Source organism: Panthera uncia, chromosome B1, assembly GCF_023721935.1.
Source record: "Panthera uncia isolate 11264 chromosome B1, Puncia_PCG_1.0, whole genome shotgun sequence".
Classification (NCBI taxonomy): Eukaryota; Metazoa; Chordata; class Mammalia; order Carnivora; family Felidae; genus Panthera; species Panthera uncia.
The window spans coordinates 167,790,427-167,934,605 of NC_064811.1; the positions used below are offsets into that span (position 1 = coordinate 167,790,427).

Sequence of the window (144,179 nt, forward strand, 5' to 3'; positions counted from 1 at the left end):
TTTTTTTTTTTTCTTCTTTCTAGGCTAAGAAAAAGAATAGTGTGTCTCTTGTAGGAGTGATGTCGCATGAATTAGGTCATGTCCTTGGTATGCCCGATGTTCCATATTACACCAAGTGTCCCTCAGGGAGTTGTGTGATGAATCAATATCTGAGGTGAGACTTTGTCACGCTTGAGAAAAAAATATATATATTTCTTAATTCTTCAATTTAAATATTTCTTAAATTTTAAAGAATTCAGATACAGTCTATATAGTGAATGGATTCTTGTGTTTTGGGGGCTTTTGTTTGTTTTGTTGTTTTTTTGTTTTTTGGGGTTTTTTTTTTTGTTTTTTTACTAAGGGTTGTGAATCCCGTTAATTCACACTCCAACCTATTGATGCACAGGTTTTACTAGCTTATCGGGGCTCATTACTTCAGATTTCCAAATATGCCAAGTTAGAGATTATGAGTATGGTAACCATGGTATTTTAACTTAAAAGACTTTTTAATGGCCAAGATATGGAAGCAACCTACATGTCAAGCAATAAGTGAATGCATGGGGCGCCTGGGTGGCTCAGTCGGTTAAGCGTCCGGCTTCGGCTCAGGTCAGGATCTCGCGGTTCGTGAGTTCGAGCCCCGCGTCAGGCTCTGTGCTGACAGCTCGGAGCCTGGAGCCTGTTTCGGATTCTGTGTCTCCCTCTCTCTCTCTGACCCTCCCCCGTTCATGCTCTGTCTCTGTCTAAAAAATAAACGTTAAAAAAAATTAAAAAAAAATAAGTGAACAGATATATATACATACATATATATATATATACACACATATATATATATATACAATATAATGAAATATTACTCAGACATTAAGAAGAATCAAATCCTGCCATTCATGTCAATATGGATGGATTTAGAGGGTATTGTGCTAAGTGAAATAAATCAAACAGAAAAAGACAAATATCATATTATTTTACTTATAAATGGAATTTAAAAATCAAAACTAATGAACAAACTAATAAATGAATAAACTAACAAACAGACAAAACCAGAAATATATTCATAAATACAGAGAACAAACTGGTAGTTGCCAGACAGGGGAGGGGAGGGGGATGGGAAACGTAGATGAAGGGGATTAAGATGTACCTACTTGTTATTATTAAATAGTAATATATTTTCTTAAAATATCTAAGTAAGATGATGACATCTAAGTAAGTCAGTAAGATGATGACAACATTCTTATATATCCCCATCACTAATCACTCCATCCATTTTTATGTTGTTATTAATTACCTTCTAATGCCAGGAAATTTGCAAGGACTTGGGATAGAAAAATGAAAAAAAAAAATACTTTGCTCTTAAAAGTGGTCATGAATAGGAAGAGAAATACGTTCATAGAATTGGCTCATTCATCACTCCTGCCATTTAGGACAGTACGGAATCCACACAGGAATTTAAATTCTTCCAGTTCTACAAGCTCAGTCTAGGAAAACAATTTTCCAACTAGCATAGTATTTATGCCCTTTTGCCCTTCACATATAACATAGTACTGTCCTGAACAAATACTGAATTTGGAATTTCCATTGAACCCGGGATATAGTTAGACAAATCAGTTTCTCACTATATATATCATGACTTTTCTTCTGGTTACAGCTCAAAATTCCCAAAAGATTTCAGTACATCCTGCCGTGCACATTTTGAGAAATACATTTTATCTCAAAAACCAAAGTGCCTGCTACAAGCACCAATTCCTAAAAATATAATAACAAAGCCGGTGTGTGGGAACCAACTTCTGGAAGTAGGAGAAGATTGTGATTGTGGCCCTCCTAAGGTAGGAAAATATCCACGGTTTGAAATTTATTATAGAGTTATTGCAACATGAGAATTATGCTGTTTTCTTTTCCTTCTTTAAAAATGTTCTTTTGGAAAGTCTTTCTAAAGATAAGCTTGGCATCACAGTAAAAAAGTGGGCTTGTGCTTGTGGGTTTTTTTTATTTAAAAAAAAAAATTTTAACGTTTATTGATTTTTGAGACAGAGAGAGACAGAGCATGAACAGGGGTGGGTCAGAGAGAGAGAGGGAGACACAGAATATGAAACAGGCTCCAGGTTCTGAGCTGTCAGCACAGAGCCCGATGCGGGGCTCGAACCCACAGACTGTGAGATCATGACCTGAGCCGAAGTCGGATGCTTAACCGACTGAGCCACCCAGGTGCCCCTGTGCTTGTGTTTTTAATACCGATTTTAGACATGTTTTGAAAGGCATTTCAAAAGCCAGGATGCACTTATGACATGATTATATAAAGCTCAATGTAAAGAAGTAAATCATTAACTATAACATGTCATTTATAATCTTTCCTAGATATATTAGTCAGAAATCCTTAAATCACCTCAAGTCACAGTTGATCATTTGTTAAGCAAAAGCAATTACAGATCTAGACGTAACTTCTTTCCATAGAGAGAGCTGGCCTTCACTCAACAAGCCAGTGTATAAACCAAGCAGTAAATGAAACAGAGAAGGAAAAAAAAGAGAGAGAGAAAATCGCATAAGCCTGTAGAAAATTAGCTGTTAATATAAAATGTCTGAGATAATTACTATAATTCTGCTAATCTTTACAAAAATCTGACCCCTGTCAGGCATCAGTGTCTCTGAAAGACTATTTGCCAGCTATCCCACATTAAATCCCACGTTCCATTCATAAACACGTTCATAATCGCCCTATGCCTCCGCTATTAATGTAGACATTTTAAGCTGTTGAATTACATTAGAAGATTTCATGGTGTAACAATCATTTGTAAAGGATATTATAAATATTCTTCTAATTATAATGAGAAATGAAATTTTACAAATAATTTGGTGCTTTATAATGAGTTAGCTTTAAGTTTATCTCATTCCCACCTTGCTTACACTCCAGTAAACCTGCCTGGGTAGAAGACAATTGAAATCAGGGGCACCTGGGTGGCTCAGTTGGTTGGGTGACTGACTTCGGCTCAGGTCATGATCTCACAGTTTGTGAGTTCGAGCCCCACATCAGGCTCTGTGCTGACAGCTCAGGGCCTGGAGCCTGCTTCAGATTCTGTGTCTCCTCCTCTCTCTACCCCTCCCCTGCTCACGCTCTGTGTCTCTCTGTCTCTCAATAATAAATAAACGTTAAAAAAAATTAAAAATAAATAAATAAATAAAAGAAGACAATTGAAATCATTTACGGTCTTAGGTGCTTCTAATGTCAGCAGGTGCATGGCATATAGTCAGTGCACACAGACAGATGAGAGAGAGAGAGAAAACACTGTCTATATTATGTGAAAGATCTAATATTCTTTAAGTGTATCAGCCAACTCCTATATCGTTTCCATTTTGTGATTTTCTTCCTTAGGAGTGGAATAAAACTAGGAAGTTCAAGCTTATGAACAACTGAATTTTTCAACAGCTGTTTTCCTATCCCAAAAGTAGTATATAACCTTTATATAGTATTTTTTAGTGGATAGTCTTATTTCCTATGATCTAATATGCTATTTCACTGTTTTTATCTACATATTTAAGCCTTTTTCTAGATCTTAAAAATAACCATAGTATCCATCGGTCTAAATATTATCACAGCATCATGTTATTTTAATGACTGTGACTATGCAATGCATTTTAATACCTTCAGTGGCGAGTGTGTTTACTTTTTCTTTTTAGTCTATTTATTTATTTTGAGACAGAGAGAGACTCAGAGAGCACAACTGGGGGAGGCAGAGAGAAAGGGAGAGAGAGAGAGAGAGAGAGAGAGAGAGAGAATCCCAAGCAGGTTCCATGCTGTCAGCACAGAGACCGATGTAGGCTCGAACTCACCAACTGTGAGATTATGACCTGAGCTGAAACCAAGAGTCGGACACTTAACTGACGGAGCCACCCAGGTGCCCCAAATGTGTTGATTTTGGGGGGTGGGATTTGTGTAGTCCTTCCTCAGTGTTCATTCTTCCATATAATTCTTGGTATTTTGTCAGTTTTCCCCCAAATAGAATTGGGATTCTGATTGAAATGCATGAAATTCGTATTTCACTCCGAAGGCCGCTGCCACTTCCACAGTATTATTGTTTAAACTGGTTGCGTTTTGAGTTTCTCAGGACAGTTAAATATAAAGTTCTTGTAGCTCTTTATTATGAAAGCTTATTCTGAAGTATTTTCTATTTTTCTTTTTTCTATTAGTATGTGTGATGTTCACTTTTTCATATTAGGTGATTTATTACTTTTTTAATGTTCTTTTATTATCTTAAAGAGTTATCTTAGTGACTCATCCAATGTTTTTAGAGTTCTCTATTTTTTACCAGGTCAAATATTTTATTACGTACAAGAGATGAAAATGTGATTTATACTTTCCAATTATTGTTACATTTTCATATCTTTTCTTTCTCTCGTGGCATGTCAGAATTTCCATAAAAATATAGACTATCAATAATCCATGTCTTACTGTTGATTTTATTGGATATATTTTTGCTATTTATCAGATAGATTTTCTTTCTTTCTAAATTATCTTTATTTTCTAATCTTTGCCATCTATCACAATAATATTAGTTTTTTTCTACCCTCGGCCTCTTAATATGATGGATTATATTACTTTATTCTGTATAGTTGAGGCACCCTTGTACTTTTGGTGAAAAAAAAACCGCCCTGCATCGTTGTAATGGAGAGTTATTATATTAATAAACTGGTGTTTTACTAATATTTTATTCAAGCTTTTGTACTTCTATTCGTAAATGAGAATTGGGTGTGCATACGTGTGTGTGTGTACGTGTGTGTGTGAGTATTCATTACCAACTCTCATTACCAGAATTATGGAGGCTTAGTAAAATAACTTGAGAATTAACATTTTTTCCCCTACCTTCAAATAGTTTGAGTAGTAGAGAAGTATTCTCCCTTGAAGTTTTAAATTAACTTACACGTAATACCAGCTAGACCAAATTTATTTGTGGTAATTCTTGGATAATTCTCTTTTTGTCCTTTTAAGAAGTGGTTTTCATTGGACTTAACATGTCTTTCTACTATGACATTTCCTTGGTCATCTCCTCCGTAATTTGTAGAGCAGAGTAATTTAGTTTAAAAAGTGAAATTTCTTTGCCATCTTGTACTAAAAATTGTATGAACCTAGTGTGTAGGAAGAAATGCTGAACCAACTTTCCCTGTCTGTGTGCTTTAAAGAAATGCTCCAATCCTTGCTGTGAGGCCATGACCTGCAAATTAAAATCTGAAGCTGACTGTAGAGGAGCCACTCTGAACCATATCATGTAAGACCCTTTTTTTCATTCTTTGTTCCCAAATATGTTCTCATTTTTATTTCAGAGTTGAGAAAGATGGGCCACTAAGTTCTATAATACAAGAAAACACAACTCACTTTATATCTTCGTTTAATTCATTTGTTAAAATTTTATTTATTTATTTATTTTTTTACTGCACATTTTTCAAATGACTCCATTTCAGAAAGAGAAAAAAAACCCCACCATACTGAACAAAAACAACTTAGGGTTTCGTGTCTACTAATATGCTAATGAGAAAAGTGGCTATGTGGTCATCTGGGAGTTTAAGACTGCTTCAGTCTATGCTAAAAACTATGAATTTCTCTTAGGTAGTGATGAGTTTAATACAAACTAAGATGAGAGTAAGAAAAGTTCATTTTTAAGAAGCCTCTTTTATTCTTGGTAAAGAGCTGATAGTTGTAATTTACAAGGTAGTCAGAAAATTAATAATATTTAAGAACATACTACACCATTTGGTGATATTTCTTTTAAGGTGTCTCAATAAGCTATAATCCATGTATTATTTTTGTGTTTTATAGAACCCTACATGAGTTGGGTTAGGGAACCCAACTGGTCCGACTGAATATGGTATTTGTTTCAGTGAAAAATAGTCCCTGAACAATGAAAAAATCATAAATGGGGAAAAACTCAGGATAAAATACATGGAAAATAGTAATCCTGCCCACCCCCTTCCCTGAGTCTTTTCTGGAGTTAAACCTGTGGAGAGATTATAAAGGGAATAATCAACTCAGACACCATCAACTATCACTTCCTTAAGAAAAAAACCAGCGAGGTTCTAAGATCAGGAACAATACTCATTTCTTCAGCAAGCCTTATTTAACAAGGCCTGCTCAACCTGACATGTGATCCCCTCGGCAGGGAGTTCTGGAAATCATGCCCAGCTTCTTAATCTGTCACAGAGACCAAAAGCTTAGCATCTCAGAAGATATCCATTCAACTCCTCAGGGACTTGGGATGCTAGGTGGGCATGTTCCATTACTGGGAAGATTGACAATCTATTATCATGGAAAGGAAATTGGGTTTGGAGTCAGGAAACCATTTTTCTTAGTTCGGCCCCAAACTAGCTGTGGGACTTCAAGCCTAGTTACTTAATTTGTTTTCTCACCTGTGAAATGGACCTAATGCTCTTCTCACTCAGGAAGGTCGTTAGTATTACGTACATTTTATAAATGTTAATTATCAATTACATAATATTTCATAATTTATAATAACCATGACTTCCAAATTTTTTTTTCTTTTAATCAGACAGTGAATCAAAAAATCTCCTTCATTGAGATGCTACTTGCTGGGACAAGAATCAAGAGATCTACACTCACCAGAAATCTTGTGTATTTTCACTGTTGCATTTAGATATATTTTGCTTTCCATTTGGAATTGTACTTCTTCTATTTTTATCAGCCTAGCCAACAGGTAAATAGAGGAATTCAGAGAAATTGCCTGTTTTCTAAAGCCTGATCTTTAATGTATTTTTAAGGATGGTGAGGCTAACTCTGCTCTTTGGGGAACAAAAGAAATTAGCCTTTGACCAAAACGCCTCAAGGTGCCGCTGAATTATACAGGCTCAATTGAGAACTGTGAACTCTACAAGTGACTGACATTTTTACCCCAATCTCATTTTGCTTGTATAACCCATGGCAAAGCAAGTCCACTTGATGAGAGAAGCTTTGGCAGAAGAAGGGAGAACAGAATTCACGTGTCATTTTATTACCCTTCAGTATTCTACTTATCTTGTTCTTAGAAGTGTGGTATTTGTCTATATCATGTCAAGAGCAATTACATAGAAATATATTTCATTTTATCATGTATGATCCTTTCTCACCATCACATGTAATGCTAATTTTGAGAAGGCTTCATGCTCACATTTTGATTTACCATCAAAGAATGTTTTATTCATCTATTGATGGAATAGACACCTTACTGTCAATGAATAAAACCGCAAATGTTTGAGACTTTTCTGTGTGGTCATTTTTTTTAAAGTTTATTTATTAATTTAAAAAAAATTTTTTTTAACGTTTATTTATTTTTGAGACAGAGAGAGACAGAGCATGAATGGGGGAGGGTCAGAGAGAGAGGGAGACACAGAATCCGAAACAGGCTCCAGGCTCTGAGCAGTCAGCCCAGAGCCCGACGCGGGGCTCGAACTCACGGACCGCGAGATTGTGACCTGAGCCGAAGTCGGACGCTTAACCGACTGAGCCACCCAGGCGTCCCGTAAAGTTTATTTATTAATTTTGAGAGAGAGAGAGAGAGAGAGAGAGAGAAAGCACACAAGCAAGGGAGGGGCAGAGAAAGAGGGAGAGAGAGAATCCCAAGCAGGTTCTGCACTGTCAGCACAGAACTGGACGCGGGCCTTGAACTCATGAACCAGGACATCATGACCTGAACCGAAACCAGGAGTAGATGCTTAACCGACTGAGCCACTGTGTGGCGCCGCTTTGTGGTGATTTTCAAGCATGAGTATTTTCAACCTTCCGTGTAGGTTTGCGTTAGGTGTTAAAGCCTCACGTATTTAGACTATTTTTTTCCTACAGTCCTCTAACAGTGTTGCCATAGGTAACCAGGCATCACAGTGCGGAGATGAGACGGGGAGATGTGGAGATGAGATGAAGGTCACAACATCTTTTAATGTTCACAGTGAAATGACTTGAGGTCAGTCACGTGAGATTCGACTTCTTCCTGAGGTTTCTGTATTCAAATGCTTTTTAACAGTTACTCCAAACATTCCTCAAAATTCCATTGATGCTTATACTAGGAGAACAAGAATTTAAACACATTTCTAAAGATTGAGCTTTGAAAAGAACAGCCTTCCAGAAAGCCCTGCCTACTGGTGTTGACTGTCTTGCCGTTATTGGTGGGCTTGGCATTAGCTGGGCTACAGATAAAGCTGCATGTGCGATGTCACTGAAAGCCATGAAACAGTCCCAAGGCATGAATCGTCCATATTTTCATTGTCCGCTGGTCTGATACAAATTTCCAGCCAATTCCTCTAAGGCCAAAAGGTTTTTTTTTTTGTTTTTTTTTTTTTTTTGTTTTTTTTTTGTTTTTGTTTTTTTTGGCATACTTCCCTCCCCTACCTCCTACTCAGGTAAAGGTTTCTTATAGTAAAACTGCCTGAGCTCCAAAAATTAAAGACAGCGCCATGCTGGAAACAGCGAGTAGGTGAGTGCCAATTGTTAGATTTTCGGGACTATTACGACCTGGTTATGAAACCCAGGCGTTACTCAAAAGCAACCTGTATAACCGTAACTGTATACATCTGCTCCATCCAGTGATGTCATATTGGTAGCTTGAGATGGACCGTGGTGGGAAAATTTTATTACAGAAAGAAGCAAATGCTATGAATCAATTGATTTGCTTGTTGTTTATACTTAAGAAAGTGACGCAAAAGTGTTTGTAACGCAGAGTGAAGTTTTAAAAATGAGTCTTTGTAGCAATTATGATGTGAATCATACAAAAACCTGAGATAATGCTCTTTCAGTATTTGAAAACGATTGTCGAATTTGTTGCTCGCATCTTTGACATATGAGTGAAATTCCAATATATATCTTTGTCGTTTTGATTTCACTCACTTACAGCGAAAGCATTCTGTGAGAATCTAATGACTGTATGGAATTTACAACAAAGAATTATCATATGTTTTATTATCTTAAAATTATATGCCACATATCCTTTATATTAATAACATTTATAGTAAACATATGTATTTATGTGCATACATGCATTTGTTATTCCAGAGAGTCAATTATTAAAAAGTTACCAGCATACGACTGATTAGAGGACTTCAAACAAAGTTTTTAAGACATACACATGCAGCCATTTCTCCAAAGCACAACGGTGTATTCAGAATGGCCAGGTCATGGAATAGGTTGGATTCTATTAGCCTAGAAATATGATCACCAACCCTACTCCACTCTTTTCTACCCTACTGAGTAAATTCAGGTACATAATCGGGTCCTTGTCTCTCTTTTTTTTTTTTTTTTTTTTTCCAAAAGATCCCTTGTGTTTTTCTGAGATTTGTTTTAATCAAGGCTACTCCAGCCTATCCAACATGGAATTATACCTATAAATCTCAAAGACAAGGCGTCAGGATTCTGATTCTTTTCCACCTTCAAAGAATGTTCTACCGCAGTTACTTGAGACAGTATAAGATATATGGGCTGGGGAGTGAGGTACAGAGGGCACTTTCAAATTCTAATTAGTGGCATCCAAGCGTCAAAAACTGGTGTATATCGGGGTGCCTGGATGGCTCAGTCATTTGAGGGTCTGACTTCAGCCCAGGTCATGATCTCATGGTTTGTGAGTTCAAAGCCCCCCATCGGGCTCCATGCTGACAGCTCGGAGACTGGAGCCTGCTTCCGATTCTGTGTCTCCCTCTCTCTCTGCCCCTCCCCCACTCATGCTCTGTCTCTCTCTCTCTCTGTCAAAAATAAACAAACATTAAAAAAAAAGAAAAAAAAAACTGGTGTAGATCGTGGGGGAGGGGCAACACCTACTCCAAGTGGCTTCAGTGTCTGAGTCCCAAGCCCCAGCCTAGTGCCAAAGACCTATTACATTATTTTCAACTTCTTAATGACTCTACCTTTGTCATGAAAAGATACGCGTCTTCAGAAAAATGGCCTAGAGGTTTGGGCAACTTTCAAAGCTGTGCATAACTGGCAGATCATCAAATAACCGGTTTAAATGAAACTTTTTCCATTGAATTTATCAGGTGTCATAGAACTCTTCAGAAAAAAAAAAAAAAGCATTGCTATAATAAAGACTTAAATAACTCTTTTTTGAAAACCTCCAGATGGTTGACATATTGGTAGACCAAACATCTGAATAGTTTCCTTTTGGTGTTTGGCAACATGCAAACAGTCTAACAGTTAAATGTGATGTGTTTTTATCAACTGGAAATTACTTTCAAAAGCAGAATTCTGTTTCCAACCAGAGCAAAATCAAAAGACTACCATATATCTGCTCCGCGTTCTAAGTTTTTCAAAGTATGTTTACATCTTTTACCAAGTTTGAGTCTTAATGAAAACATTAAGAGACAGGCGTAACGAGTGGTAGTGTTTTCATTTCATAATGGAAGAATCTGTGGCCAAATAGGTTGTTAAGTGACTTATCCAGGGTTCTATAGAAAACATACGGAAGGCGCACAACTCACTCCAGTGCCCTGAGTCCTGAAGCAAGTCATTTACAAATAATTTAGGCTTCTACCATTTTGTTCTCCATTCTGATGAGACCATCTCTTGAAATGGTCGAACCTCACGTCTTACAGCACTTTATTTATTGATATTTACAAGATGTCATAAATCCTAAGAGAACCCGGGATCGTGTTGGAAAGTGCACATGAGCACAAAGGACAAATGTCTATGAATAGCGCTCAGTAATTTGCTTTCTAAAGACACTGATTGCTTCCTTCCCTCCCCACCCTTGACTAAATTGCCTGGCACTAGGATTGTATTTTTATTTTTTTCAAAATTTTTAATGTTTATTTGTTTTTAAGAGAGGGAGGGGGGGAGGGCAGAGAGAGAAAGAGACACAGAATCTGAAGTAGGCTCCAGGCTCTGAGCTGCACAGAGACATGGGGCTTGAAGTCATGGACTGAGAGATCATGACCTGATGTTTAACCAACTGAGCCACCCAGGGGCCCCTGGGAGTTTATTTTTAAAGTGAAAAATATGGATTCTTGAAATTTACATATAAAATTGACAATATAGTAAGAGAAGAAAACTGAATTCATACAAGGATAAACAAATGTATACCTGTTTAGTCATTGAAAAACACATGTATTCAAATAGTTTCAACCCTAGTAATAAATAGATTTGTTATATAATGGAAGCTATTTGAGCTAGTATATATCTAGTACATTATACTGAGTATATTACTAAGTAATTAATGAATGTAAAAAACAGGTAAAACATAGTTATTTTTCTCCCTGGAAATTTTTTTTTTCATTTTTTAAAATGTTTATTTATTTTTGAGAAAGAGACAGTGTGCGAGCGGGGAAGGGCAGAGTGAGAGGGAACCATGGAATCCAAAGCAGGCTCCAGGCTCCAGGATCTAGGTAGGCTTCAAGCTGTCAGCACAGAGACTCACATGAGGCTCAAACTCATGAACCACCAAATCATGACCTGAACCGAAGTGGATGCTTAACCGACTGAGCCACCCAGGTGTCCCTTTTTTCTCCCTGGAAAATTTTAACTTTGTGAGAACAACGGGCAATCCACATAGCCTAGAAGAGTTGAGCTTCTGGAGGAGATACGGCTTGACCTAGCTGTTGAGGAATAACACGATTTGAAAAGTCAAAGTGACTTTTGGGGGTGTTGACACAGTTTCCAAAAAGGAGTGCAAACTTAGAGACAGAAATGAGAATACTTAGCATGGGACAAGGAGGACCAATGTGTTCTCTCCTGGCCCATTTTCATCGTGGTCTTGAGTAAGATGCCACAAGGCAGAATGTAGAGTTAGGTGAGCCACGGATTGTATTTAGGATCCATTAGGCAGGGAACAACATTTATTCTAGTGCCAACAAACACTACATTAGGTTCTGGCCACCCATTGCCTTACTTAATTTTCATCATACGCATTCCAATTTCATCATTTTTACATTTTTCAGGTGATCACATTAACATTCAGAAAGATTTAACCAACGTCACACAGCAAATAAATGGGTAACTGGGGTGCACCCCAGATATGACATTCTAGTTCCATGGTAGCTTGCTGAATTTTCAGAACTTGAAAGTTATTCCTTGAAATTTATTGAAATTTATTTATCGTGTATTTTAGACTTTAATAATAAAGTGAAAGATCAGTTAAAAACGTGGCATGAAGGAAATGATTCACGTATTTAGTTGTTGCACCAAATCACCTTTTCAGTGTTTTGTAGAAATTTAAAAAGACAAGAGAGCAGCATATAAAATATTTCTGTGCAGAGGATGATGACTAATTATAGTTTTTCATCCGTGAAGAGGCAAAGAAAGAAATAAGGAGTTAGATATACCAAGTAGCTTTAAAGGCTTTAAAATATTTTGTCCCCTAGAAATCAGGAGAGAAAAGTAGGTTATTATAATGTTTCTTCTAATCATCTTATTCCCTATAGTAGGAAAGGGATTTAAAATGAACAGTAGAAGCAATGGCACTTGGTCCCTGAGGGTCCCCTCAGTGTTGGAAGGCATCCAGGTACTTGGGCCTGGGTTTCATCCAATTCCTAGGATTCTCTGGAAACATTCATGTCATAACAGCTGACCAGGAGAAAAGTAGATCTAAATGGCTCTTCCTTCATATCATAGTTTTTTATATGTGGTTACTTTCTTGATCTAGAAACAAACCAGCAAAATGACCTTACTAACTAGACTGGATGAAAAGAGACTGACCTACGCAAGCTATAGACATCACTAGAGCCAAGGGACTTATCAGTTGTGTGTGTGCGTGCATGCACACAGGCGCATACATGCATAGGGGCGTGTGCATGTTCTCAGAGCATTCCATTCAAACATGGAAAGATCAGGACACAGCCAGACAATGGAGAACTGAGGGACAAGCTGTCCCAGGACATTAGAGTGAGTGAAGACCACAGAAATGATCAAAGCAGAGTACAGTCACCCATGAGAAGAACGCAAGGGCCACGTGGGACCAGGGAAGGGAAGTGGCATTGCTGTAAAGATTTTACTGATCAAAATGATTTCCTGTGGATGGTGACAGATGAAGAGAGTCCAAAGTACAAAGACAGGGAGAGGTTAAAGAGAGCTTCCTGACTCATAATGGCACTGCATGGCAGATAAGGAAACAAAGTCAGAGACAAGGCAAAGACCTTTTGGCAAAGGAAGTTGTATGATAGATAGATAGATAGATAGATAGATAGATATAGTTTTTTTTTGAAAAGGAAGTGACAAATAAGACTGTGACCATTTAAAGGGGGAGACTGAAATATTTTAATTATTCAAAAAAAATTTTTTTTAATCTTTATTTATTTTTGAGAGAGACACACACAGAGTGCCAGCAGGGGAGGAACAGAGAGAGGAGACACAGAATCCGAAGCAGGCTTACGGCTCCGAGCGGTCATCACAGAACCTGACGTGGGGCTCGAACTCACCAACCGTGAGCCGAAGTCGGACACTTAACTGACTGAGCCACCCAGGCACCGCGGTTTTGAATTACTTTTTAAATACTTTAAGTTTATTTTATTTTTTTTTGAGAGAGACAGAACAAGTGGGGGAGGGGCAGAGAAAGAGGGAGAGAGAGAATCCCAAGCAGACTCCACGTCATCAGTGCAGAGCCTTACGTGGGGTCCAAATCCACAAACCTTGAGATCATGACCTGAGCCCAAACTGGGACTTGGATGCTTAACCCACTGAGCCACCTAGGTGTTCCTGAAATATTTTGAATTCTTAAGGAGTCCATGTTTGAAAAGAAGAAATATGGTTTAGAAGATGATCTTGTAAGGTCGGTTTTAAGATGGTCAAAACCAAATGAGAGATCATTTGAATAAGCACGGTAGAGAGGACTTTGCCTGCTGTTGACATACTGGAATAGATCATGGAAAAAGGCTCTTCATTCATATCATAGTTTTTTATATGTGATTACTTTCTTGATCTAGAAACAAACCGAAAAAAGGACCTTAATCACCAGACTACATGAAAGAAGACTCACCTAACCAAGCCATAGACATCACTAGAGCCAAGGGACATATCAGTTGTGTGTGTGCGGGTGAAATGAGCACTGTGTTTTAAGGGACATATTCCTAGGTGAGCATTCTGGAATTTTATACTAGAAGACAGCCCTGGATTGGACTTTCATATGAAAGCTTTCTTTAGAATGAAGGTTTGAGGAAAGCGTAGCATGGTGTCTATAGGCCTAGCACCTTAACACTTAGCACTTACCTTAATACCGAGCATGTAGCTTGGTACCAACCAGGCACAAAGAAGAAGGAAGGAAGAAAGGAAGGAAGGGAGGGAGGAAGGGAGGGAGGGGAGGAGAAGGAAAGAAAGAAAGAAAGAAAGAAAGAAAGAAAGAAAGAAAGAAAGAGAGAAAGGGAAGGGGAGGGGAGTGGAGGGGAGGGAGGAAAGGAGAGGAGAGGAGAGGAGAAGAGAGGAGAGGAGAGGAGAGGAAAGGGAAAGGAAAGGAAAGGTAGAAAGGAAGGGAGAAGGAAGGAAAGAGGGGGAAGGAAGAAGAAAAAAATCATGAAAGAATGGGAAAAGAGAGTTGTACACAATGTCTGAGGAAAATACATTTCCAATGTATAGGAAAAAAAGAAAGAAAGAAAGAAAGAAAGAAAGAAAGAAACATGATTTTGACCTCTCCTGAGAGTGGGGTAGAATTCTCAAAGAAATAAAGTAAAAACCAGAGAACAAATTATGAAATGCAACTCCCTATGGCCCAAGTCTTGTGTTTCAGAGTGAAGGGGGATCAGTTATCTGTTGTTGGTAGAGGCCACCTTCAAGAGTAAGAACAAAGTAGAATAAAACCATGTTCACGTGAACAAATTTAACATTGATAATTTTGACAATTTGTACAGAAATGAAATGGTCCGTGAAAATGGACTTCTGAGGTGTGCATCCCAATCTGTACAAGGGCTGCGGTGGAAAGCAAGCGCTTAGCCAGGGACTTAGCCAAGACAAGTGCCAGACTCGATGACCTAACATGATATATTTGGTCATACTAGTGTAGAAGGTTCAATCGTTCCTTAGAAGTGAGAGAAAGCTAGAAGTAAAGGAGGCAGAGAGAGACAGACAGATAGTGAGCAGTAGGGGGACAGAACCCCGAGAAACCTTGAGGGAACCTAGATTGGCTTGTCACCACCAACTGTGGACACAAGTATATGGCAGGAGGTAAGGCCTTCTCTTCTCTGGAGGTTTTTCTGCAGAATATCATATTTGGGGTCCATTAAAGCCTCAGCATTGAAATCTTCTCCCTCACACATCACAGTAAGTATATATACATACATATAGATACGGAGATCTCACTTTTCCTGTCATGTTCTACCTAATGGAGGGAGGAGAGTGGCTTTCCCTCAGCCCTTCTTCATTATTTCTAGAATCTGTCCCCTCTTCTGTGTTGTTTACAGCATCACTTAGTATACCTCTCGGTGGTCTCCAACACCCTTCCATCTGGGTCATAGAGTCAGAGATTGCCTCATGTTCCCCTTCCTTAGCATTTTCCATGCCAATGCTTCGCAAAAGCAACACAAATAATTGCTCAGACATTTTTAACTGAATATACTTCAGACTTCCTTAAAGACCAGGGGCATGCAACTTCACTTCTTGGAGCAAACCCTCGGAGCAAGCCTTCAGCATGTCTTGAATGCCTTGAATACCATCAATTAGAAATGACTTCTTGGGGCACCTAGGTGGCTCAGTCGATTAAGCATGTCACTTCCGCTCAGGTCACCATCTCATGGTTCGTGAGTTTGAGCCTCACATCGGGCTCACTGCTGTCCATGGGGAGCCTGCCTTGAATCCACTGTCCCCCTCTCTCCACCCTTCCCCCACTTTTGCACTCTCAAAAATAAATAAAACATTTAGAAATGACTTCTTTCTAAGGATTTGGAACTGGAACTTGCCTTCTATGACTGTTTCTGCCTTATTTTCTCACGCACTCTCATGCCTGCCTGTTTTATGATGGGATTTGCCTCCATGTACTGATCTTCTTGTAATTATTTATACCTTTTCCCTCTCTTGACTTTCTGACCCAGCTGGAATCCCATAATTCGCCATTTCAGTGCTGTCTCCCTTATTTTAGCCTGTCCTTTCCAGTTAGGCTTATGTCATGTTACCCACACCTGACTTTGGTATTCTTACCATCCAGTTCTCAGATTGGCTGCAAGTTGCTGGTCAACCAGGCTACCACAAAATCACACCAAATGGAGCAGGGCTCTTGTTACTGTTCAACATTCCTTTTATCGATCTCACATTGAACTCCTGAAACTTTCCCTCATGTTGGCTGTGTTAACTCATCCTCCCTCCTTTTCGGTTTAAGGACCGCTCTTCCCATGATGCTGAACTGAAGCATTGGAAGTGAATTCCAGTCCCCAGATCTTCCTCCACCCATGTTTCGGGCCAGCTCTGGGTCCACGTTCTTTCTGCCAGGACCAAATCTCCCTGGCGTCTGTGACGCTCACTCTTCTATTTGCTGCCTTGGGGAGGATGACTTCTCTTCATTTTCTACTCTCCTGTCTGTGTTCTCCTGTTTTTCTGTCCACTTCCTTCTTGATTGTTTCCACGTTGACTTGGATGTTGATTCCATCTGCTCGAATGGCTTTAGCGATCAGCATCCTTCTTCACTATTCCTGACACCCTCTTCAGTTACTCCTCCCCCCCCACCTCATTCTGTTCCCGTCCCTCCACCCATTCCCAACACCTTCACCATAAGACTCCCCCACCTGCTTTTGTGTTTCCAGTGACCCCTTGCTTCTCCCTCCCTCCACTCTTCTCCCGCTACAAAAAGGCTTAACAGAGAACCAATGGGGGAACATTCTGAGCAGGCAACTAACTGCTTTTCATCAAGAAGAGGAAGAATTAGGTAGAGAGTAGAACCTTCCTTTCAGGTCTGACTGATATCAAAGAAAGAAATTAGACTGCTATGAACTCTAAGTTACCCAAGATGGTGGTCCTGAAAATTATCTGGAGTGGAGTGAAATGTGGCAGGAAGGACCTGGAGTCTTCCTCGGCCATCTACCTGGGAGGGGGCAACTTGGAGGGCTCCCTGAAGGTGAAGGAAGCAGAGAGCCAGTAGTGGCCAAAAGAACATTTTGTAATGCAAACGTCTGTGAGTGTGTTTGAACTATAGTAAATGTTTATTTGCACCGATTATATCCATAAGTTCTTAATGTTTTTAAAATAAAATATTTATATTAATATTGGCACATTTGTATTTAAGCCATTACTATTGTTATTTTGTCTCCCTCTTGCAACAACCATTTACGCACAGCATGTCAGGGTCTCCCTGAGCCCAGACAAATTTGCTCTCCACTCTGAATGCCCCTTCTCCGTTTCATTTAACTTCTGCAAAGGATAGTCTACAATCACTGCCTCATTTTCCTACCACCCTGTCCTTCCTTAGCTCTCTGAAATCATGTTTTTGACCCCACCGCACTACTGAATCTCTCTTCTTTCCAAAACCCCCGACAGCCTCCTCGGTGCCAGAAGCCTTTGGCTTTCTCTGCTCTCTTCCTTTTTTTGCAGCTGAAGACTCTGAATTTCCTTTTTGAAACTCTTCTCCCTTGTATCTCACGATGCTGTAATCACATCCCTTCCTTCTCAGCCCTTTATTCTTGTCTGCAGCTCTTCCAAGTTAAGAAGGCATCGGCCATCAACTTGACCCACTTGAACTCTGCTGAAATCAGCATGGGATTGTGTGGACCCGCTCTCTGAGCTGCAGGCCACCAGGATTCTTTAGCCCTACTAGGCATCTCCACCCAGCTGTCTGGTTTTCATCTCAAATGCAACACCTAAGACTGGATTTTACTGCTTTCCCCCGCCCCCCCACAGAACTTGCTTTTCAAATAAATGCTTCAGGACCCCTTAAAACATTGGAATCATTGCCTTTCCCTCTCCTTGTGATCGCACACTTAGTAAATTCTAAGAAATGGAGGCAGAAAAAAGCTCACCGAGAGAAAGGAGATAAGAGAAGGTGAAGAATGAAAAGAAATCCATTCTCCACAATTGCAAGACCAGAAAAGCTCCTTTCTGGGCAGATACCCCTCTGTTGCAGGAGACTATAAAGTCATTCTTCATTTAGACCATTAAATATCAAAATATAATATTAGGGAGTTACAGCTTTTCAGCTTCACCCATCTCCAAAACCACCACCACCACGCGACACCCTAAAACTGACAGACCTTTTCATTTCTGAAGTCACATTAACCTGAACTTTGGTATCTTCATAGACAAATGACAATAATCAAGAACAGATAAACCCATAAGAAGAAGAGATTCCCCCCATACACACCCATCTCCGGAGTAAAAGGAGTACTATTTCCTCAGATAGAACATGGTCCATGGGGTATAAGAAAGGGCTGAGAAATCAGGTAAAGTAAGGGAGTAAAGCAGATAGGAAGAAGCTGAGAGGGAGAATCCAGTCTGAAAGATCAGTCCTGTTGAACCAGATTAGAACTCCGAAGTTAGATCAGCTTTATAGTGATTACTTATAAGTAACTGAATCCGGGCACTGGAGTAGCTCAGTTGGTTAAGCAACTGACTTTAGCTCAGGTCATGATCTCCTGGTCCATGGGTTCGAGCCCCGTGTCGGGCTCTGTGCTGACAGCTCAGAGCCTGGAGCCTGCTTTGGATTCTGTGTCTCCCTCTCTCTTTGCCCCTCCCTTGCTCATGCTCTGTCTCTCTCTTTCTCTCTCTCTCTCTCTCTCTCTCTCTCTCTGTCTCTCAAAAATAAATAAAATCAACATTAAAAAAACAGTATGAAAAAATTTTTTAAAAAATAAATAACGGAATCCATCATTTAGAAAAAATCCATAACTCCTCAACTATTCCCATGAGGACCCCCGGGTATCCTCGTGAGTCCTCCTGTCCTCCCGGACTGGACTCGTTTATTTTATGTCTGCTGATCTACCAGGCCAGTCCCTGATATAGCTACTCCTCCTCTGTGACAAACACGTCTTAAATAATGAAAACTAAAGGCTTCTTCCTTGGGTTTCTCTAAGCAGAGCTAAAAAAAAGTGCTTCCCCCAAAATTAACTTTATTGTATACTTCATAATAGCAAGAAATAGATAGCAGTATAAATCCATCATATAGGATTTATGCGATGCAAACACAGAAACACAAATATAAACATAGTCATCTTCCTCAAGTGTAGATCTGTTCTTTCAACAAGCTCGAGCCCAAAGGACTGGTACGTCTGTGGCCACCTTGTCCCGTTCCCTCAGCCCTCTTCTTTATTTCCATGGAGAAGATTCCATTTTATGACTTACTAACCTTTCTTCCTCAATCTCTGATTCTTGCTCATCCCTAAAAAATCCCACTTGTGAACCATCTACTAGGCCCCTCCCCATAAATTGGCAGGAAAGCCACTTACTTCCCTACAGGAAATACTTTTGACTAGGAGCCCATTTAGCCGGTGACAGAAAGCCTGAAGCAGATTCCCTTAGCCCAGCGGGCCCAGGGATTTGGGGGGCCGATCTCAGGCCCTTCTTCTGGAGGAAGGATTTCTTGACTTCCTGTCTTGGCATCTCATTCTGCTCGACTTCTCTCACGCATCTGAGGGGCTGTGAGCAGTGAGCTGTTGCTGAGCAAAGCAGTTGATTCCAGGGTCAGAGCAAGCGGGCTTTAGTCTGAAGCTTTGAACCTCAGAGAGGAGCCCAGCCGGGCCTTTGGTTGTTTTGTGGACTGTCAGCTGACGCGAGCCCTTGTAGACAAAATCTTGGGCTTTGGGCGCCCTCCTGTGGGTGTGATGTGGACAGGTGCGGAGCCTCTGGCAAATTCTCTGTTCCCCTGGTATGTCCCCACGGCTACCACAGGGAGAATGCCCTTACTGGAGGCCTCAGGGTGGGTTGGTTGGGCGGTGTGCAATCATGGCAGGTGGAAGAAACCCAGCTCCACGGAGAGATTCCGTAGGACCTGTTTCTAAAGCAAGTCAGACCTGCAGCCTCTACCACAGCGAGGTCTGCATTTCCCTCAAGACCCTTTAGCAAAGTTGATCCTTTCAGGCTGAAAGCTGCAGAGCTGGCCAAGGCTTATCCATCCATTCAGTCCAACAGCATCAACGGCTCTCTTGTGAACTATCGAGATGAGTAAGTAGTTGACCTCTGTCTTCACCCAAATGCGCTTGGTTCTACACTTGATTTGAAACCACATGGGGGACTTAGAGTTTCCAATAAAGCTCTTCCTTATTCATTTCAGATTAGAATCGCTTTCTCCCTGAGCATAGTTCTTGAAGGAGGACCGAGGATGGAAGGGTCCTGAGTGGCACTGAATCATCTGTGGTCACCACCGTGTTTGCAGATTCCACACAACTGTGCCCCAGGGCCTGTGCGGAGCACGCAGATATTTTCTCCCGGGCTGAAACTTGCGTTGTTTGTTTTCTGAATGCTCTTTCCATGGTTAGAAGTTTTTAATTTTAATGAAGTCTAGTTTGTCATTTTGTTCCTTTATGATGGTTATGTGCTCTGTATTACGTCTTTATTCCCCTTGATTGTTAAATTTTTATCTTAGGTTTTCTTCCAGAGCATTTATTCTTGTAACTTTTACGGGTAGGTCTATGATGCATTTCGAGTTAATTTTCACCTGTGGCGTTAGGTGAGCTCCAATGTTCATTTTCACCATATATGTAGCCAGTTGTTCTGACGCAATTTGTTGAAGACAATGTCTTTTCCCCAGTGAGTTACCTGGACCCAATTCAAAGGCAACTGTCAATGAGTATGCACGTACAAGTCAATTTCTGCACTGGGTTCTGTTCCATTGATCTTCGCCTCTGATGTATGATCTTGCTAAATGAACTTGTTAGTTCCAGTCGCTTGTGTCTCCTAATTTTATACACTTTTCCTTGTTGTACATCGTCTGTAGGACTGCGAATGCCAATGCTCTTCATTGACTTGTCACATCATCTAGACACCAACGGCCATTCCTAAATTGGTTTGTGCAGCCGGTTCAGTGACTGCCAGTCCTTATTTAGTCTGGGTTTGGCGTGTGTGTCCTGTTCCTTGTCCTGACACCTCACTTCCCTAATCCTGCTATGGGAGGGCTTTGCTGTTCCAAACCCAGTATCCTCCCACCCAGAACCAGGCTGCTATGATCATCACTCTCTCTTCCCCATCCTCCAGACCACTGGTATCATCCATATTTCGCTTAGGCAACAGCTTTAGCCCAGTAATTCAGTTCAGAGGCTGGATCTTTCAGCTTTTACCCTGGAGAGGGCTATCTCTATGGGAGGAAATATCCCATATTCATTGGTAATTTGGTAATTTAAAGGAGTTATACTTTTTTGCCTTATATTATTATTGTTGACGTGTTTGATTACTTAGGGTAATACTTCTTGTCCTTGTGGAATCAATAGAAGTAGAGAAGAAATATATTTGAGGCAGATGTATCCGTGCCTGGAATACGCCAGGGTATTTTTCATAGCGTGGCTATTGGAGGACATCTTTTTTTGACACAGTACCCATAGATCTCTTGTTACAAAAGAACATCCACCAAGAAGGATGATAGTCTTAGCTAAACTGAGGGACCCAGGATTGAGTGCAGAGATGCATTATATGAAAAATTGAGGGCGAATTTACTTAAAAAAAAAATAAAACAATAGCAAAACCTTCTCTAAGAATGGGAGCAAAGGAAGATAGAGCCTCTGCTGAATGGAAAGATGAAGTTTCTCCTGGTCTCTTGCCATAGTCGGGATGGATGTTGTCCGAAGATTATAAGCTGGTTTATTTTCCCAGCATTCATTGAGCTCTTAGTATAGGCCAAGTAGCAGAACAGCAGGCACTTGCTACAGGTTCCTGTTATAGACAGCAGAGAGAGTTCCTTAAGTTCCTTATTCCTCTCCTACCCATGCCAAAACTGCAAATGGAAAGGAGAGTACTAGCTCCCGCGTCCCTCAGCAAATACCCGGTGACCCCTACCACCCTTCACGATCCCCAGCCCTGCCGGCCTCAAGGTTCTCTATTGTTTTCACGAAGCAGTGGCCAGCGGAGGTGTTAGCACTCAGTTGGCGCTCTCCGGAATTGGAGTCTCTGCATTGGGAATCTCGGCAAGGAAAATGGAACGGGACAGACGTCTGGGAGACTGGGAAGCAAATAGCACGTGGTTCGTTACTACATTTCCCTGGTGCTAAGGGTGATATTCTCTCACATGTTTAGGATTTATAAAATTGAGATACTGCTTGTCGTATATACGGATGCAATATACGGTTTTACACACACATGCATGCGCCCACAGACGCACACATCTGATGAGGTAGCATTCCCTTTTTTGCCCTCTATAACTATCGTGAAATCAGTGCTGTAGCTTACCAGCCTGTTGCTTGTCAATGGAGGAAAAGTGCTCATTACCACGTCAATTCTACCATGTCCGTGGTACTAACTGAATGTATTTTAAAGCCGTATTTTAAGGTGATTATTGCCTTTCTCTTTTGCATTAAGAAAACACACTGCTTCTCTTTTATTAGGCAATTGTGACACCTGCTGTCAGAAATAGAGAACTTCTCTCTGGCTGCCAACTGGCCTTCCTGATCGCTAAGAAATAAAGATGCTTAGGACCTGAAAACTTCTAGGAGACAATGAGCAAATCACAATTTTTATTTTTGTACTCTATTAAAACAACCCTAATTGTTCCGGACCACTGAAATTCCAGTTTTAAGCAGGTAGCATTTGTGTTGGAACACTGTAGGCAGCCCAAGGCCTGTCTCTGTCCTGCCCCAATTTTTTCCCCAGAGATTTGGTGCTGTGATTGATTTAGTGACCACCAGACGGACAAATATTTGCAGGCATCTACCCATGCTTTGAGCGTGTAGATATCACCTTTTTTTTTAAGTTCGGGGCCCCTTGTTTGTTTCTGTTTTTTTTTTAATAAAATTTTATTGGGTATGATTTACATAAAATGTACTTGCTTTAAGATGCAGTTCAATGAATTTTGACAAATGTCACCACTACCAAAATCAAGATATAGAAAGTTTCCATTGAGCATTCTTTTCTACCTCTGTCTGGTGAGCCCTGACCTCCCCTCACTGCACCGCCCCCCCCAAACCAGGTCCCAGGCAATCACTGATCTGCTTTCTATTACTATAAATCAAGTTTGTGCTTTCTAGTTTCAAGTAAAGGGACTCATACAGCATGCATTCTTTATGCTCAGTGTCTTTCACTCAGCATATTTGGAAGATTCATCGAATCCGGTTATTATTAATGTTATAACTACTCATCTCAAAACTTAGTGGCAGAAAACATTTTAGTGTGTTCCCTGACTCTGGGGGTCAGGATTTCAACAGGGCACAGTGGAAACAGCAAGGCTTGAGAGGGTCCTGTGGGCACCAGCTTCTGTTGTCATGGTATTGGGGTGCATTGGTCTCCTGGGATATGTTTACCAATGTTTACCAATTCTATTGTCATGGAATTGGGGTGCATTGGTCTCCTGGGATATGTTTATGGGTATGTTTACCAAGCTGGAAACCTATCAAGCCACCTACAATTTGGATTTTATGGAGGTTTCCTCATGTAGGCAAGATCAATTTTTAACTCCTTTTCCAGCCCCTGTCCCCTCTCTGGAGAAGGGGGGGGAGGGGGGAGGCTGAAAATCCTAAGCTTCTGATCATGATTTTGTCTTTCTGGTGACCAGCTCCCCAGGCAGGAGTCCTCCCAGAGTCACCTCAAGAGAATGATCCTCTTACATTTAGTGAGCCTTGTTTTGTGTCATGATGTGATCTATCTTAGAGAATGCCCCATATATGCTTGAGAAGAATGTGTATTCTGTGCTTCTGGCTGAAATGTTCTGTATATATCTATTAAGTCCCTCTGGTCTAATGTATCATTTAGGGTCACAGTTCTTTATTTTATTTTATTTTATTTTATTTTATTTTATTATTTTATTTTTTAAAGCAGGTTCCAACCTAGCATGGAGCCTGACACGGGGCTTGAATTCACCACCCTGAGACCAAAACCTGAGCTGAGATCAAGAGTCAGATGCTTAACCAACTGAGCTACCCAGGTTCCCCTAAGGTAACAGTTTCTTTATGGATTTTCTGTTTGGATGGGATATCCATTGATGTAAGTGAGTATTAAAGTTCCCTACTGGTATTGCATTGCTTCCATTTTCTTCTGTTAGATCTTCTAATATTTGTTTTATATATTTAGGTGTTCCTATGTTGAGTACATAAATATTTACAAACATATGCTCTTTTTGGATTGACCCTCTTATCATTATGTAATGTCCTTCTTTGTCTCTTATTACAAACTTTATTTTAAAGTCTATTTTGTCTGATATAAGGATAGCTATCCCAGGTTCTATTGGCTTTCATTTGCAAGGAGTATCTTTTCCCATCCCTTCCCTTTCAGTCTTTATGTGTCCTTATATTTGAAGTGAGACTCTTATGGGCAGCATATAGATGGGTCTTGTTTTTTAATCCATTAAGTCACTCTATCTTTTGATTGGAGAATTTTGTCCATTTACATTTAAAGTAATTATTGATAGGTGTGCACCAGTAAATATGAATATCAATCAATATTTGTTGTTTTTCTTTCTCGGTCATCTAATGTATCGTTCTATCTACACCAACTTACATATTCCTACCTACATAGTTAAAATAATTTAAAGGTAACTCATGATACATGATGTACAAAACAAAAATATAAATTTGAAGTAGATAAGAAGAAAAAGTAAACCTTTGAGTTTTTAAATATTCCTCTTTTTAATTTTATTCCAAATGTGAGTAAGAGGCATTCTGGATCAGTGAAAGATTATTTATTAGTATTTCTAGAATAATAACTGTGTTGCTTCCTTTGTTTCAACTCCTGTCCTGAGACTGGACAGGAGTCTCAGAAAGAAAGAACCAGGTGGGAAAATTTATTTGGGGAGCCAAAATACCTTTATGCAAGGGCCAGAGAAAAATGGACTTTTTCTGCTTATGTATAGGAGAAAACTACATCTGTCTTTCTCTCCACTCCATAAAGAAGGGAGAAAATACCTTGCTCCTTAGAGACATAATAGAAAGGATCCTGGGTTCTCACTCTAATCTTTTGAAATATAAATACACCACTCCAGTCGGTTAAGCTTCTGACTCTTGGTTTCAGCTCAGGTCATGAACTCACTGTTTGGTGAGTTCAAGCCCCATGTCAGGCTTTGCATTGACTGTGGGGAGCCTGCTTGGGATTCTCTCTGTCTCCCTCTCTCTGCCCCTACCCCGTCCCCATGGTCTCTCAAAAATAAATGCCTTTCTCAAAATGTCTCTCTCAAACTAAACAAATAAACTAAAACAAATCAACGTATGCAGAAAAAGCATCTGACAAAATACAGCATCCTTTCATAATAAAAAACCCTCAAGAAAGTAGGGATAGAAGGAATATACCTCAAGATCATAAAGGCCATATATGAAAGACCTACAGCTTATATCATCCTCAATGGGGACAAAACTGAGAGCTTTCCCCCTAAGGTCAGGAACAAGACAGGGAAGTCCACGCTCACCACTGTTACTCAACATAATGGAAGTCCTAGTCTCAACAATCAGACTACAAAAGGAAATAAAACGCATCCAAATCAGCAAGGGGGAAGTCAAAATTTCACTCTTCAGAGACGACATATTCTCTATGTGGAAAGACTTTACCAAAAAACTGCTAGAAATGATACATGGATTCAGCAACGTTGCAGGATATAGAATCAATGTACAGAAATTGGTTGCATTACCTATACACCAATAATGAAGCAACAGAAAGACAAATCAAGGAATCGATCTCATTACCAATTTACCAAAACCCATAAAATTCCTAAGAATAAACTTAACCAAACAGGTGGAAAATCCATACACTGAAAACTATAGAAAGCTTATTAAGGAAATTGAAAAAGACACACCAAAAAATGGAAAAACATTCCATACTCATGGATTGGAAGAACAAATATTGTTAAAATGTCGATATTGTCCAAAGCAATTTACATACTCAATCCAATCCCTACCCAAAAAGCACCCAACATTTTTCACAAAGCTAGAACAAATAATCCCCAAATTTGTGTGGAACAGAAAAGACCCCGAATAGCCAAAACCATCCAGAAAAGAAAACCAAAGCTCGAGGCATCACAATCCCAGACTTCAGGATGTATTACAAAGCTGTAATCATCAAGATGGTGTGTTACTGGCACAAAAAACAGACACTCAGATCAGTGGAACAGAATAGAGAACCCAGGAATGGACCAACAAATGTATGACCGACTAATCTTTGACAAAACAGGAAAGAATATCTGATGGAAAAAAAGACAGTCTCTTCAACAAATGGTGTTGGGGAAACTGGACAGCAACGTGCAGAAGAATGAACCTGGACCACTTTCTTACACCATGCACAAAAATAAACTCAAACAGGATGAAAAACCTAAAAGTAAGACAGGAAGCCATCAAAATGCCAGAGGAGAAAACAAGCAACAACTTCTTTGACTTCAACTGCAACAACTTCTTACTAGACGTGTGTCAGGAGGCAGGGGAAACAAAAGCAAAAATGAGCTATTGGGACCTCATCAAGATAAATAGCTCTGCACAGCGAAGGAAACAATCAGCAAAACTAAAATACAATCAACAGAATGGAAGAAGATATTTGCAAATGACGTATCAGGTGAAGCGTTAGTATCCAAAATCTACAGAGAACTTGTCAAACTTGACACCCAAAAAACAAATAACGCAGTGAAGAAACGGGCAAAAGATCTGAATAGACTCTTTTCCAAAGAAGACATCCAGGTGGCTAACAGACACATGAAAAGATGCCCAGCATCACTCATTATCAGGGAAATACAAATCAAAACCAATATGAAATACCACCTCACACCTGTCAGAATGGCTAATATTAACAACTCAGGTAACAACAGATCTTGGTGAAGGTGTGGACAAACTGCTGGTGGGAAAATTAAAAATAGAACTACCCTATGACCAAGCGTTTGCACTACGAGGCATTTATCCAAAGGATATAAAAATGCTAATTTTAAGGGCACTATGGACAATAGCCAAGGCATGTAAAAAGCCCAAATGTCCATCGACGGATGAATAGATAAAGATGTGGTGTGTCTGGTCTGTGTGTGTATGTGTGTGTGTGTGTGTGTGCGTACACACATATATATTGTATGTATACATATACATAAAATGGAACATTTTATTCATTCATAAGAATGAATCTTGCTATTTGCAACAACATGGATGGAACTTGCATGTATTAGGCTAAGCAAAATAAGCCAGTCAGGGAAAGACAAATATCATATGATTTCACTCATATGTAGAATTTAAGAAACAAAACAGATGAACATAGGGGCAAGGAAGCAAAAATCAGGTAAAAACAGAGAGGGAGACAAATCATAAGAGACTCTTATTTTTTTTTTTTTTAACGTTTTTATTTATTTTTGAGACAGAGAGAGACAGAGCATGAACAGGGGAGGGGCAGAGAGAGAGGGAGACACAGAATCGGAAGCAGGCTCCAGGCTCTGAGCCATCAGCCCAGAGCCCGACGCGGGGCTCGAACTCACGGACCGTGAGATCGTGACCTGAGCTGAAGTCGGACGCTTAACCGACTGAGCCACCCAGGTGCCCCTATAAGAGACTCTTAAATACAGAGAACAAACTGAGGGTTGCTGGAGGGGTGTTGGTGGATGGGTGGGCTAAATGGGTGATGGGTATTAAGGAGGGCACTTGTTGGGATGAGAACTGCGTGTTCTATGTAAGTGATGAATCACTAAATTCTATTCCTGAAATCATTATTACACTATATGTTTACTGACTTGGATTTAAATTTTAAAAAAAGAAAAAGAAGACACACACACACACACACCCACACACACACACACAAAATCTAAATAAATAAATAAATAACTCCAAAAGCCAGATATGCTCCAGACTTTCAGGCTTTAATGACCTACAGAAATATCTCCCAAGCCTCATCTTCCCTTCAAATATAAACTCATATCTATGGTATAAATGAACTTGTCAAGACTTGCTTTTAGGTCAGAGTATGAAGTTTCTGCAAAATTGATTCAGAAAGCCACACATCTGCAGAAACGCAAAAAATATTCACTCACATTCCTTAGAAACATAATGGTAAGGTCATAAAATGTATATTCCCATGAAACATAGGAGGAAGTAGTTTTAGGTAAAGTCCTTGAAGTTGCTCTCTTCAACTTATTGTTCCAGTCAACCCCAGACATTTCAACTAGTTTCCTAGTTAATTGACTCTTTTTAGAGTAAATACATATATAGATCATCCCACGCGTGTACACATACACAAAACAAATAAGCAGAATAAACCCGTTATTTTTACACCAAAAAAATGACCATGTTTTGTTTTTTTGTTTTTTGGTTTTTCTGGTTTTTTTTTTTTTTTACTTCCACTTGGGAAATTAAAATAAGCTTCAGAGAATTAGAGACCCCAACTACTTTATTGTAAAGTGGGGGAAAACTCATTAGGTTGCCTTAAAATGTTCTTTTGGTGATTGTATTCTTTCAGAATAAGTGCTTTTGCCCAGGGCATGTGGTTGAAGTCAGATTTCTTTATTAGGAACGGAGCATTTTAGAGCTAGGAGAGACTTTCAATATCTGACAACGCTAATGGATTTAGAGCTAATTTTAGAATAAGATACGTCTGGGACACATATTGATTTGCAGTACTGATGGAGTTTGCCTTTCTTCAGAAATATCTACTTCCAGGTATTTTTCCATTTTCCTATAACCCAGATGAGATTTCTAAAAGCTTTGAATCATAATTCTTGACAGAAGGTAGACGGTAGAGGTTTTGTTTTTAAGTTACCTTTGTTAGAGACAATGCGGTATCCTGAAAAGGATTGGCTCGGTAGAAGATACACTTGGCTTGGAATCCTTACTCTGCCAGTTACTACTTGTGTGGAAATTGGAAGGTGCAATTGGTTGAGTCATCTGTGAAATCGTACCCCTCACCCCTGCCCCACCTTTTACAGATGAGGACGCAGGATGCACACCCGCTAAGTGAAGTATGGTTCCATGCTGCAGTCTTTTGGAAGTTTAACAGAGATGTACAAATTGCCTAGTAGTGTGAGCAGTCAGCATTCAACAGGTGAAAGGTAATATATAACAATAATAAAAGCGTTTTCCTCTTTGTCCTATCTCAGATGGAATATCTAAGCACTGCTTATCTTCCATAACACCACCATCTCTGTCATCAACAGGAAGGGAACTCAAGATGCCACAATCATTTGTACACTTTCAACAGAGTGGTACCCCAGAGTCCATGGAAAGAATGCCTGGAAATCTTATTATAAGGTTAGATATTCCAAGACACAAGTTTTCCTTTTTTTCTTCCAAAGAGATACAGCATTAGCTGACCCAGTGGACGAAACAAATAGTTCCATCCTGGTTTCATCGTGTTTTTTTCTTCTTTTTTTCTTGTCTTTTCTGTTTGTTTGTTTGTTTTCTCTGTGTGTGTGTGTGTGCACATGCCTGTATGCATATGTGCGGTACTCTGTAACTTTGGCTATTTGAGAGGCCTTTTCTTCAGATTTCCATTTCAGCTCTTCTTAAGAGCTCTGGTTTGGGGCGCCTGGGTGGCCCAGTCACTTAAGTGTCCGACTTCAGCTCAGGTCACCATCTCGTGGTCCGTGGGTTCGAGCCCTGTGTGGGGCTCTGTGCTGACAGCTCAGAGCCTGGAGTCTGCCTCGGATTCTGCGTCTCCTTCTCTCTCTGCCCTTCCCCCACTCATAGTCTGTCTCTCTCTCTGTCTCTCAAAAGTGAATAAGCATTAAAAAAAATTTTTTTTAGAGCTCTGGTCAGTAAAAGGCAATGCAGGGACCATCTAAGTACAATAAATAGTTTGAAACAAAACACATCTTTAGAAAAAATGATTCCTTCTTCTCTCCCCTATGCCTTCCATGTAATAAAATAATGAGTTATGGCTGTACCTGCGTAATTAGCAGAAAATCTATTTTAGAAGAAATAACCTGAAGCAAAGAATTTCATAGCTATACATTTATGCTGGATATTTATTTCCTTGGAGTCTCATTTGCTTGGCGTTAGTTTTTCTCCTTTGACTGGACCATTGCTCTTAGAAACAACTAAGAGCAGATATTTTTATAAATCTTAGGTCCACACTTAGTTTAAAATCCTTCATAAGTCTGCCTTTACTGGAGTTAACCTGAAGGATTACACTCTTGCCTGACTGCCAAACACATTTATCTTTCACTTGTGTCTTGAGAGTAAGGTCCCGAGAGCATAGAGCATCTGCTTTTGGATTAAAATACATACCCCTAATCCCTACTTTTAATTGCAATGCTTCACCTGGTCATCTCTGATTTTAATTTAATCAACAAATATAGTCTCTACTATAAATTGTCAGACAATCTCCAAGCACTAGAGCTAGGACAGTAATCAAGCTGACAAAATTATCTTTAGGTGATAAAGTCAGGGAAGTAAGCAGGGGTCAGATAAGCAGGGCTTTGTGAATCAGGATAAGACATTTGGCTTTTGTTTTCAGTGTGTTGGAAAGCCTTTAGAAGGCTTTCAGCCATAAAATAAATTGACGAGGCTTATATTTTAAGGAAATCATTTAGTTGCTGAATGCAAATGACTTCTTGGGAAGGGTTGGAGGGAGAGAAAGACTAAATGCCTTTGTGGGCCTCCTATAAATGGAAGGACTGCTCATCTCCCAGGATGCAGGATCGCACCATGTTTCCAGGCAAGGGCTCTTGAAGCTGGTTATAGATACAAATACTGGTTTATTGCTCGCTATTGACCTCTCGACTTCATGACCCAAAATGGAGATAACAATTTTACCTTCTACCAAGGGTTCATATTAGGATTTAATGCTGATATATATCAAGCTGGAGCAGTTCCTGGCACACAGAAAACTTCAGTGAACGGCAGCTTTAAGAAACTTGATCCTTAAAATCTATTGGCTTACTTTCTGTTTTTGTTGTGTGGACTTTGGAATATTTTACCACAGAGATTGCAATTCCTCCCAGCTTGCTTAATCTCTTAATACTCACTCGTTCTTGCCTTGTCTGAAACATCTTTCTTGGCTTGACCGATTGCCCAACTATATGATTAGTATGCTGCAGTCATATTCTTCATCAAAGTCGGGGTTTTAAACTTCCTTTTTTTTTAAGTTTACTTATTTATTTTTGAGAGGGAGAGAGAGCATGCGTAGGGAAGCGGCAGGGAGAGGGAGAGAGAGAGAATCCCAAGCAGGCTTAGCTCTGCCAAAGCAGAGCCCCATGTGGGACGTGAAGTCACGAACTGTGAGATCATGACCTGAGTCGAAATCAAGAGTTGGCTGCCCAACCTACTGAGCCACCCAGGCACCCCCATGGTTTTACACTTCTTAATCCAACCAGGGCTTTGCTGCCCCCACTGGAAATCTACACTTACACTCTTTGCATGTTTAATATTAGAGATATGTTATACAACTTTTGCTGTTACAGTATCTTTAGTGTCTGAGAGTCATGTTCTCATTTTAACCATACATTTTCTCATGTCCGTTTTATAATGAATTGTTTATATCATCAGTTTAGTTGCTGATTTTCCCCATTTGTGTCATTACTTTTCCCCTGTAGACTTGAAGACAAAAGTTCTAACTGTTTCCTTGTGTTTAGGGTGCTTTAGAGGCTCAGTCTAGCAATATGTTAATATAAAATCATTGATTTAAATATAAAGGGGGTGTATGTAAGTGATCTCATCCAGAGAGCTCTGACAGAATAGGCTGAATTAAATCACAATGTAAGAATGGGCCTCCCAGATGAGATGCCTGAAGTTCAACTTGTCTCCTAATTTCACTGTCGTGACCCTCCAGTGTAGCCCAGCTCTCTATGGTGGTTCATGGTCTTGAAAAATTATAATATTTTGTTCTTTTCTCTTATCCTGAAAGTCTGGAGAAGAGAATGCCTTTTGTGACTACAGTTGTCATGCACATTGGAATTTGAGGTTAGCAAGAGATTTTCTGATTAAATAAGTTCACATTTGTTTTTACATCAACTAATTGGATATGATTTAAAATTCAATGCAAGTCGTAAAAACAATTTTTAACCTTTTCTTACATCACAAGCACTGTACTGTGCATTTTATATGCGTAGTGACATTTAATTCTATTTTTTTTCAACATCATATAAAAAGTTAGTAGAGATTGAGCAGCAAATGTAATTATCTCCATGAGAGCTCCAGTGTCAAATAACACAATTGCATTATGTCTATCTGTCCTTGGCCTGAAATGTATTCGCAAAAGCTGACCCAGGATCTCAACAACGTAACTGCTGTCGAATATTTATCTTTTCACTGATTCAAAACTCTTCCAAACTTTAGAAGAAGAGACAAAAAGAAAAATAACACGCACATATAAAAACAATATTGCTTAAGACAGGAATTGGTATACATTTTCTGTAAGGATCTAGACGGCATATTAGCACTTCATGGGCCATGTGGTCTCTGATCCAACAACTACTTGGCCATTGCAGCATGAAAACAGCCATAGAAAATACACAAACAAATGGGCGTGGCTGCGTTTCAATAAAACTTTATTTACAAAACTGGCTGTGGCCCATAGACCATAGTATTTTGACCCACTGGCTTAAAAAATACAGTGAATATGATTTTATTTCTTAATTTTATAGCAAATCATAGGGCAGTCTTCCAAATCGTGTGTTCCAAATCATTGCACTTAGTAGCTCATACTAAGTACAGCTGGGATATGTTTTCTCTAACAAGGAAAAGTCCCAGGAATGGAATTCCTCAATCTGAGGGATAAGACTAAAACTTCTCAAGGTGAATGAAACCAACATTATTCTTCCTGGATGGAAGGTCTGGCCCAATCAAAACCACTTTCTCCTTTCCGCCCTCCAATGCATTATCCTAAATACCCTTCTCATTCAAGAGAAAGAACCAACAACGTTATTTCTGTGTTTAAAACTTTTGCGAATATTGCCTTCCGGATAAATTAGCACCTTCATACTCTGGCAAACAGACCTCTTCCCAATCCATCTCCAACCTTCTGGAGAGCTTCATCTCATGGCACGGCCCACCTTCCCAATCCCATTTAACCTGGCCCTTTATTAAACACATCTCCACCGAGCACCCAGCTCCAGAATCGGTCAGAGTTTCAGATGTGAGTTGACTTCATGTACACTGTTTTTTAAACAATTTCACTTCAATTCATACTCGACCAGAGAATACATCTCAGCATCTTACTAATATCTAACTAATATTTGTTGGCCCTGTGTCAATGACTGTTACAATAGCTACAAGTATGTGTTGTTCCATGGAAACAACCGAGAAAGTTCAGCAGAGGAAATGGGAGGCACAAAGATGGGAGGATCTCGAACCATAACAACAAACAGAAGTGAGGGACGGTGCCACTGTTCCACACCACACCACACCACACAACACAGACAGGCTTCCTGACTTCATAGGGGGAGAGAGAAAGGAAGGGGTTTTCTTGTGAATCCTCCTTAACAATTAGGGATAAAAGAGTATAATTTTTTTTTTTTTTTTTTTTTTTTTTTTTTTGAGAGAGACAGAGTTTGAACAGGGGAAAGGGACAGAGGGAGTTAGAAGGAGGAAACCCAAGCAGGCTCCACATTCAGCATGGAGTCCTACACAGGGCCCAGTCCTACGATCCTGGGATCATGACCTGAGCAGAAATCAGGAGTCAGCAGCTCAACTGAGCGAACCACCCAGGCGCCGCCCCCCCCCACCCCTTTTTGGAGTATTATTTTTAAAAGAAGAAACTCTGATGAAAGAAAATTTTACTTTTTGAATGGTTGTTTATTTCTGAGAGAAAGAGAGAGCACACATGCACTAGTGCGGGAGGGCCAGAGGGAGAGGGAGACAGAGGATTTGAAGAGGGCTCTGCGCTGACAGAAGAGAGCCTGGGGTGGGGCTTGAACTTGTGAGGTGCAAGATCATGACCTGCGCCGAAGTCGTGCTTAGCCAACTGAGCCACCCAGGTGCCTCGAAAACAAATTGAAAACTCTTGAATTTTTATTTCTGTCTCTAACCATGGGCACGAATAGGCAGCACAAAAGAGTGGAAGACAAAGATTCCAAATACGTTACATGACTTGTGGCTGATATTTAAAGTTGAAGGGGAACGCGTCCCTTGATTTCAAACCTCCTGCAGATGCTGATTACTCTGAGACTTTAAAACATTTTTCTGTGTGCGACTGTCACTAGCACAGACAGGCTCTCTCTGTAATCCTCAGAAATGAGAACGGAAGCATGGGAACCTCATAAATTAATAGCCTAAGATAATTGGGTCTATGCAAAGTTCCACCCGTCGCTGGTTACCTTTGAGCAGGCAAATTTCCCTCTTGTCAGAACTGAATGTCCACGTGCCCCACAGAGTAAGTGCTCAAGGGGTTAAGTTTTATTGCATCATGAGGTCGTAGGGCTCATTTCAAGCCTGAATCAAGGCTTGAAAGTGTGTTCTGAGCGAAGGAATAGCTGGGTGCCAACATTTCCCGCCTCAACTTTCCCTTTGTAAGGAGACAACCTGGATGCGGGGCGTTTCTGGCGCGGGTTCGAGGGCCGTACCAAGCCACTTCCTCATGGTTAATGGAGCGCTGCTGGTACAGACTGTACTGGAAGGTTCAATTGTGGCTGAAAGCAGTCTGCCGAATTTGAACGGACAGACTGTGGAGATGCTATCGTATTCATTCCTACTTTCAGAAGAAAGGCATGATGGATAGTCAAGCTATTAGAAATCCGAATGTAACCTCAACTCCCAGTCCTTGAAGAGCTCTTGGTCACGGGTGTGTCTGGAGCGGTTATGCAGCCTTGGATTAGCTATAGAGAGACCCAAAGGAACTTGATTTTTGGGAGAACAAGAGTTGTGGAAATTTGTTTTCGGGCACAGGAAATCTATAATGTTTATCACCTATCTGCAAACTGAGCGCAGCAGCAAAGTTATGCTAAAGTAATCACCTCCTTAAACCACTGTTTATTGAATCCCGACAACGTGTGAGGTCTAGAGATGTTGGACCCCGCAGGGACACGTGCATCTTAGCCCAGACCTCTGATTTCAACAGGTGTGTACATATTTCAGAAGATACAGTAAAAATTTCACGAATAATTCCTGACTTTGCAAATGTTAAGAGGCAGAAGGCAAGCGAGTTCAGATATATCACTTAATTAAGGTCTAGATACTTCGAAGATACCTTTGGCTTGGCACATAAACACCTTAGCCTTCACTATATTTAGCCTACAGAAACAAGCAGACAAAAGCAACAAAACTCCCTCAAAGGTACTCACACCCCTTACATACAGACTGTAGGGCAGAAGTAAGCATTCTTAGGATTCAGCGAAAGGAGGGGGCAGCATGGGCTATGTGGGGTAACAGAAGTATCCTGAAGAATGTAGTACCACATGTGTGGATTCAGGAAGGGTGGGCAGGCCCTCACCCCAAAGTGACTTATCATATTTGTCAAATTGGAAGAGGAGAGTGGCCTGGAATAAAGAATATGATTAAGCCACAAGGACTGATAGGTATACTGAGTTGTGTTCAACCAACCCTGAGAAAGATGGTTCACTTGAACCTGTAGGAAGATGAAAGGAGAGCTCAGCAGGTGTGCTGATAAAAAAAAAAAAAAAAAAAAAAAAAGCAGGGGAAGGGGCACCTGGGTGGCGCAGTCGGTTAAACGTCCGACTTCCTCTCAGGTCATGAACTGGCAGTTTGTGAGTTCGAGCCCCGCGTCGGGCTCTGTGCTGACAACTCGGAGCCTGGAGCCTGCTTCAGATTCTCTGTCTCCTCCTTTTTCTGCCCCTCCCCTGATCATGCTCTGTCTCTCTCTGTCTCTCAAAAATAAATAAATGTTTAAAAAAATTAAAAAAAAAAAAACAAAAAAAAAAGCAGGGGGAGCAAGACCTGAGCAGGCCAACCAATCAGATGATCTGTTGGCTAAAAGCAGTCTCTAGTCTTTTCTAGTTTGTAGTCTTAAAATATTACACATACAGTGTCTGGTTATGACAACTTAGGTTTCCTTACATTTAGCCACCCAGGCTACTGGGAAACCCTCTTCAAAAAGGCAGAAGAGGACAGAGTCTCAGTCATTCATTGGTAATGTTCAGTTTCTTGGAAAACAAACAAACAAACAAACAAACAAACATAAACTATAAGGACAAGATCTTCAAATGAACTTACCCTAGAAATATTTATTGAGAGTCTCCCTTGTGTGAGATACAACTCTAGATGTCGGGGATATAGCACTGAACAGACACAAAAGATTGTATTACATCCTAGTGCAGGTAGATAAACAAACAAACAAACAAACAAACAAACAAAACAAGTGCATAGTTAAAAGTCTCTGTGCTGATCATGTGCTTACTCTTCAATGACCAAGTGGGAAAGCAGATAAAGAGATCTTAGATGTTTTTATGAAGAGTGTGCATCTAAAATTGAGTAGGCAAAGAAGGACTTTCTGAAAAAGCATATTTTTTAAGATTTTATTTTTTTAAATTTACAACCATATTAGTTAGCATATAGTGCAACAATGATTTCAGGAGTAGATTCCTTAGTGCCCCTTACCCCTTTAGTTCATCCCCCCTCCCACAACCCCTCCAGAAACCCTCAGTTTGTTCTTCATATTTATGTCTCTTCTGTTTTGTCCCCCTCCCTGTTTTTATATTCTTTTTGTTTCCCTTCCCTGTGTTCATCTGTTTTGTCTCTTAAAGTCCTCATATGAGTGAAGTCATATGATTTTTGTCTTTCTCTGACTAATTTCACTTAGCATGATACCCTCCAGCTCCATCCACGTAGTTGCAAATGGCAAGATTTCATTCTTTTTGATTGCCGAGTAATACTCCATTGTGTGTGTATATATACATGTATATATATATGTATATATATGTATACATGTATATATACATGTGTGTATATATACATATATACATATATATACTATATATATAGTGTGTGTATATATATATGTACATAATATACATGTATGTTTATGTGTGTGTATATGTATATAATATATATATATATATATTCTTTATCCATCCATCGATGGACATTTGGGCTCTTTGCATAATTCGGTTATTGTTGATAGTACTGCTATAAACATGGGGCTGCATGTGTCCCTTTGAAACAGCACCCTTATATCCCTTGGATAAATGCCTAGTAGTGCAATTGCTGGGTCATAGGGTAGTTCTATTTTTAGTTTTTTGAGGAACCTCCATACTGTTTTCCAGAGTGGCTGCCCCAGCTTGCATTCCCACCAACAACGCAAAAGAGATCCTCTTTCTCCGCATCCTCACCAACATCTGTTGTTGCCTGAGTTGTTCATGTTACCAATTCTGACAGGTGTAAGATGGTATCTCATGGTGGTTTTGATTTGCATTTCCCTTATGATGAGTGATGTGGAGCATTTTTTCATATGTTGGTTGCCATCTGGATGTCTTCCTTGGAGAAGTGTCTATTCATGTCTTTTGCCCATTTCTTCACTGGATTATTTGTTTTTTGGGTGTTGAGTTTGATAAGTTCTTTGTAGATGTTGGATACTAACCCTTTATGTGATATGTCGTTTGCAAATATCTTCTCCCATTCTGTCAGTTGCCTTTTAGTTTTGCTGATTGTTTCCTTCGCTGTGCAGAAGCTTTTTATTTTGGTGAGGTCCCAGTAGTTCATTTTTGCTTTTGTTTCCCCTGCCTCTGGAGACGTGTTGAGTAAGAAGTTGCTGTGGCCAAGATCAAAGAGGTTCTTGCCTGCTTTTTCCTCGAGGATTTTGATGGCTTCCTGTCTTACATTGAGGTCTTTCATCCATTTTGAGTTTCTTTTTGTGTATGGTGTAAGAAAGTGGCCCAGGTTCATTCTTCTGCATGTCACCATCCAGTTTTCCCAGCACCACTTGCTGAAGAGACTGTCTTTATTCCATTGGATACTCTTTCCTGCTTTGTCAAAGATTAGTTGGTCATACGTTTGTGGGTCCATTTCTGGGTTCTCTATTCTGTTCCATTGATCTGAGTGTCTTTTCTTGTGCCAGTACCATACTGTCTTGATGATTAAACCTTTGTAGTATAGCTTGAAGTCTGGGATTGTGATGCCTCCTGCTTTGGTTTTCTTTTTCAAGATCGCTTTGGCTATTTGGGGTCTTTTCTGGTTCCAGACAAATTTTAGGATTGTTTGTTCTAGCTCTGTGAAGAATGCTGGTGTTACTTTGATAGGGATCGCATTGAATATGTAGATTGCTTTGGGTAGTATTGACATTTCAACAATATTTGTTCTTCCTATCCAGGAGCATGACATCTTTTTCCATCTTTTTGTGTTTTCTTCAATTTCTTTCATAAGCTTTCTATAGTTTTCAGTGTATAGAGTTTTCACCTCTTTGGTTAGATTTATTCCTAGGTATTTTATGGTTTTTGGTGCAACTGAAATGGGTTCAATTCCTTGATTTCTCTTTCTGTCACTTCATTGTTGGTGTATAGGATTGCAAACGATTTCTGTGCATTGATTTCACATCCTGAAATTTTGCTGAATTCATGAATCAGTTCTAGCAGTTTTTTGGTGGAATCTTTTGAGCTTTCCATATATATAGAGTATCATGTCATCTGCGAAGAGTGAAAATTTGACCGCCTCTTGGCCTATTTTGATGCCTTTTATTTCTTTGTGTTGTCTGACTGCAGAGGCTAAGACTTCCAATACTATGTTGAATAACAGTGGTGAGAGTGGACATCCCTGTCTCGTTCCTGACCTTAGGGGGAAAGCTCTCAGCTTTTCCCCATTGAGGATGATATTAGCATTGGGTCATTTATATATGGCTTTTGTGATCTCGAGGTATGCTCCTTCTATCCCTACTTTCTTGAGGGTTTTTACCATGAAAGGATGCTATGTTTTGTCAGATGCTTTCTCTGCATCTATTGAGAGGATCATACGGTTCTTGTCCTTTCTTTTATTGATGTGATGAATCATGTTAACTGTTTTGCAGGTATTGAACCAGCCCTGCATCTCAGGTATAAATCCCACTTGGTTGTGGTGAATATATTTTTTTAATGTATTGTTGGATCTGGTTGGCTAATATTTTGTTGACGATTTTTGCATCCGTGTTCATCATGGTTCTATAATTGGTCTATAGTTCCCCTTTTTAGTGGGGTCTCTGTCTGGTTTTGGGATCAAGGTAACACTGGCTTCATAGAAAGAGTTTGGAAGTTTTCCTTCCATTTCTATTTTTTGGAACAGTTTCAAGAGAATAGGTGTTAACTCTTCCTTAAATGTTTGGTAGAATTCCCCTGGAAAGCCATCTGGCCTTGGACTCATTTTTTGGAAGATTTTTGATTGCTACTTCAATTTCCTTACCGGTTATGGGTCTGTTCAAATTTTCGATCTCTTCCTGTTTCAGTTTTGGTAATGTATATGTTTCTAGGAATTTGTCCATTTCTTCCAGATTGTCCATTTTATTGGTATATAATTGTTCATAATATTCTCTTATTATTGTTTCTATTTCTGTTGTGTTGGTTGTGACCTCTCCTCTTTCATTCTTGATTTTATTTATTTGGGTCCTTTCCTTTTTCTTTTTGATCAAACTGGCTAGTGGTTTATCAATTTTGTTAATTCTTTCAAAGAATCAGCTTCTGGTTTCATTGATCTGTTCTACTGTGTTTTTTTTTGTTTTGTTTTGGTTTTTTGTTTTGTTTTGTTTTGGTAGCATTAATTTCTGGTCTAATCTTTATTATTTTCTGTTTTCTGCTGGTTTTCGATTTTATTTGCTCTTCTTTTTCCAGCTCTTTAAGGCATAATGTTAGGTTGTGTATCTGAGATCTTTCTTCCTTCTTTAGGAAGGCCTGGATTGCTATATACTTTCCTCTTATGTCACCTTTGCTGTATCCCAGAGGTTTTGGGTTGTGGTGTTATCATTTTCATTGACTTCCATATGCTTTTAATTTCCCCTTTAAGTGCTTGGTTAGCCCATTCATTCTTTAGTAGGATGTCCTTCAGTCTCCAAGTAGTTGTTACCTTTCCAAATTTTTTTTATGGTTGATTTCGAGTTTCATAGCGTTGTGTTCTGAAAATATGCACGGTATGATCTCGATCTTTTTGTACTTACTTAGGGCTGATTTGTGTCCCAGTATATGGTCTACTCTGGTGAATGTTCCATGTGCACTGGAGAAGAATGTATGTTCTGCTGCTTTAGGATGAAATGTTCTGACTATATCTGTTAACTCCATCTGTTCCAGTGTGTCATTCAAAGCCATTGTTTTCTTGTTGATTTTTTGATTAGGTGATCTGTCCATTGCTGTGAGTGGGGTGTTGAAGTCTCCCACTATTATTGTATTACTATCGATGAGGTTCTCTATGTTTGTGATTAATTGATTTATATATTTGGGAGCTCCACATTTATATATTTGGGTGCATAAGTGTTTACAATTATTAGGACTTCTTGGTGGATAGAGCCCTTGATTATGATATAATGCCCTTCTGCATCTCTTGATACAGTCTTTATTTTAAAGTCTAGATTGTCTGATATAAGTATGGCTACTCCAGCTTTCTTTTGGCGACCATTAGCATGATAGATGGTTCTCCATCCCCTTATTTTCATTCTGAAGGTGTCTTTAAATTTTTTTTTAACGTTTTTATTTTTGAGACAGAGAGAGACAAAGCATGAACGGGGGAGGGTCAGAGAGAGGGAGACACAGAATCCGAAACAGGCTCCAGGCTCTGAGCTGTCAGCACAGAGCCCAACGCGGGGCTCAAACTCACGGACTGCGAGATCATGACCTGAGTCGAAGTTGGCCGCTTAACCGACTGAGCCACCCAGGCACCCCTGAAGGTGTCTTTATAGGTCTAAAGTTGGTCTCTTGTAAACAGAATATAGATGGATCTTCTTTTCTTACCCATTCTGTTACCCTATGTCTTTTGATTGAAGCATTGAGTCCATTGACTTTTAGAGTGAGTACTGAAAGATATGAATTTATTGCCTTAATGATTCGTGTAGAGTTGGAGTTTCTGGTGGTGTTCTCTGGTCCTTTCCAATCATTGTTGCTTTTGGTGTTTATATATATATATATATTTTTTTTTTTTCATCTTTTCTCCCCTCAGAGAGTCCCCCTTAAAATTTCTTGCAGGGCTGGTTTAGTGGTCATAAACTCCTTTAATTTTTGATTGTCTGGGAAAATTATAATCTCTCCTTCTATTTTGAATGACAGCCTTGCTGGATAAAGAGTTCTTGGCTGCATATTTTTCTGATTCAGCACACTGAATATATCCCACCACTCTTTTCTGGCCTGCCAAGTTTCTGTGGACAGGTCTGCTGCAAACCTGATGTGTCTTCCCTTGTAGGTTAGGGACTTTTTTTCCCTTGCTGCTTTCATGATTCTCTCCTTGCCTGAGTATTTTGTGAATTTGATTATCATATGCCTTGTTGATGGTTGACTTTTGTTGAATCTGATGGGGGTCCTCTTGCTTCCTGGATTTTGATATCTGTGTCTTTCCCCAGGTTAAGAAAGTTTCTGCTATGATTTGCTCACATAACCCTTCTGCCCCTATTTCTCTCTCTTCCTCCTCTGGGACCCCTATGATTCTGATGTTGTTCCTTTTTAATGAGTCACTGATTTCTCTAATTCTTAAATCGTGCTCTTTTGCTTTAATCTCCCTCTTTTTCTGCTTCGTTATTCTCTATAAATTTGTCCTCTATATTGCTGACTCTCTGTTCTGCCTCGTCCATCCTTGCCGCTGCTGCATCCGTCCGTGATTGCAGTTCAATTATAGCATTTTAAATTTCATTCTGGCTATTTTTTACTTCTTTTATCTCTGCAGAAAGGGATTCTAATCTATTTTCGACTCCAGCTAGTATTCTTATTATCGTGATTCTAAATTCTGGTTCAGACATCTTGATTGTATCTGTGTTGGTTAAATCCCTGGCTCTCATTTCTTCGTGCTCTTTCTTTTGGGGTGAATTCCTTCATTTTGTCATTTTGAAGGGAGAAAAGGAATTAACAAGGTAGAAAAATTGAAATTAAAAAATTATAATTAAAAAAATTAAAATTAAAAATTAAACACACACAGACACACACACACACACACACACACACACATCGAATAGATGACGCTAGATCTTAGGTGTGTTTTGGTCTGGGTGTTGAAAGCGGTTTGACAGATTAGAGAAAAAAAGGGGGGGAGGAGAAAAAAAGAAAAAGAAGGAAATCGTTTGAGAATTTGAAAAAATGAACACACTGAAGTAGACTAAACTGAGATAATGAGGGCAAATAGAATTTGAAAAAATATACACAAAAGTAAAGAATATAGTAGAAAAAAATAAAGAAAAATATTTTTAATAAAAATTAAAAATAAATATGGATTTTTCCTTTTTTTGTATTTAAAAAAAAAGAAATGAAACAGAGAAAAAAGATTAAAAAAGGAAAAAAGAAAAAAGAAATTGTTTGAAAATTTGAAAAAATGAATACACTGTAGTAGACTAAAATAAAATGATGGAAGTAAAAGAATTTGAAAAGAAATTGCTCAAAAGTAAAAAGTATAGTAATAAAAATTAAAGAAAAATATTTTTAATAGAAATTGAAATTAAAAATGAAGTTTTTCTCTTTCTGCATTCAGGAAAAAGAAAAGAAACGAAAAACAGAAAAAAAGAAAAAGAAAGGAAAAAAGGAAATCGTTTGAAAATTTGAAAATGTTAATACACTGAAGTAGACTAAAATAAAATGATGGAAGTAAAAGAATTTGAAAAGAAATTGCTCAAAAGTAAAAAGTATAGTAAAAAAATTAAAGAAAAATATTTTTAACAAAAATTGAAAATAAAAATGAGTTTTTTCTCTTTCTGTATTCAAGAAAAAGGAAAGAATTGTAAAAGAGAAAAGAAAGAAAGAAAGAAAGAAGAAAGAAAATTGAATAGACGGACCTGTTAACAGATTGAAGTAGGACTGAAATTATTTCATTTTCCCCTAGAAGTCAGTCTATGTAGCACTTTATAGTTCATAAACCAAACCGGTGTTGAGATCTGTGTTCTTGAGAGCGAAATTGGCCCAGGTGGGCGGGGCTCATTGTAACAGCTCCATTCTCCACTAGATGGCGCTGCTAGCCCACTGGGGTGGATTGTTGTGGAGCTCGTAGGTGTGTATGCCCATGTGCAGAAGTGGTGAAAATGGCGCCACCCAGCTTACCCAGTCTGTTCTCCAGGATCAGCAATTGTGCACCCGTCCTCTGTCTTCAGCTTTCGTCCACTCCCTGCTTTTTCACTCTCCGTGACCAGTCCCCAGGCAGTACCTCTCTCCTGAGTTTTGTCTCAGATGTGGCTGTTTTCCCCAGCCCCTTACTTCCGAAGGACTGCGGTTTTGACCTGTTCCACCCCTCTGCAGGAGGGTCTCACCGAGCAATGGCCAAATGAGCAATGGCTGAATGTCGGCTGCACCCAGGAATGCTTGCTGGACCCTGCTGCTGCCAGTGCCCCGAGACTGTGGCCAGGTGCCAGCCCGCCCCAGAAAAAGTTAGCGAGATAGTGTAGCAACAGCGTTTCAGGGATTATGGAAAATCACAACACACATTTGGCACAAGGCTTCACCCTTAACGACCTTGTTCCAGCACCAGCGAATGTGGCTGTTTTCTGGGGTCTGCTGGGACCAGGTGGCTTCAACAGTCTTTCCAGCAGTAGAACCGCTTTTCCCCGTGTGGCCCGAGAACCTCCCAGACCCCACTCTGCTCCTGGGGATTCGCCCTTCCCACCAGGGCACCGCCAGGTATGGAGCTGCAGAGTTGCAAACTTTGCATTCCCCTTGTTTACAGTCTTCATGGAATTTAAACTCTCTCCTTTCTCCTTTCTCCCTTTTTAGTTTAGTCCCTGCAGCTGTTTCCAGTTTTCCACTTTCTCTCCGGCTGCTTTTGGGGAGGGGTGCTTTTCCCGTATTTCCCCCCCCACCCCAGTCTCCGTCCTCTCTCCGCTCACAAAAGCACCTGCCCTCCTGCACTTTCTCACTCCCCAAGTTGACTTCTCCGCACCGTGTACCTGCTGAATTCTGTGGTTCAGGTTGTGCAGATTGTTCTGTTAATCCTCCAGTTGGTTTTTTAGGTATGTAGGATGGTTTAGTGTTGGTCTGGCTGTATTTCATGGATGTGAGACACACAAAAAACGTCCATGCTGTTCGGCCATCTTGGCTCCTCCTCTGAAGAAGCATATTGGAGGAAAGAACTAACTGAGGTAAGGGATGGAGCCCTGAACTGACAACATGTTGGCATATTGGTTTGGGTAGAGCAAAAAGGACAGAGTAGCTGAAAAGAGCCAAGGAGAAGAGTAAATGATGAGGTTTGAGAGTAACAGGGCACCAGATCATATAGGGACTTTAAGAGTGTTACAAGGAATATAGCTTCTATTTGGTTAGGTGGTAAACCACTGAAGGATTTTAAACAGAGGAATGACATGTTACTTCTTCCATTTTAAAAAGATTTCCAGGGGCGCCTGGGTGGCTTGGTCGGTTAAGCGTCCGACTTCGGCTCAGGTCATGATCTCACGGTCCGTGAGTTCGAGCCCCGCGTCGGGCTCTGTGCTGACAGCTCAGAGCCTGGAGCCTGTTTCAGATTCTGTGTCTCCCTCTCTCTCTGCCCCTCCCCTGTTCATGCTCTGTCTCTCTCTGTCTCAAAAATAAATAAACGTTAAAAAAATTAAAAAAAAAAAGATTTCCAACTGCTTCGGGAAATAGACTATTAGGGAGCGGCAAGGATAGACAATGAAAGCACTGATCAGGGGTCTGTGGTAGTCCTCCGTGCAGGAGGGAGATGATCGTGGATTTGCTCAGTGTGGTATCAGTAGAGCCGATGAGAAGAAGTTAGATTCTGAGTACGTTCTGAAGAAAAAGCCAGCAAGATGTCCTGACAGGTTATGTATGGAGTGTGAGAGAAAGAGAGGGCCCAAGGACAGCCCCACGGTCTTTGGCTTGAGTGGTTATATTGATCTACAGCATTGTTATTTTCCGAGATGAGCAAGACATTTAGAGGAACACTTTTGCAAATGCAGACGAGGAGTTTGGTTTTGGTATAAATTAAATTTGTGGTTCCCAGTACACATCAAAATGGAGATGCCAAATAGACAACTGATAAGGAAATATCTCTGGGACATATTAATTTGGCAGTCAACAGCATAGCCAAAGATTTTAAGATGTGCTTTAAAAAAAATTAATGTTTATTTATTTTTGACAGAGAGAGAGACAGAGCATGAGCAGGGGAAGGGCAGAGAGAGAGAGGGAGACACAGAATCTGAAACAGGCTCCAGGCTCTGAGCTGTCAGCACAGAGCCTGACGCAGGGCTCGAACTCACGGACCATGAGATCATGACCTGAGCTGAAGTCGGATGCTCAACCGACTGAGCCACCCAGGCGCCTCAGACTTGTGATTTGTTGAGATCTCCAAGGGAATTAGTGTAGACAGAAAAGAGAATATGTTCAGACAGTGAGCCCTCCTAGGACTTTCCAGTGATTAAAGGTCTAGGGTGTGAGGGAAAGGAGTGCAGTAAAGCAAGAAGAAATGGCTAATGAGGGAGAAAATGCAGGGTAGAAGTCCAGTAATAAAAGTGTGTCAAAAAAAAAAAAAAAGACAAAGACAAAGAAAGGCTCAAATAAGAAACCAAACATGGCAAAGAAGTGAAATTAAGACTGACATTTGACCATTGAATTTAAAATGTGGAAGTCATTGGTGACATCAATGAGTCAGTTCAGAAGAGTGGTGGGGACAAAAGAGATTGTCTCTTGTCCCTGATAGGAGTGGCTTAAAGAAAGAATGAAGAATCAGGGGCAGTGACTGTATTGAGAGCATTTTGTTGTAAAGGGATTCAAACACAAATATTGAAACTGCTGGGCGGGCAAGTAAGAACAAGAAACTCTAATTTGTTTAAAGATGAAGAAAATCACAGCTTGTTGAGGTGTGAGGAGAAGGTGTGGCATAATTGTGTAGGAAAATGGGACTGATGAATGGAAACATGAGAGCCATCATCTTGTGCCTGGTTATCCAACAGGAAAAAAAATCTAATTAGACTACATTTCATTTTCTATCCTACCACCAGTTAGTTTTACGTCTATGTTCTTTAAACCATTTTGGCCTTGCTGAATTTAGTGCATTTCTTAAAGCTGGTATGAAACAGTTAGGTTGACAGTAAGAAATAATGTCAACCCTTCGGTAACACAATTCATTAATTATCTCACTTAATCTACAAAACAATCCTATGTAAAAAAAAAACAAACAAAAAAACACTCTCATCCTTAGTTTATCATGAGGAAACCCAAACTCTAGGAATATCAAGTGATTTGTTTGATGTCACTAGGTAAGCAATGTGATTATCAGAATAAAGAGGTGAAATGACTACACATTCTGTTCACTCTGGGACTGCCATTCCCCAGGAATAACTTTGTCCCTCTGGGTGACAGAGTGAGTCAATTTGTTATGACTCTTGTTGTATTTGTTACATGATGTTTCCTATGCATATTATTGATAAACCTGTAGTTAGAAATAAAAAAAAATATGATAGTGATAAAAAAGTCCCAAATTTATCATTATTCTCCCAAATCAAAATTCCCACTTACAGTGAGGTGTTAGAAAAGGGGGGAAAAGGGGCGCCTGGGTGGCTCAGTTGGTTAAGCGTCCGACTTCAGCTCAGGTCATGATCTCGCGGTCCGTGAGTTCAAGCCCCGTGTCGGGCTCTGGGCTGATGGCTCAGAGCCTGGAGTCTGCTTCCGATTCTGTGTCTCCCTTTCTCTCTGCCCCTCCCCCGTTCATGCTCTGTCTCAAAAATAAATAAACGTTAAAAAAAAATTAAAAAAAAAAAAGAAAAGGGGGGAAAAGACCCCAACAAGTGAAAGCATGGAAATAGCATTTTGATGTTAAAAAAATAATCTTAGACTTCAAACAGTCTGACAATCCCAATTTATAAATTAGGCAGTGGAGCCAAGAAAATCGGTGATTTGCCAAAGGTAGTAGAATTAGTCACAGGAGAACACAGAGCTCCTGATTTTGAACCTAGTGTTCTTTTCGATGCACCTAAAACACAATTAATAGGCTGAAATCAGCGTCTACAAAGAGAATTACAATTTTCCTTTGATTACTGTGGTTTTGGAGTACTTTATATTGCTATTTCTTTCAAAGCCAGACAGAAAAATGCTCATTTTTATTCCAGTATTTCTCTGTGGAGCTTTTTCCTTGTTACAATTTAAATGTTTTTCTTTATTCACCTTCTTCTCTTCATTCGCTTGTATTTAGTGCCCCTTTCCTTCATGATTCTCTTCACAAAGGTAGTCACAAGAGTAAGCATTTGGGGTCTGCTGCTCATTTCTGATTTAGAATACATTCTGCACCATCTATCATCCTTCCTGGGGCCTCCATTGTGAACACACTCCTTTAAGTTTTTACGAGGGTCTGGGGGTTGCTCTTTAAGTCACTAGCGAGGAGAGTGGGAACAACATTGAGGAAAAGAACAGCAGAAGGGAGCCCCAGAGGGTAAGCCCGAGGAGTATCTGGATTGTGAGGGAGGTCAAAAGGAGAAAGTGTACAAGGTCTGCACAAAGCTGGGGACCTCCAAGACTATTTCGCAAAGAGCTGATCCTAGTGGCAATAAGGAATGAACACCAGAATCTATAGCCTCCAAACCTCTCGCGGAAAGCAAGATAAGAGTGGGTTAGAGAACCTCCAAGAGAGGCTGCTTCGCTAATTTGTAACAGAGAAATAGGAAGAGAACAGAACATTCTCATGCATGTCTAATCTTTCTTTCAAATCGGCTGTTGTCTGACATTTGGACTCCCTTTGATGTTGAAATCTGTTCCAGGGTTCATTGCTTTTTGGAAAAAAAAAGTTTCTTATACTTTAGTGATCATGCTAATTTAAACAGAAAACTGTGAGCAAGAGTGAGAACAATGAATGAACTAGTTGTATTATGTTGCACTATTCTGTGCTAGCAACTTGGTAGAGTTTGGAATTGAGTGCAACATTCTCCAAGTTTGAAAGATTGGTTAGAGTGGGATTTTGAGAAAGAGTAAAGCTTGTTTCCCTCTCTAAAAAGGGACACCGGGATATCATAGAAAGAACACCGAGTCAGGCAGACATTTTCTTTTAATCTCTGCCTTCCATTTGTTGAGCGGGTGGCTTGAGTAAGTTACAAAAATGTTTCTTCTTTGAAAGTGCTTGTTTGTTTCACCTGGGTTAACCATAGATAATACTGTATCTGTAATGCTTTAGATACGGCAGAGAGTTAGTCCGGCTGTCACTCGAACAAAGACAGACTAAGGCCTCAAAGCCTTACCATTTACCATGACACTATAAATAATTGAGATTCCACAATTTGTATTTTTTTTAAATTTTTTTTTTAACATTTCTTTATTTTTGAGACAGAGAGAGACAGAGCATGAATGGGGGAGGGGTAGAGAGAGAGGGAGACACAGAATCCAAAGCAGGCTCCAGGCTCTGAGCCATCAGCCCAGAGCCCGACGCGGGGCTCGAACTCACAGACCATGAGATGGTGACCTGAGTCGAAGTCGGACGCTTAACCGACTGAGCCACCCAGGCGCGCCTCACAATTTGTATTTTAAAAATTGTTTCTTCTATCTCCCACAGCTTTGACTGTAACAAAGGCAAGTTCAATATAGTTCCTGTCACACAATTTAAAATGATCTTTTTGACTGTCATGATGAATAAGGTGGTAAGTTCCATTTGATGTGTGGATGAGTATTTGTTTGGTTTGATAATGGGTCGAATACCCTGAGGACACTCATCAGTCTTCACCTCTCTTTTGCACTGACCTGAAAGAGTGTCATAGACTCTACTGGTAGAGATGATCATTTGCATTAAAGCTGTTTCGATGATGTTCGAAATTTCTGGAAACACATGAGGGTGTAACCAGGCAATAATGATGCTGCAAATTATGTTCTTGCATTCAACAATTTTATATTAAATGTCGTGTCTATCTGCAACAGGCTGTTAGGTTTGTGGTACCAGAGTAAGCAAAAACAAACAGAATATTTTCTTTCTGGAGATTATAGTCTGCTGGAGGAGGTAGATAATAAAATACTTAGATGCGTGTGTGATAAACTAACATAAGTTTTCAGAAAAAAAGAGAATCTTGTTTCAGAATGAAATTTGGTCGATTGTGAGAGATATCAATGATGGCTACCAGATTTCAGACTCGCAAGGTGGAATGGATATTGACATCATTAAGAAAGACAGAGAACAAGTTTTGCACCTTCTGAGTTTGCAGGGGCTTTGAGCCCTGCCAGTGAAGATGTTGAGTAGAGAGTTGGATGTAAAGGTCTACCATTCAGGTGGCTAGCTGTATAAATGTGGGACATCGCAGAGAGATGATAATTAAGCCGTAACTGATGATAAGATGGCTTTGGAACGGGCATACAGTTAGAGGAAAAGAGGGTATAGGATAATACCTTGAGGAACTCCAAAATTTAAAGGTTGGGTAAAAAAAGAAATGCACGCACAGGTTGCCAGAGGGCTAGGAAAACATTAAAAAGTCTGTGTCGAGGGAGTTAAATAGAGTATTTCAATGGCGAAGATATGGTCAAGAGTGCCAAATGTTGTTAAGAGGGCAAGTAATATAAGGAACCAAAATAGCCATTGGATATAGAAATTGTGAAATGATAGGCAAGATTGATCAGCTATATCAGCAGAATAATGAAGGCAGAGTACAATGTGTTAGGATGAGCTGGAAGGGAGAAAATTGCCAGAAGAAGTAGAGATAAACTTTGTGAAAAGTTTAGTTGAAAAGGGAATGAAAACAAGGTGATGGTAGGGGTCTGTGGAATATAGGATTGAGGGGAGGATTTTTTGAAAGGAAGAGACTTAAACTTATTTAAATATTAAAAGAATGCTTCTAGTTATCATAGATTGGTTCAATTTATGGGAATATTAGAGGGATAATCAATAATATGAGATGGGGGAGGAGATAGAATCCCAAACACCAAAGGATTATATTGGCAAAGGGATATCTCTTCTAACGTAAGAAGAGATCATAGGCATAGAGATAGGCTTATACAGGTTCTTTGCACATTTGTCTATTAATGTCTTATTTTTTGTATTGATTTGAAGGAGTTCCATATTATAAAGATATTTACCCTTACCCTTACCCTTACCTTGCATACATTCCTGGAGTTTTTGTCTTTTCATTTAAATTTATATGTGATTTATGGCATGAACATGTTTTCATAAATGAGTTTGGATACAGGTGGTCAAAAGGTGCAAACTTCCGGTTACAAGACAAATATGTACTAGGGACAAAATGTAAAACATGAGAATATAGTGAACACTGTTATATGGTGTATTTGAAAATTGTTAAGAGAGCAGATGCTAAGAGCTCTCATCACAAAGAAAAAGCCATTTTTTTTCTTTTGTGTCTGCATCTGTAGGGGATGATGGATGTTAATTACACTTACTGGGATATAACTTACAATAAGAGTAAATCAAGTCATTGCACCATGCACCTTAAACTTACACGGTGCTGTCTGTTAGTTATATCTTGATAAAACTGGTGGGGGGAGGGGAGATCAAATTATCTCCCCTCATTTTCTCTTCTTGCCTCAGGACTCTGGGTTCTTTTATAAGGGTAGGAGTGGAGGCTGGGGGTGGAATATGAATTAATATCTTGTGTTTGGGGCACCATTAGAAAGGCCATTATGCCCCTGCCCCATGTGGCATAGGCTTTTCTTTAATAGCTAGGGGAAAAAGGTTTCAGTATTTCTAACTGGTTTTAACAAATCTTCCTTTACAATTCCTACACGTGGCATTCTTCCTATGCACCTTCATCAACCCAAGTTTATATAAACGCTCTTTAATGTTTTTTTTTTCTAAGACCCACATGATTTTTTTTCACTTTAGGATTTTTAGTACCTCTGGAATTGTATTTATATCAGGCACGAAGCAGGGATCTCTGCCCAGTCCACCCCCATGACAGCACCTCAGTAGTCCTTTTAATTAGTACATGATGTCAAGCCTCCGGGTTTTAGCCTCAGGCACCTCACAAATGATGCAACACAAGCAAGGAACACTTCCTTGTGCTGCATCAAAACTGCCTGTCCATCTGTTGGGCGCTTTGACCCCGCTGAGGAAGCAAGGGCAGGGAGCTGTGCTCATCTTTTCTCAAGCACCTGTGCCCCCTTCCACCAGAATCCTTCAGAATGTTCCCAGGGACTTTGCTTTTCATGATCATACTCATTTCTCAGATTAAAGGTATGTCTTAATCTTTTTATTAGGGTTCTCTTACTAGGCTATGAGGTAATGTCTCTTTTTAGTCACAAAATTTAAACTGTAAATGATAAAAACAGGAATTCCCATGGATGATTTCGCTGAGAACATAGCATAGGACTTGGGCCAGTTATGACAAATACTGAGATTCTATGAGACACCTTCTCGGTCTTATATATTCTGATTTACACCGAGAAGGAGGAAGGAATGGACATTTCTGAATATCTGCAACATTGCACATGTCGAGCTGGCCATTGGCCACTTTGTACATTAGCACACGTAAAATTCTAAGTTACTGTCTCCACTTTATAGATAAAGGAATTGAGAATAATATATACAGATCAGAGAGAATGGATATAGTATTTATGGTCACACTGCTAATAAACTGGTGAAACTTATTTGATTCAGATAATAGCAGATTCTAGAATCCTATGGTCTTTCCTCCCTATCGCTCTTCAGGGAGGTTACCAGGGCTCACCTCACAGATGGCCACCGGTTGTGTAGAATATTATGTCCAGCACTGATTCAAGAGTACCTCAAACCTTTTTTAGCAAGAGAAAGACTTGTATGTATCTAAGAGGGTCAAGATTTCAAATGCAAATGTTCCCGGGAGACAAAAATCGGTAATTTACACTAAAATCGGCAATTTACCATCTACAATCCATCCCAGGGCAGGCTGGGACTGGGGGCAGAATCCAGAGACAGGCGTGAGGAGACAGGCAACCGCAGAACAAGGTGGAGAGATGGAAAAAGCTAAAGGACCTCATAGTGTTTTGGTCTACTTTCCAATTTTGCTTATATTTTCCCAATTTGGAAATGACAGTCTCAATTTCCTCACCTGTGAATGGGGATCTACTTCCTCGTGATGCTGTACATGACTGCTAACTGGGGGCAAGTGAACTCTGTGAGAATATTCGTTCTCCAGTCACTGTGGGTGAATGTTAATGCCAGATGTATTTTCCCCCTTATGTTTCCTTTTAGAAAAGGTAATCCTTGGAGTGGAGGGCCAAGAACTGGTGTATCCGAAAAGGCTTCCTCTGATGCAGAAGAGAGATGTTTGGCACATCCATGATTATGACGTACAGGTACACGTTTGGATTGAATAAATAGGATTTATTGCATTCACAGGATATGTAGAAAGCCAGCTTGTGCTCCAATCCGAACTGAACAAGAGAGGAGTCTCGATGTTTCTGCGGACTCCCCCCGCCCCACCACCCAGGGTACAGCGTGTGCTTGGTGGGGGTGAGGGTTGTGGAGGCAGCAAGCTTTTGATGGATTAGGACATAAGACGGAGTAAAATTTGGATTTTAGGGGGTGCCATTTAAAACCTTCCACTAACAGAGGATTTCCACTAACAGCTTTCCGGACTGATTTAAGGCAACTTCGTTTGTTCTGAGCTGGTGCCCGTGGAATGTAATCTCTGAGCATTTTGCTTTCTCAGAGTTGTAATATGCAGGTTTGTTTGCTTTATAGCAGCTTTCTGCAGCAAAGTTGGACAACTTTCACGGGAACACATTTGGCCCGTTGCTTAGAATAGTGTTTATTCAGGTGTTAAAACATAAGCATTTAAGATTTTATTTAAAAAAAAAAAAACCTAAATGTTTATGCAGACAATATGTAATACATCTAATAGGAAACAAACTTCAAAATTTTTCAACTCCCGCTACTATGAAAGGCATCCAATGACTGTCCTTAGATATTTATTACCAGGCAGTTGCATTGTGAGCCTTAGGTTTCTTACTTGGTCCATGGAGAATACTGACTGTCACTTTGCTCCAACATTTTTTGAGTGGGTAAACTTTTCCCAGGGCAGCTGCTTTTCTTCCCTCCAAGACTAAAAGAGCCAGCCCTCCATGCTCTCATTTGTTAGGTTTCTCAGTCATAAGCATGACACATTTCAGCATTCCAAAAGATCCCACCTAAATGTCTTTCCCATGGCTTGAGATCGTGAAAATGCAACTCTCTACCTGCGGCCATCGGGAAATAATGTCTAGCCATTTTTTCTCTAGTTATCTCCTTACAAATAGTGTATTCTCTTGATCTCCAATTCCTTTATCACCTTCTTAAACGTTTTATTAATATAACATTGCAGGTCAACAATAAAAAAAAAAAAGCAAAACTTTTATTGGTTGAAGTTTGGTACTCACCCAAGAGGGCAAAGCCAATCTTGTGCCACCATTGTGCAAATCAGGACTTACGTTAAAAATCCCATTATGGGGGCACCTGAGTGGCTCAGTCAGTTAGGGGTCCAACTTTTGATTGCTGTTCAAGTCATTATCTCACTGTTCATAAGATCGAGCCCTAGATCTGTGTTGTCAGCACAGAGTCTGCTTGGGATTCTTTCTCTTTCTCTCCCTCTCTCTCTGCCTCTCCCCCTCGTGTGTTCTCTCTCTCTCTCTCTCTCTCTCAAAATAAAAGCTTTAAAAGTCCCATTATGAGTATGCAAGATGAGCCTGGCCTGGGGCAGGAATTATACAAGATGAGTTTGAAGCATCTTATGCTACCAGAAAGTGAGGAAATTCTCAAACAACCCAAACTTGCATCGATGGGAGTATGTCAAAAGAACATAGGAGCCAAAGGAAGGAGCTCCCAGTAGCGAAAGAAGGGACAATTTGAGGAACAAAATTAATAACATAGTTTTGGACCATAAAGAAAGATAAATTAATGCCCATGAACCCATATCCCCTCCATAAATTGAGGGGGGATAGACGAATCTATTCATTCATAAGAGTGAAAAAATTGACATAGGCACTACCCTTTCCAGGAGATGGACATAACTCCCCACCCTTTAAGCATGGACTGTGCATAGTGACTTCTCCATAGAGAAGAACATGGAAGGGAGAAACACTGTTACCTTGAAGTGGAGAAGGGCTGACAAATGTCACCTCAGTGAGCCGATCAAGGTTAACATCATCAGTAATAACTCATGTTGATAGTAGGTACTTTTAGTATGATGCGATGAAAATGGCACCTTTTTCCCTCAAATCTCCACAATCCCAATCCAGTAATAAGAAAAATTTCAGAAAAACCTAAATTGAGGGACAACCTATAAAATATTTGATTGTTACTCTTCAAAACCGTCAACGTTTTCAGAAAAATAAAGAATGTCCGAGAAACTGTCATAGAGGATCCTAAAGAAGCATGACTGAATGTAATGTGCTGTCCTGGATGGGATCCTAAGACAGGACTTTAAACAAAATTAAGGAAATCTGTATAAATGTATACATTAATTGATAATGGTAGTCTTGGTTCATAAGTTGTGATAGGTACATAATAGCCATGTAAGATATTAGCAATATGGAAATCTGAGTTGTGGGGTCCATGGGGATTCTCTGTATTATCTTTCCAACTTTTCTCTAAGTCTCAAATGATTCTAAAATGAAAACAAATTTGGGGCGCCTGGGTGTCTCAGTCGGCTAAGCGTCCGACCTCGGCTCAGGTCATGATCTCGCGGTCTGTGAGTTCGAGCCCCGCGTCGGGTTCTGTGCTGCCGGCTCAGAGCCCGGCGCCTGCTTTGGATTCTGTGTTTCCTCCTCCCTCTGCCCCTCCCATGTTCATGCTCTGTCTCTCTCTGTCTCCCAATAATAAATAAACGTTAAGAGGAAAAAAATAAAAAAAATTTAAATTAAATAAGATTAATAAAATTCTAAATTAAACATAAAATCACAAAATTCTGTTCATGTAGAAACAATAGTAATGACAAGAATAACGATAATGTCACATTTAACAATATTAACAATAGTGTCTGAATATTAGCTAATACACAATGTATACGGTTCCTCGTGTTTGTAAATGCAAATCTACCCTTTTTATTTGAATAAACACCCAGGTTCTTGCTGGCCCACTGTGAACTATGTGTTTATGATAAAGTCCTAGTTTTACGTTAAACTTGCAGTCAAAAATGCCCTAATGCACACCTCACATTCAACAAACGCAAAACTCCCCTCCTTTCCTCAAAGCTGCCCCTTTTCAGAAGACCCTCATTTCAATAGCATAGTTTAAACAAACTAGAAGCCTGAGGGAATTCTTCACTCCTCACTTGTGCCTCCCCCATCAAAGAATCACTGAGCTGATTCCAGCATGTAAATAAATATCCTTTGAAATTATCCACCCTCCCCCCCTTATCATTGCTGCCACTCCCCTGCCCAAGTGACCTATAATCTGGCAACAGTCTTTAAATGCTTTTCCTGCCTACGGTTGTGATTTTTGCTGATCCATTACCCATAATAAGTAAACCACCTAAAATACCATACCTACTTCTGCCTTTTTTTCTTCTCTTGGCTCTTAGGATAAGGTCCAAATCTTCTTAAGTGACTAACTAGTTGGTACCTGATTTGGCGCCTTCCTATCTTGGCATTTTTCGTATTTATTCAATTTACATTTGCTTTTCCCGCCATGTTGAACTCTTCTGGATTTCTCAAACATGTCAAGCTCTTTCTTACGTCAGAGCTTTTGCATGTGCTGTTCTCTGCCCCTGACTCCTCCTTCTACATCCCTCACACAGTCACTTCATTTCTCCTATTATGATGCTTAATAATACTCAGTTACATTTGATTGATTTTCTTCTTTGCCAAGCTATAGCTTCCATAAGGGCAGTGACCTCTATCTTGTGCACCATTGTATTTTCCGTATGATCAGTATGCCTGAAATGACACCCATTGAATACATGGGTGAACAATAAACTAAAGAAATGTGCTAGACATATGATCAGTAACTGTAAATCCTGAAATTATAAATAGTTCTTATGAATTATAAAGAAAGAAAATACCACAAAAGAATATAGTTAAAGGATATAAATTAGGAAATCATATACGAGTATACAAATAACAACATAAACTAAATGAACAGAAGAAAAATATCACTCCCAATGGTCATCGAAGAAAACAATTTGTCACAATAAGTTATCAATTCATTACTGTTAACATCTAAGGCAAAAAACCAAGAACCACTGTAAATTTCTGGTGAAATTCTAATTTTGTGCTTCCTTTCTTCAGGTTATTTTGCAGTATTTCTCTAAAAGCTTTGCATTTTTTCCACCTTGCCGATAAAGAAATTATGTCTAACTACAGTGAATACCTCAAATCAAATTTCTGATATAGATATAGATTAAATAAGTTCACATTGTGCTTTTCAGCCATAAAATACATGCTATGAAAAACACTTATTGGGATAGGAAAATGGTCATGGTCATAATTTATTTTTATGTGAGACAGTAGACTATAAAACACTATACCCAAAATTGTTAAAAATACATAAACAAAAGCTCTATGAGCAGAGACTATAAATATTTTCCTTTCATTTCATTTTATTTTATAACTAGAAAAAATGCCCATCAAAAAACTTAACGAAAACATAACTTACAAGCAAAATCTTCCGTATATTGGTTCTCGTTCACTCAGCCTAATCCGTATTGATCATTTTGTCTGGCCCTTACTGCTGGGTTGCCAGATAGATTGATAAAGTCTAATTTATCCCAGGATCCACCCCACTCCCCACCCCAACACACACCAAATGAGCACACGTTTAAGCCATGCGATGGATATTGTTTTGCAGGAAACTTATGAAGAAGAATTGTTGTATGAACTAAGGCTAACTAGAAAAACCTTAATACTTCACCTTTTAAAATCAAGGTAAGTTCTATTATAATTCACCAACTTATAGATGTATTAGTCTGTAGTATGTCAGCTTTTGTAAAAACTGCCAGCGAAGTGAATTTGTCAAGTCACTGTTACCTGTATATATTCTGAATTCCTAGTCTTCTAATATATGCCCCTTGCATTTCGACATCTTAACAACAATTACAGACACTGCCCTTCAGTTCCCGAGTTACTCTTTATTTGGAAACTTGGAGTCCTTTGTGAATCAGTGGAACAAAGGAAATTTGAAAAACATGGCTTTTTAGAGTGGACTGCTAAGTTCTTTAAAATAGATATCAAACCAAGTTCTGTGGGAGAATAAACCAGAACTGGGAAGAATTTACTTCATCAGGTTATCTTGTGTTAGCTAAATAATTCTAATGGCCTTCATTTCTTCCTTAGCTTTCCTTACAACTTCTGTGTTGTTACTATTAAATTTCCATCGTTTTTCTTTGGGCCATTCCTATACACAATAGCTCTGCCTCCCAGACCCAAACATTAAAATCATGAAGAATTATTAAATGCTAAGTGGAAGGATAACTCTACTGAAGGATTGGAGGGCACCTGGGTGGCTCAGGTGATTGAGCATCAGACTCTTAATTTTGGCTCAGGTCATGATCCCAGGATTGTGGGATCAAGTCTCATGTCTGGCTCTCTGCTGAGTGTGGAGCCTGCTACAGATTCATTCTCATATGTGGATCTTGAGAAACTTAACAGAAGACTATGGGGGAGAGGAAGGGGGAAAAAAAGTTACAGAGAGGGAGGAAGGCAAACCATAAGAGACTCTCAAGGACTGAGAACAAACTAAGGGTTGATGGGGGTGGGGGAGACGGGCGAGTGGGTGATCGGCATGGAGGAGGGCACTTGTTGGGATGAGCACTGGGTGTTTTATGGAAACCAATGTGACAATAAGTTATATTCAAGTTTTTTAAAAATAAAAACAACAACAACAAAGAGATTCTGTTTTTCTCTCCCTCTGCCACTCTCCCAATTGCATGTGCACACGCTCTCTCTCTCTCTCTCTCTCTCTCTCTCAGAAAAAAAAAAGAATGGAGACTCTAGCCTATTAGCTAAAAAGAACAGCAACAAAAAATATAAAACAAAGAAACAAACAAAAAACCTTTCTTCCACTCTAGAGTTGCCCACTGGACAGATGCACAGAAATAGAATTAATCTAAGAACATAATTCTATTGATAATTTATTCAGACTCTGCATACATTCTCAGGATGGAAGAAGGCTAGCATTTATTGAGCAATTTCTATATGCCTTCTCTCAGAGTGCTCTCTTAATTCCCACAATATCCATACAAGCAAATATATGATTTTACTTTTATTTTACTGAGGAAAAATCATAGGTTCACTGAAGCAAAAACCTGTCAGGGTCACAGTGCAGATGATGGTGCTGATTCTCTAACTCAGATATACCTGTTTTCGAAATTACTCCATGCTGCCTATGCCTCAAGTAGCCAAATCTCATTATACATTAGCTATTGTGTAATTCTGTTAATCAGCCTGGAGTGGCATATTATAGACTTGTGGACGTATATAGTAGTTTAATCTAATATTGATGCCTCTGATGGACAACATTACTTTAGTCCCCTCCAAGAAGTAAGTGAATTTAGTGCATACCATGGAGCCTTTCAAATCTGTGAATACTACTTATTCAGATGTTTTCATATCTTATGGTAACAAACAGAAACTTGATCTTATTAATTTAGACTTTTGTCTTGGGTTTTGTTTTTTGTAGCCACTTTTTCCCATATTTCCCCTGTGAGTTTCATCTGACTTGGTTTTAACCATACCGAATACTTATTTTATAAGCTGAGATTGAGAAATAGAGGTAAATCTTCATAGACCAACCATGTCAGATCAGATTTTTATTCATCCAGTGGAAACACTGATTGGGTCAACTTAGTTTTCACTATAGTAAATCCAATAATAGCTGAAAAGTTACATGTGTATGTATATATGAGGCAAAAGAAACATTAATTTAGAATATGTTATATAATCAAGCACTTTACCAAAAGTTATACCTATGTGTTTTGAAAATAACCACAAATATGATTGTATTTTATTTACCTGTTGTATGTCTTTCATTTTTAACCAACAGTTTGTTATAAAAAAAATTCACACAGAGAGAAAAGTTGAAGTTATTTTATTTTATTTTATTTTTAGTTGAAATAATTTTAGAGTGAACATTTATATACCCATGAATACACATATACCCATAATCCCAAGAAGATATACATATGCACATATACCCATTAACATTTTAATATGCTTGTTTTATATCCTATTTTCCTGTCTATCCATTCCCCTATCCATCCATCCATCCATCCATCCATCCATCATCTTATTTTTATACATTTTAGACATTAACATAACTTCCCACTACATACTTCAACAAGCAGCAGATCATTAGAATTTAAGATTTGTTTACAGTTTTCTTCTTCTCATTTAAAATTTTTATACAAAGAAATGCACATATCTTAAGTGTATATTCATTGAATTTTGGCAAATGCGCATACCTGTGTTACCCAAATTTTTACAAAAATGAACCATAGAAGAAGTGTCACTCAGAAAATTTACTTCTATTTTTTCCTAACCGATTCTCCTCAAAACCTGCTCATAGAGGTTCATCGACTGCAAATTATTTTTGTCCATTCTGGAAGTTCTTATAAATAGGTTTACACTGCATGTACTCTTTTGCATACGGCTTCTTTAATTCAGCATTGCATTAACGAGACTCGTTCATGTAGTTCCAAGTATCAGAAGTTTGAGTCTTTTACTTTCTGAGTACTATTCCATTGTATAAATATACTACAGTTTATTTATTTAGTCTCCCATGGTTGGACAGCCTAAGCTGTTCCCAGAATTTGGCCATCACAAGTAAAGCTTAAATGGGCATTCTTATATAGCCTTTATATGATACATGCTTTCATTTCTCCTTGGTCAAAGCCAAGGAGTGAAATTTCTGGGTCATAGAGTGTTATTTAAAAAAAAAAAAAATTGGGGCTGCCTGGGTGGCTCAGTCAGTTAAGCATCCGACTTCAGTTCAGGTTATGATCTTGACGTTTGTGAGTTCAAGCCCCACATCAGTCTCTCTGCTGTCGGCACAGAGTCTGGAGCCTGCCTCGGATTCTGTGTCTCCCTCTCTTTCCGCCCCTCCCCTGCTTGCACTGTCTCTCTCTGTCTCTCTTCTCTCTCTCTCTCTCTCTTTCTCAAAAATAAACATAAAATTTTTTTAAAAAGAATAAAAATAAATAAATAAATGAATAAATAAATAAATAAATAAAAGGCTTCCAATCAGTTTCCAAAGTGTTTGTACAATTTTGTATATTACAACATATGAGAATTCTAGTTGCTCCCTGTCGTCTTCATCATTATAATTTTTTTTTAATTTATTTGTCTTGAGAGAGAGAGAGAGGAAGGCGAGGGACAGAGAAAGAGTGGCAGAGAATCCCAAGCAGGCCCTGCACTGAGAGCACAGAGCCAGATGCAGGGCTCAATCTCACGAAATGTGAGATCATGACCTGAGCAGAAATCAAAAGTTGGAGGCTTATCTGACTGAGCCACCCAGGGGCTCCCCTTTATAATTTTAGTTACACTAGTGAGTTTGTGGTAATATTTCATTTTCAATAAACTTGCAGCCCCTGTTGAAAACCTTTTTTATTATCTTTTTATATCTTGAAGATCAGCTCTTTGTCAAATATATCTGTTAATGGCGTTTTCCATTCTGTGATTTTTTTATTCATTTTCTTAATTGTGTCTCCTAAAAAGTAAAAATTTATCGTTTGAAAACAATTTTAATTTATCACATGTTTCATTTATGGTACTTGCTTTATGTGAACCGTCTTCTAACGTCTTCATTGTTTTGGTTTTTAGATTTGATCTGCTATCCTGAATGTGTGCGTGTGTGGGCAATTTGTGGGAAGGTCAAGGTTCTTATCTTTCCATATGCTTAGCTAGTTATTCCAGCCCACTTTGTTACATTGCCTTTCTTTGCATTCGATTGCTTTCATACCTTAAACAAGATCCAATGATTATTTCTGGGATCTCTCTAGTCTATCCTGTTCATTTACCTTTCAATCCTGAATCCGTGACCACATTGTCTTGTTTACTGCAGCTTTATAGTAAATCAAAAGCCAGTTTGGGTAACCTCTCCAACTTTGTTCTACTCTTTCAGAAATTAAAAATTCTAGATCCTTTCCATTTTTCTAAAATTTAGAATCTATTTGGTAATTTTATTTTATTTATTTTTAATTTTTTTAATCTTTCTTTATTTTTGAGACCAAGAGAGACAGAGCATGAGCAGGGGAGGGGCAGAGAGAGAGGGAGACACAGAATCCAAAGCAAACCATAAGTACATGACCGGAGCCGAAGTCGGACGCTTAACCGACTGAGCCACCCAGGCGCCCCATTTGTTAATTTTATTTTTTAAAAGCCCTGGAATTTTGTTTGGAGTTTTATTGAATGTGCATATCAATTTGGAGAGAATTTATATCAATAACATTAAAACTCTTCATGTCGTATCTCTATATTTACTTAGGTCTTTAATTGCTATCAACAGTGTTTTGTAGTTTATAGTGTAGAGCTCTCACATGTCTTTTGTTAAATTTATTTCTACATGTGTAATGTTTGTGGCGTTCTTGTAAGCAGAACTGCTTCTCATTATTTTATTTTTCTATTAGGGTTTCATCTATGAATCTATTGATTGTTTTGTAGGTTGCTTAAGGATTTTCAACAGCAAATATTGACAGTTTACTACTTTCTTCCTAGTCATTATTCCTTCTATTTCTATATCTTATTCCAATGATTAAAAACTCCAGTACAATTTGAGTAGAAGTAATGAGAGTTGGCAACCATTTGTTATTTTTCATTTTAAGGGGAAAGCATTCAATATTAAAGGATTAATATGATATTGCTAGGAGAATTGTCATTGGTTTACCTTACTAGATTAAGATAGTTGCCTGAGAAATTTGCTGCAAGTGTTTTGTCTTCAACTATTGAAATGTCCATATGGCAATTTCACTAATTGATTTGTGAATACTAAACCATCTCTTTGCACTCTTGGGAAAAAACTCTTTGCTGTATTCAGTTTACTACTATTTTGTTAAGGGTTTTAAAACCATGTTAATGATTAATATTATTCTGTATTTTTCATTTTTTGTAATGTCATAGCCAGATATTTATATTAGGATTATGGTGATCTCATAACATGAATTAGAAAGTATTCTCTTGGGGCGCCTGGGTGGCGCAGTCGGTTAAGCGTCCGACTTCAGCCAGGTCACGATCTCGCGGTCCGTGAGTTCGAGCCCCGCGTCAGGCTTTGGGCTGATGGCTCGGAGCCTGGAGCCTGTTTCCGATTCTGTGTCTCCCTCTCTCTCTGCCCCTCCCCCGTTCATGCTCTGTCTCTCTCTGTCCCCAAAATAAATAAAAAACGTTGAAAAAAAAAAAAAAAAGAAAGTATTCTCTTTTCCTATATTTATAAAGGACATTTTTGGAATGTTTGTTAGAATTCCTAAATGAAACTTTCTGTGCCTTGAGGATTTTTTTGTGTATGTGTGGGAATGAGATTTTATGATTACAAATTCAATCTTATTAATAAAGGCTTATTCAGATTTCCCTTCATATTGAGTCAGTTTTAGATTGTAATTTACAAGGAAAATGTATATTTCATCTAAGTTGTCAAATTTTTGGCATAAGGTGTTTCATAATATTCTTACTATTCTTTTTTTCCCTCATTCTATTCTTTCGTTCTACTCATTCTATTCTATTCTTTTAATGTCTGTAATATCTTTAGAGATAATCTCTTTATAATATCTAATATTGGTTATTTGAGTTCTCTTTTTTCCTTGACTAATATAAAGGAGTTTATCAATTTGATGTTTTCAAATAACTAAAATTTTATTTTACTAATGTTACTGTTTATTTCACTGATTTAATTATCTTTATTATTTTATTTGTCCCACTTATTTAATGGTTACTTTTCTCTTTTTATAGAAACATTTCATGTGTTCTGTCATAAGTATTTAAAGTATTTAAAGCTATGACATTTCTTCTAAACATAAATTTAGATGCATCTCAAAAATCTTGATATGTTGTATTTTTATTATCATTTATTCCAAAATATTTTCTAATTTCTTTTGAGATTTCTTCTTTGGCTCATGTATTACTTAAGAGTGGCTATTTAACTCCAGCATTTGGAGTTAAAAAAATTTTTTTAATGTTTATTTATTTTTGAGAGAAAGAGAGACAGAGCATGAGCTGGGAAGGGGCAGAGAGAGAAGGAGACACAGAATCTGAAGCAGGCTCCAGGCTCTGAGCTGTCAGCACAGAGCCTGATATGGGGCTCGAACTCACAGACCATGAGATCATGACCTGAGCCAAAGTCAGACACTTAACTACTGAGCCATCCAGACACCCCCCAATATTTGGTGTTTTTTAAAAAATATATCGTTGTGTCAAATTTTTCTATTTTAATTCTATTTTTGATGAAGAATATAGTTTGTATAACATCATATTTTTTTTAAAATGTATTACAATTTTTTATAGCCAAGCATGTTTCTAACTCATTAAACATACATGTGCACTTGAAAAGAATACGTATTTTACAGTGTTGGGTGAAATATTCTATGAACAGCAATTAGAAAAAGTGGTGGATTATTTAGAATTATTTTTATTTAATTTATGTGTCTATTTTCTCTGTCCATTGCTGAGAGAGGAGTGTCAAAATATTTAACTATGGTTTTTGAAATTGTTTTTCTTCTTTCCATTTTTTTCTCTTTTCCATTCCTTTAATATTTGTTTCATGTATTATGAAGCTTAACTATTAGGTTCAGACATATTTATAATTTTTTTATGGTGAATTTTTTATGTTTTGGCTTTCTCCCACTCTAACCTCTTTTTTTTTTTCCTTCCCCTCCCCCATGGGTTTCTGTTAAGTTTCTCAGGATCCACATTAAGAGTGAAACTATATGGTATCTGTCTTTCTCTGTATGGCTTATTTCATTTAGCATCACACTCTCCAGTTCCATCCACGTTGCTACAAAGGGCCATATTTCGTTCTTTCTCATTGCCATGTAGTACTCCATTGTGTATATAAACCGCAATTTCTTTATCCATTCATCAGTGGATGAACATTTCGGTTCTTTCCATAATTTGGCTATTGTTGAGAGTGCTGCTATAAACATTGGGGTACAAGTGCCCCTATGCATCAGTACTCCTGTATCCCTTGGGTCAATTCCTAGCAGTGGTATTGCTGGGTCATAGGGTAGGTCTATTTTTAATTTTCTGAGGAACCTCCACCCTGTTTTCCAGAGTGGCTGCACCGGTTTGCATTCCCACCAACAGTGCAAGAGGGTTCCCGTTTCTCCACATCCTTGTGCTTTTAGCCATTTTGATAGGCGTGATGTGATATCTCATTATGTTTTGATTTGTATTTCCCTGATGATGAGTGATATTGAGCATCTTTTCATGTGCCTGTTGGACATCTGGATGTCTTCTTTGGAGAAATGTCTATTCGTGTCTTCTGCCCATTTTTTAAATTGGATTATTCATTTTGTTGATGTTGAGTTATTTAAGTTCTTTATACATTTTGGATACTAATCCTATATTAGCTATGTCATTTGCAAATATCTTCTTCCATTCAGTAAGTTGTCTTTTAGGTTTGTTGATTGTTTCCTTTGTTGTACAGAAGCTTTTAATTTTGATGTAGTCCCAATAGTTTATTTTTTGCTTTTGTTTCTCTTGCCCCTGGAGACTTACCTAGAAAAATGTTGCTATGGCCAATTTCAGAGAAGTTACTGCCTTTGTTCTCTTCTAAGATTTCTATGGTTTCAGGACTCACATTTATATCTTTAATCCCTTTTGAGCTTATTTTTTGGGGATGGTGTAAGAAAGTGGTCCAGTTTCATTCTTTTGTTTGTAGCTGTCCAGTTTTGCAGCACCATTAAAACTGTTTTTAACATTTTATTCATTTTTGAGAGACAGAGAGTGACAGAGTACAAATACCAGTGGGGCAGAGACGGGGAGACACAGAATCCAAAGCAGGCTCCAAACTCTGAGCTGTCAGCACAGAGCCCGAAGGGGGGCTTGAACTCACAAACTGTGAGATCATAACCTGAGCCGAAGTTAGATGCTTAACTCTCTGGGTCACCCAGGCAACCCTATAGCACCATTTATTGAAGAGACTTTTCCCCATTGCACATTGTTGCCTCCTTTGTTGATTAATTCACCATATAATTGTGGGTTTATTTCTGGGCTTTAGTCTGTTCCATTGATCTATGTGTATTTTTTTATGCCAGTATCATACTGTTTTGATTACTACAGCTTTATAGTATAACTTAAAGTCTGGATTTATGACACCTCCAGCTATGTTGGCAAATTGATTCTTTTATCATTATGACATTATACAATATCTGTCTTGTCAGGAAGTGTATTTTACCTGATATCAACATAATATCCTAGCCTTCATATATTTACTCTTTGTGTAATGTATTATTTTTCATCCATTTCCTTCAACATATCTGTCTTTCTATTTAAAATGTGTCTCTTGTAATTTGGCAAGTAGTTGGGTGCTGTTTTTTAGCAAATTCTGACAATCTGATTTCTAATTATAATGTTTGATCCATTAACATTTAATGTTTTGAATGATATGTTGTATTTAATATTTGATTTCTGTCTGAGTTTTTTATTGTTGTTGTTTGTTTCTCTGGTCTTCTTTTTTGGATCTTTGGATTATTTGATTTTTTTATTACCTTCCTTACTGGCTTTTTATTTATCTATTGGGTTTTTAGAAATATCTCTCTGCTTTAGGTTTAAGCTTTTATTTCAGATATTACAATATTTATTTAAAATTAATATTGTATCATTTAATATAAAATGTAAAAACTTCACAATCATATAAGTCTATTTAGACCACGATTTTTTATGTTAGTTTGGATATGTATACATCTGTAAACATTATGAATTCCATGATGCATGGCTATAATTTTGGCTTAAAGTGGTCATGTGTACCTGAAAGAAATTCAATGAAAAAATAATTTTATTTCCTGGATTATTTATCATTTCCTATCTTTTTATTCTTAGAAATTCAATTTTCCATCTTCTGCCAATCCCTTGAGCCTGAATGACTTCTTTTACTGATTTTTGTAGTACAGGGTCTGCTGGCAGAATTTTACCTTTGAATTATCAGACAAAATTTCAAAGCATCCATCATAAAAATACTTCAGTGAACAGGGACACCTGGGCGGCTCAGTCAGTTAAGCATCCAACTCTTGATTTTAGCTCGGGTCATGATCTCACAGTTTGTAAGACTGAGCTCCATGTCTGGCACTGCTCTGACACTGTGGAGGTTGCTTGGGATTCTCTCTCTCTCCCTCTCGCTCTGCCCCTCCCCTGCTTGCTCTTTCTCTCTCTCTTAAAAATAAATAAACTACAGGAGTGCTGATGCATAATGGCACTCGTACCCTGCTGTTTACGGCAGCACTTTCAACAATAGCCAGACTATGGAAAGAGCCTAAATGTCCATCAACTGATGAATGGATAAAGAAGCTGTGGTTTATATATACAATGGAATCCTCCTTGGCAATGAGAAAGAATGAAATCTGGCCATTTGTAGCAACATGGATGGAACTTGAGGGTATTATGCTAAGTGAAATAAATCAGGCAGAGAAAGATACTGTATGTTTTCACTCGTATGTGGATCCTGAGAAACTTAACAGAAGACCATGGGGGAGGGGAAGGAGAGAAAAAAAATTACAGTGAGGGAGGGATGCAAACCATAAGAGACTCTTAAGGACTGAGAACAAACTAAGGGTTGATAGGGGGTGGAAGAGAGGGGAAAGTGGGTGATGGGCATGGAGGAGGGCACCTGTTGGGATGAGCACTGGGTGTTGTATGGAAACCAATTTGACAATAAACTATATTTAATATAAAAAAGGAAATAGACATTAAAAAATAATGCTTCAGTGAACAATTATAAACATGCTTGAAACAAATGAAACAAAATAGAATGTCTCAGGGGATGGATAGAAAACCTCAGAAAAAAATAGAAGATATAAATAAGAATCTAAAGGAAATTTTAGAACTGAAAAGTAAAATACATGGAAAAAATAAAACTTCTAATGCATGGGCTCAATATCAGAATGGAGAGGGCAGGGATGCTTAGGTGGCTCAGTTGTTAAGCATCTGACTCTTGATTTCAGCCCAGGCACATGATTGTGAGATTGAGCCCTGCATTGGGCTCTGTGCTCAGCATGGAGGCTGTTTGGGATTCTCTCTCTCCCTCTCTGTCTGCCCTTCCCCTACTTGTGCACATGTTCTCTCACTCTCTTTTTCAAAGTAAACATTAAAAACAAAAAAGAACAGAGACGGCAGGAGAAAATAATCAGTGAATATGGAATAATAGAAATTACACAATCTAAATAACAAAGAAAATTTTCTGAAAAAAAAAAGCCACTCTCAGGAATATGTGGTAATAAAACAAAAGATGAAAAACTGAGGTCATCAGAGACCCCAAAGGAGAGGAGAAAGAGTATGGAGCTGAAAAAATATCAAATGAATATCTTGATACTGAAAATACCCACATTTGGCAAAGGAGACACTAAAAACCTACAGGTTCAAGAAGCTGAACAACTTCAAAACAGGATAAACTCAGACAATCTCCAATATATAAATCTCAAACAATTCCAAGACATACCGTGGTTGGTTTTCTATATACATACATACACATATATGAAATGTATTATCTAGAGTAACCACTGAAAAACCTATACAGGGAGGTACACTGAAAAACGCTATAGATAAATCAAAATGGAATTTGAAAGTATATTTAAGCAATCCATAAGAAGGCAGGAAAAGGAAACTAAAACATGAGAAAAGAAGAAACAGGAACAAAAGATAAAATAGCAGACTTAAGTCTTAATATATTAATAATTACTTCAAATTGTATAAATACTGAAAATGGCAGAGTGGATGAAAAATATCACTAAACTTTACGGTGTTTATACAATGTCTTCCAGAAAACACAGAGAATACTTCCCTTCTCATTTTATGAAGCCAACATTACTTTGATACCTAAACCAGACAAAGACAGTATAAACAAAATTAAATAGAATTCAACAATGCACAACAAGGATAATACACCATAACCAAATGGGATCTTTTCCAGGAATACAATACTGGCCCAATATTCTAAAATTAATCAACATAATTTACCATATTAACAATGGAAAGAAGAAAAAAAATCACATGATATCATTAATTGACACAGAAGAAAGCTTTTGCTAAAATACAACAATCATTTATGATTAAACATTTCAGAAAATTAGCAATATAACAGGATGTCCTTGACTTGATAGCGAGTATTTACAAAACCCTACAGCCATAGGATTATTATTGGTGAAAGACTGAATGTTTTCCTCCTAAAATCTGGAACCAGGCAAATACGTACACTCTCACTACTGCTAGTCAACATATTCCCAGGACATCTAGTCAGTTCAACTCAGAAACAAAAGGAAATAAAAGGCATATAGATTGGAAAGGTAGAAGGAAAAAAAAGTCCTTACTTGCAGATGACATACAGTGGTTGGCATAGAAAATTCTACAAAATCTAACAGGCTAACCAAGCATCAAACAAAAAATATCTTCTGGGTGTAATAAGTGCATTCAGCAAAGTCACAGAATATTGCATCATAAAAATATCAATTGTATTTAAACACTCGCAATGAACATGAGGAAACTGAAGTTTAAACTGTAACACCATTTGCAACTGTTCAAAAAGAAATAAAACTGTTTCAAATCAGAGAACTAAATACAAAGCTTGTTCACTGAAAACTACAAGATTCTGATGAAAATCATCAAAAAGATGTAAATAGGTGGGGTCTTATTTTGTATTACTAAATTGGAAGACCACATGGGAAAGATGTTAATTTCTCCAGTGGATATATAGGGTTATCACAATTCCCACTGGAATTACTATAAGACTTTTTATAAATATAGACAAGATTATTCCAAAACTTATAGGGGAAGACAAAGGAACCGGAGTAGCTAAAAGAAATCTGAAAAAAGAAAAAAAAAAAAACAGGAGTAATCACTTTGAGAGCTATTATAGAGAGAGTCAGACTGTCAGAACAATAGACACAGAGATCAATGGAATCAAATAGAAATCTCAGAAATAGTTCCACCCTAGTAAAGCCAACTCTTTTTTGACAAAGTTTGTAAAGCAAATCAATGGAGGAAGTAGAATCTTTTCAGCAAAAGGTGCTGAAACTATCCAGCAAAAAAATACAAAAAAAAAAAAAAAGAAACTCAACCTAAATCTCAATGCTTTTACCAAATTCATGTCAAAATTAACTCAAAATAGATCATGGGTGTCAGTGTAGAATCCAAAACTATAATACATTTAGATAAAACAGCTAATATCTTAGGATCTTGGGCTAAGGCAAAGAATTCTTCCACTTGACATCAGTTCATTTGACATGACTAATAAAAGACAAAGTTGATAAATTGGACTTCATTGAAATTGAAAGTGCTTAACTCTACCAAAGTCTCATTATGAGGATGAAAAGACAAGCTGCAAATTGGGAGGAGACATTGGCAAACCGACAGAGGACTAGCGTCTGGAAAAATAAAGAGTTCTCAGAGCTCAACAATAATAAAGCAAGCAATTCAATCAGAAAATAGGCGAAAGGTAGGAAGAGACATCTCACCAAAGACAATATACGGGTGACAAATAAGCACTTGAGAGATGTGTGGCATCATCAATCATTCAAGAAATGCAAATGAAACTATAATGAAATATCATTTCATTCAATTAGAATGGCTAAACCTAAAACAATAATTACGTCGCCAGAAAGCTGGCAAAGGATATAAGGAATACTGGATCATTAATACATTGCTGATGAGAATATTAAATAATATAACACTCTGGAAAACAATTTGGCAATTTAAAAAAAGAACAAACATGCAACCTCCCTCAGGGGAAGCAATTGTACTCCTGGGATCAGTGAGAGAGATGAGAGGTCATTTTCTGGTGGAATAGTTCTGTATCTTGATTGCAGTGGTGCAAATTACACCTATGATAAAATGCCACGTGAACACAAACATGCATTAGACTAGTGTGTATTTCTGGGTTTGTTGGAAACAACCACAAAGTGGCTCAGTTGGTTGAACATCGGGCTCTTATAGTGGCTCTTATAGTATAGTTATTGTACTATAATTATGTGAGATGTAACTGCTGGGGAAATTGAGGGAGGTGTGCACAGACATCAGATTCTGCTACGCTATCTCTGTAACTACCTATGAGTCTATAATTATTTCAAAATAAAATTTAAAAAAATGAGATACTAGTACTTTGTATTCATACATCGGAAAAATGTGGGATCCTCTGTTTTCTAAGAAAATAAAATTTTTGAATATAGTTTTGGGGAAAGAAAAGCGATGCCCACGATGATTCACCCCATTAAAATGTGCATTCTGGTTGCACGCTGAACATATAATCCTACCTTTTGGGAGTTACTGAGAATGAGGCAGGTTGTGTCCACGAAGCATGGACATAAAGGGAAATCTACTGACTCTGCTGGAGTAGGGCACATTGTGACTGTTCTGCCAGCTCTTTGAGGAAGGGTGAGTAACATCGCCCAGGTGGATATGTTTAATTTAAGTTCAATATTTTCTTTATTGTGTTTTGTAACTATCTGTTTTCAAATTCATGAGATAACAAAGTAAGATTGTTGGGTAAACAGCTATGTCGAGAGGATGATGTCAACTTTAATAACGAACGTGTTTATGTCTCTACAAACTACACAAATGTTTGTTTTGCACGTTCATATAAGATAGTGCACGTATTACCTCTCCAAAGTGATTTTGAGCTCGTTCTATTCAAACCCAAGTGATGGTTCTGATACCAGGGCTTTCTCTACTCCGTCACCATTTCCTCTCTAATAGAGCCAATATTCCACTTTTCTTCTTGGGGCCTCGTAAATCTTAAAATAGAATGGCTATTATCCACATAGGGTAATTCAGATAGAACTAAGTAAATTACAGAATGGTGTAAGAAGAATCCAATGATTCCCTATGTACTTCTGTTGCATTCACGTACTGAGAGAGTTGAGATATACGACCTTAGTTCTTGGTCTGAGGATACCCATGGGATTTGTTACAGGGCATGTGGGAAAATAGAGTCATTCAACTGATTGCTCAGAATGCCATCCCTTAACTTGTGCAGAGAAAAAAAAAACTATAAAGAATTACACGAAGGGGAACCTGAGTGGCTCAGTTGGTTGAACATCTGGCTCTGAATTTGGCTCAGGTCATGATCTCAGGGTTCGTGGGTTCGGGCCTCACATCGGGCTCTGTCCTGACAGCAGGGAGCCTGCTTGGGATTCTCTTTCTCCCTCTCTCTCTGCCCCTCCCTCCCTTTGTCTCAAAATAAACAAATTAACCTAAAACAAGAAGAATTACATGAAGATATTAGCAGAGGTTGTCTCTCTGTAGCGAGTTTCATTGATACTTTTCTGTGTTTTCTAAATTTCTATTATGATTAATACATACTGCTTTTATCTGAATATATAGTTGTTGGGTTAATATATGTTAAGATATATGCATTTTATGTATATTTGATATACACGTCAAATATATTTTGTATCAAATATATATATATGACTTTACTTAGATAGTATTTTCTCTAGTTTTTTTCTCAACTTGCTCCCAGAATCTCTTTCAGTCTCTTCTAGTGTTTACCAAATCATGAAATCTGGGCAGAAAGCCTTTTCGTGTGAGTGGGGTTGATTTTGCTTATGTGTTTTTATCATGAGAGGAACGTGCTGAGATTTGGAAACAGCCTCAAGGCTTCTCTTCCCCATAATTGGTTTTATCTGCTATCTTTGTAAACTGACTAAATCTCACTACCTCTCTGCCCTCTTTTCCAGGGAGTTCCTAGCCTCAAATTACAGTGAAACCTACTACTCTATAAAAGGAGAGGCCGTCACCAGCTACCCTTCCACCACGGTATCTTATGGAACCTTCTCTTGTCTTCTGAAATTTTCTCATGGGATTTTGAAACGCAATCCAGCTGTACAGGCAGCTGCTGAAAATGTTATGTCAGAGGCGAATCTTACATTGAATACTGTCACGAATCATTCTAGAATAGAAAACATGACCCTTCAAACTCTAAAGGAGGCCGACTACTATCTCACAAGCAGATTGATGACTGTTAATGTATTTTTTCTTAACTAAACTGACTTCTGTGTACCCCAAATGGTGTTAAGTCTGGAGAAAGGATAAAGCAGAAACCAAAGAAGTAGAAGGCACCCTGATGAGATTGTCATCAGGCTAAAGGGATAAAAACTAACGACATGAAACTATTTTAAAACCTCCATCCAATTGACCCTTATGTGAGTCTTATTCCCCGGCCTAGGCCTTCTGCTGCACCAACATTGTGGTCTCTCCTTCATTCTCCAAATGAATTTTTGTTCATTTATCATCAATAATATTCCAGTGGATACAGGTTCTATTTTTACGGCCTTCCTTCCCTTTCCATGCCCTCTGTAGCCTTCTAACCGAAGATGACATTATTCCTTTTCACCAAAAGTATACTTTCTAAAAACTTATTTATTTCCTGGTTAAGGCATGTGTCAATCATGGAATGTAAACCTTCAGGCAGTCTTTGTAAAATAGAAATGGAAGAAAACTGGGCAACATGCTTTTATGCAGGGGGTGGCTGTTGGCCTAAGAGGGTCTGCGATCACACAGGGAGTGTCACTCATGGACAAAATGGACAAAATGGAAAAGGTGATTACCTGATGGAACTGTTACAGGCAGAGCACCATGTAGGGAGTGACAGGGATACCATCTTGACTGAAGCAAGGCCGCAGGAGGAAAGGGCTTGAGGGGACCTGGCTGGAGAGCGAAACCTAATTTTAGCAATCATCAACAACATTGGCATGGGGCGCTTGGGTGACTCGGTCCGTTAGGTGTCCAACTCTTGATTTTGACTCAGGTCATAATCTCACAATTTCGTGAGTTTGAGCCCTGCATGGGTTCTGTGCTGATGGTGCAGAGCCTGCTTGAGATTCTCCCTCTTTCTCTACCCCTCCCCCATTCGCACCGTCTCTGTCTCTCTCAAAATAAATAAATAAACTTAAAAAATTTTTTTTTTAAATTGGACTGATTTCATAGGCAACTGGGGAAAAATTATAATAACAACATGAGAAGGGTAGTTTGGTAGACATTTTAGGGTGGATGAAAGGAGAAATACTTAAATGGAAAAGGGTCACATTTCTGAGACTGGATTCATCAACTAATATACTCCTAAATCTGTGAGGAAAGAATCCACATCCTGCTTCATACAAAGTAACAATGCAATTAGAATAAAAGGATTCTGAAGGAGTTCAAAATTTTCCAAATGACAGAGTGCAATGAACGAATACATGAAGGAGCATGGGTGTGATTTGTGAGAATGCAATGCTGATATATTGTGAACGTAAAATACGTGTATAGTGATATCTATGCAATATGAGCATATGTATTTATATCAATAGTCTCTTCATCTATTTTAGGATCACTGTTTTTACCAAGGATCCATCATACATGAATTTGATTCTTCTGCCAGTATCAGCACATGTAATGGTCTGAGGTATTGCACAGTTCTCTATTTTGTTAATAAGTTTGCTTAAGGCATTTTCAGAGACATTTGCTTTTCATCTTTCAAACAGCCTTATAAATAGAAAAAACCATGGGAAAAAGCTACTGCATATTTTCAGCATGAGTAGCCCTTCTAGCCCATCACTGATGTCCATTGCTGACAAAAAGATGTCTAATGCACAGCCCTAAGCAAGACAAATTTTTTGTCAAGGGATTCAGAGACTGCTGGGAATAATCTAGCCTGTCCTCTCATGTCAGAGACACTGAAATCAGAGACTAGCCTCTGGACATTCAATGTGCTGGTGATAGAACTCTATGGAAAAACCAGGTCTCCTGACTTCTAGTCCTGTGAATTCCCACCACAACACAACACTTCACAGCTTTTTGCTCTTCAGGAGTTTAGAGTCTTTAGAAATCAAAAAAGCCAGAAGTATAGTCTGTATCAGTTCCTTATAGATCTTGGGCTTAAGGATAAAAGAGGAAATGTGGGGTAGCAGGATAGGAGAACAAGACATTTCCGCCTTCATTTATGAGTACTTTACTTAAGTAGATCCCCATATATTCAAGAATAAAGACTCTTTTAATGACAAAATTGCCATGTAATAGTATTTGTGCTTTCATATAGTTACTCTACAATTAAAGCATGATGGACATAAAAATTCACAAAATATTTGTGAGAACTCTGAGATTTCAAAGTAGAGATTGGGCTGGTAAGCTTCTGAAAATCCAGAGGAGTTGATTCTTATGCACGTTATTGATTCAAAGGCCACATATCACCTCACCTTTTTATCACTCAGAATATGTGTGCAGCCAGATGCTCATGAGGCCTTGGTCTTACAGTTTCCTTTCTTAGCTAGGCAAAGTCAATAAAATGGAACAGAGAAATATGGTGAGAAATAAAGTAGTAAAATGGTATAGATTGAATATACATCATATTTCCATTTTCTGTAGGGGATTCTTCAGGGTATATAACCAAAGGTACCTCATCGAACCAGTGAAATATTCAGATGAGGGACAACATTTTGTGTTCAGATATAATCCAAAGGCACAGTTCGCTGCCAATTATTCTTGTACGGAACTCAATTTTACCAGGACAACTGATCCGAAGGATGCTATTAAAATGGTGGAAGACCTCAAAACAGAAGTAAGTGCCTTTTTGAAAAAATCATCTTAATGTCAGGATAAGCACCTCTTATTTCCTTTCTGATCTCAAAAGAGAGAAATGAGCACAACTAGTGAAATATACATGCCACCTGAGTCTGACTCTTCGTTGTTTGAAATCTAAAATGTCAAACTTTTTATCAACATAGAAAATGTTCGTTACTTACAGCAAATCTCAGTTTGTCCCATCAGTTTTAAGGAACGGGAATTTTTGCAACCCTACATGTGATTTATACCATCAGGGCTACAAGTGGTTGGAAAGAATGAAATTTGCAATGTCTTAAAACCTCTACGAGCTATTGTTTCCCCTTGTCGTCGCTGCCATCAATTTGTTGGGAGAGGGGGGATTTGCTGATAATAAGTCAAGGTCTGCCCCTTTCATCAGGCCAAATATTCTAATTATTAATTATTAAGGACAATTAAGAGTAATCGCAAGTTCAATTTCTGGCAGATGATTGCACCATGAGAGTCCTATGTGTTTTAAGCTTTCTTGTATGACTAGTTCATATCACCTCAAATCCTCACGAGGTGTTAGCCTTTAAAGATCCATGAGTGCCCATCTGCTTCACGTATCCATGGTCCAGATTGTGTCTGAAACCTAGTAGGTGCCTAACTGATGTTTTTGATGGATTCAATCAATTAATAAATGATCACTAAAAAAAAGTCCCTCCCAAAATGACTTAGTTAGATCTTTGAACAATATGCCTCTGGTTTATTACTCGGAGAATATGCATGTACCTCAACAGATGACATTGAAAGCTGAAGACAGAATTTTCTGGTATTGTTGATTTATAAAAAATAAGGATCTGTTATTAGCAACCTTTATACATTTCTTTGGAATTGAGACTACCACAAAGTAGGAGACTGAGAGACAGGAGAGGAGTAGAAGGAATACAGTCAGTCCTATTAGCCAGTCCCACGATTTGCTCTCCACTCTTGATGAGTTGAGTCCTTTTTATATGAGCTATTTATATGAGCTATTTAGCTATTATAAAGCTATTTGCTTTATAAATGAAAAAAAAAAGTTAAAAACTGTATTCATGATTCTTTATTTATAACTCTTCTATTTATTTATTTAGAGTATAGCTGACAATGTTACATCAGGCTCAGGTGTACAACCTAGTGATTGAACATCTCCATACATCATGCTACATTCACCACAGGTGTTGCTACCCTCTGTCACCATGCAACGATACCGCAATGCCATTGACTATATTCCCTATGCTGTGCCTTGTATTCCATGACTTATTCATTCCATAACTGGAAGCCTGTGTCTCCCACGCCCCTTCACCTATTTTGCCTCCTACACCCTCCTTCCCTATGACAACCATCCGTTTGTTCTCTGTATTTATAGGTCTGATTCTGGTTTAACTTGTTTGTTTATTCGTTTATTTTGAATTTTAGATTCCACACCTAAGTGAAATGTTATTTGTCTTCCTCAGTCTGACTTATTTCACTTAGTATAATACCTTCTGGATTGATTCATACCGTTGTAAATGGCAAGATCGTATCCTTTCTTATGGCTGCATAATATCAGTGTGTGCGTGTGTGTGTTTGTGTGTGTGTGTCACATCTTCTTTACCCTTTCATCTACCAATAGCCACTTAGGATGCTTCCATATCTTGGCCATTGTAAATAATGCTGCAATAAATACAACTTATTTTACCTGAAAGACGATCTGATGTAAAGGGCCACATGTTTTAATAATATATGGGGCTTTCTTTAGATAAATTCCTGGAATTATTAGTTATACTCCTCTTCCTCACCTTCCTGTATCAATAATACTAACATTTCTTACCATGAAAATTTTAACGTGAAATGAGAAACATTGACCATACTCTATTAAATTTTTCATAAATTTCCAGAACACCCATAAAGAAAAGTATGTGGAACTGTTCATTGTTGCTGATGATAACGTGGTAAGTTTTCAAATGAATATTTGCTCCTCATTCATACTTATAAAACTATAGTGATCCTAAAAAAGAGAAAAAAATATTTTAATCGGAATTCCATTTTGGGCTCAATGTTGTTTTTAGCTTCCCCAAACAGATTTATATAAGAGATGATAAGGTCCTTTGGCAGTATAGAAGACTAAGCCAAAATAGAATTCTCCTCCTTTTTCTGAGCATATGGAAATGATGAACAACATACACAAAATTGAAAAAATGTGCACAATCTATAGTTGAGCTCAGAAGAAAACACAGAAAATCTCCAAGTCCTAAAAATGAGAAGAGAATCTCTTGTCAGAGCAGTAAGTAAAATTCACAGGCTTGGTGACATATAGTATATAGAATGTATTGAATAATGCCCAGAGCCATGATGAGCTGCCCCGTCTCTGAAAAGGGAACCGGAGAATGTCTCCCTACTGAAACTGCAAAGAGAAAAGGAATGTTCTGTTTGTTTGTAGCAATAGGAAGGGAATATATTACACACAGGAAAGCAAAAATGTTAAACACGTATCATATAATGATATGGAGCGTGATATATTTTTCTTTAGATACAGAAATGCCAAGCAAAGCTTTTAATGTAAAACTTGATTAGAAACTTGATAAACTGTTACAGCTCAAGTCAAAAATGTTCTATGAAGACATTTTCATAATCTAAGATAAAACTAATCACATGAGGAAGAGTCAACTGACATAATGGGAAGGAGAATAAGCTCTCCAAGAACTGTAAACCAGCCACTGATATTTCAGATTATATACCTAAAAATAGAGTCAAAAAAGATGTACAACAAAAAATAACAGAGTTACAGGCAGATTAAGTTTTTTTCAGTTCCCCTCTATCAGGAAATTTTAGGTAAAGTAGGAAAAAATTCAACACAAGTAGAAAAGATCTGAGTCACATAAATATCGTTTTGATATAATCAATTGGTAGAATCTCCAAAACACACAAAATAGACAATCTATAATCTTTTCAAATGCAAACAAAATACTTCCAAAAATTAAACTGGTATTTGACCACAAAGAAAGTAAAAAGAAATAGAAAAAAATAGATATAGGGGCGCCTGGGTGGCTCAGTCAGTTAAGCGTCCGACTTCGGCTCAGGTCATGATCTCACAGTTCGTAAGTTCGAGCCCCGCGTTGGGCTCTGTGCTGACAGCTCAGAACCTGGAGCCTGTTTCAGATTCTGTGTCTCCCTCTCTCTCTCTGACCCTCCCCCGTTCATGCTCTGTCTCTCTCTGTCTCAAAAGTAAATAAACGTTAAAAAAAAATTTAAAAAAAAAAAAAGAAAAAAATAGATATATAATAAAGAGCACACTTTTGTTTTTAAACCACAACCAAATTGGAAGTTATAACAAAAATTGATACATTAAGCCACTAAATGATCATTGGTTTGGAAACTAAAGCAAAATACATTTCCAAATATTAACTGACTGAAGAAGTCAAATCTGAAATTATGAAACATTTATAGCCGCAAAAAGAAAAGACTGGTATAGAGAAAACTTTAGATGCAGGAGGCGTAGCAGTATTTGGAAGGATATTTGTAGTTTTAGACATTTCTATGAAAGAGAAAGAAAAATTTAATGAACTAAGAGTCTAACTGGAAAAGTTATAAAATGAAACAGAATAAATCAAAAAAGGATAGAAAGGAGAAAAAAATCTTAATAATGCATGAAATTAATAAAAGACATGAGTCAAAAAGAAGCAATTGGTAGATCAACAAAGCCAAATGTTCATTCCTTGAATAGATTGGTAAAATAGAGAAATCCCTGACAATAATTATTAAAAAAAAATAAAAGTACAAATAAAATTAGAAGTAAAAGGAAGCATAACTATAAATATAGTACAGGTTACACGTCAATACAGTTGTGCCAATACAGTTACGAGCAGAAGCATGCAGTAAAATGTTACCAAGCTGACTTGCGAAGAAATAGTAAACCCAAAAAAGGTTGTAATGGATTTTAAAAATTAAATAACCAGTCCACAGTCTCTCAACAAATGAAGACACTAGGCTCACATGCATTTAAACACAAATTTTGCCAAAATTTGCTTTAACAGATAATATCTTTTACAAACAAATTTGAAGAATAAGCAAAGGGAAAAATTCTTCGCACATGTTATACAGTTATTATACCTTTTGCATTAGATATCTACTGCTGTGTAACAAACAACCCCAAGCTTAGTGTGGTTCGCTTGTATAGCAGTTCCACTGGGCTAGCTGGCTGGTGTAAAAATGGCTTCAGACACTTGACTGATATGTAGTACCAATGTCAGTTGGCCACGTAAGCAGTAGGCTCGCCTGTGCTTCTCATATGATAGCTGGGCATCAAAATATCAAGAAAGAGGCCAGGCTTCAGTACGTAAGACTTTTTAAGCTCCTGCTTGTACTACAATTATTAGTTAATGTCTCCTTAGCCAAACAAAGCCATAGAGTCAAGCCTAGAATCGATGTTGGAGGGAAATACACAAGGGTGTGGATATCTGGAAGAGGGATTTCTTAAGGATCATTACTGGAACGATCTATGATGACTTTGATAACAAATCCAGACAGGAAAGTAAAATTGTAAGACGATTTCACTTACCAAAACAACTGCAAAATCCTAACAAAATAGTTGAAAACCCAGTCCTTGCACAGATCCAAAGAAAGTTTACATGGCAATGGTTTATCCCAGGAATGAAATCATCTCAAATATTTCTGATAAAACTCTTAGCAAGTAAAAGATGGAAGAAAATAAACATTTACCGAAATCGTTCTATCCTGTATAAATATTAAACTTAAACTGTAATGTTGGAGGTTTTTTCCTCCAAAAGTGAGAATAAGATACATTTATTTTCACTGTCAATACATTTTATTTTAACATATTCACTGAAATTTTTAGTCACCATAATAAAACAAAATAAATGGGATCTATGTTAGTTTAAAAGAAAGACACAATATTATTGCATATTTTTAAAAATGAGGAGAAACTACAATTGTCAAATTTATAAAAAAAAAAAGAAGTTGGTAAGTTTTGGGCACTAAATAGGCTTACTTTAACATGTTTATGAGAACATGTTAACTCACTTTTAAAAGAGTGCTAAAATAATTTCTTTGCTCTTAACAATAAGTTATTAGTAAAAAGTAAGAACAGTTTATTAAATTTAATATTTTACCCCAGGTACTAGGCAAATATTTGCTTGATATGATTTAGGGGCATTAAACTGGGCATAACTCTCACATAAGCTGCCTTAATATTGTCTTTAAATATTAAAATTTTTTTAAGAGAAGTTCCTATAGTAAATCATTCATTTTCATTTAACAAATAGTTAATGAGCATCTAATATGCTAGATGCAGAGTGTTGAATGTATATATTTATAATTATATGAGTAATATATTCATACATACATACATGTATATGTTAGCTGATTATAAAGGGCAACAGCAAGAACAATGTAGAGTTATTGTATTCTGGTAAGACAGAATAGAAAAACAAAGGCAGCTTTTGGAAAACATGTTGAGGAGTTTACATATCTTGAAGACAATGTGACGAATTTTAAGCAGGTGAGTAAGGATATGGATGTATACAACCAGACCCAGCAAGTTGAAAGGATAAGCAGAACACAGGTGTCTAGATACTGGGGAAGACTAACCATTAATAAAGCCTTGGCAATAAGGATGCAAAGACTCTGTACGCATTTGTCTTCCTTACCCCCATTGGTGGAAATCACTGATTGATAAAGTACCCTATCCCTATGATCTCTAAGATACTCACTTGGGGGGTTCTGGGTGACTCAGTCAGTTAAGTGTCTGACTCTTGGTTTGGGCTAAGATCATGATCTCATGGTTCATGAGTTTGAGCCCCACATCAGGCTTTGTGCTGACAACACGGAGCCTCCTTGGGAGTCTCTCTCTCTCTCTCTCTCTCTCTCTCTCCCCCGCCTCCCCTGTTCACTCTCTTTGTCACTCTCTCAAAATAAATGAATAAACATTTTATTTTTTTTTTTAACTTTTTTGAATTTTTTTTTTATTTTTTTTTGGGACAGAGAGAGACAGAGCATGAATGGGGGAGGGGCAGAGAGAGAGGGAGACACAGAATCGGAAACAGGCTCCAGGCTCCGAGCCATCAGCCCAGAGCCTGACGCGGGGCTCGAACTCACGGACCGTGAGATCGTGACCTGGCTGAAGTCGGACGCTTAACCGACTGCGCCACCCAGGCGCCCCTGAATAAACATTTTAAAAAATAGAAAGATTTAAAAAAATTTTAAGTGCATTTATTTATTTTATGAGAGAACATGAAAGCATGAGCTGGGGATGGGCAGAGGGAGAGGGAGAGAGAGAATCCCAAGCAGACTCCATGCGGTCTGCCCACAGCCTGACTCAGTGTTTGATCTCATGAACCTTGAGATCACGACCCGAGCCAAAATCAAGAGTCCAACACTTAGCCAACTGAGCCACCCAGGCACCCCAGTCTCAGGATCTTTCTCAACTGTATTTTAGGCAAGCTCTACCAACTGGTCACCAAGAATTCTGGTGTGAAACCATATTTGCCACCCAGAATTTAAGGGAATGGTGGAAAAAAGGAACCTCTGTACAATGAAACACTAGGAGGGATAGGGTATTGGACACAAAGGTGGTAAGAAATTTCTTGAAAGATAAAATGGTCAATATTAAAGGTAGATGAGATGACTAGGAAGATGAGGAAAAGGTGTTCAATGGACTGGATAAGCAGGAGGACATTTATGTGCCTGTCAAGAATAGTTTCCGTGGAATAGAGGCAGTTAAACTAATGAGTAGTGGGTTGAGGGATGAATGAGAGATAAGTGAAGAGAGTCTAACGTTATATCTTTGAGGTATTTAGGTATGTGAGACAACAGGAGAGCAGTGGAATAGTAAATAGAGGATATTTGTAGGATTCAGAAAAGCCATATTTCTTTTTATTCTTATTATGAAACAAGCTTGATCATTTGCATTTATCCCTACAGGATACTTTTGTTATTATAAAGTATATTTTATCAGGTTTCAATAGATAATGCCAACAACAAGGTCCACAAATGGGGAGTCCATTTCTTAGGAACAAAAGACAGAATAGGCTGGAGCAGGAAGGTCCGCTTTGTTTTCTCAGCCTTTCCCTGGAGAGAAGGGGTGTCACAGTTTCCTGCCCCTCTCCATCACATCTCTGGCTCCAGGGTGGTCTTTGATTACATTCCGTAGTTTGTTACTACCATGGATACAGAAGGGCTGATAAAGTTTCCGGGTTGTTTTGCAATATAAGGATTTCTGTGACACTTCAATAAGTTTTGCTTCATCAGCATGATAAATATGGACTCTAAAGAACACTTATCAGTTGGTTTAATAAATCAACGTAATGCAATATGTTGTGATGTGAAAAGGGAACAAGGTTATGAAGAAAATCTTAAAAATAGTGCTAAGCTGAAGCATGTCTTTAGAAACTGCTGTATGTAGTGATTTCATATCAAAAATGTAATTCTGCATAAATTGCCACGATTTTTAGCTGACCAGAAAGAATACCAATAAGTTTCCCCCCCACCCTGGAAATATCTCACAGTGGGTGAAGTATTTGCTTGAGTTCATATCATCTGTTATTAATGAATGTTGATCTGATGTTTTATTTCCAGTGTCGCAGGAATAATCATCCTCACAGTAAAATAAGGAATCGAATTTGGGGAATGGTCAATTTTGTCAACATGGTAAGATCTGATAACGTTTGAATCAATCTAAGAATACAAATGGAAAATACCTTTTAGGGTAGATATCTCCTGGGTTTTGTGGTAAGCTCAGTATTGAGAAGGCCCAAAACACAGAAATTCACTGCATAGACTAATGAACCAAAATCCATTGAAAACTGTAAGGCAATAAAGGAAACACAGCTCTGAGATTTTGGGTTTTGAAGTGAATGACATTTAACATCTAAATAAATTTCAAATATTGGTTAGTAACCACAAAATTTATAAAGCAACATATAAAGACTTGAAAACTCATCATGCATAAATCAAATCCATTAATACATTTAAAATCACTGTTCCAGAACCTAGCACTGTTGGAGACCTTGTCCCCGCTTCACCCACCTTGTCCCCGCTTCACCCTTAACTTCAGGCCTTTGTTAAGAGCCAGAGCTGAAAGGTCTATACTCACAATTCTTATCTCTCCTTCAGTAGTAATCTGTTTTTGTTTGTTAATTCAGTGATCTCTAGCCTGGTTAGGGGACCCAGAGAGTTTTGTTACCCTGATCTATCCCGTTTTAGGAAAGCTCTGCCCATGGGGTCTTTGGGTAGATTATTCTCATCGTTTATGTTCTTCCTTCACTGGTAGGAGACCTAGAAGGCTCTGGCCTTAGGACAGCTTCCTGTCTGTCCTCCAGGGGCAGAAGGTTTTTGTTTGTTTTTCTGGTTTTTCTTTTCCCTTCTTTCAGTAACAATAGGTTTTCACTTGAGTTCTGGGAGAATAAAAAAAAAAATGCCCTACCCTCAGCAATCAATATGCCATCCAGACAGATCATCAATAAAGACTGGATTTGAACAACACTATAGACCAAATGAAACCAACAGGTATATGCAGAATTTTTCACCCAAGAGCAACAGAATACACCATTTCTTTCCCAGAGCAGAAGAGACATTTCATGATATATATTATAGAGTAGGCCACAAAGCAAATCTCAACAAATTCAAGAAGATGGAAATGATATCAAGTATCTTTTCCTGACACAGTGGTATGAAAGTAAAAAAGCAACGCCAGCCAGATTAATGGAAAATTTATAAATATGCAGAAATTTAAGAGCACATTCCTGAACAACAAGTGGACCAACAGATAAATGAAAGGCATAAGAAAAAAATCTTGGTACAAAAAAATGAAAACAAAACCTATCAAAATGTATGAGATGCAACAAAAGGAGCTCTGGGAGGAAAGTTTATAGCTATAAATGCAAACATATATCAATTAAAAAGAAAATATCAATAAACAACTAAAGTTCTACCTTAAGGGACTGCAAAAAGAGCAAACTAAGCCCGTAGTGAGCACGAGGAAAGAAGGAACAATGAGATAAGAACAGGAAAAAAAAAATTTTCTGAAGGTCACACAGCAGCTTAGTGCTTTTGTTTTTCTGGAGAGCAAGAGTCTGGTAGGTTCAAAGATGTTCCCAAGTCAGCAGTTTCTGTCATCCTTCAAGCCTATCCCACCAAAGGAGGGGACCTCCAAGTCTCCCATTCTGCCCTCCATGGTTTCATGGGCATGCAGAGGAGGCCCATGGAGAAGATTCTGAGCATAGGTGTGAGATTCCTTATGCCTGTGTCTCTCAGAGGATCCTATACTCATTCTGTCACATACTTGCCCTTTAGCAATTCCTTAAAAATGTCTGGTAAATTCTTCTTATGTCTTGTATGGCGCTCAGCATGCTCTGCTGCTGGGAGATACTCCAGTACCATTTCTGCCTTAAAGAAGCAATCTTTCCTGAGATTTCAGGCATCATCTTACTTGCCCTGTTACCTCAGCTAACTTACGGTCCGATCTGATATGACTTTGTAGATTCTCTGGCTTTTTCTTTCTGTCAGGGTAGAAGCGATATTATTTCCGGTTTTGTACATCTGAGCCAGAAGTAGATATTCTCTGAGCTTTAAGCCTATTTCTATGGCTATTAAAAACCCTCCCCATATTTTTCTAAAAGGGAGGAACAATGTGGTGTGAAATAGTTTTATCTCATAGTCACCTATGGGTTTTTTTCCTGTTTCTTTTTATTGATTGATTTTCTCCCTTTTCTCCACATCCATACCAGCATCTGTTGATGGCCGTTCTAACAAGCATGAGATCATACCTCATTGTGATTTTAATTTGCATTATCCTAATGCCTAGTGATGTTGAACATCTTTTCATGTACTTATTGGCCTTTCATGCATCTTTTTTTTTTTTTTTACGTTTATTTATTTTTGAGACAGAGAGAGACAGAGCATGAACAGGGGAGGAGCAGAGAGAGAGGGAGACACAGAATCTGAAACAGGCTCCAGGCTCTGAGCTGTCAGCACAGAGCCCGACGCGGGGCTCGAACTCACTGACCGTGAGATCGTGACCTGAGCCGAAGTCGGATGCCTAACCGACCAAGCCACCCAGGCGCCCCTCATGCATCTTTTTTGAAAAACATGTCTGTTTAGGTACTTTGCCCATTTTTGAATTAGGTTATTTGTATGTTTTTTGCTATTGAGTTGATGGGTTGTTTAGGTGTGTTGGATATTAACCCCTTGTCAGATATATGGCTTGTAAATATGTTTTCCCATTCCATCTTTTCACTTTTTTAATGGACTCTTTTGCTGTGTAGAAGCCTTGAGATGCAGTCCCATTTCTTATTTCTTATTTTATTGCTTGTGCTTTTAGGTGTCATATCCAAAAAATCATTACCAAGACCCATGTTAAGGAGCTTTAGTGTTGTTTTCTTCTAGGATCTTCATAGTAAGACTCAACATGTAAGTCTTTAATCCACTTTGAATTCATTTTTGTGAATGGCATAAGTTACCGGTTCATCTTCATTCATTTATTTACATGTGAATACCCAATCATCTCAGCGTCTTACATTGAAGAGATAATGTTTTGTCCACTGAGTGTTCTTGGCTTCCTTGTCAAGTATTAGGTGACTGTATATGCCTCGGTTCATTTCTGGACTCTTGATTCTGTCCCATTGGACTATTTGTCTCTTTATATGGTAGTCCCATACTGTTTTGATGACTTTAGATTTACATAAAATTTAACATCAGGAAGTGTGATGCTCCTGCTTTGTCTGTCTCAGGATTTTTTTTTTTTTCTTGGCTATTTGGGTGTTTTGTGGTTCTATATAAACTTTAGGAGTTTGTTTTCTACTTTCATAAAAACCGTCATTGGAATCTTGATAGGGATTGCATTGACTATATAGATGGCTTTCAGTAGTATATGCATTTTAACATTATTAATTCTTCCACTCAATGGACAGAGGATACCTTTGCATTTATCTGTGTCTTCTTTGATTTATCTTATCGACTTATACTTTTAAGCATACATATCTTTCAGCTCCTTAATTAACTTTATTCCTAAGTATTTTATTATTTTTGACGTTCGTGTATGTGGGGGATAAATATTTTTATTTCTCTTCAGAAATTTCCCTGTTATTGTCTAGAAATGCTACCAAATGTCTGCCTGCTAATTTTGTATCCTGCAACTGTACTGAATTCATTGAGTAGATCTTAACAATTTTGGGTTGTCTTTGGGATTTTTCTATAGATAAAATCATGGCTGCAAATAGAGACAATGTTACTTTCCTTACCAATTCTGATACCCTTGTTTCTTTTTATTGTCTGATTGCTGTAGCTAGAACTTCCAGTACTATGTTGAATAGGGTTGCTAAGAGTGGGTACTGGTTTTGTACTTGATCTTAGAAGAATGTATAGGTCCTCAGTGTGTAGAGTTAGGTTGTTTATCTGAGATCTTTCTTACTTCTTAATGTAGGCATTTATGGCTATGAACTTTCTTTTCTCTTAGAGCTGCTTTTGATGCATCCTATAAGTTGTGTTTCCATTTTCATTTCTCTCAAGAAACTCTTGTTTCCCCTTTAGTTTCTCCTTTGATCCATTGATTGTGCAGGAGAGTGTGCTTAATTTTCATGTATTCATGAATTTCCAGTTTTCCTCTTGTTATTGGTTTCTAGTTCCATACCTTTATATTCAAAAAAGATACTTGGTATGATTTCTGTCTTCTTGAACTTGCTAAGACTTGTTTTAAAACCTAATATATAGTCTATCACAAAAATATTCTATGTGCATATAAGAAGAATATGTATTCTGTTGTTGGATAGAATGTTCTATATATGTCTGTTAGGTCCATTAGGGCTAAAGCATTGTTCAAATTCACTGTTGACTTATTGATTCTCTGTCTGATCTATCCATTGTTCAGTGTGGGGTATTAAAGGCCCAACTATAATTGCTTCACTGTTTATTTCTCCTTTTATTTCTGCTGGTTTTTCTTTGTATATTTGTTTTCTTTTTTTCAAGTTTTTTTTTAATGTTTATTTTGAGAGAGAGAGAGAGAGAGAGAGAGAATGTGCACACAGCTGAAGAGGAGCAGAGAGACAGAGGGAGAGAGAGAATTCCAAGCAGGCTCTATGCCATCACCAAAAAGCCCAATATATATATATATATATAGTTATATATATATATAGTTATATATATAGTTATATATATATATAGTTATATATATAGTTATATATATAGTTATATATATATAGTTATATATATATAGTTATATATACATAGTTATTTATATTTATATTTATATATATATATATAGTTATATAGTTATATAGTTATATCTTCTTGATATATTGACCACTTTATTATTGACTAATGCCCTTAGTTTAAAATCTACTTTGTTGGATATAAATATAGCTACAACTACTTGTCTTTTCTTTCTTTCTTTCTTTCTTTCTTTCTTTCTTTCTCCTTCTAGTTACCATTTGCTTGAAATGTCTTTTTCCATTCCTTCCCTCTTAGTGTATGTGTGTCTGTAGGGCTAATGTGTCTTGTATGCTATATATTGTTGTATTTTGCTTTTTTATCCATTCATCCACCCTATGTCTTTCAGATTGAAGAATTTAATTTGTTTACATTTAAAGTAATTATTGATAGGTAAGAACCTAATATTGCCACTTTGTTTATTGTTTTCTGGTTGTTTTGTAGATCCATTTTTCCCTATTTCTTATCCTACTGTCTTTTTTTTGTGTTTTGATATCTTTAGTATCAGTACACTTTGACTTCTTTATTGTATTCCTTTGTATAATTGCCAGAAAAATTTCCCTTGTGGTTATCATGAGGTTTACATAAGATATCAAACTTATCACATCCTGATTTAACCTGATAACAACTTAGAATTCATGTACTTTGCACTTCTCCTTTTTCTCCTTACATGTTAGATTCCTGCTGTTATAATTTACATGGTTTTTAAATATTTTGTAACAAATAGCATTGTGCACATTGTACTTATGGGTTTTTTTTTTTGCTATGTTCATTTTTTTAGCTTTTAAACTAGAGTCGTGAATTATATACCACTATTACCAAATTGCAGAATCTAACAATGACTATACATTTACCATTACAAATGAGATTTATCAACAAAAACTTTTTAGGCCAAGAGAGGATGTAATATCAAAATAACTGTCAACTAAAAATACTATGACTGGTAAAGCTGTCCTTCAGTAATGGAGAGATAAAAACTTTCTTGAACAAACAAAAGCTGAGGAAGAGAGCTCATTACCACCAGACCTGCCTTACAAAAAATGCTAAAGAGATTTCTTTGAGTGGAAGAAAAGGAATGCTAATTAAAATCATAAAAAAACAAAATGATAACATTAATCTCTTACATAATTAAGAGTCTCTTATGGTTTGCCTCTCTCTTTTTCCTTTCCCCAGTGTTCACCTGTTTTGTTTCTTAAATTCTATATGAGTTAAATCATTGTATTTGTCTTTCTCTGACCGACTTACTTCACTTAGCATAATACACTCTAACTCCATCCACATCATTGCAAATGGCAAGACTTCATTCTTTTTGATGGCTGAGTAACACTCCATTATATACCATATCTTCTTTATCCATGAATATGGATACGCTTCGTAGTAACGATTGCATCCTCTACTAATTCTGTGAGCTCTCCATTCAGTTTCTTATTCATTCTTTCTTTCAATCTACTTTGTATTGGCTGCTATATATAGTTTTTGTCTCAAAATCCTCATAATGTGTACTAAAACTTTATGTTCTTTTGTGATGACATCAAACTATCTGCCAGCTTAGAGTTTACAAAAGCAAATGGGAATAGGGGTGAGAAGGCTTATGGGCTATAGCAATTTGTGCCTGTTTTGAGCAATCTCCAGTAAGATTTCTCAGACTACAAAGTAGTTCCAAAAATCAAACAAAATATGGCAGCTAAGCTATTGGTCTTTGAAAATCATTATCAACCTTCTAATCTGCCGTAGAACCAGCTAATGACTTAAATGGAGAGATAAATAAGGTACATTTATTCCTCTGTGTGTCACTGTTAGTGAATTCACATAGGTCAGTTATAATCTCAGAGCCTTAATAAATTATTTATTCTAGGCACATCTTGAGCCCAGTGTCTGTAAAGTTTATGACAGCTCAAAGGGAATCTGATTTATTTATTGTTTTTAATGTTTATCTTTTGAGAGAGAGAGAGTGTGTGTGCAAGTGGGAGAAGGGCAAAGAGAGAGAGGGAGACACAGAATCCGAAGCAGGCTCCAGGCTCTGAGCTGTTAGCACAGAGCCCGATGTGGGGCTAGAACCTGCTAGCTGTGAGATCATGACCTGAGCTGAAGTCGGACGTTCAACAGACTGAGCCACCCAGAGGTGCCAAGGGAATATGATTTTTTAGTCAAGTGTCTTTGTTGGTCATGATAATTCACCCAGGATTCTGGCCAATTTACTCTACATTCTGTTGCAAAATAACCATTTGTAAAATAAGGCCTGTGCTTTTTGTTGATGTACCTCACATATTTTGTTTTGTTTTGTTTTATAAAACGTTTATTTATTTCTGAGACAGAGAGAGACAGAGCATGAGTGGGGGAGGGGTAGAAAGAGAGAGGGAGACCAAGATTCCGAAGCAGGCTCCAGGCTCTGAGCTGTCAGCACAGAGCCCGACTCGGGGTTCAAACCCACAGACTGCGAGATCATGACCTGAGCCGAAGTTGGACACTCAACTGACTGAGCCACCCAGGCACCCCTGTACCTCACATGTTAAAAGTACTTATTTTAATATAAAGGAATATAGTAACGATGAAGGATCCTTCTGTAACTTGACTCTGTGAAAACTTACTTCCCCTTTGAACAGATTTATAAAACCATGGACATTCATGTGACATTGGTTGGCCTTGAAATGTGGACAAATGGAGATAAAATAGACATAGATTCAAACATGGAAAATACCTTATTGCGTTTCTCAAGTTGGCAAGAAATATTCCTTAAAAAAAGGAATAATTTTGATCACGTTCTGTTACTCAGGTATGTAAGTTCTCTATTTTCCTGTGTAACTTAGGTGGATTATAAAAAAAAGAAAATAAAACAAATGAACAGCAACCAAATACTTTTTAAAACAATTGACTTTTGCATAGTACACAGTGACAAAACGTTATGTCTAGCCATGCGTAAAATTTCTAAGTGAACTTTTTCATATTCTTTCTTTCTAGTATTGGTTAATACTAGAAAGTAAACATATGATATATTTCCAATTCTGGGCAGGGTTGAAAATGTCATTAGGTAAGCAATGTACTTTTAGAATTGATTCACTTATCAACATCCAACACTAACTCCTTCCATGTTATGTCATTCCAATGCGCCACCAAAACCAACCTTTCCGGTGGAAAAGAATATCCTCATTCCCTGGATATTTTCCCTCAACAGAGTGTCCCTATCCAGTGACTAGCCTCTCAAGAGCATCTCTTCTGCTGTTAAAGATGACAAATAACTAATCTATCACAGCGTTAATATTCCTAAGTAAAGGTTGGGATTTACGTACAGTACTACATCATTCTTTAAAGCGGGGTGGGGGGCATTTTTATCATATTTTTGTAATTCAAAATACCTATCACACTACTCAGCCTATAAGAAAATGATAAATAATTGTGGAGCCGAACTGATCTTCACCTTGTGTTAACCATAGTCCTGTTATCCTAATTAAATTACGAAAACACACCTTTGGAGCAATGGAATCTTTCGGCAATTCTTCTGGTGCCCTTACGGCTACTATGTATATAACCATGGTACCCACTTGACCCACTTCATTTTCCTATAATAGCAGTGCTTCTCCTAAGGTCTGTGGATGGCCTATAAATGTGCTTCCCGGCATCACATAAGTGTTAACTTTCAGTTTGAACTCAGAACAGTGAACCTTCCAAAGCCTATAGTTGGAGTCCAGCTCTTTGGCAGATTGATGAGAGTGTAATGCACCTCCAAAATAATATCAGTTCTGATTTTTATATCTGGAATGGCCCCCCAGCACACATCTGCAGGGGGTCGTAGTTGTACCTGACTTGGACTCAGAGATTCATGCACCAGTTTGCCCTAAAATTACAGAGGTTAAAGTAAAATATCACCATGACCTTTGTTGTGGGCAAGATTAATCTCTTTGCCTATTTCTTGGGCCTGTGTTTTAAAATAATAAATTAGTCTAGAAATATTTACATGGCTGTAAACGGAAAACTTTGCTTTCCTCAATGTCTCTTATCCTGAGAAGTAGCTTCTTACGCCAATAGTACGTCTGCAAATACGGAGATGAGAAAAGGGCTACTAAATGTCTAACCGGACATCATATTTGAGACTTCTTATGTGTTGAGCTTCTTGGACGTCTTTTTGCCTATGTTCACAGAAAACCAGAAAGGATGAGACAATATATACAGCATTATCATGGTGTGACTTTTGTTCTTAAGTGACCTTGAGCAAAATCAGACCGTGCGCGCTCTGATGCTTTGTTTCCATAGGCGGTGTTCTTCCAAGATCTCCAGAGTCTAGCGAGACCAGAATTCTAAGTTCTTCCAAGATGTGTAGCCAAACACTGAGACTACAATGTACAACATTTCGAAAGCAAAGAAAGAAATAGAGCATGTTTCTTTTTTGATCTTCTTGGTCAAAAAAGTTAAAGATTAAAGATGGTCGTCTAGCCTGACCACCTTCCTTGTATTTGAACCTTCTTAATTAAATTCCACGTGTGGTCCTCCAGCTCATGATCACTGTCCTTAAAGTGGTTCAACTCTAAATGTTCTTGAAAGCATATCAGGTCTGGATTCCCTTAACATACACAACTACATCTGTCTTTTTAGGTAATCCAAGAATAGTTCACGTGACAACTTTTTAAAATATTTGATTATAGGGGCGCCTGGGTGGCTCAGTCGGTTGGGCGTCCGACTTCGGCTCAGGTCATGATCTCGCGGTCCGTGAGTTCGAGCCCCGCGTCGGGCTCTGGGCTGACGGCTCAGAGCCTGGAGCCTGTTTCGGATTCTGTGTCTCCCTCTCTCTCTGACCCTCCCCTGCTCGTGCTGTGTCTCTCTCTGTCTCAAAAATAAATAAATGTTAAAAAAAATTTTTAAATATTTGATTATAGCTATCAAGTCCTCTATGAATTTCTATGGTTGATGGAAATTTTCTAAAAATTTTCAACTATAGCTAATTAATTAGTCATGGTGTTGAGTCTACTCACTGTGTTGTATTTTTCCCTCCAAACATTTTTTAGCTTAATTGTTTGGTCTTTTAAGTGGTTTTATCCAAAGCTGAGTATAGAGTAAGCCATGGAAAATTGGACTCTCACCATATTATGTTTTTAGAAAGTACATTTTTTAAGACTTCAACTTTGGACTGTACTGTTTCAATGCCTCTAGTATAGCACAGGTTTTAAATGAGCTTAATAACAACTAAGATCATCCTCAATTCTAGACCTCTAGAACAAAAGGCACTTTTATGTGCAAAGGTACTAGCATTGTGAGGGTTCGTAGCAATTCAATCTTTGTGTTAAACTATGACCTCAGACTGAAGAGTGTATTTGCACCTTGTTTCCAGTGGGAAGTGGCTCTACACAAATGCACAAGGAATTTCTTATCCAGGGGGTATATGCCTGCCCTATTATTCCTCCAGTGTCGTTAAGGTAGGCTGTGTTTTATTGATGTTATGTTACTTAATCAAAAAGTTTGAATTAAACTTTTGTAAATTTTCTGCATCCCACTGAAGAGAACACGCATGCATTCTGTCATATATTCCCACCAAGATATGTCATGATGAAGCTGTTATGTTTCTTTTATCAAATCAGAAAATAATCTTTTATAAAAACTATAGATGAACAATGAAAGTAAACGAGTGTTGTTCAGAGCTTAAAAGAACACCACACACAAATGAACATACAAAAACTAAGAAAGCTTTTTGGCATATTAAATATAATGTGTCTTTATTTACAAGGACACATAAAGTGCACAAAACTTGATGGCTGAGTTAGCAAGTGATAATTGTTTTCGTGCTGAAAAGGGAGTGCATAAACCATTTAAAATAGCATAGCAAGACAACCTTGCAATTCATTTTCAGGAAGAATAAGGCCTTCAAACTGCTGACTTATCTATTTTATCTGATATTTTTCCCAAGTCACTAAGCTTCTAGTAAATGGTGTCCAAGTAATCTTATTTCAGTCTTATTAAGACCTTGAAATTAAAACCTAGTACATGATCTATTTCTTAAATGGATATTTTTATGATTATGCCTTGACTCCGGTATTTTAATAACACAAATTCTGCATAGTGGAGTCCGTCTAATCTAACACAGGCTGTTGCCACTCCAATTATGGCATTACAACTCGTCCAGAACACATTATAAATTTCAAATGAGTGCAATGAGATAGCCAAATTAGAGGAATTTTACCTTTACAGTAGCCTAATATCCCACTCCTTTCTGGAAATTAATTTTTTAGTCATTAATATAGAGATAAAAACATGAAATAGAGCTAAAACACAGGTAACAATCAACCCTTCCTGGGATTTCAAATCACTGAATTTCTGGGTTTTTTCATAGCAGAAACTTCCTCCGCAATGATCACACAACATTGTTGTGCAGTGTATGACTGTACTTGGAAAACATGAACCTCGCATATTTATTTTTACCCTCTTTGAATATCTAGTATATAAAAGGCAAATCAATAATGTTTATTGTATTGTGTACGACATTAGCTTATCATTTTTAGCTATTTGTAAGAATGAGTTTATAGAAATCCAACAATGACTATTGCTGTGCCACAAAAAAAGAATTTCAAAATGCTAGTGTTAGAGACACTCAGAAGGTCGTTTGTCCAACATCATTATATAATTAAAGGACCCGAGGGCAAGACAGGGAGATAACTAAGTCCATGGCCTCTCAGATAAGTACTACTTAACCAGAAGCTAGAAACTGGGTCTCAACCAATAGTTCAAAACACTATGTACTAGAGTGCATTATCTTATAGAAATTTCTGATGCACATCTTTTCTTGGCCTTAGGATCTTTTACCTGACCTAAATGTAGTCGCAAGCAGAATTGCACATCAGCTGGGGCATAGCCTTGGGATGAAGCATAATGATTACCCGTGTACTTGTACTTTTGAGAGATGCGTGATGGATCACGGTGGAAGGTGAGGCTCAAACCATGCAGAGAAGACATTTAGATATTTTGCAACTGGCTCTTGATTAGATCTCCATATTATTATGTGAAAATTTTCCTAATATATTCCGTAAATTCTCTTACAAAACCAGCCGTGATAAGCTTCCCTTTGGGGTCTAAATCTTATCAGTTGGTAGTGTCTGTCCTAGTGATACAGTGAGAGAAAATTTAAAACTCCATCTGAGCGTACTACAAAAGTATGCAATGATTAATTAGTAAATTGCACTAAGGTGCATAGGGGAGGGATACACTCAATGTGCCTCGTTTTATCATCTTTGTTATGAACTCTAATTTCCTCCTTCAAATCTTTACTCACATGTTATTCTCAGCCAAGCCTCCCCCAGCCACTTGATCCAATTGTTCAATCCTGTCTCCTCATAACACCCTGTCGGGAATTATCTATCCCCTCTTCTTTGCATTCCCCCCCATTCTTAGTATTAATCACTATTTAATATAGTCTATGCTTTAGCTATTTAGCTTGCTTATTATTTTATTTTTCCAATAAATTATAAACTTCATGAAGGCAGAGGGTTTTGTCTGCTTCGTTCACAAATAGTGAACAAATAGATGAAATATATCACACTATCTAGAAAAGTCCCAGATACACTCTGTAAATAGTTACAGAATATAGGACTGTATATCCTGTGTATATATATATATATATATATCCCTTCATCATGCTGTGAATTACGTGCATCCAGGTCCTAAACCTTACATGTCTTGGAATTCCTTCACAGAATGCATTGCATATAAGAAAAGTGTTTGCTGATGATGGTCAGTGCTTCTATATATTCATTAAATGAAGTAAAATAGTGAAAGCCCCAAATTACGGTGACTGGCACAGAATAAGAACTAAGTAACTGACAGCTGATTTTATATCGTTATCTACATAATTAGTAGTGTTTTTCAGAACCCCACCATCCCAAAGTAATGCATTTAAGGCTCAAAAAGTACATCTGTACCCAATCATTGTGTCAATAATGGCAAGGGAGTCAAAACAAGAGGAAGACAGAAGGGAGGTGAATATCAGTTTTGTGAATCTTTAAACTTTTCAGAAGTATAGTGCATTCCTAGGATGTGTGAGATGTTACCAAATGAATCCTTTGTTTCAACAAATGTTTACAGAGACCTACTCTGTACCAGACACGGAGTTAAACTAGCGCTTATTGGAAAAGAAGAAGAAGATCTATTTCTTGCTTTGAGAAGCTTGTAATCTTGCATGAATGATAAACAATTATATAGATGATGGCAAGAGGCACAAGCAAAAAGTGATACGGGGCAGCAAGTCATTCAGTCTAAACTGTGGGCTTCAGGGAGGACTTTCTGGAGGAGATATAGTCCGAGTATTTTCACCAGAATGGCATGTATTGCCTGTTTCAATAGACATTGTCTATTATAAAAGCCCAGTTGCTACTCTCTTACACCACTAAGGCAAGAGTAGGAGAAGTAAATGGACTTTTAGAGTTGATCGTTTATATTTATTCTTTCTAAATCCCTCATAAAACCTTCATAGCTGTTCCACCAGTATGCATGGATAAAATTAATCTTTATTTTTCGCTCCTCTAAACTCTAGCATTCCGGCACTAAAATTCAGTAAATGCAACAGAATTCGGTACCTGCAACACGTGAAGGATTACAATCCGACGTGCCTGTTCAATGTCCCATTTTCTGATAAGCTAAGTGATTACCCGTATTGTGGAAACAAGAAGTTGGACGAAGGAGAAGAGTGCGACTGTGGCCCTGTTCAGGTATTTGCAAATGATGTTGTGTTTAAATTACAAAGTTTGTGCTCAGCTAGAACCTAGGCAGGTAAGTAGCCTTTAATCAACCATATTTCTTGCAAAGTGTTAAATAATGTGTTTCTTTGTCTCATTTTGAAACAAGTTATTGGCGTAGCCTCATTGCAAGGCATCTTACCAAGTCATGAATTACGCATAATGATCTTGCTGGAGACCCACAGTATCACATTTGCCTCGTTTATATATTAATTGGCTCTTCTTGTGAGAAAACCCCCTAGATGTCATTAAGTCTGATCTCATGCCCAGTAGGAATGTGTTCTCCACAGTCAGTCAATTGAGTTTTACTCAGGACCTTAGGAAGCTTGTCTATATCCCAGTTGGACAGTTCATGTGATAGAAAACTTGGTCTTAATTGAGCAGAAACCTTCTAACCTTCCACATATTTATTACAGCCTTGGTCTCTGGAACACTTAGAAGAAGATTTAAGACAAATGTTTGAGTCATTCTTTTTTTTTTTTTAATTAAAAAAAAATATCTATTTTGAGAGAGAACGAGAGAGAGCACGAGTGGGGAAAGGGCAGAGAGAGACGGAGACAGAGAATCCCAAGCAGGCTCCATGCCGTCAGCTCACAGCCGGATGTGGGGCTCAAACTTACGAACCTTGAGATCGTGAACTGAGCTGAAAGCGAGAGTTGAAGTCTTAACCAACTGAGCCACCCAGGTGCCCCTAGAGTAATTCTTAATCTGCTTTTCTCCAACATAGAGGCTATTTTGGTTGAGAGCTTATCATGTAGGTATGAGTCCTAAACAGTTACTTCTCAAGTTATGTGTATGTATATCACCTGGGGATGTTGTTAATTGTGGATTTTCTAATTCAGGAGGCCTGAAGTGAGGCAGAGATCCTTTATTCCTAACAACCACCAAGGTCACGTTGATACCACTGGACTGAAGACCGTATTTGTGGTCCACACACTTTAGGCACTCTACAGTTCAAAATAAATCTAATTGTGTGGCGAACCAGAGACTGCATGATCGGAGTGGGGACAGTGACATGTCCAGAGTTTTCAAATGTCTCACCTTAAATGTGAAGAGGCTCTTAACTTTGGAAATTGATGCGTCTGCCCGTGCCTGTTCTTTAAAATAGTTCTACAGTTTTATTCTAACATATGAAGTGCTATCCATGACAGGATGCAGATAATTTCTTTTGCAATTAAAAAAAAAAAAATTTAACGTTTATTTCTTTTTGAGACAGAGAGAGACAGAGCATGAACCGGGGAGGGTCAGAGAGAGGGAGACACAGAATCTGAAACAGGCTCCAGGCTCTGAGCTGTCGGCACAGAGCCCGACGGCGGGGCTCGAACTCACGGACCGCGAGATCATGACCTGAGCCAAAGTCGGCCGCTTAACCGACTGAGCCACCCAGGCGCCCCTTCTTTTGCAATTTTAATTTCGTTGGAGGAGACAGGGCCTAAGTGTCCATGAGTTTTTGATGAAACGTTAACAACAGCAACAAAATCCAGCCTGAAATACTTAGCATCTTGAGAAAAATGTTAAATTATGTCTTCAGAAGTTCTATTATTTCATATTAAACCTTTAGTATAAAGCAGTAGCAGGACCCTTCCTTCCAAAGAGTGGAAAGGAAAATGGAAGGTCAGAAGCTTTGGGCTTTGTACCCTGCCAGGGAATATGCACTGAGTGTGGAGTACTGAATGGCCAAACAGGAAGGAAACAAAGTAAAAGTCCCAAAGACCAGTTACAAGGAATCGTCTTCACATACATGTCATAACCAAGGATAATGCATTTGCATTTCAAACCGAAAGACAAGTAACGATATGTTATATACACGCACAGCTTATTAAACGGGAGCCTAACTACCAACCCATTTCCGATCTTTAACTTTTGCTTGTTGCCAGGAGTGCAGCAATCCTTGCTGTGATGCAAACAAATGTGTGTTGAAGCCAGGATTTACTTGTGCCGAAGGAGAATGTTGTGAATCTTGTCAGGTAAGGACCTTTGCTAAGACTGGGTTCTCCGTTTTCAGTTTATTAAGGATACAGAGGACCACAGAATTGTCTGTCCATTACTAGTTACATTACTAATCCCAGATTAGGGTTATGCTTGCTTGGCCCCAATAAAGCTTCTTCTGAGATGTTCTGGCAGCTTCTTCTGAGATGTTCTGGCGTCTAAGTCCTGGCAGTGATCTATGGTCTGGGGAATGAAGAAGCAGGTATCATATGGTCTGTTAGGAATAGAATTATATGCTCAACATTACTCTTGTTCTTGGCCAACCTTTACGAAATCATTACCAACCTGTTTAACCTCAGCTTGGGTGTCATTCTAACAACAGTGAAATAGAAGGGAAAAGGATTATACTGGGATTTAAAAGTGGGGAATAACTAGTACATGCAGATCTATTCCCAGAAAGGGCAATCAGAAGTCCAAATGACTCTGTCCAAAGGTTTAATGACATTTCTTTCACCCACTATGTTCGGAACTCACAAAGGAAAGGAAACATGTCTTCTTTATCTTCAAATCTTTCTAGAACTCATCGCAATTCAGTGCTTATTGAATGGCTGAATAAGAGAATATTTTCATGCATTTTCCTCCAGCAATGAGTCAGGGCACTTTTCTAGTTCATACGGAGAGATCTGATTTCTTGGGAGTGGAGATGCCTCATTATAGATACAGGCAGGAGGGGGTCCTGGTTGTGTGTGTGCTGGGGACAGAATGTACCAGAGCAAGATGAGCAGAGCACTTGCTCACCTCTCCATTTTATGTCCTTTCTGGTTCTGCCCAATGCTGTTCTAACCATCCTGTCACTCCTGAAATTACATAAGCACCAAGGCATTTACAAATGATAACAATTCTCAGTGGAATGGAGAAGAAAGTCACGATCCAACCTTCAAACTTTTTTTTTTTTTTTACGATAAATTAAATGGGTCAACCCTCCCCTACTGACTTAACCTTAAGCTACCTGAATGTGCCCAAGATTTAGTCTTCTTTGTTTTTCTTCAACAGATGAAAAAATCAGGGTCCATGTGCAGGCCAGCAAAAGATGAATGTGATTTTCCTGAAGTGTGCACGGGCCACTCTTCTGCATGCCCTATGGACAAATTCCAAGTAAATGGCGTTCCTTGCAAGAATGCAAAAGGTTACTGCTTCATGGGGAAATGCCCCACCCGGGATGATCAGTGCTCTGAACTCTTTGATAACGGTGAGAGACGATTACCGCAAATGGCTGATAACGATAATAGCCATTATTTCTATTATTATCCTGTAAAAATGTATGGGCAAGATTGAAGATAACGCCGTTTGTGGCATTCTTCCCAGATATCACCTAGAATCTCTCTGGATATTACCTTTAATATTAGTTGATATTACCGTTAACGTTAATTAACTGCCTCGGTATGTGGGTTAAGGTATGTTTGTTACTTTTTTTTATATCCCCACTCTGCCGTAAAATATCTTCCTGATGCAATAGGATAGTTTTAAAGCAATTTATTTATCCCATTCTGCCTCAGCGCCCCGTGATACTGACATTTCAATTAAATTAGAAAAATAAGGTATTTTGTGATGTATAACATTCATGTTTTTATTGCGTTACTTTAATCATACTACTTTGGATCCTAGAGATGAAAGACAGTTCTGATCTCTGCTATGAGATGAATAAAAAGGGAAATAGATTTGGATACTGCAAAAATAAGGAAAACGGATTAATTCCCTGCGAAGAGAAGTAAGTACCACGTAAAGAAAAGCAAGTGCTTTCTAAGAGTGTTTTTGTGAAATCAGAACCAGAATGGCTCTTGTTCTGGCAGCTGCTAACCTCTTTTGATTGAGATTAGGAAGAAAGGGAGTGAGGCAGCAAGGACACATCCCTGGCAGTGGAACCGGCATTTATGTACTGTAGTTATGAGCTGGAGGTCGTGGAATATAAGGAAGGAAGATGGGCAAGAGTTAAAATTCCTAGGAAAGAAAGGGAAGAAGAGAAGCTGCAAAAAATAGGAAAGAGCAAACAGGAGGAGGAGGAGGAAAGTAAAGTGGGAAGGGGTGGAAAGAAGCAGAAAGAAGGAAGCGAGTGAAGCCATATCGAGAAAGAAACGTAGAACTTGAAACTGGAAGGAAGGGGAGAAGTGAACGATCTGATTTTAAAAACCATGAGCTGTGTCATTCTTCCAGACTTGTTACGCTCAGAAAGGCTTTTTTTTTTCTTTATGTGCCACAGAGGGATATGGACTGAAAACAAACGATAAAAGACTTAGGTTGAGTTTCACTTTGCTCCTAAATATACTAGGTGAAACTGGGCGATCCCTTAACCTCCTCTTCCTTCCAATTGTTGCCCAATCTGTCAAATGGGTGTTATAATAATAGCAAAGTCATAGGTTTGCTGTGAGAATTAACTGGGTGCTCTGTGCCACAAAGAGATTCGAATGTCTTGATTAACATTATGCTAACTCAAATGACTAATAGGAAATATTCTTCTGGAAACGTGAGCTAGTGTTGATTTGTGACAATCACAGAGATCTAAAGAAATACGATCGTTCTGCATCACAGTTCCCAGAGTCAGGACTGTGACTGTCCAACCTTTCATCCCGCCTCTCTCGGTGCTTCGGCAGCCCACTGATAAGCCTGGGTCTAGAGAAAAGTTACCAAACTGCTTCACTGCTGGTCTCGTCTCTATGAAATCCTTATTTCCTGGTCCCAAGTCTGAGAATATTCTCCCTTTCCTTCAGAGATGTCAAATGTGGGAAGATACACTGCAGCAGAGGGAAGCACTTGTCTCTACCTGGAGAAGAAAAGATCAATCACCTTAAGAAGGTTTCAAAGAAGAATGTCACTACTGAGTGCAAAACTTTTAGTTCATACCACAATTCTAAAGATTTGGGCCTGGTAGCTTCTGGAACAAAATGTGGAGATAAAATGGTAAGATGAAAGCCTTTTGTTCTATTAAAACTTCTTGGTTCAGTCACTTGAAAACATTACTTTTTGTAATTGGTTCCTGAGGGCCTATATATGCGAAAGCAGAAACAAATGGGCAACGTTTTTATTTTTTATGGAGCAAAGTAGTAATAACACGATACTAAATATTCATTTCGCCTAATCTCTGTTAGACAAAATGATGTGTAAATGTTATAAGTGTGCTTAATTAGTATCTTACAGTAGACATCTAGTGAAGTTATAGGCATAATTTTTCAAATTAGTTTGACTATGAAGTAGCTATAGGTTCTTCAATTATGTTATTCATTCAACCACATTTACTGCCATCATTACCACCATACTGTGGTGCCAGTGACCATGCTGTATACAAATGATGTAAAGATGACTGTACTTGAGAACTTCATAGATTGCATTAAATATTAAAATCAAACACAAGTGCGTTCATAGTGTTGTGACCAATATACATTCAAGCCTAAAGGAAGAAGTGATTGACTTTACTCGTAAAACACAAAAGGCATCTTATGATGCCATTAAATGAGTGACGTTTCAGCTTTGAGGTAATGAATATTTTTCAATGCAGACAAAATGAGAAAAGACTTTAAAAAATTGTTTTAATGTTTATTTATTTTTGAGACAGAGAGAGAGAGAGAGAGAGAGAGAGAAAGCAGGGGAAGAACAGAAAGAGAGGGAGACACAGAATCCAAAGCAGGCTCCAGGCTCAGAACTCCAGAATCTGACACAGGGCTGGAACTCATGAACGTTGCGATCATGACCTGAGCCCAAGTCAGATGCTTAACCGACTGAGCCACCCAGGTGCCCCGAGAAGAGACTTTTTAGAAAGAAATACTAACATAATATGCAAAGATACAGTGTGTATGGCATAGTCAGATAACTGGGAAATTTTGGTGTGACAGGAGCTTTGGGTGAAATATCAGAAAATGAAATTGAGCAGCTAGAATAAGGCCAGATTAGAAAGGGTGTATTAATCCAAGATGAAAAGTTGAGAATGGACACTAAAAATAATAGCCAACTCATCAAGGTTTATAAACACAGGAATATATGGAAAATATAATACTTTCAAAAAAATCAGTTATTCTGAAATAGTATGGCTTCTTTCTGTAATACACCTCCTTTCCTCCCATACCACCACCCCCAAACATTACAGTGTCATTCATATCATGTGATAGAGAAATGAAGTGGAAAACAAAATTCATAATGTAAAAAAGGGAACTAGAATTTTAATAATTTAATGGAGCCTTATATTGCAAATCCATATTCTTAACTACTACAGTTTCCCATTATAACAACTAAATATCAAAATGGTGAGGAATGTGTATTTGTGAAATTTTAGGTATGTGTACCAACCACATGCTAGAAAGTTCAAGGACTTTCAATGGTAGAGTATATGAGGCACCACGTTAAAGAAAATATCAAATAGTTTCTTATTCACTCCAGACAAGAGAAGTCATCCAAAAATACCAACAAAATTGTTTTTTTTAATGTTTATTTATTTCTGAGACAGAGAGAGACAGCATGAGTGGGGGAGAGGCAGAGAGAGAGGGAGACATAGAATCAGAAGCAGGCTCCAGGCTCTGAGCTGTCAGCACAGAGCCCGACGCGGGGCTTGAACTCACAAACCGTGAGATCATGACCCGAGCCGAAGTTGGTCGCTCAACTGACTGAGCCACTCAGGCACCCCCAAAATTGTTTTGTTTTTTAAGAGATAAACAAAATTGACAAACCTTTAAACAGGCTGACCAAGAAACAAAGGGAAGAGGATTCAAATAATGAAATTATAAATGACAGAGGAGACCTCACAGCTGATATCACAGAAATAGAAAGTATCATAAAAAATACTATGGATAATTCTACAAGTTGAATATTTAAAAGAAATGGATAAATTCTGAAAAACATACAACGTACCAAAATTAAATGATGAAGAGAGAGAACATCTGAATAAACCAAGAGAGATCAAATCAATAATTAATAATCTCCTAACAAAGAAAAATCCTGGATCAGATGGTTTCACATGTGAATTCTATCAAATATTTAAAGAATTAATGTCATTCCTTCTCATCATCTCAAAAAATCAAACAGGAGGAGACACTTCCAAACTCATTTTATGTGGCCAGCATTATGCTCTATCAAAGCCAGAAGAGGAAACTATAAGAAAAGAAAATTATGGGCTAATATGGTTGATGAACATAGATGCAAAAATCCTAACAAAAATATTAGTAAACTGAATTCAGTAGCACATTAAAGGGATTATACACCATAATCAAGTAGGATTTATTCATGAGATGCAAGAATGAGTCTACTTACACAAAGTAATCAATGATACACCTCATTAAGAGAGTGAAATACAAAAATCATATGACCATCTGAATAGATTCAGAAAAAGTATTTGGCAAAATTTAGAATCTTTTCATGATAAAAACTCTCAACAAATTCTGTATGGAAGGAATGCACCTCAATATTATAAAGGCCATATGTGGTAAACCCACAACTAATATCATACTCAATGGTGAAAAGTTGAAAGATTTTCCTTTAAGATCAGGAACAAGAAAAGTGTACCCACTCTCCCCACTTCTAGTGAGCATAGTACTGGAATTGCCAGCCAAAGAAATTAGGCAAGAAAAAAACAACAGGCATTCAATTCAGAAAGGAAGAAGTTAAATTTTCTGTTTGCAGGTGATATGATCTTATATATAGAAAACCCCAGGGATACCTGGGTGGCTAGGTCGGTGAAGTGTCCAACTCTTGGCTTCAGCTCAGGTCACAATCTCAGCTTCATGAGTTCAAGCCCCGCATTGGGCTCTGTGCTGGCAGTCCAGAGCCTGCTTGGGATCCTCTCTCTCTAAACTCTCTGCCCTTCCCCCACTTGCACTGTCTCTGTCTCTCTCAAAATAAATAAATAAACTTAAAAAAGAGAGAAAACCCTGAAGGCTCCATCAAGCAACTATTAGAACTTATAAGTGAATTCAGTAAAGTTGCATGATAAAGAACAACATAGAAAAATTAGTCACATTTCTATACACTAAAGAAAAAAAAACCTATCTGTAAGAGAAATTAAAAGAAACAACAACCCCATTTATAATAGCATCAAAAACAATAAAAATGTTTAGGAGTGAATTTAACCAAGAGGTGAAAAGTCCATAGACTGAAAATTATTAAAGACGATCCAAAAATATGTAGGAACGACAAAAGATCTTGGATCACCAAAGCAATCTTGAGCAAAAAGGAACAGAGCTGGAAGCATCACACTTCCTTATATCAAACAATATTACAAAGCTATACAGTAATAAAAACAGCATGGAACTGACATTTAAAACATGCACGTATAGGCCAATGGAATTGAACAGAGATACCAGAAATAAATTTATGTGTATATGGTCAACTAATCATTGGCAAAGCACCAACAATACACAATGGGGAAAGGATAGTCTTTTGAATAAATGGTTCTGGGAATACTACACATGCAAAAGAATGAAACCGGATTCTTAACTTACACCATGAACCAAAATGAACTCAAGATCCTTTAAGGTATGAAACAGTAAAGCACCTAGAAGAAAACATAGGAGAAAATCTCCTTGTCATTGGTCTTTGTGATGATTTTTGTTTTGTTTTGTTTTGTATGTGACACAGACAAAAAAGCAAAAATAAATAAGGGGGGCTGTATCAAAGTAAAACATTTCTTCAGCAAAGGACACAATCAAGAAAAGGAAAAAGGCAACCAATGGAATGGAAGAAAAGATCTCCAAACCATATATCTGATAGAGTTAATATACAAAAGCTTTAACTAATTCATACAGCTGAAGAGCAAAAAACCTCAACAGTCCAATTAAAAAAAAAGGCAAAGGACCTAAATGGACACTTTTTCCAAAGAAGATATGCAAATGACCAACAAGGAAATGAAAAAGAGTTCAACATCATTAATCTTCAAGGAAAAGTGAATCAAAGCCACTAAGAGATGTCACCCCACACCTGTTTGGATGGCTATTCTCAAAAAGACAACAGGGCCGCCTGGGTGGCTCAGTCGGTTAAGCGGCCGACTTCGGCTCAGGTCATGATCTCGCGGTCCGTGAGTTCAAGCCCCGCGTCGGGCTCTGTGCTGACAGCTCAGAGCCTGGAGCCTGTTTCAGATTCTGTGTCTCCCTCTCTCTCTGCCCCTCCCCTGTTCATGCTCAGTCTCTCCCTGTCTCAAAAAAATAAATAAAATGTTAAAAAAAACATTTTAAAAAGACAACAAATAAAAAATGTTGGTGAGGCTGTGGAAAAAAGGAAACCCTTGTGCACTATTGGTGGGAATGTAGACTGGTACAGACATTATAGAAACAGTATAGCGGTTCCTCCAAAAATTAAAAATAGAACTACGCTATGATCCAGCACCCTCACTTTGGGCACATAACCGAAGAAACTGAAATCAGGATCTTGAAGAGATATCTGTACTCCTAATTTCATTGAACCATTATTTACAGTAGCCAAGATATGGAAACAATTTAAATGCCCTTTAACAGGAAAATGGATAGTGAAAATGTGATATGCATATAAAATATCACAATAATATATACTACATAATTATGGAATATATATAATGGAATATTATTTAGCTTTGAAAAAGAGGGAAATTCTGTCAGTTTCAGCCACCTGGATAAACTTGGAAGACTTTTCATGTATGCTAAGCAAGATAAAGCCTGACACAGAGACACAAATTCTGTATGATTTCACTTACGTGTGGAAGCTAAAGAAGTCAAAGTCACAAAAGCAGAGAGTAGAATGATGGTTGCCAGGTGGGGAAAATGGGGAGATGTTGGTCAAAGCATACGAATTTTCTGTTATCAGTAAATTCTGAAGGTTTAATGTAGAAAGTGGCTATAGTTAATGATACAGTAATGTATACTTAAAATTTTCTAAGGGGGTAAAATTTTAAGTGTTCTCAACACACACACAAAAGTAACTATTTGAGGGGATGGATGTGTTCATTGTTTTTGGTAATCATTTCACAATGTATACATTGTATATAAAATCATTACAATATGCACTTGAAATATATACAATTTTTATTTGCCAGTTATACCTCAATAGAGTTGGAAAAACATTTCCTGATACACGTTTTTTAAAAGAAATAGGCAAAAATCGGAGCGACTGGGTGGCTCAGTCAGTTAAGCATCTGACTCTTGATTTTGGCTCAGGTCATGATCTCATGGTTTGTAGGATTGAGCCCCGAATCTGCTCTGCACTGACGGTGTGGAGCTTACTTGGGATTCTGTCTCTCTCTCTCTCTCTCTCTCTCTGCCCGCCCCCCACGCCCCCACTCACATACTCTCTCTGTCTCTCAAAATAAATAAATAAGCATTAAAAACATAAAGATAAAACAAATAGGTAAATATAAAAATAACAGTTAAAAACTTAAAAATTGGGCAGGGAGCCTGGGTGGCTCAGTCAGCTGAGCGTCCGACTTCAGCTCAGGTCATGATCTCACAGTTTGTGAGTTCAAGCTCTGCCTCAGGCTCTGTGCTGATGGCTCAGAGCCTGGAGCCTGCTTCGGATTCTGGGTCTCCCTCTCTCTCTGCCCCTCCCCCACTTGTGCTCTGTCTCTCTCTGTCTCTCAAAAATAAAGGTAACAAAATTTTTCAAAAAGAAAAAATTTAAAAAATGGGCTAAGATAAGCCAGGCAATAATTATAAGCAACAAAAACAACAATAATTTCGTTATAACATGTACAAAAAAGTAACAAGCAAAATGGAAAACAAAGTTAATAAGCATAAATAAGAAGATTCATTGATATTAAAAATAACCAAATGCACAGTTGACAACGGTGGTATAGCAAGCATGGATCTTATTGAACCAAAAGAAAACTTGCAGGATGCCTGGGTGGCTCAGTCGGTTCATCATCTGACTCTTGATTTTGGCTCAGGTCATGATCTTGCCGACGTGGAATCAAGCCCCAGGCCCAGGTGTGCGCTGAGCATGTGGTCTGCTTGGGATTCTGTCTCTCTCCCTCTCTCTCTGCCTCTCTCTCTCAAAATAAATAAAAAGAACAAATACACTTTAAAAAAACAGAAAAAGAACACTTGATAGAAATAATAACATAAATTGTTGCACTTACAACTGTAGAATCTTTGCTAGGTTAACATTTGAAGAATTAGTAAGGATTCAGGCATTTTAATGGTGAGTTTGTATATAACAGTGTTTGATTGTATGCTACATTAATTTCAAATATCTCATCAAACATTTATGGAGGATTTCTTCTACAGAAGATTCTACATGTGTTGTTTTTTTTTATGATAGAAAAAAATCATGTAAATTCTAAGAGCAAGTCATTAATTCGTATTGGTAACTTTATTCCCAGGTGTGCAGCAATGGTGAATGTGTGAAACTCGAAAAGGTCTACAATTCAACCAATTGCTTGTCTCTGTGCAGTGAAAATGCTGTAAGATTTGGCTCCTTTTTAAATTAATGTCCTGCCAGTCATTTGTTTACATACAACTTCATTCCTGAGCGTGTGTGTGTGTGTGTGTGTGTGTGTGTGTATGAGTGTTGATTTTTAAATAAAATACACATTTGGGATCCATGTTTTCATGTATCATCCATAAAATTGATCTAAAGATCCAAACCAGGTATGACTTATAGATATTGCCAGTATTACAAGTATATAGTTTTATCATTGGACTGGTAATCTAGAAACCTAGGAACTTATGTACATATGAAGTTGAAACCTAAAGGATCTATCATAATGTCACTTATAGTAAAATTATAACAATGTCAACATTAATCGAAAGCTTTTGACCAAATAACAAAAATTGTATATATGTATATGTATATATGTATATGTATATGTATGTATATGTATATGTATATACATATATGTATATGTAAATGTATATATACACACATATATATATAAATATATATAATTACTAAACACTACCTGATACTACCAGTACCTAGCAGTTTGCATTTGTGGGTAACATTTTTCCTTAGTGCAATTAATCAGTAACACTTATATATAAGTTGTATATGTATCAGGTACCCTTCCAAGTACTTTACATATATTACATTTTAAACACTTCATAACAGCCTCAAAAGCGAGTACTATTCTTATGCCCAATATTACAGGTGGAGAATAAGTCACATGATGTTGTGTTGAAGGAAAAGCTGAAATATAAGTACAGAAAGAGTGCATATCCTTAATCATTACACAATGGTCTTTGATGAAGAAAACATTGCACCACTCTTTTTTCTCATATTAATGTTATCTCGTTATTACTAAGGCTAGTTAGAGCCAACTGTGTGGCTATGATATGTCTAACTCTAACAGGGCTGTTCTTTTAATAACATTCATGTCTTCTAGAAAGATAAGTAAAGCCATCTAATTCATCTGGTTTTGAATTTGTTAGAATCATTCTCTTGTCCAAAGGCCACCTTCAAAAGTTGCTGCTTCTTGTAATTTCATTTATTTATTTGTTTCCAATGTTGATTTTGATATGCAGTTTAGTTAATTAATCAGTAAAAGTGTGTGTGCGTGTGCGTGTGTGTGCGTGTGTGTGTGTGTGTGTGTGATGTAGAACCAGCACCAAGCTAAGCGAGGTACAAAATACACATATAACCTGATAAAATTATATGATTAACTATTCTTCCAGGTGGATGGCCCTGAACTTCAGTGCCAGTGTGAGGAAGAACAGGAACATGTGGACTGGGGAGAAAACTTAAATGCTACCAGTGAGCATTCTAGAATATAATATCAAAAGCCTAGACAATGAGAAAGCTTGTTTTCCTTATTTCCCAAGTCTAATACGTATATGTTGTGTTTCCGTGTGGATTTGTATGGTCTTTTTACTATTTTGCATATTGAAACACCTAAATTTGAGTATACTACAATTGCTGTTTCAATTAATGTATCTTCTTCTACTTATATTTGGATAGGATCTTCTAAGAAACTGTAACACAACAAGGCCTTTTTATAGTCAATTAACAACTAACAGTCAACACATTTCCTGCCGATTGTTGTTCTTAAACATAACGGACTCTCAGGTTGAGTGTCAGTTGTTAATACGCATGATAATTTGTATAATGTTTTGGTCTTTTACTTTATATTTTTAAAAAATGGAGGAAGGGGACATTAAAGTCCTTTAAGTAAGGGAGAAGCTGGATTGTAATAGCTCAGTTAATACTCCCTTGTCCTAAGGTTGATGTCCTGGCTAAAGCTTATGTTTTTTAATGTTGCAGATATATCCATCCTGGTTGTTGTGCTTGTCCTGGTGATTATTGGTGTAGGGGTTGTCGCATTATTAATTCGTTACCAAAAATGTATTAAGCTGAAGCAAATTCAGAGGTATGTATTTTCTATCTAGTGAAATGGGACCACTACTAACGATATATAAGCTCTGTCACTGTAGACGATATTCCCTGGGGGAAAAGTCTAAGCCTCTTACTGAAGACGAAGTAAGAGTAACAGTAAATCAAGCTTTTACATATTTATGTTCTCATCTCCAAACCCTTATCCCGATGGTTCCCAAAGTTTTGCTACACATTGGAATCATAGAGATTTTTTACAAGAATACAAGAATTTTTTAGTTTCTCCCTCCAATTAAATTGTTATAGGGTGCAACCTGAGTATCAATCGTTTAGAAATCTCCTAGATGATTAAATATTAACCACAGGCATACCCCGTAGCTTATGTCAATATTCAACTTCCTCTTGACAGCCCACCGAGAGAGACACTGGGAGTGGAGAATAAAGGATACTTTGGTGATGAGCAGCAGACAAGGACTGAGCCCATCTTTCCCGACATTCATCCCCTCCACGTAAGCCAATGTCACTTGCAACAGCTGACTGATTTAAAAAGTAGTTGCATGTGTATTCGAAGTAGAACTAGCCCTAAGCTAAGTGATATGGGAGGTGCTAAAGAACAGTTTAACGTGATTCCACACCAATGAAGCCTTTGGTCTACATGTGGGGAAGGAAAAAATGGCAGGACATAAGCAAAGGAAGACACTATTTCACAGCAGAATCTAAGAGTTAAATAAAATACTGATTTGTGCACTATTAGAAAAATTTACAAACGTAAACTATATTTTGGGGCATAAAACAAGTCAGTAAATTTAAAAGAATGGGAGTCATACACAATGTTACCAAAACAAAACTTTATTAAAAATCAGTAACAGGGGCGCCTGGGTGGCTCAGTCGGTTAGGCGGCCGACTTCGGCTCAGGTCATGATCTCGCGGTCCGTGAGTTCGACCCCCGCGTCGGGCTCTGTGTTGACAGCTCGGAGCCTGGAGCCTGTTTCAGATTCCGTGTCTCCCTCTCTCTGCCCCTCCCCTGTTCATGCTCTGTCTCTCCCTGTCTCAAAAATAAATAAAACGTCAAAAAAAAATTTAAAAAAAATCAGTAACAGAAAACTATTGGAAAAAATCTCCAAATGAAAATTAGATAATAAATTCTAAAGAACACCTGGGTCAAATAAAAAATCAATAGGGAAAATGGAAAATACTTTAAACTAAAGGAAGATGAAACAATACCTACCCAAATTTGTGGGAAGTAGTGAAACCAGTAAAGGAGAGTTTATAGCACTAAATACTGATGCTAGAAAAGAAGAAAGGTATCAGATCAATGACATCAGCTTTCATTTTAGGAAACTAAAAAAAGAAAAGCAAATAAAACTCCATGCAAATAGAGGACAGGAAAACGATAAATATTGGTCACCAATGAAACTAAAAACAAAACAAAACAAAATCCTGTAGGAAGACAATAAAAGCAAAAGCTGTTTTCCAGAAATTAATAAATCTTACAAACTTCCAGTCACACGAAGAGAAAACAGTACGAGAGTCAAAATGACTATCCGGAATCATAAAGGTGACATCCCAGGAGAGTAATGTCCCTTATTAAATTGGCAATATTTTGAACATGGAGATTAATTTGAAAAATTATTATTTTAACATATATATATTTGACAGTGTAATTCAACAGTAAACCTTTTGGAAGTTTCAAGTCACCAAAGCTTACTCATGAAGAAATAGATTACCGAAATACCTCCATATTTAAGAGAAAAATTGAATTTGTAGTAAAAAAACTTTCTACAAATAATAATAATAATAATCATGGGTGAATTCTACCAAACATATAAAGATGAAATATTACCAATTCTACATAAACTCTTCCAAAAAATGGGAGAGAATGGATATTTCCCAACTCTTTTAACAAGGACAGTATTTTTCTGTTATCCTTCTAGAGAAAAGCATTATAACACAGAAAACTGTTTGCCAATATTTCTAATAAATATAAGTGCATAAGTACTAAATTTTAGCAAATTGAATTTCACAATGCATAAAAAGGATATGGTATTGTGACCAAATGAGGGTTATCCTAGGAACGTAAGGAAAATTTAACATCAACAGACCAATCAAGCTAATCCACGGTATCATTTGGCAAAAAGTAAAATTATATGACCATCTCAATAGATGTGGGAAAAGCATTTGGAAAAGATGTAATCTATGTTCCCGATAAAACTCAGTAAATTAGGAACATAAGGGAACTTTCTGAACCTGGTGAAAGTATCTACCAAAAAACCTATAGCTGATATATTTATGGTTAAAAAAACTGAATACCTTTTCTATAACAACAGGAACAAAGCAATGATGTCCACTCCCACCACTTCTATTGAACATTTTACTTGAGACTATAGCCATTACAATAAGGAAAAAAAAAATTAGAGAGAAAAAGAGTAAACCCTTTTGATTTGCTGAAGACACTGTCACCTATAAAAAATCCTATACTAGGGGTGCCTGGGTGGCTCAGTTGGTTAAGCACCTGACTCTTGATTTCAGCTTAGGTCATGATCTCACAGTTTGTGAGATAGAGCCCCATATTGTGCTCTGTGCTGGCAGCATGGAGCCTGCTTGGGATTCTCTCTCTCCATCTGTCTCTGCCCCTCCCCCACTAGTGCGCTCGCTCACTCTCTCTCTCTCTCTCTCTCAAAACGAATAAATAAATAAATCCTATAGTAAAAAAAGTGAATTTAGTAAGATTTTTTTTCAATATACGAAATTTATTGTCAAATTGGTTTCCATACAACACCCAGTGCTCATCCCAAAAGGTGCCCTCCTCAATACCCAGCACCCCCCCCCTGCCCTCCCTCCCACCCCCCATCAACCCTCAGTTTGTCCTCAGTTAAGAGTCTCTTATGCTTTGGCTCTCTCCCACTCTAACCTCTTTAAGATTTTAAGATATGAATCTGTGCACAAGAACCTATTGTGTTTTCATATACAAACAAGAATATAGCTGGTTATGGAATTTCAAACATTCAGAAATTGACTTTACATTCGGATGCTAAAAGATCTGCCTTGGTCAATTCTTACTATAATACATAAAGAAACTCCCACTCTTCTCCAATGTAAGTTTGTTTTGTGAGTTCTTAGACTTCTTCAGTATAAGAGAATAACTTAGGGAAGAATATTTCCCCATGTGTTTTGATATTTGTACATTTACTAGGTGTTTTCTAGAGATAGCTAGAAAATTTATTGTGCAGGCTTAGAAAACGGTCATACTTGCCAGAACACTTAATTGCAAGGATAATAGTATCTCTTTTTCCTAGCAAAGAACTGCAGAGTCCTTGGAGAGACTTCCAACCAGTTTTTCAAGTCCGCACTACATCACACGGGTATGGTCCCTTACCCCCTTTCTATTGGGTTGTGCTAGTCTGTGGCCATTTCAGTAATAATTTCGGTGTCACTTAACTATTTGCTGGTTCCTTGAAAAAGTCAAATAATATAACAAAGCTCTGAAAGCACCAAGATTTTCAACTGTCTATTTTTCAAATGAACAATTCTCATTATGCTGTCTATATTAGTAGCTAAAAGGGTGTGATTAAGATAGCTTTCAGTCTATGGTTCCCCAGAATCCTCCTCTCCCACAAAAGGATCTCGGAGCGTGCCACCCAGTTGGGATGGGGCTGAATGATCATTTCTCCCCATACCCCACTCAACCAGTACCGTCCATTTTGACAAATTGTTTTTACTGGGGTTTCAACAGGGATGTTTTCACAATGGAAACTCCAGCGCTTGAAAAATGTTTGGAAATCTCTTACCAAATACACGGTTGGAGAGATCCACCACAAAGTTTACAAGGAAAAAAAAAATGGCTTCGGATAAGGCTTCACTAATCAGGACTATCTCCCCATCGTCTCCCATAGCAATGTACAAACTTTCTTAGATTGTTCATGGATCAAGAAGAGACCGTCTGCATGTGATGTGCTTGTGTGTATGTGTGTCTACGTGTGACATCTGGTACAGTTCCTGACACAGCACAATTTGTGTATTCCAGAAATCTGCAAATAAAGACCCAAGAGGAATCGCAGATCCCAGTCAAAGTGCCAAAGAGGTAGGTTCCTGTGACAGATGGTACCCCCACCCACTATTGATGGAGAGGGGACACCCTCTGTCCTTATCAGAAGAATAAGATGGTTGGAATTGTTTTCTCCCGTGTGCTAAAATTTCTAAGAGACAATTTAACAGAGTATGTTTCAGTCTGAGAGTTTCAAACCTGACTATGGGAGCAAGCTAGGATTTAACAGTGTCAGAGTCTTGGGCATTTTAGACATAACAGAAACAAAACTTCTTTCTTAGACTTTTCTTGCCCAGAGTATGCACACTTACGGTTTCTCATGAAGAATTTTTTTTCAAATGTTTATTTATTTTTGAGAGAGACGGAGTGTGAACATGGGAGGGGCAGAGAGAGAGAGAGAGAGAGAGAGAGAGGAGACACAGAATCCGAAGCAGGCTCCAGGCTCTGAGCCGTCAGCACAGAACCCGACGTGGGGCTCGAACTCACAAACCGTGAGATCGTGACCTGAGCCAAAGTGGGGATGCTCAACCGGCTGAGTCACCCAAACACCCCTCTCATGAAGAATTTTAAGGACCAAATAGCACTGGTAATTACGGAGAAAGTATCATTCCTAATGGAACAGTTATTTCATGTTTGCTTTATCAAAGTTTCACCTACTAAATCAATAACTGACTCTATCTGAGGGATGATTTCACTTTTTAAGTGCAATGGCTATATTAGAAAATTTATCAAAAAGTTGTGATTTTTGTCAAAAGGAGACAAAATGAGCACTGTGGCTACATTTCAGAGTTTCTGTTTTCATTCCTTCATTCATCCATTCATCGATTTCTATTGAGTTTCTACAATGTCCTGGGTTAATCAGAAGTTTCCCCCACAAAACATTCTTTTTTCATCTTTTTTTTTTTTTCATTTCAGAGAGACGTAGAGAGGGGAGTGGGGAGGGAGGGAGAGAACCTTAAACTGGCTCCACACTCAGTGCAGAGCCCTACATGGGGCTCAATCCCAATCGTGGGATCATGACCTGAGCCAAATCCAGAGTCAGCACTCAACTGACTGAGCCACCCAGGTGCCGCCCCCATAAAAAACATTCTTCACAAGAAATCTTGCCCAACACACTTTCTGTGTTGGAAAGGGGAAGGAAGGACATTTCTAATGGTCCTTCCACTCCTTAATGATGGACATGTCTCATACTGATGAATGGAGAGAGATGCTCCTTAATGCAAGAAAACTGTTTGGCGTCCTGTAATGAAAAACAAAATGATTTTCTCTCTTTTGTGATGGGCTTGTTCATTTCATAATGACTGCTTAATTAGCCATGGCTAAGGAGATCTGGAAAAAATGCGAACAAGCGTAGTACAACAGAATCCCGCAAAGTTACTGTAATTAGCAGATAACAATGAGTAACTGAAATATAATGTGCCGTAGACTTTAGAGAAAATAACTTCTTTTTACCCGTCTGTTTCTATTTAGAGCTTGAAACTGGATATCCAAAATGGCTGTGCAAGGCTAGGCTGAGGATTCTGGATGAAAGATCTTCATAACCCTCCCTCGATACTTGCTACACAAATTCCTGGTAGTTTTTCAAAAGTTCTTATCAAGACAGAAAATATTGATGAGAAGCAACTTCTTTCTGTAATCTTTACCTGTAGAATTTACAGCCTGTAGTGTAGACATATGCTACAAAAAGATTCTTAGCGTTTTTCCAATGACTAATACAATATAATACAATAACAAAACTAATACAATACTAATACAATAGACTAATACAAAATAGTCTCCTTGCTCTAGTATTTTCCTAAAGAATGTCAATCTGGTTACTTTAAAAAGAGACTCTTAACCTTGAGGATATTAAATTACACCCCTGAGTCTAAGGAGCAAAACAGTTCTTATAAAAGTTTATTTCTTTGGAATCATAAAACTACTGAACCTTAATTGGAATATGACACGATTGCCACTAATTCTGGTTTCAATGAAGTTCTCTCCTGCAGAAACGCCAAGGAATTCAGTGCAGGAAGTCATCTGATTCCACTAAATAATTAAAAGGTAGAGGGCTGTCTGGCTCATGTCTTATCAGTGAAGGAGGCAGGAGAATAGTCCTCTTCGCTACAGAATAGATCTTAAAATTGTGGCAGCAAAAGAGGACATGAGATGCTTCTGGTTAAATTCCTAGAATCTCATCTTAAATTCCTAAATTTTTAGAATTCCTTCTAAACCTGACAGAGAAATCAGAGGGGTTATAAGAATTTCAGAAAATTAACTCCAGCAGAGAAGAAATACTCACGGCTCCCCTTAAGTGCTTGTGAGATCCTTGTAGTGCACAGATTTGTGCAATTACTGTGCAATTTCTCTTCCGTCCCTAGCCTTCCCTGATTCTGGTGTGTGGGGCTGTCCAAGGAATGATGTCAGATATGCCTTATGCCCCTGTTCTCAGCACTTTCTCTTGTATTATTTTCTTTTTGTTAATGGTTAAAGCTGCATCAATTGTTTCTTTGTATACTAAGGTGAAGTTTTTAAGTGCTAAATGAGAATTTTACGATTCAATAAATAAATAAATAAAGCAAGGAAGAGAGCTGGTTGTTCTTGGTGAGATTCTTCTTGCTTTACTTGACTAGCTGATGTGAGGACACAGTGAGATCAGCAAAGGACAGCAGGGACTCAGCATTTCACACCTAAGCAAGAATTCCATAAGCGTTTGTTTTTTCTGATTAAAACCACTCATTTGAGAAAGAGTGTTGACGATTGCCCACTGAAAGCAAAAGATGCTAATTTAACTGTTTTATGACTCTTGAGGACATAGAACAAACTGAGGGTTGCTGGATGGGAGGTGGGTGGGCTAGATGGATGATGGGCATTTAGGAGGGCTCTTGTTGTGAGGAACGCTGGATGTTGTACATTAGTGATAATTCACTGAATGCTATTCCTGAAACCAATATTACACTACATATTAACAGACTAGAATTTAAATAGGAACCTGAAAAGATTTTTAAAAGACAAATGTTTTAGGCAAACTTGTGAAAAAAAGAAATTGTGTGACGTATATACTCCTTAAAGCAAACAATAGTCTTCTGATGTCTAAAACGAAGGGACAGTCACATACTTGTACTTGCTTGAACAATACATATGTTGCTGAACAATATATATATCTTGTCTTCTTGATTCACTATGTTTCTTCTTGCTCTTGTATTTCTTCCAAAAGACTCACCATCACCTCTGCCTTGGGTTCCACATTCAGCCAACTACTAGTTTCCAGTGATCTTTCTTTCTTTCTTTCTTTCTTTTTCTTTCTTTCTTTCTTTTTTTTTTTTTTTTTTTTTTTTGCAAATTTTTCTTCTCTTTCTCAAATTATAAATATGCCTGGCATCACCTGAGTCCTCCTGCTTTGCTGCTTCATGCCTAGATAATCACTCCGGACTTCTAGTCTGCTCCCCCATTCTTCAAATAACCCCAGTGGCCCTCTGCCGGGTAAGCTTCCTTTTTACTTTAGGGAGTATTTTCCGTGCTTGCCCTTATTACTTATCAGAGGCCCTTATCATAGGCCTCTATGCTCTATCAAGCATAGAGACTTGACCTATGCTTCTTTCAGATGCTGCCACCCTGTGCCATGTTTCTTAGGGATCTTCTTCCAATACTGTCTGCAGATTAGGAAGCAATTTCATGGTTCCCTTGGAGGGAACCAGCAGGAGTGCTGTCCCTGTCCCCGGTTATGGAGCCAGGTATGATTTCATAGCCCTAATATGTATGGCTCTTATCACCTTGGACAGTTTGAGTCTTTTCCTTTGAACCAACAGTTGCAGACAGAACTCCTGTTGTGAAAGAACAGACCTGCAGGACTTATGGGCTAAGGAACTCTGTCTTCCTCCTCAGCCTGTGAACTGCTTGCTTTCCCACCCCATACACAGATAGAGAACCTTCCTGATGCTGGAACTTGCCTAAAGTAAGACAGAGCTCGTTACAGCTCTGGGATGTTGTGTTTTGGGGTACTGAGTTACTCTCGGTAGCTGGGTCCCTGTACCCTCTGCCCTGGACAGAGGTGGATTTATCCAGAAGCTAATAAAGCTTGAGCTTCAGGGTCTATCACGTGCATTGCTCCTTCCCAGACCTTTTATCTAATTTACATTTACATTTTTTAATGACAGTGGGCTGGTTTGGGTTGGGAAGTGAGAACTCAAATGAATTCAAATGATGTGTCGGCAATAGGGCCTATACCTAAGAAGCAGACAGGACAAAGATGCCCTGTGTTAGGAAGAAATTGGTGGTTCCAGGAAGGGCAAGGAGATGACCAGCCAGAAACGGGATGGGGGGATCTGGGAATGAGAGCAGCATGGCAGGTGTGAGGAACCCTCAGCAAACCCGTGGCCGACTGGGGAAAGGCTTGGGTGGAGGTGAGTTCCCAGACAGCACCACAGAGAGGAAAATCCAAGAGGGGAGCGAACTTTGTGCTCCCCAATCCACCCACAGATAATGGCCGAGGGCCAGGGCTTTACCAGCTTGCTGAGTTTGAGCAAAACCTGTGTGCAAATCACCAAACCCTGAGCAATTCAGACCCAGCGCAACCCATAGAAAAACAATACAGAATACAAAACTAAGGAACGCCTGGGTGGCTCAGTCGGTTAAGCATCCGACTTCAGCTCGGGTCACCATCTTGCGGTTCATGAGTTCAATCCCCACATCGGGCTCTGTGCTGACAGCTCGGAGCCTGGAGCCTGCTTCGGATTCTGTGTCTCCCTCTCTCTCTGCCCCTCCCTGACTTGTGCTCTGTCTCTCTCTCTCTCTCTCTCTCTCTCAAAAGTAAATAAAAAAAATAATAACAGTAAAAATTTTTTAAAAATACAAAAATAAGAAGCAAAACCCGAGCAGACATATCAGCAGCTGTACATTCCAGGGGGCAGAGGGTGGGCGATAGATTCTGCAGTTTAAGTTTGTACAAGTGCCTTTAAAAAACACTCAAAAGTAAATCAGAATTCATACTTGTCGCAATAGTATTTAAATACTACTGTGCGAAGGAATCTCCCGTATACGTTCACGTCAGTTCTGCCAGGAATGCAGTGATGGAGATCCCACACAAACTAAACCAAAAATCAGCATTCCCAGGACAGCATCCACTATTCTAAATACCGGCCAGCTCCACACGACCACGTTGCCATTCTCAGAAAGCATCGGTGCTTCCAAATGGTTGTGGAATTTAAAGGCACTCTTGGGGCGTGGTAGAATTGGGAAGTCACATCCTAAAAGACCAGTGATCGCTTCCTGATCTAGGGCACAAATACATGCATGGGCCCTGGCAGTCCTCACGGCGCAACGCATCGATGAAGTTTCTACAACGACCACTAGGTGGCCACCTAACAATCTAAATCTATGAGCTGGAAACTTGCCCAGGGAATTCACACAACACCAGGCCTGCAAAATCCTGACTTGAAATAAACTTACCAAGAAGTTTGTTCAAGTCCGTTGCTGGTTACGGAAGACGTAGCTCTGGGAGAATTTTGCCAGACCCCTTTCTTCTCTGCCAGGGTTGTGGGTTGGGTTAGGAAAACAGAAACGGAGGCCCTGAGCAAAGGGGAGTTGGGTGGACAGCCTGAAAACTTTGAATGAAAAGAAAAAAAAATTTAATGTGTATTACTTATTTTTGCGAGAGAAAGAGAGAGAGACAGAGTGCCAGGGGGCGGGGGTGGCAGAGACAGAGGGAGACACAGGATCCAAAGCAGGCTCCAGGCTCTGAGCTGTCAGCACAGCTCAGGGCTGGGGCTCAGGGAACCAGGAGATCAGGACCTGAGCTGGACTCAGACGTTTACCTGACCGGGCCACCCAGGCAACCCGAGGCTGAAAACTTTGAATGAGGGTTTTAGATTCTGAAGATAAATCCTGTTTGCTTTCAGTCTTGAAGTCTAGTGGTGTTGAAGCTGACATGTCAATAGCTCCAAATGACCCCATCTCCTGAAAACTACTGGGGGAGGGCCGGAGGGATCATTTTGTTTTTGCTTTCTGCTTTTATATGATCTGTTTATTTATTTTAGTTTTTTGAAGGCCAGCAAATTAGCCACTGCTGCTGTGGATGCCCGAAGAGCTCCCCCTTTCCCCAGGGATATGTAACGGCTAGTAAATACCAGGAGGAGCCATAGCCTGTGTGACTTCTATGACTTTGTGGTGGGACATTCATGACAATCGACGTCCCCCTACTAATGACCACCAAGGAGTGAGAAGTATCGATTCGACTCCTGAGCTTATTGGACGCTTCCTGATCACTTTCTGACGGAAGCTCAGGCTTTTAGGAAAGTCGAGAGCCATTATGCAAGGGAAATGGCTGTCTCCCGGCCTTGACAGAATCCATTAGTATATTTCTCCAGGAAAAGCTGTAATTGGGAACTATATGTAATGGATATTGATCGCTAAGAAAAGAAGATACACATAACTTTAGACCTCAGGGGTCTCCGGGAGCAAAAGGTACGTAAAAAGGGGTCGTCATAGGATCATAGAAGTGCTAGCCGGAAAGAAACTGAACCGGAGTTGCTTTAGAGCTTAGGTAGGTCAATTCAAAAGCCAACAGCTGCTTGCTCAAGGATATCAGTGATTTGCTGCAAGGAGAGCAAATATAGCATTTACTGAGTACGTACTATTTGTCAGGCATTTTTCTAAGCACTTCGCATGTAGTATTTTATTTGACTTAAAATAACTCTAGGAGTTCACTACTGTTATTATCGTCATTTTACGCTTTGAGAAAATCAAGCTCAAGGTAAAATAATTTGCCAAAAGAGAGACAGTGGACGAAAGAGCGTAGCCAGAATGTCAACCCAGGGATTCAACCTCCAGAGAGTATGTTTCCCATCACTACCACGCTGTTTGGTGTAAACATAATTTTGAGAGGGAGGAAGCACAGGTCCTTCCAACATTCACAGTGGTGCAAGGGAAACTAATGTATCTTGCCCCCATTCCCATTTCCCGCCCACCAACTTCCCAATCTTTGCAGCCACAGCCACAGCCACAAGGATGCACGGATTCACACAGCAAGGCAAGCCGGGCAGGGGCCACCCCCCAATTTAGCCCGACCCTGGCTGCCATGCTGCTGTCATGGTAGAACCATATTTGGGGGTGCGCCTGAGACTTTAGCACCTTTAACCCTTCTCCTGGCCCGTCCCAAGGGGGGTGCTTGTGATCCCGGAACCTTTTCTGTGTTGTATTACTTCAGGTCCTGGGAGGTCTTACTCAGTAGAACAGGGCTCTGCCTGGGCAATGTTTTAGTTCGCTTTAGCATGCCTGGGAAAGATGTCTGTTGCTTCCTTCATTGTCAGCGTGCAGGGCAGGAAAACCAAAAGAATTATTGACATTTGGCTGCAGCTGGTGGATCAGGGGATGGCAAGAGTCAATGAAGGGGCCGACCCGCTCTGAGGAAGGCTTCCTGGTTCTAATCAAATGAAGAATGCACCAGAGAATTGGTCACATTTAACCTGTGGGGAAGGAGAGAGTATCCGCGCCGCACCTTTCAGACTCCACACACCCGCTAGACCTCTCCGTATTTCTCATTCGATGCCCACTGCAAAGCCCTGTGAAAGTATTCTCTCACAGACAAGGAAGGTAGGAATAAGAGGTGCCCAGCCACACAGCGGTCAAGGGTGAAACAGAAATCCGCACATAAGCCTCAGACCAAAGCCACGATCCGAACCCACTCCAGTTTCTAAACTGACCTATTATACCCCCAGGGTGACAGTGACATCACAGGTGGCCACTGGAGCTTATTTCTGGGAGAGGCCACTTTGATCTAGAAAGGGGTGGGCCAACACAAGGCAGTGGGTGGGCCTAGGTTTTTTGTCGTAAAGAACAAGGCGTCCGTTTCATTTCCCAGTCTTCTCCAGGTTTTCAAAGCGATGATTAGAGGGGAGAAAATGTTCACAGGTCTACTGTCGTTCCAACAGGGTTCAAAAGTGGATTCACTGGATCGAAAAATGCAACGGCTTTTAGGTAAATCCTCTGGCACTTAAAGTCCTTCTCGGCCTGTATTTAAACTAGTCCTTTTCTCTCCCATTGTCCACATCAGCCTCTGGACGTAAAAGCTGACGTTCATTACCCAGAGACGGTAACATTTTAAAAACAAAAACAAAAACGCCCAGAAAACTAGAGATGGGGCTCTGGGGTGTGCCTCTTCAGGTCTACCAGGGAAAGTCGCTGGATACTAATTTGACGTTCTTAGAAATGTGTCTGATGCTCTCTCTGCAGAAGGACATAGTTTGAAATATCATTATCTACTGCCGTCTTTAGGCTGGCGGAGGAAAGGAAGAAATAACCTCCCAGGTAGCACATCGCGCAAACTGGATACCTCAATATTGACGCACCGCCAACCAATTCAGAAGAGAAATAAATCGATTTGCTGCATCTTGTTCATGCTGCTTGGTGGCGTAACAGGTTTCCATGCTGAAAATAGCACCAGCTGGACACTGTGCTACTCAATATCCCACCTTTAGAAATGAAGAATCAGACCCAAACCCAACCCAGTGTCATACTGCTCCCTGAGTCCCCCTGCGTTTTCTAGCGAGGGGACACTCAGAAAGCAGCAGGATAAAATGGAGGATCTCACAACCCCATTTCCAGCCAAAGCTATAATCTTCCTCCTGAGGACTCTTCAGGGACCCTTCGAAAAGCCAACAAACCGAAACGACAAGCAGAGACCAATAGTACTCTTAGATCTCAAAGGGGGAAACATGGCATAAAAGTAATAAAATAAATAACGAATATGGATTGATACAATTTAGGCTCTGTTCCTTTAATTATTCATTTACTCCATCGTTCAACAGGTGCTCACTGCACATTTGCTGTATCCGAGGTATCGTTCTAGATGCCTGAAGATAGATGATGTAGAAGACTCTGCCCAAGGGACCTCAAGCCTCACAGGAAAGCACCCAGGCTTCTAAATGGATGGCCTCGAGGTCACGTGACGAACTGCATAGACGAAGAAGGCGGCAGATGTGACTGACAGGAGAAGAGAGAGGAGGTGTATACTATTGGGTACAGTGGAGAATCTCTCAGAAAGGCAAGCTTTTTATCAAGAGCTTAACGAATGGACAAAGTTTTGCCAAACAGAGAGCTAGCATTCCAGGGACAATCAGCCAGCCAAGCACACCAGAGTCTTTCAGGTCTGTTCGTGGTGAGGAGTTAGGATAGCTCAACTATAATGCATGCAGAAACGTGTGATATGAGGGCAGGTTAAAGGTAGCCTGTATAGGACATACTCTGCTGTGTTTATCTTAAAGGTAGCGGGAATTACTTAGGGGACTTAAGTGACAGTGACATGATCAAATTTGTACTTGAGGGGGAAAAAGACAGTCATAATTATGAAAGGCGGATTGGCGAGAAGCTAGCGGACCGTCCGGATTAGAAGACACCAAACTCTGCAGAGACCAGAGTTGGTAGAAAACAGAGAAAACGGAGGACTTCACATTGCTTCGTTCTTACTGATGAGGGACTTACAGGGATGGGGTAGATGGAAGCGTTGATACTGGCTTGTCCATTTCTGTTTCACGTAGATGAAGCTCCACCTGTTCCTTCACCAGAAAAGAATACAAGGAATAGAACCAGGTTACCCTGGAGGTGAAAATGGGTTAAATGTGAGCCATTTTAACGTCCTCCTATGTAAATACGTATAGTGAATTCATATGATATGAAGAGCAAAGTGGGAAAAACTACTCAGAAAAGTTTTCCTTTAAGAAAAAAAGTGATTAAAAAAAAAGTAAAATAAAGATCGTGATTTACTCAACTGTTGTGCTAGAAGCTACTGCCTAGAACAGCACCCAGGACCAGTAGCACAGGGTAGAATGTAAAATGGGCTCATCAAATACTGGCTTAGATTTAAATGAAATGTGTTATGTTTTTTAGGCAATGGAAAGAAAGCACAGTGACGATAGATCAACTAGTAGGAAATAACACAGATCAAGGTAATTCTGAGAGTCGGACTCTTGATTCCCTTAGCTGCTCATGCAGCACCTGGCCCCTGCCCATCCTCAGATGCTTTGCTGGATGAGAGGAGCTCTCCTCCAAACTCCACAGATTCTGGGACTCTCCCTGCTAAGCTGAGGACACAACTTACTTCCTCTGAGCCCCAATAAGAGTCCTTCAAGGGAGAAAGGCAAGGGAGAAGAAGCATTACTCGTTGAAGGACACTTTTCATTTTTAATGTTTATTTATTTATTTTGAGAGAGGGCACAAGTGGGGAAGGTGCAGAGAGAGAGGGAGAGAGAATCCCAAGCAGGTTCTGCACTGCCAGTTCAGAGCCCAGCACGGGTCTCGAACTCACGAACCATGAGATCATGACCTGAGCCGAAGCCGAGAGTCAGACACTTAACTGACTGAGTCACCCAGGAGCCCCAACTTTGAAGGACACTTGAAGCCAATTCTATCCAACAAAATCGTCCTCCTCTCTCTGACTTGAAACAATGCAAACATCTAATACCTTTTGTATATTCTATGTCTCCAATTAAATCTTTAGACATATGAAATACAATAATAATAACTGTTGCAATATCCTTGTCCAGTCATTCAAAACTCTGTGTCAGTTCTAGTTCGGTTTTGATTGAGCTTCCTACTCATAAGGGTCATATCTTTCTGCCTCTTTAATGCACGGTCATTGTTGATTAGATGCCCATCCACTGTGAACGCCACCCTTACTGGCCCTGGATTTTTTTTTTTTTTTTTTTTTTGTATTCCCATAAATATTCTTGAACTTTGTTCTGAAAAGCAGTTGGTTATTTGGAAGCAATTTGATCCTTTTAGGTCTTGCATTTAAGACCGTTACACAGGTCCAGAGCAGTGTTCAGTCTAGGGCAACTGATTCCTCACTGCAGAGAAATACCAAGTACTCAGATGCCCATGAATTACGAGGTATCTGATGGAGCTAGCGGGTAATTTTTCCTTGGACTTGTGTTACGGGCTGAATCACGTCCCCGCAAAGATCTTGCACTCCAGAATTGCAAAGGAATAAATTTCTGTTGTTTAAATGATATGTGTTATCAAGGTTCAAGGTAAGTGATAGAATCTGGTGCTGAGACGGGGGTGGGGGGGGTTCTTCTGTTACAAAAACCTAAAAATGTGGAAGTCACTTTGGAACTGGACCATGGGAAGAGGCTGGAAGTTTTGAGATGCATGTTAGAAGAGGCATAGATTGCCTTCAAGAGGCATTCGGCACAAACATGACTGTTGAAGATAACTCTGGTGGAGGTTGAAAAAGAAGAAGAGAGCTGTTGAGAAAGTTTCTCTGAGAGATACATATATCATCACAAATAGAATATTGTTAGAAGTATGGATGTTAAAGGTGCTTCTGATGAGGTCTCAGAGGGAAGTGCTGAACATGTTATTGGACCAGATGAAAGGCCTTTCTTGTTATACAGTTGTAGAACTTGGTTAAATTGTGTCCTAGTGTTTTATGGAAAGTAACATTTGCAAGTGATGAACTTGGCTATTTAGCTGATGATATTCCTATTCAAAGTGTTGAAGGGGGCACCTGGTTTCTCCTTGCTGCTTGTAACAAAATGCAAGGAGTCAGAGAGAGAGAGAGAGAGAGAGAGAGAGAGGAATTGAAGAAACCATTGTTAAGCATAGGGGAACCAGAACTTGAAGATTTGGAAATTTCTGAGCCTATCTATACTGCAAAACTAAGAAAGCATATTTTGGAGAGAACATCACGAGTATGACTACATAATAAGTTGTTAAAAGATGACTGATGTGTGATTTATGGATCCAGTCAGCCATCTCAGCAGAAGCCAGGGATAGGCATTGGGTTATACCTTTAGAAACACTGCAGAGATGGGATGAAATGAAGGAAGGCTGTTGGACTTCTGAGATTCTATAAGATGGACTACCAGAGCTTTTCTGGTATAACATGCTATCCTTCAAGAAAAGGAAATAATGACCCTCAGGGTGGTTCAAACGTGGGCAGGAATGGTGATTCTACCAAGAGCCAGAAGGCCAAGGCCTGAGGGGTCAGGGTCACTGTTCACAGTCAAAAGAACAGAGCCACTCCATTTGGACTGGTTGGTCTAAAAAGGCAGGGCCACTAACCAGGTGCATAGAGCCAAAAAGGATTATTCCTGAACCTGAAAATCTTAGGGAGTTTTCTCTGCTAAGTTTCAGATGTGCTTGGAACCCATCACCCTTTTCTTCTTTCTAATTTCTCCCTTTTAGAATTGGAATGTTTATCCTCTACCTGTCCCACCATTGTATTTGGAAAGCAGTTAAATTTTCTAGTTGCCAGATTCATAGCTGGAGAGGGATTTCATCTCAGGATGAATCATACCTTGAGTCTCACCCACACCAGATTTAGATGATATTTAGATGAAACTTTAGAGTATATGATAGAATGAGTTAAGATATTTGGGGCTGTTGGGATGGCGTTAATGTATTCTGTATGAAAGAAGAACATGAGGGGAGCTTGGGTGGTTCAGTCAGTTAAGCAACCGACTCTTAATCTCAGCTCAGGTCTTGATCTCAGGTCATGAGTTCAAGCCCTGCATTGGGCTCCATGCTGGGCATGAAGCCTATTTTTAATAGGCTTTAATAATGCAGCTTCCTTTTCTGGCAATATGGCGAACTAGAACGCTAAAGAAATATACCTGGTACAGAATACCAAAAGGTTTTGGAATACCTTTGTTTTTCCTGATTCACTGTTGTATTGATAAGAAAGCCAAGGAAAATTTCAGAGTCCAGAAACACTGACAAATGTGAATCGAGAGCTATATAAAAGCCACTTTCATGACAAACTCAATTTTTATCTCACGGTCAGGGTCCGATGGACAGGATATGACATGTTATAAAATTGCAAAGCAGAAGCGGAATTAAGTCGTCAGGAAGAAGAATCAGTAGAAAAAATAACCGGCGGATGAAAGTTTCCAAAGATAATTGGTGTTGGAATTAACAGATTCAGAATAGAAAAAAGGCACATATATTTAAAGCGTTAAAAGACCAGAGAACAACAGAAATAAGGAACCAAACCAGCCTGTAGATTTAAATATATCCATAAAATAATTAAGATTAAAAAAATATGGTTGTGTTCAGCAGCATATCCAGAAGGCAGCCTAATGAGATAGGGTTGGAGGAAAAGAATAAAAGAATAGTTTAAAGATGTAGCAGAAGGTGAAAAGATTAAGCTGTATCTAGCTGTAGTCCCAAAGTAGACATTATTCATAAAATTACAGCTAAATATTTTCCAGTAGGGAGAGAAAGAAGGAAATGGCAAGGGAAAAAGAAAAAAAATCAGCACTGGAGCCTGTGACTTCCCAGATGTGAAGTACCTGTCTTAAAAGTATACAGAAATTTCAAATCATCAGGTTTAAAGGGAAGAACTCAAAACCTTCAGAGGGAAAATACAGGTTATAAAGAAAGATTGGAGAATCAGGGAGGGCATTATATTTTTCAATGCAGGGCGGAAGGTTATAGAAGTAAGATGATCCGTATGTTCAAATGTTGAGGGGAAATGTTTTTCAAACCGAGAAGTCTAAACTCAGCCGGACTTAATAATCCAGATGAACAGAAAATAGACATTTTCACCATACAATTCATCCAAATTTTACCTGTTGTTCACTTACAGGAAGGTAGCAGAGGTTGTGCTTCAACATTTTAGAGGATTAAAAACGTAAAGGAGACAAAAGATTTGGTAAACAGATGATTCAGCAGAGGGGAAAGCAAAGGCGTTTCCCAGAGATGGGTGAACGGAACTTTTGGGATGACTGCCGTGCTAGGGAGCCCTAGGGAGCACCTCTCATCGCAGCAAGACCACAGACAGCTCCAGAAGAGCCGTCCCCAAGAGGAAATCAACAACAGTTGACCTGATTGAGAACAAGGTGTCTTTATGATTCTGAGATGTGGTTTCTAGTTCTTCTGGAGTGGTAGTTCTCAATGAGGGTGATTCTTTTTTTCCTCAGGAGACATTTGACAACGTCTGGAGACATTTGTGGTTGTTGCAACAAGATGGGGGTGCCTCTGGTATTGGGTAGGACAAGACCAGGGATGTGCCTGAACATCCTACAGTGCACAGGACAGCCTCCTGCCCATTAGCATCCCATCAAAGAATTCTAGGACCAAAATGTCAGTAGTTCCAAGGTCAAAAAACCCTGAGTTTCAGACAAGTATGGAATGTTTAGGATACAGTGAATGGAGACCAAGAATGAGAAAGTAGGAGACAGAGGCTCCTGTCTTTCATTGTAAATCTTTACCTATCATTTGATATTTGAAACTATATCTGATACTATCATTTGATATTTGAAACTAATGAAAAAACAATGTTAAAGCAGATATGGCAATCATGAGATTCAGGAATCTAATTAAGAGATTAGAGTTCTGGGGGCGCCTGAGCGACTCAGTAAGTTGGGCGTCCGACTTCGGCTCAGGCCATGACCTTGCAGTTTGTGAGTTTGAGCCCCACATCAGGCTCTGTGCTGACAGCTCAGAGCCTGGAGCCTGCTTTGGAGTCTGTCTTTCCCTCTCTCTCCCTCTGCCTGTCCTTTGCTCGTGCTCTGTCTCTCTCTAAAAAATAAATAAACATAAAAAACTTTTTTAAAGAAATTAGAGTTCTGGTTCACATAAATAAATAAGTGACTTGATCAAACTTTAACATCCTGATTTTCTGATTGATATGCCCAGAAATGCAATTTTTTTTCTGACCTTCACTGTAATCTCTCCTCATTATTTCAAGTTGGTTTCCCTTAGTGGAGAGCCCAGGCAGGCAGGCTGAAGGCAGTGTGTTCAGGAGCTGATTCAGCAAGCAGCAAGATGGTCCCATCGTCATCCCTACATGGTGCTACAAGGACAATGTAAAAGTGCAACTGAGGGACAAAACTGAGGCTGATCCAAAGAGACGTGCGCAAAGCAGGTCCTTCACTCAGTGACAAAGGATGCATTGAGAGCCTGTCTATTGAAATCAACTGGAATGGAAGAATGCCGTACTTCGTGGAGAACTGGCTGCAATGAGTGAAACAGGAAGTGGTCTAGAATAATTCCAAAGAGGGGAGCCCAAGTCCACCGCTCCTAGATGCATTCTCCGTACGTGGTCATTTGAGAGTTCACCCATTAAAGGGGCTGCGATGTAAAAGAACACCACGAAGGGAGGATTCAAAAATTAAACAAATGCACACGCACACACACGCACACACACATACACACGAGGGTAAATTGTTCTCTTATCGTGAAATGCAATGCACAGCCTCTGGGAGCCACCGAAATAAATGAGGTAGATGAGATCATCCGTCTGCAGGTCGAGTGATCAAGACGAGAACCCTGCTTTGCTGCAGGGCTGAAACAGCATTGTTCATGGGGCTGGGCTTCTTCGTCAAAAACAGTGAGGCTGTCATATGTTTGTGGGTCATGTGCTTTTTTCACCTCTTTGCTTTAAGGAGCACAGCTAATATAGAACTGTTACGCTCAAACCTTCGATAATAACGTGAGGGTTTTTAAAAGTGATTTACTATTTTAATTGGATGCGTTCATGGTTGAACTCTTTTGCATTACTCCACAATATTTCGAAGATGACAGTGCAATTTTCCTTCTATCACTAGGAATAATTTGCGTTCGTGGATTCAGAGAACGCACACACGTGTAAGACCAGTCGTGATGGTTTCCTGAAAAGGAATAGCCGTATCACATGGAAGAATTTCAAATTCAATCAGCTAATGATGTTAATATTTGCAATCGTGTGGTTAAAACCCTTCCCTTTTTTACACTCACGTTTTTCTATTATGCATATGTTCAGTATATATCTTCCCTTAGTTACAAGAGGTACAAAGTTGTCCTTCAGGACAGGTACATTTTAACAAGATATTGGAAATATAAGAAATTACAAGTTTGGTTTATTTTAGCTAGTTAGTTTTTTATTTTTTTTACTTATTTTTAAAATTTTTTTAATGTTTATATATTTTTGAGGGAGAGAGAGAGAGACAGAGTGTGAGTGGGGGAGCAGCAGAGAGAAAGGGAGACACAGAGTCTGAAGCAGGCTCCAGGCTCTGAGCTGTCAGCACAGAGCCCGACACGGGGCTCGAACTCACAAACCATGAGATCATGACCTGAGCCAAAATCAGACGCTCAACTGACTGAGCCACCCAGGCGCCCCAGAAATTTCCGTGTTTCTAATGGTAACCAGAATATGGTTGGAAAGGCCAAGATGGGGTCGGCAACTCATTTTGGTGCCGTGTGGGCTAGGGTGGGTTTGGGATGTGGCAATGTATTTGACAGGAAGCACAGAAAACCTTTAAAATCATCCTTGTTCTCAAGGCCCTTATACCAGCTTGGGATTTAAGATCAATGTGTAAAGAAAAAAACCCCATGTAAAGTGGCAAGCACTAACTTTAAATAGATTAGGAGCACAGAGTGGACTACATCATGCGTGAGCATATGGGGGTCTGAACCTGAGAGACCTTGAGAAAGACTATCTCTCAGGCTCTAAAGTTTATAATTATTATGGGCCAGAGAAAATAAAAGAGACAAGGCGATCATTAAATTCCTCTGTATTCTTTTGCATCATTTACTAGTTAAGGCCTCCTCTGTATTCTTTTGCATCATTTACTAGTTAAGGCCAAATGGAGATTACTTTTTGTAATTTAAAAAGAAACAATGTGTTTTTTAGATGGAAAATGAGTGACGTCTGAATTTCACCTCCATTGTCACCATAGCAAACGGCTGTCTGAGGCCCTAGAACAGTGAGACCCAGAACAAATGACCTTCTTCCGTAACAAAGGCATCACGTCCTCGTACTCTGCCAGCGCCGAAGGGAGATCGTTAAGCACATTTTCAGCCCCACTGCCCACCTGTCTCCTGGGCAGAAAGCTACTCAGGGTCCTGCCCTCCACGTTCTTGGAGAACAAGAATTAAGGATGAAGATACTGGGCCCCTGTTTCCTTCCATGCGGCTTCCGCAATGAATAACATGAGAAAGAAATCCTAGTTAAAAAACGAACATACAATGGAATACTAAGTGGCAATGAGAAAGAATGAAATATGGCCCTTTGTAGCAACGGGGATGGAACTGGAAAGTGTGATGCTAAGTGAAATAAGTCATACAGACAAAGACAGATACCATATGTTTTCACTCTTAGGTGGATCCTGAGAAACTTAGCAGAAGACCATGGGGGTGGGGAAGGGAAAGAAAAGTTAGAGAGGGAGGGAGGCAAACCATAAGAGACTCTTGAAAACTGAGAATAAACTGAGGGTTGATGGGGGGTGGGAAGGAGGGGAAAGTGGGTGATGGGCATTGAGGAGGGCACCTGTTGGGATGAGCACTGGGTGTTATATTGAAACCAGTTTGACAATAAATGTCATATTAAGAAAAATAATGAATAAAATAAAATAAAATAAAATAAAATAGAAATGAAATGAAATGAAAAAAAAAAAAAAAAAAAAAAAGGGGGCGCCTGGATGGCTCAGTTGGTTAAGCGTCCGACTCTTGACTTTGGTTCAGGTCATGATCTCAGGGTTTGTGAGTTCGAGCCCTGCATCAGGCTCTGCGCTGAAGCGAGTAGCTTGCTTGGGATTCTGTCTCCCTCTCTCTGTGCCCCTCCCCTCTTGCTCTCTCTCAAAACAAATCAAAATAAACTGTAAAACAAATACACTCACACACAAGACCTTGGAAGGACGCTAAGTATACTAAATAGGAAGGTTTTTGCATCCGGTTGGTGTGAAATGTTTGGCCTGTCTTGTTCTCTCAGTTTTTCATTGTTTAATTTTAAGTGAGAATAGCCACTTCCCCTGTTATAACAATGAACTGCATAGTGACAGTCATTTGTAGAACACAGCAGTTGATCTGATGTATTCATACAGCAAAGCATTGACTCTAGCTTTGGATGATATTTCTCTTTAATTTTCCATAGAAAGTACCAAAATAATTCTCACTAATTCCTGTTCCCGATACCCTAACATCCTTTGTTCTTACCAGCGACAATGCACACCAGATATAGAAAATGTAATAGCTTTCTTCCCCTGTTAAGTGCATGAGCAACTGGGAATGGAGATACCCAGAAAGCAGCTTCTAGAAACTCATTTATAGATACTCATTTGCATCTTTATGGGTCATTCACTAGAAAGTTTATGTGGATAAGATAGCCAGAAGCAGACAGTCGCTTTTATCTATCTGTCTCTATCTATCTATCATCTATCTATCTATCTATCTATCCATCTATCATCAACTGATTTTATCAAAATTTTACTTTCAAAGGCTGTTAAGCCATCAGCAAATATATAATTGCCATGTGCTCAGTCCTTAAAGATATTAAATATATATGACAAATGTGGGAAAAATAGTTCTCACCCTTCGATTTAGATAGTGAAAGTAATATCTACCAATAAATAATACAAAAGTGTAGGCCATTCAAACCTGGTCTGTAGGGCACAGAATAGGAAGTGTTCTACAATCCACATGTCTCAAGTCTCTCTGTACTGTACAAAATAGAGGCAGAAAAGTGAAGTCCCCACAATGCAGGCTCTGCAGCAACACCCCCCCTGCCCCGTTGGACCTCTGGGCTCTGACACAAGATAGTGGTATATTTTTGGGTCTTACTGGACCTCTCTGTGCTCTTCCCTTGAAGACATTATCCAACCTCAAGATGCCCTCCAGTTATTTCTGGGAAGTCCCCCCAGGGTTTCTCACCAACAAATCCCAGGGTGCCTTCAGTCACACCCACTCACCTGCTTGGGGGCATGCTCGATTGTGTCTCATCTCTGTCACCTGGGCTGTCCATTCCTCTCCTGCAGGTCTCAAAAGACTTCCAATCATCAGGCCGCTGGCCCCTGGTACTCTCCGTGGGCCCCTGAGATTCACTTTCTACCCTCGCCTTGCCTTTGGGTTTGTCTAAGTGGAGACAGCAGACAGGAATTTAGGGAGAGGGCAGCACAGCAATCCTTTTATGTCTCTGATCCTTCCACACTGGACTACAGGGCAGCGGGTGCTATGCAATGCAGCCCTCTCCCACAGCAGTCTCTCTCCCGGCTCCCCTCTCCTCCCCTCCTTCCCTCGCAGGAACAGTGGCTTCCTTTGCCCCTTCAGACTAAGGATGGTAAGGCCTAGCTCCTCTTGACATTCTCGGGATGCTTTACCATCATTTTTGAGCCTCCTGAAACCCTAATCACACCTCTTTATGAAACAGCAATTTCTCCCCCCGTGTCCCTTTCAGTAACACTCACCAATGACCCCACGTATGGCTTCTGTGATTGGCCCAGACCCTGATGGCTACAGTGTCCTAATTCTACTTAGTTTCATGCAGAAGCAGGGGGAATATTCATCCTCCACCCCCCGACCCCCCTTTTCCAGTGCAATTACATGAGCCCTAGAGCAGATCAGCTTATACCCAGTTAAGTCAGTTACAACACATCCCATGAAACTCAGTTCCCTACAGTCTTGGAAAACAGGCAAAAATAAATAAAGAAATAAAAGCATTCCCTCCGTCCTTCTCTTTAGGCCCTGCTCCTATTCACAAATCCCCTTCCAGGCATAAAACCTGGATGCAAAGTTGTATGCATGGCTGGACCATGCATAAGAAGGGAAGCGGCCTGGCTTACAGAGCGCCAACTTATCCCGAGCGAAACATTCTCAGTTCCAATCATAAAAGTAGGTGTGTTTGGGGTGCCTGGATGGGTCAGTCCATTGAGTATCTGACTCTTGGTTTTGGCTCAGGCCGTGATCTCATGGGGGTAGGATTGAGCCCTGTGTCAGGCTCTCGCTGACAACACGAGCCTATTTGGGATTCTTTCTTGCTCCCTCTCTCTCTGCTCCTCCCCCACTCGCACTTGTGCGGTCTCTCTCTGTCTCTGTCTCAAAATAAATAAATAAACTAAAAAAATGTTTTTAAAAATGGGTGTGTTTGCAGGAGGTGTGGGGATAGGGGTTGGGTAAGAAACTCAGAATTACAAAGGTTGGACTCATCAGAAAAGTTTTTATGGGGGCACCTGGGTGGCTCAGCCGGTTAAGCGTCCGACTTTGGCTCCGGTCATGATCTCACGGTTTGTGAGTTCGAGCCCCACGTCGGGCTCTGTGCTGACAGCTCAGAGCCTGGAGCTGCTTCAGATTCTGTGTCTCCCTCTATCTCTGCTCCTCCCCTATTCACCCTCTGTCTCTGTCTCTCTCTCTCTCTCAAAAATAAACATTAAAAATTTTTTTTAAAAAGTTTTTATGAACAATATGAGACCAATTTGATCTGTTAAAAAAATAATTTCTTAAAGTTTATTTATATATTTTGAGAGAGAGAGAGAAAGACAACGCACGCACTCTAGTGGAGGAGGGGCGGAGAGAGAGGGAGATAGAGAGAATCCTAAGCAGGCTCTACACTCAACATGAAGCCCACCCAGAACTTGATCTCAGGACCCTGAGATTATGACCCGAACCGAAATCAAGAGCTGGACACTTAACCGACTGAGCCATCCAGGCGCCCTGAGACCAATTTTATCTTGACAAGAGAAAGAACATGAGGCTACCTTAAGGAGCTTGGAATACGCGTCAGAGAAATGTAACATTTACAGAAGGGTAACAAAGTAGAACATTAATAGACGGTGGGCACCATGTACTGAGGAGCAACGAAAGTTGGGGTTGAATGGGTGGACGGAGCCACTAGTCAGAAGAGCTTAACATCTAGGTGGAAATATTTAAATTTTTTTTTAACGTTTATTTATTTTTTGAGACAGAGAGAGACAGAGCATGAACGGGGGAGGGTCAGAGAGAGGGAGACACAGAATCCGAAACAGGCTCCAGGCTCTGAGCTGTCAGCACAGAGCCCGACACGGGGCTCGAACTCACGGACCGCGAGATCATGACCTGAGCTGAAGTCGGCTGCCCAACCGACTGAGCCACCCAGGCGCCCCAACGTGGAAATATTTAAATTAGATGTAGATGACAATAGGAAAACATTGAAGTTATACGCTAAATGTAGCTAGACCACAGGAGAAATTCTGTGTTAGCAATTTCAATTACTTTAACTGGATTTTGGATCTGTGTTGGTGCTCACCTCAGAATGACTACAACAGACCTCCAGGAAAGTGTGGAAACCAGTAGAAGCCAGGCTAATTCTCCCAGTACGGCTCATGTGGAAATACTGAAATCTTTAGTTAAGGGATCTTACAGATAGCTATGGTGCTTCTCTAAATCTTTGTTCAGCAGAAGAGAGCTGACAGATAAATAGGTCTTTAACATAATTCTGCACTTGGAAACTGAGAAGCTGTCCAAGTGTTCAGAAACTGATGCAGAAGCAGTTGCCACACAAGAACAATTTTTTAATTTCCGTTTCTTGAAAAATGGGTCAATGGTAATTCTTTAGGCCCATGCTTCGTCTCTAAGGACACACTGCTTGATTTGCAGTCTAGAAGAACCACTAATGGAGAAAAGGGCAGAGAGATGAAAAGGACCAGAATTGGCTACAAACATGTCCATTTGGCATGGACTCTGATGAGATTACAGGTCATATGGAATGGAACAGATATTTGCAAATGATATATGGGATAAAGGGCTAGTATCCAAATCTATAAAGAACTCACCAAACTCCACACACCCCCAAAAAACAAATAATCCAGTGGAGAAATAGGCAGGGGACATAAATAGACACTTTTCCAAAGAAGACATCCAGAAGGCTAACAGACACATGAAAAGATGCTCAACATCACTCATCATCAGGGAAATAAAAATCAAAGCCACGCTGAGATACCACCTCACGCCGGTCGGGGTGACTAAAATTAGCAACTCAGCAAACAACAGATGCTGGGAGGATGTGGAGAAACGGGAACCCTCTTGCACCGTTGGTGGGAATGCAAACTGGTGCAGCCGCTCTGGAAAACAGTGTGGAGGTTCCTCAAAAAATTAAAAATAGATCTACCCTATGACCCAGCAATAGCACTGCTAGGAATTGACCCAAGGGATACAGGAGTACTGATGCATAGGGGCATTTGTACCCCAATGTTTATAGGAGCACTTTCAACAATAGCCAAATTATGGAAAGAGCCTAAATGTCCATCAACTGACAAATGGATAAAGAAAATGTGGTTTATATATACAATGGAATACTACTTGGCAATGAGAAAGAATGAAATCTGGCCATTTGCAACAATGTGGATGGAACTGGAGGGTATTATGCTAAGTGAAATAAGTCAGTCAGAGGAAATAAGTCAGTCTGAAGACAGATACCCTATGTTTTCACTCATATGTGGATCATGAGAAACTTAATAGAAGACCATGGAGGAGGGGAAGGGGGAAAAAAAAGTTACAGAGAGGGAGGGAGGCAAACCATAAGAGACCCTTAAATAGTGAGAACAAACTGAGGGTTGATGGGGGGTGGGAGAGAGGGGAAAGTGGGTGATGGGCATTGAGGAGGGCACCTGCTGGGATGAGTACTGGGTGTTGTATGGAAACCAATCTGAAAATAAATTATATATTATAAAAAGATTACAGGTCACAAAGTGGCCCAAGCTTTGGGGTCATCTAAATGATCTGGGTACGACTTTTTCTTTTTATCTCATAGAAATACACATCTAGTGGAAGGGAAAAAAATAATATGCTTTTGAACATTTAAGCAGAACCAAGCGCTGTGCTACATTCTTTACATTTGCTCATTTAATAACAGTTTTATTACGCACAGGGGTATGAGGTGGTTGCATCAGGATCACACAGCAAAAGGCGTTAAAGCAGGACGCCCCATCATCAACAATCAATGCCTTTCATAGGCTACTCACTGGTATAATTGTACAGAAACAGTCTCTCTGGATGTGTCTACGCGCAACCCCATAGATCGGCGTTTTCTTCCAAGAATTTTCAACAGGTGTGCTACAGAGCTAAGTTCCTGCCTGCCTGCAACCAGTCCTCTCTCTCTCTGATCTAAATCAAACCTCTGGTTGAAGGAGATCCATTCTGTTTTCCTTTCCTGACACTTTCATGGGGTTTGTTTATTTCTTTGTTTGCCTTTGTTCCTTCATTTGTGTGTGTTCAAAAGAAAATAAAATGTAATGTCATTTCTTCACTTCTATTTTTATATATCTTTGCTCTTATGTGCAAGGTGTTAGTGAGGACTCAAAGAAAATTGAAACAGAAATCCTTCCCTCAAGGAATTTTTACAAAGGTAGGGAATGGACCATTGTGACCTCTAATATTGTATGTTTGTTGATTATTGTATGTTGACAGTAACCTAGAAAATATATCATGTTGATGGGATAAACAGTATGTTGTGAAGGATTTGAAGGCCAGGTGTAAGGTACTTGAAATTTATCAGGATGCTGGGAAGTCATTTTATAGTTTTTAGTACCCCTTAAATCTGTGTACTTTCCAAAAACAATTGTGGGATTATCAAAAATTCCAATATATATGTAGAATGAAAGCATAGAATTTAGAACTAGAACATAGGAAACTAAGATAAGACATCCTGCTAGACACCTTGTTCCACTCTGTCATCTGTCAAGGAGGATGTTCAACTTCAGAGAGGTGAAAATTACTTACCTGCATCTGATAGTGTCCGAGTTAGACTTCTTTCTAAATTTAAATCTCTTGGTAGAATGTCATTGCACTGAATGCCCACTTATTTCACTCACAGATCAGTGTTTCACAAGATCTTTGTGACCACTGATTCATTATCATATTGACTGAATAAGCAACCGAGTACCCATGCTACGTTCCATGCATAATGAGGAAAGCAACCCAAGGTCCCTGCCCTAGAAAAGGTGCATTAATGTGGAGGAGGCTGAAATGCCAATGGAGGCGTCTAACGCATTTGGATTCACAGGGTGTTGGGAAAGAACAAAAACGCATTGCGGGATCTAAATACACAATAGGCTTTTCAAAATGCGTGGGTTGTTTCTTAAAAATATTCCACATGAGGGGCGCCTGGGTGGCTCAGTCGGTTAAGCGTCCGACTTCAGCTCAGGTCACGATCTCTCGGTCCACAAGTTCGAGCCCCGTGTCGGGCTCTGGGCTGATGGCTCAGAGCCTGGAGCCTGCTTCCGATTCTGTGTCTCCCTCTCTCTCTGCCCCTCCCCCGTTCATGCTGTGTCTCTCTCTCTCTGTCTCAAAAATAAATAAACGTTAAAAAAAATTTTTAAAAAAATATTCCACATGAAATGCCTGTTAACTACAGATGACTTTGTTGTAAAATCCTCAAGGTCTAGCACAAGTCTATTAATGAAACGGCCAAACATGCTGCTGCATCTACAGTCAACAATTTCATCTGGAGGAAGGTCATGTATGCTTTACTCTTCAGCGATGGAGCCCCTGCTTGGCCAACAGCCAGTGCTCCAGAGACTGCTTAAGCTAAATTCACATTCGGGAAATGACAGAAATCAGTGTCTTGCCTGCTCTGAAAGCTCATAGCAATTCTTTAGCAACTGGCCTTTTTTCTGAGCTGCAGAAAATCTCTCTTTCATGAAGGCATTTCATTGCACAAATTTGAAGAATGGTTCAGGGCTATCAAGGTCATTGGGCCATTTTTTCTCTTTTTTTTTTTGGGTTCAGGAGAGGAAAGCGACACCCCCAAAGGCTGGAGGATGTGCTAGCAAACAGATGCAACCAGATCCCCGGGCACCTGGCGCTTTTCCAGTATCACTTCCACGGCACCATGTGTCTTTGATGTCTTATCCAATGTAATTTTCTCATTATGAATGAACTTCCAAGGACCCATTACGGAGCAGTATCCAAAAGAGTCAAGACGAGTTCCCTGTATTCATTCAACACTATTCTGGGGCCACTTAGATTCTTATTCCAAGGAGAACAGCTAGGGAGAGAAAGAAGGACACCAACAGGGTTTCCTCTTCTTTTGTAACAACTTTGCTGGGATGAACCACTTGTTGGCCTGTGTCTTAAACTGAGCACCGCCCACTCTAATAATTCAGAATGTCAAACATTAGGAAAACTAATGCTAAACATTTTGCCTGCGTTATCTCATTCAGCTGTCACAAGTCTCTGGGGGTATGAGTGTGTGTGTGTGTGTGTGTGTGTGTGATTACCTTTACTATGTAGATTAGAAAATGGGCTCTGAAAGGTAATCTGTCCAAGTCTTATATCCAGTAAGTGGCAGCGCTGAAAATAAACTCTGGTCTTCACCAGTTTACTCCTCGAATGCATCAACTCTTCCCCTAAATTAGGCAAAAACAATTACTTGCTTTCATGCAAGGTAATCATATGTGTATAGTTCTGGCTTTAGAATGAACAGAAGTGTGCTTAAACTTATGTAGCATTTTGCATTTCCCAAATGCCTCCTTTTTTTTGCCTCCTTTTTCATTGCTTGGTTGAAGAGGAAAATCTTTACAAGCAATTTTTGGAAGTCATAGTGATTTAAAAAGAAAAGAAAAGAAAGAGAAGAGAAGAGAGAAGGGAAGGGAAGGGAAGGGAAGGAAAGGAGAAAAGAAGAGAAGAGAAGAGAAGAGAAGAGAAGAGAAGAGAAGAGAAGAGAAAAGAAAAGAAAAGAAAAGAAAAGAAAAGAAAAGAAAAAAGAAGGCAAGACACAGGGAGGGGCCCTAAGCAGCGATGGTTCTGGCATTGTACAGCTTCAGAGGCAAGGAAAGGATTACAGTGCTTAAAGTTCCCTGGGGTTTTGTCACTATCCTAGGTTGATAAGCCCATCAGTTTTAAGTATAAAATTGGTATAGCATTGCCAAGGCCATTGAGAACTAATCTCTAAAATACCAGGTCTCCCTGTTAAAGCGGAGAATGAAAAATGCTACAAATAGAGATCCCGGAGTCACAGGATCTAATGTTTGTGATTTGTGGAAGTCTCATTACCACCACGGAAATCTGAATGATTCTATGCAACTTAACAGCCATCAGCCCCAAGCCACCTAAGAATGCATATGTAATAAACACCTACTGGGTGGAAGAACAGGAGACGATGTCCCAGTGTCACAACATTTCTATGCAGTAGCCGACAGGCTGACTGCACTCACACCCTTTTCCTTTGGCCGTATTGATTACGCTGTGTGAATGTACTCACACACAGCATAGACGTCAGTCTGGTTTATACTGCAGGTGCCTCTGGTTAGCAACACCAGTACTCCAGAGACTCTGGTCTCATCGTTCGCAGAACTGAATACTTGCAAATGGTCTATTTAAAGGGTACTGAGCGGCTGCAAGGTTGAACTAAGATGTGGGAGTCTGTCTCCTCAGCTACCTCCAGCTATAGAAATAGGTAGACTGTAAAAGTCTAGTTAGATCATGAGCAAAATACAAAACAAGTCATGGAACAGTGACAAAAGACTGCCGTCAGCAGGTATGAGAAATTTGCGGAAACCAATTCTTTTGTAAAACGTGGCTAAAATCGACTGGGTTACAACTAAAGTCTAAGCCAGGGGCTAGAAAAACCCGAACTCGCTCCTAGTTGAGCGCTAACTTTTTTTGAGTAATCTTAGAATCAAAAACTGGACTTGGGTACCTTTCCATGTCTGTAATTTGGGGTATATATCTCTATACCTTACTAACAACTTGTCTGACATATATTTATCACACCTAGAGTACAGCTCAGTGTCATAGAAGATAGTGAAGTTAGGTCTTTTGAATAAATTTGAATTTGGTCTACTTATTGCCTATAGCACTCGGGCATCATTAAGAGGCAGGGTGTATATAGTGGTTAAGTGTATAGATTGGACCCAGAAAGCCTGCGTTTGAACTTTAACTATACTATTTACACATGTTAACCTGGTCCAGTGCTCATGCCTCTCTGTGCCTTATTTTCCTCAAATGTAAATGTAATAATGTACCCACCCAATAAGGTTATTGTAATAATTAAGTGAGTTAATATATGTAAGGCCATTAGGACAGAGTCTGTATATGGGAAACATTAGTACATATCAGCAAATACTACCATGTTAAAAATAGCCTCATGAACTGTATGATTCCCCGTTTTTATTCTCTTCCACAATGTTCTATTAAATATATTTATGAACACTGAAAGGCCCAGTGGAAAACAGGGAAACCTGAAAGCAAAAGTTAATCATTAAAGAGCAGGAATAGGGGTGCCTGGGGGGCTCAGTCAGTCGAGCGTCCGACTTTGGCTCAGGTCATGATCTCACGGTTTGTGAGTTCGAGCCCCGCATCTGGCTCACTGCTGTTAGCACAGAGCCCACTTCGGATCCTCTGTCTCCCTCTCTCTCTCTGCCCCTCCCCTGCTGGTTCTCTCTCTCTCTCTCTCTCTCTCTCTCTCAGAATTAAAAAAAAAATGTAGGAATAAATATTTGACACATCCCCAGATCCCCCAGGTCACTCTCACATCCTAGAGTAAAAACGAATGCCCTGATCATACGACAGTTATTATAAGCTTTGCTTTTGAGGCCATTAATTTTCTGGCACTTCCTGCCTGTGTATACCCACTGCAATTAATTTACTGGCACATCCTCCTCCTGTTCGCTCGTTAGAATCCCACTGGGGAAGCACTATTTCTGATTCTATGTCTTATGTATAACTCAGAGATTGTACCTGTCTCGATATCACATGCCACTGAGAAGAGAAAATGGTTTCCAAAGCAGTAAGGCAATAAAACTCCTAATTTTGTCTTTGAAACAGGTACTCTACTTAGAATTAGACCTCCTTTGAACACATAGGGTTCGAAAACTTTGCAATATGGTGACGATGAGCCCATTGCTGCCTTAGCCCGTCAGGCTTTGCTGTAGCCCTTGGCCTAGCAGGCAAAGACTCAGCTCTGAACGAAATTAGACAAAACCAAAAAAGCCTCTAAGGAAACTGGCTGCTTCCCTTAGGGAGGGTCAAGGATCAGTCTTACTTCACCAAGCCCAGGGGCCGTTCTGTCTGTCGTTTTTTGCATTCAGTTGTCCACTGAACAGCTGCACTAACCTCCACCATCAGTCCCCAGACCTTGGCCTGGGCTTCCCTCTCTATTTCCTGATTGGTACTGCTGTCCCCAGTGGCATTGGAAATCGGAGCTGAATCCCAACTGAACTAGATAGCATTCTGCCCTACGACATACGTACGCTTCATTGGTATTTACTCTGGCGGCTGGAACTGTGTTCTCTGCTTCGTTTGGTGGTTTCTGTTTTGTTTACACTGAATAGACCACCTGCAAACACGATGCTGATTTTGTTTGACGAGGTGTCTGTCCACGATCTAGAGTTCTCTTTATCTGCAGCATTCGGGATCCCACTCCCTGTATAGATGACACCTCAGATGAGGACACAATTAATGTGGGCGTGCCTGGGTGGCAGAGTCAGTTAAGCATCTGACTCTCGGTCTCGGCTCAGGTCGTGAACTCATGTTTCGTGAGTTCAATCCCCGCATCAGGCTGTCGCTGATGGCACGGATCCTGCTTGGGATTCTGTCTCTCCTCGTCTCTGCTCCTCCCCACTTGTACTCGTCCTCTCTAAGTAAATAAATGAAGTTAAAAAATAAATCAATAACAATTAATTAATTAAGTAACGTTGCTTGTGGATAATCTCAGTAAGGTTTATTTACGTTCTCAGAGATCAGGACTAGATTTGGGTTTGTCAGTTGTGATCCAGCCTATGTCTACTTACTCTTACTCTCAGTGAGAAGCTAAGATGGTTTAACATGCCCCATAACAGGCTCTCTTATAGCCATGCTTCATTAAAAAGTAGAATGACAGGAGCTCCTGGGTGGCTCAGTCAGTCAAGCATCCGATTTCGTTCAGGCCACGATCTCATGGTTCGTGAGTTCGAACCCCACTTCGGGCTCTCTGCTGTCAGTGGAGAGCCCATTTCGGATCCTCTGTCTCCCTCTCTCTCTGCCCCTCCCCTACTCTCTCTCTCTCTTCCTCAAAAATAAATAAACATTTAAAAAAATTAGAACCTCAGGGGTGCCTGGGTGGCTCAGTTGGTCAGGTATCTGACTCTTGGTTTCAGTTTAAGACATGATCTCACAGTTCGTAAGTTTGAGCCCCACATGGGGCTTTGCGTTGACAGTTCAGAGCCTGCTTGGGATTCTCTCTCTCCCTCTGCCTCTGCCTCTCCCCTGCTCATGTGTGCTCTCTCTCTTGCTCTCTCTCTCTCTCTCAAAATAAATAAACTTTAAAAATTAGAATTACAGGGGCACCTGGGTGGCTCAGTCAGTTGAGAGTCTGACTTCGGCTCAGGTCATGATTTCATGGTTCATGGGTTTGAGCCCTGCATCAGGTTGTGTGCTGACAGCCTGCCTCAGATTCTGTGTCTCCCTCTCTCTCTGCCCCTTCCCTGCTCATATCTGTCTCCCTCTCTCTCTTTCAAAAATAAATAAACATTAAAAAAAATTAGAATTACACATGCACCCATTTATATGTATGTATAAGGGTAGATGCATGTACACAAATATACAATCTGGGTTACTAGGAGGTATTTCCTCATGTATTCATATGATCAATCCACTTCTAAATCATTTCTTCATTTACTCATTAAATACAAACTAAATAGTATTAGAGCAATTACAACATGCCAGGCATTGGAAAACAGTGGAAGAATAAAAGATTAAGGAGACATGGCACAATACAAGAAGAAATGGAAATTCTGAATATTAAAATAGTTTTAATATTTTAAAATATTAATATCGAAATTTTAAAATATGAAAGCTAGAGTTGACAAAAATGTAAAACTTCCCACAAAGTAAGCCCTAAATCCAGATGCTAAACCAGTGAATTCTACCAAGTGTTTAAGCGATTAACTGTTTCAATTCTACACTAACTCTTCCTATAAGTAGCAAGATGCAAACTCTCCCCATATTATTTTATGAGATGAGAATAAACATGATGCCAAATACAGAAAAGGATATTTCCAAATGGAAAATTACAGGCCAATCAAGAATATGGTTGCAGGGGCGCCTGAGTGGCTCGGTTGGTTGAGCGTCCGACTTCGGCTCAGGTCATGATCTCACAGTTCATGAGTTCAAGCCCCGCGTTGGGCTCTGTGCTGACAGCTTAGAGCCTGGAGCCTGTTTCAGATTCTGTGTCTCCCTCTCTCTCTGCCCCTCCCTGACTCATGCTCTCTCTCTCTCTCTCTCTGTCTCGGAAATAAATAAACGTTAAAAAAAAAAAAAAGGATATGGTTGCAAATGTCAAAAGCAAAATAGGTTCAAATACAATTAATTCAGGTATAAAGAGGATAATATATCACAATCAAGTTGGCTTTATTCTAGAAAGAAAGGTTCATTTAACATTAACATTTAATCAATATAAAGCACCATACTAAGAGACTAAGGAAGAAAAATTATGCAGCCATCTTGATATAGACGGAATGTCATTGGATAATATGGAACATCCATTTAAGACAAAAATTCTTAGTCGAATAGTAATAAAAGGATGTTTATTTAATCTGATTTAAAGCAGCTACAACCATCTAAAGCAAAATTCATATTTAATAGTTAAAAATATGTAGCTTTGGCTCTGACATGAGAAATGAGGCAAGGACCAATCCTACTGCTACTCCTATTCAACATTGTATCGGCAGTCCTAGCTGGTATATTAAGGCAAGTAAAAGGAAAAGAAATACAAAGACCCAGAGGAGGCAGTAATTTGCTTTGATAATGTGACATTGCATTGTTGAATAAACAACAGAAGCTACAGATCGTTACAATTTTTTTAAATTATTTTAACGTTTATTTAGTATTGAGAGACAGAGAGACACAAAGCGTGAGCAGGGGAGGGGCAGAGAGAGGGGGAGACACAGAATCCGAAGCAGGCTCCAGGCTCTGAGCTGTCAGCACAGAGCCCGACGCGGGGCTCGAACCCACGAACCGTGAAATCATGACCTGAGCGGACGTCGGTTGCCCAACCAACTAAGCCACCCAGGCGCCCCCAGATTGTTACAACTTTAAGTGAATTTAATAAAGCCATGCTGTATAAACATGCAGATATAAATTGCATCTCGTGACACTAACAAAAACTATCGAGACGACTCAAAATTGTGTAATTAAGACTAAATCTAACAAAAATGTATACAAACCTCTACACTGGAAACTATAAAATATTTTGGAGGGAAATAATAGAAAGTCTGATAAATGAAGAAAAACATCATGTTTATGGCTTTGAAGACTCAATATTTTAAAGATGTGTGTTCTTCCTAAACTGATTTGATACAATGTAAAAGTCTTGTGTGTGTGTGTGTGTGTGTGTGTGTCTGTGTGTCTGTGTGTGTGTGTAAAATAGAAAGATAAAATTTTTTTAAGTTTATTTATTTTTGAGAGAGAGAGAGCGAGAGCAGAAAACGGGCAGAGGCAGAAAGAGAAGGAGAGAGAGAGAGAGAATCTCTGTGCCATCAGCTCAGAGCCTGCTCTCCAACCGGGAGATCACGACCTGAGTCAAAACCAAGAGTCAGATGCTTAACTGACTAGGCCGCCCAGGGGCCCCAGGAATGTCATTTTAAAAACTATTTTGCACCTGGAAATGTGGAAAGCTGAAAATGGCCCAGATAAACTTTAAGAAGACCGGAACGTTTCCCAATATTACGAACGTTGCTAATCTGTAGGAATTAAGACAGTGTTAGCTGACATCAGGATTCTTTTATGAAGCTAAAGTAATTAAGCCAGTCTGTAAAGGGGCGCCTGGGTGGCTCAGTCAGTTAAGCATCCAACTTCAGCTCAGGTCATGATCTCGTAGTTCGTGAGTTCGAGCCCCGCGTCAGGCTCTATGCTGACAGCTCAGAGCCTGGAGCTGCT

The 144,179-nt window shown here is 39.1% G+C and overlaps 2 protein-coding genes across 2 annotated transcripts in view; both read left to right on the top strand.

Moving 5' to 3' along the window:
- The window catches only part of ADAMDEC1 (ADAM like decysin 1), a 17,288-nt gene extending 10,039 nt beyond the window's left edge, over nt 1-7,249 (top strand). The window contains exons 11-14 of the mRNA XM_049631599.1: nt 24-154; nt 1,625-1,802; nt 5,149-5,234; nt 6,510-7,249. Of these exons, the coding sequence (XP_049487556.1) occupies nt 24-154; nt 1,625-1,802; nt 5,149-5,234; nt 6,510-6,516 (402 nt within the window). The 3' untranslated portion in view covers nt 6,517-7,249. The remainder of the gene's footprint in view (nt 1-23; nt 155-1,624; nt 1,803-5,148; nt 5,235-6,509) is intronic.
- Nucleotides 7,250-50,969: 43,720 nt separating this feature from the next.
- On the top strand, nt 50,970-116,953 carry ADAM7 (ADAM metallopeptidase domain 7). Its single transcript, XM_049630083.1, has 22 exons — nt 50,970-51,021; nt 52,018-52,121; nt 56,590-56,666; nt 71,606-71,684; nt 73,235-73,311; nt 74,271-74,463; nt 76,346-76,399; nt 82,041-82,112; nt 89,270-89,439; nt 91,987-92,071; nt 93,443-93,573; nt 95,176-95,350; nt 97,255-97,344; nt 98,360-98,555; nt 98,972-99,074; nt 100,072-100,261; nt 106,629-106,709; nt 107,920-107,998; nt 108,506-108,611; nt 108,984-109,083; nt 112,599-112,655; nt 116,756-116,953. The coding sequence occupies exons 1-22, from the start codon at nt 50,970-50,972 to the stop codon at nt 116,951-116,953; spliced, it is 2,469 nt and encodes an 822-aa protein (XP_049486040.1).
- Nucleotides 116,954-144,179: the final 27,226 nt, after the last annotated feature.

What these genes read in the sequence shown, in the direction of transcription:
- ADAM7 (XM_049630083.1), top strand. Translation starts at nt 50,970, where the DNA reads ATGTTCCCAGGGACTTTGCTTTTCATGATCATACTCATTTCTCAGATT. An exon ending in CCAGCTACCCTTCCACCACG is followed by an intron (nt 71,685 to 73,234) that starts GTATCTTATGGA and finishes CATCTATTTTAG; the next exon opens with GATCACTGTTTTTACCAAGG. An exon ending in TTGTTGCTGATGATAACGTG is followed by an intron (nt 76,400 to 82,040) that starts GTAAGTTTTCAA and finishes TTTTATTTCCAG; the next exon opens with TGTCGCAGGAATAATCATCC.